Below are 142,218 nucleotides of genomic sequence, written 5' to 3'. Positions count from 1 at the left end.
CTCTTCTTCAAGCCACCAGATTACTCAAGACTGAAAGTATTTGGCTGTCGATGTTTCCCGTGGCTCAAACCTTATACTCATTCCAAGTTAGAAGCAAAAAGCAAAAGCTGTGTTTTTCTGGGGTACAGTTTACAGCACAAGGGTTATCGATGCCTTGATCCAGTCACTAATCGTCTCTACATTTCCAGACATGTGCAGTTTGATGAAGCAACATATCCTTTTCAGTCTTCTCCTACCATTCCTGTTATGTCTTCAGTCTCTGTCTCCGCCCCCATGGATCTACAGTTCTCGGTTCCTCAACGTCCTGGTGCCTCTCTTGGATCTTTGGTTCCAGAATTGCACTCTACCTCTGAGTGTTTTCCTTCAAGTCCGCACAATGTCAATCCTCAAGAGTCCATTCCTCCTACTGCTGCTCCAAGTACAGATTCTCTGTCTACTGCATCTGTCTCTTCCCCTGCACCAACTACATCACTGCCCCCTCCCAATACTCACCTTATGATCACTCGCTCCAAAGCTGGTATCTTCCAGCCCAAGGTATATGCAGCTACCAAACATCCTCTTCCATCTGATATTGACTATATTCTGACTACATATCTGCAAGCCTCTAAGCATGCTCATTGGAGATCTGCCATGCAAGATGAGTTTAATGCATTACAATCCACAGGCACCTGGACCCTTGTTCCTCCCTCATCCTCCTACAATGTTGTTGGCTGCAAGTGGGTGTTAAGAATCAAGAAGCATCCTGATGGTACTGTTGAGCGTTTTAAAGCTCGTTTGGTTGCAAAAGGGTATCATCAGCAGGAAGGTATCGATTTTCAAGAGACCTTCAGTCCTGTGGCTAAACCAGTCACGATTAGAATCATTTTGTCCCTTGCTGTGCAGTTCAATTGGTTTTTAAATCAGTTAGACATCAGTAATGCCTTTCTTCATGGAGATTTGAAAGAAGATGTGTACATGCAGCAGCCTCCGGGTTTCTCTGATCCCAATCTGCCACATCATGTCTGCAAATTAAGGAAATCTCTTTATGGTCTTAAGCAAGCCCCTCGGGCTTGGTTTGACAAACTGTTTCAAGCTCTTCTTCGACTTGGTTTTCAGCAATCTTCTTCTGATGCTTCCTTATTTGTTCTCCCTAGTCCTACTCCTGTCATAGTGCTTGTGTATGTAGATGATATATTAGTCACTGGACCTGACTCTTCCATATGCAATCTGTTCATTCAAAACCTCAGTGCTATCTTTCCAGTCAAGGATTTGGGTCCACTGCACTACTTCCTGGGTTTAGAGATTCAACGATCTTCCACAGGTCTCTTCCTCCATCAAACAAAGTATTTACTGGATCTTCTTGGGAAAACTAATATGGCTGGTGCAAAGCCTTGCTGCACTCCCCTTGGCTCTAACAAATTGGATCACAGTGGTCCTTTTTTATCCAATCCCACTGAGTATCGATCCATTGTTGGTGGTTTACAGTATTTGACATGGACACGTCCAGATATTTCATTTGTTGTGAATCAAATCTGTCAGTTCATGCATGCTCCTCGAGACCAACATATGCAAGCTGCCAAACGCATTCTTCGTTATCTCAAGGGTACAATCTCTGAAGGTCTATGGTTCAGAAAGGATGCACCTAATCTCACAGCCTTCTCCGATGCGGACTGGGCTGGCTGTCTCTTTGATCGCCGTTCTACTAGTGGTTATAATATCTTTCTGGGATCCAATCTTATCAGTTGGAGTGCCAAGAAACAAGCTACTGTGGCACGGTCATCCATAGAAGCCGAATACAGATCTCTAGCACACACTGCAGCTGAACTGACTTGGATTTGTAAAATTTTTCGTGACCTTGGTTTTCCTCTTTCTCAGACTCCCACTCTCTGGTGTGATAACATTTCCGCCATCTCTCTTGCTTCTAATCCGGTCTTTCATGCCCGCACCAAACATGTGGAGATTGACTATCATTATATTCGTGAGTTGGTCTTAGCTAATCTCATCAAGGTTCACTTTGTTTGTAGTCAGGATCAGCTTGCTGACATCCACACCAAGTCTCTATCCAAGAGTCGATTTACTGCTCTCAAATCCAAGCTTCCTCTTGGTTCTTCAACTGCTCCCAAGCTCAGCTTGAGGGGGTGTATTGAGAGAACTAAACCAGTCACAAGTTAGTTACAACAGTAAATAGTTAGTTGTGGTATTTATGTAATTAGTTGTAGAAGATAAGGTCACTTGTGTAAGAGTCTTTGTGACTATATATATCCCTGTGTACTGACAATTCAGAGTACAATGAAAATATCTTCGTCAATACTTTCTACATAGAGCACTTCAATTGTGCAAAGATGAGTGAATGAGAAGAAGAAGAAAGAAAAGAGAAATATATCTAATAGCCATAATATACATTACTTCCTCTGCAACAGCTTGTGTCGGTATATTACTCTGCAACTGCTTCGTTCCTTCACCGAGTAAAGATTATCTCTCTATAAATTTTGCCTATTTATAACAATTCCACAATTTCCATCCGAGCCTTTTCTTTTCTTTCCTGCTATATAAAATGAAATGATACGGTTGATACCATCCAACCACCGTTTGAATCTAAGAAATATTTAAGGTCAAAACTAATTAATGAACTTGACTTAGTAGCCGTAAATCATAGTTAACTACATCCTATGACTTTTGAACCGAGTTGAGATTTCCATAACCATAGGCATTTTAGACTGGCTGTTGCCTACTGTTGGTCAAATAATAAAGGTAGTTATAATGCTACTTGCAATTGGTGCCTTTCTTGCCATAAGAAAAGGGTACTAACTTCACAGTCTGCCGGAACCATATTTAATAGTTATAAGGTTGGTCCTGTGTCAAGTGTAGCACCATGGATGTTCACAGTTGTAGCTATTACCACAGATCGTCGGATTATTGACAGCACTATTCTTGCAAACGGAAAGAAACTAGTCGTATGTCTCATCCACTTCCTTTTTCAACAAAATAAAAACATTTTATGAATATTTGTATATACTGTGGCTCGGATTGTTTTCATTTCAATACTTTTTAATGTTCTTATCACAAACAGGGGCACTCTACGAACACGTTCACATTAAATGGAACAAATTTTCCTCTTATATATGGAAAAGATGCTTCAAGAACAAATTGCTCTCAAATGCTAGCTAGGTAATTCTTGTCCCCGTTTCACTTTTACTGCATGCAATATAAGAGAATAAAAATGAAACTATGGTACTGACTTCTTGTTGCATTTAAGTATATGTTGGGAAGGTTGCCTGGACCCTGATTTAGTTAAGGGAAAGATAGTTGTATGTGAGAAGACCACTGGAATTCCTAGGGCTTACAGATCTGGGGCAGTTGGGATAATTTTTGTCAATTTTATGAACGAAACTTTTTCTCAAGTTCTCCCATTTCCTGAGGTGAATTTAATCACAGAAGAGCTAAATGTGGTCAAGTCGTACATGAACTCCACCAGGTATAGATTCATTTCAATACTGTTAAGGTTGGCAATTTTCGATCACGTTGGTTTTTAACTTCTTGAAAGCCTCTCTTATTTTACAAGGTCCCTCAAGCGACGATATTACAAAGTGAAGTCATAAAAGATGTTGCTACGCCTCTTGTTTCTATCACGTCTGCAACTTGACCGAATTTAGTTGACTATGTTCTGAATTTGATGATTCTTCATCTCCTAGACTGTTGTAATCATTTGACTATGTAGGTCCTGGGCGAGCAAATGAGGGCCTAGGGCGAGGAGATGAGGACCTATACCGGGACGGTGAGAAACCTTGTACGAGCCATGTCTAGCCTCCAAATCTCGCTACCAGCACTTAATCTTGCTCCACCTTCGACCTTAGAGCCACTCGCCGTGCCGATACCCAGTAGCTTGATGTATCAAACCTAGAAGACTACTTGTAGTTTTTTCTTTTTTATTCGAACATCTTGTATGTACATTTTCATATATTTTATAATTAAATACTTTTCCTTGGTTAATTCATTATTGTTTAGAATTTAATTACAATATTTATTAAAAATTAAAAAAAAAATTTAACCGAAACAAAAAAAAGGGGTTTGCGCGACGCATACCTACGTCTTGCAAAGCCACCTATGCCACTTTGCGCCATGAAGTAGTACGTTGCGCAAAGACACTTTGCGCGACGCACGTCCTACGTCGCGCAAAGTGGCTTTGTGCGACACATGCCCCGCGTCGTGCAAAGTGGCTTTGCACGACGTAGGACGTGCGTCGTGCAAAGTGGCTTTGCGCGAAGCATGTTACTTCTTCGTCGCGCAAACCCTACTGTCACTGCCTTGGCGCGACGGTTAGTGCGCGACGAAGGTTGCGTTGCGCAAACCCTTAGGCAACGATTTTTGGCCTTGCGCGACAAAGTTACCTACGTCGCGCAAAGTGTTTTTTCTACTAGTGTGATATACTCTTAACCAAATAGTGTGATAAAATGTATGACTTATCATAAAGGTTATACCTTCTATAAATGATGTGTCTTATCATGAAACGATAAGATCATTCAGAGAAGTCTCACAACTCTCTGAAAATGGTATAATGAAGTCTATAAAAAGAGGATTTATTCCTCCAGACAAATCATTCAATGGGAAATATATTCTTTTCTTTCCTTTGGTGTTTTATTTCTCTCTTGTCACTACCTCATAGTAATCAATAGTCTAATGACATTAGAGATTGATCCTGTAAAATTGTAGGCGTTGGATAAGTAAACATGGACATGATTAGAAATCAGTAATTGTTGGCCCAGTTAATTTGTTTAATGGAACGAAGCTGGGAACCTTTTAGCTTAGCCCAACATTGCGCCATACACTCGGCCCCAAAAGCTCAAACCATATACAGTTCCGCATATACAAGATGGGTTCCGCTCATAAATTTCCGAAAATTCAGAATCGATTCCACTTGTAGGTTCCGATACTAAAGAAGAAAAAAAACGCTTACAGTTCCGAAACCAAAGAAAAGCCCCGGGACAGGTTCGACATATAATTCCGATGATGATGAGAGGCTCGATTGGAATAAACAATGCAGAATGATGGCTGCAAATCCCCTAATCCCGTTGGATAGTTCCTTAACGAAGCAATCATAACGCTGCTTCAATTAGTGCAGTGCGATTGTTACTCTTTCATTCCATGAGAACACTTCACTCATTGAAGTAGAACATCTATGTTAATCACTTTTGGAACCCCTTGGCTTAATATTATTCAGTTGTTTCTAGGTTAGTTAAATCTTCAGTTTATTACTGTTTTTACAGCTTTTTTTGGTTTAATTAATTAATTACTTCATTGACTGGAAAAGTAAGAACAATGCTAGGTAGGGACCAATATTATACCAAGAATTATTAGGAGACAAAGTGATACCACAAGTGATTAAGTCCCCGTTAAGAATTTAGCCATATATATGTATTTCATTGGTCGATCGATCGGGAATTAATTTATAATATTTAAATTAAAAGCTCATTTATTTGCAGGCAAGAGGTTGGTGGGTTTTGAATCTTTGATATTGGTAGATATAGGGAATATTGGAGGGTTTTGCTTTCACTTTGCAGAGGCAAGATATATGTGTGATTTCTGCTTCTACAGGAAACAAAAAAAAAAGCGAAAAAGGTGAAATATGATTGTGCAAATAATGCATGGGATGGTGATGGTGAAGGAATCGTAATCTAGCTAAAATTCCCCAACATGCCAGCTTAAAAGCGAGTTCATGATCTCCGTGTAAAAACATGTACAATATATCGAAATCTGTGCGTGGTTCCGCAAGCATGCATGCATATCACGAAAATTTAATTAAGATCATGCAACTCTAGCTTTCCATACATCTTAATGTTTACTTAATTATCTTTATATGAAAAAGATATTCATCAGACAAATGTTAACAATACATTAAAGTGGTCGACAAGATATAAAAAATATAACAATATAAGTGTGGATGCAAATTTCTTCCTCCTCGATCTTGGACGATTTTGCACCTACAAAACAATTAACACCTTAGGTTAAGGCCAAGAGCCTCACGCGCCCACGATGAATGGGGGGGCTTTGGCCGAAGAACCTCCGATGCCAAAGTTAGAATTTAGAGAGAAAGAGTGTTTAGAGAATTTTGGGATTTTTGCCAAAGTGTTGGAATTGATTCTTTGATGAGAATAGGTGCCTATTTATAGAGTTAGGAGGTGGCTAGGGTTTTTAGGTTTAATTTAGGTTTAATTAGCCAATTTATTTGGCTATTTAAACATAAAATGAATGTTTTGGTGGTTTTTGGAATTAATTGGCTAGTTAATTAGGGTAATTAAAAAGGGAAAATGGTGGAAAAGGTAGAGAATATGATAGGCTCTTTTTGGATGGGAATGGCCGGACCTTGGTGTGATTTTGGGGTGATTTGGTGATATAAATAGCCTTTAATATATTGATTATATTAATTGGTTGAGGATGTTATGGAATGTTTGAAATAAATGGCTAATTGAATAAGGAAAAAATGAGGTAAAAACATATATGAAATAGGTTTTGAATTGTTACCCATTTTGGGTACTCCTGACTTGGTTGATGGATGATTCTCCACTGCTCGCGTGTAAGAGACCCGATATGCCTCGAGGGTATTTTTGTCCTATTTTGTCCAAAAATCCACGTGTCGCCTAGTGAATATTTTTGGCTCCACAAATGCCTCCACACCTGTTGGGCTGCTCGTAGGAAAGGGCAGCAGGTGTAGAGATCTTCTTGCTTTAGGAAACGTAGGATTGCTTCTTATTTTGATATTGATTCTCTCTTTAATTGGAAATTAGGCCCTTCTAGGAAAGGGAAATAAACTTCACTCAAAGCCTATTTAAGTCCACCTTAAGTGGGTTACTAAATCAATTTTGGAGAGCAATTTATTCTACCCCACAAGAGAGAGAAAGTTAGAGGATATTTGTTCCCCCTCCTCTAGCAATCTTCTACATCTTGCCCGTGCAAAGGACCGTCTTTCGTTGATTTCTTCATCTTCTCCGTGCCGCACCGATGTAAGAAAAATTTAATTTTTCTTGCCTTCTTCTTGGATTAGTGCTATTGCGGGGCAGCCGTCGGGGTGGTGCAGTACGTCGGCTGGCAGGGGCCAGGAGTTGGCTCGGCATGGGCCGAGGAGATGTCATGGCAGGGACCACTGCTTGGGCAGGCTTAGCTTGGCTTGAGCCAAGGGCAGCTTGTGCGGCTGGGGTCGCGGATTGTGGCGCTGGGGCGCAGTGCTAGGCGAGCCGCATGGTTCATGTCCTTTGGGCTCTTGGACTTAACTCGGGCCAGGCTGGTGATTGAGAGAAATGAGGAGATTGTGGGCCTCATGGGTTGCTGGAATGTTGGGTATGCAGGCCTTCTGCCTGCTGGAATGCTAGTTGAGCTCCCCTGCTGAGTACCATAAATGTCGTTGGCTGCTTAGTCCTCTTCGCTGAGAGAAATGTGGGCTGCTCCCGAAAGAGGAGGTGAGTAGAATCAAGGCAGATGCATTGGCTCGTCCAATCACTGTTGTGGATCTTGCTACAAGTGAAGGTAGGAAAAGGGATCTTCCCTGCCTGCTCAAGAGATGCCGGCTGAGAAAAAACCAAAGGCTTCTTTCGCTCGCACGGGTTCGCCGACTGCCTTCAAGCTTGTGATTGACTTGACTTTTTCCAAGGGGACGAAAAATGAGGCTGATAGATCTGAGCATGTGGCGCCTTTGGAGAGGTTTGCTATTATAAAGAGCGATAAGGTTGACTCTGCTGCTAAAGTGGCGTCAAGGCCCATTCCTTATGTTGTTGAGACTAATTCGCCTGCTGGGAATGAGGAGACTGCTCACGTAGGCAGCTGTGAGAAATCCATTAAGCCTGCTTATAGGGAGGTCGCTGAGATCTATGTGCTTTTGAAACCAGATCTCTTGAAAACATAGATGCTTGTGCGAAGTTTGTTGATGGCGTTAGAAAGGTGTTTGCCCAAGCTCGTTTGCGAAGCATACGACCCAATTATAGAATGACTTCTCTACTTGCTATGATGCAGATATAGCAAGGCTACTAAGGAGACGGCAAATACTATGGCAAATTCTGAGCTCGTTGCTTTGAAGGGGTCTCATATGTCTGCCCCCACTCCTTTGCAGCTTGGGACCGTTCGCCAAAAGATCGTTGACTTGAAGACTAGGCTTGACGCGATCCAAGTTAAGCATGAAAGTGCATAGAAGGAGATTAGATGTTACATACCTCAGATTCAAGATCTTGAGTTTGCAGTTTCTGAGCTTCGTTTCGCTGCTTATGCTAAGAAGGTAGTGGATGAGCTGCAGCGCGTCCGTGTTAGTCTGCTTAAGAAGAATGAGCAACTGAAGGGTGAGAATAATGGGCTTGAGGTTTTAAGACCTTCTCTATTTCTCCGGAAGACTTGCTTGCTTTTACTTTTCAGGCTTCCATTGGTGAAGTAGTTGGAGAAGTTAGTGCCCAGGCTGGGCAGTCGGGGGTGAAGCACCAGATGATGCCACTGCTAAGAGCGTTACGGCTGCTGAAGGTGTAACGACCGAGTAGTCGTGGGATGTCCAAGCTGGTGTAGTGTAGTATTCTACGTAGCCTTTAGGATTTTCTTTGTTTTTCCTTGTAGCTCTTGTTTTTCTTGAACTCATTCGGCCTTTGCTAGTTGTTTATAAACATGTTTTCCTTCATCTTCGCTTATTTTGTTCACGCTTTAACCTTTAGACTTGATAGACCAGTGGCAGGCATGCTACTTTTTTATAAGCAGACAAGCTCGCGTAGCCTATGCAGCCGTAGTTGTTGGTGTAGAACTTTGCAAAGTTGTTAGCCATAGGGTTGGCAGCCGGATGCCTTACTTACAGAAGCAGACAAGTCCGCGTAACCACTAGGCTGTTAACCTTGACTTTCTTCAATTCCGTAGGTTGCGTAGCAAGTATCACAACACTTTAGGACTTGGTGTAGGTTGTTCCGCGCTTGGCAGAGGTGAAGCTTATCGACTACGTAGCATGTCGGCAGTGGATAAAACTTCGTATATGCACACTAGCTTGTTTAACCTTTCACAAGAATGTGCAGTTGTATAAGTCTAGCGCGGCTTTACTGCTCGAAGGGCAAGCCGTAGGCAGTCTTCCGGAATCCGTAGGCTACCTTAGTGCATTCGGTAGCAGCTTTAGGGTTCCAGGCCAGTCGTCTGTAGGGCGTACTGCATAATGTGCCCCCTCCGTCTCTAGGGCCCGGTTCCCTACGGATTAGGCCAAGAGGCCCAAAATCCTTCAGTTAGCTAAGCCTTGAAAAAGACCATTGTGGCTACTTCTAGGAATTCCGGCGCAAGCCATCGTGCATCTAGTTATACTAGGGCAGCCAAGCTCATCCACGTCTGGATATTCGGAGTGTAAAGTTTATCCTCCCGTCTTGGAGAGCTAACCCATATGGGTGTCGGGGAATTGGTTTACCCTCTCGCACTAGAGAGCATGGTTGGTCCCTCGGGGGGCCCAATTCCTGTGATGAGTCCCTAAGAAGGGCGCATTCTTCTTTTGAAGTGCAGGAATGATCAGTTGTTGTAAGCATGCAGCCGAGCCAAGTTGTGATTACTTCTGAATTTCTCATTGAAAAATGAGTGAAACGAACGAGAACTTAACTGTAAGGTAGGAACTGCATAACAACTAGATAGTCCTCAGTTTGTGAGGTGGTGCCCGTCGAGCTATTTGAGTCTTCAGGCTTTGATGTAGCAGGAGGTCACACATGGTACTTCCTCATATTGTAGGCGTTCCACTGCTTTTTGATCTTTTATCGTTTCATGGTGGCGAAGATGTAATTACTCTTGCCGCCTACTCTGCTGAGCTTGTATGGACCTTCCCAGATGAGATCCATATTTTTGGATGTTTCGGCCTGCCTATTGCCTTGAGGATATCTCGGCATGGACATATGCTGCTTGATGCCATATTTTTTGAAGAACTTCGCCAAATCTTTGCTCACGAATTGCAGGCCGTTGTTGGTGACGATGGATTAAGGGATGCCAAATCGGTAAATGATGTTCCTCCATATGAAGCGCTCTATGTCCGTCTGAATCGTGGTCGTCATAGGCTATGCTTCCACCTATTTGGTGAAGTAGTCGGTTGCCACGAACCACGGCTGCTCGCAAGCCTTTGTAGTTGGATGCGTCGTTGACATGCGAATGCATGAAATCTCCATTAAGGGAATATGTGCAGCTAAAGTGTGCTCGACTGCCTTCGGGGCATCGTTGGGCCGAGTTGTTGCGTTCGTCAGAAAACTTTGCATCTGTCAGGGTCTACGCCTTTATCGTCGCCGGTTTGGATTCGGCGGAATAGTGCGTCATGATGATGACTGCAGGTAATTGTAGAATACAGGTAGTCGGGCCCCCAGCTCTTCTCGCATGATGGTAGAGCTTATTGCTACTTTAGATACCGTCAAACATGCGAATAATTCCTCCGCTGCTTCTAGGGAGGTGATGTCGGGTACTTCTTCAAGTCCTTGAATGTGCATTGGCGAGCCTCATCCCAAAGTGCATGCTTCTCTGCTAAAGCAAAAGAGTCTGCCAGAGTTAGATCTTCTTTCATGATCAATTTTCCGAATAGCGGGTGGTCTGCTGGAAGTCCTTTTTGGAAGGCTGCTCTAGCTATCGAGTCGTTGCATCCGACTATTTTTGCCTTCTCTATTTTGAACCTCCTCACATAGTCGCGAATCGACTCCTTTGGGTTCTTCTTGACGTCGAACAAATGGTCAGACTTCTTTTTGATCGAGCGATAGGATGAATATTCTTTGGTGAAAACCAAAGAAAGTTCGTAGAAATTCCGGATGGATTGTGGCGGCAGGGTGTAGAACCAATCTTGCACCTCGCATTGTAGAGTGGTGGCGAATATCTTGCACATGAGATCATCGTTGTTTCGATAAAGGATCATTGCGCTTTGGTAACATTTTAAGTGTCTCTCCGGGTCTTCATCCCATTTGAAAGATGTGAAATGTGGCATGCTGAACTCGCGTGGAGGCTCTGCCTCCTCGATCTCCTCCGTGAAGGGTGACCTGCTTATGTTGATTATGTTCCGTCGTAGTGCCTCGTCGGTAACCTCGTTGCGTTGGAAATCATGCAATCGCTTGGTCAAGAGTCTCTCTACTTCTTCCTGAATTTGCCTTTGTTGAGGTAGCGGAGCTCTCGACTGCCCCCAGTCATGACTTGCTGGTCTAGGCTGCTCTTCCATGTGTTAGGCTCGTCTATGTCGCGGATGCCGTGCATGTGGTGCGTTCCTAGTAGGCGAGCGAGTTCTTCGCAGGCTGCTGGTTGAACTTGAGCTGGATTGAGTGACTGCTTCTCTCCGTCCGTCATGCTGCCTACTCTGATGTGAGGTGAAAGACGCTCCTTGTGGGCTTAGCTGCGAATAGACACTTTGCCCGGAAGGTTGCTCATGTTGACTATCGGAGTATGACCCCAACCGTGAATGTATGCTCATCCGTGGGCCTAGTCGAGAGTGCATGCTCCCTCGCGCTCTAAGACGGGAATGTACACTGCCCAAACATTCGGCTCGTGGCTGGTCGAGTGGCTGCTTACCGGGACGCTGCTGGAAATGTTCGTCTGCCCTTGTCCTACTTCGGGATACCTCGTCCGGGACACGTTCGATCCCGATACGTTGCAAAAGTTGATTCACCAAGGTTTTCTGTTATGCAAGGGCGATCGTCAACTCTATGACTTGTCGAGACAAGTGTTGTTCGCCATTTGGATTGGAAGAGCTTGGAAGGAATGCGCCTCCTTGGGCAGTGGAAAGGTGGTAGACTCCGGGCGCGAGATTTGAGTTGGGAAATGTCAAATCCGCGAAAAAATGTGGTGAGAATGCCCCCGGCTCGATGGTAGGTCCGGATGGTTGAGATAGTCTTGGGCCGACTTGGGCTGCTTGGAATGCCACGGGAGCAGGCTGGGCCGTGAGAGTGGGCTGCTCGAAAGAAGCAGGCTGGACCACGGGAGTGGGTTGCTTGTCGGGAGCAGGCTGGGTCATGAGCAGGCTGTTTGGCAGTAGCAGGCTGGGCCACGGGAGTGGGCTGCTTGGCAGGAGCAGGCTGGGCCACCAGAGTGAGCTGCTCGACGAAAGCAGGCTGGGCCACGGGAGTGGGTTGCTCGTCGGGAGCAGGCTGGGTCACGAGAGCAGGTTGCTTGGCAGGAGCAGGCTGGGCCACGGGAGTGGGCTGCTTGGCAGGAGCCGGCTGGGCCACCGGAGTGGGCTGCTCGACGAAAGCAGGCTGGGCCACGGGAGTGGGCTGCTCGTCGGGAGCAGGCTGGGTCACGAGAGCAGGCTGCTCGGCAGGAACAGGTTGGGCCGTGAGAGTGGGTTGCTTGACGGGAGCAGGCTGGATCACAGAAGCAGGCTGCTCAATGCGCGGTGCATGTGAATGCGAGGCTTGGGCTTGGGTCCACGTAAACTTGGATGGCACGGCTTGGATCGTGGTCTTGGTACCGTGAGCCTTGGATGGCACGGCTCGGGCCGTGGTGAAGGCTCCATGGACCTCGCCACGAGTGGCTACCGAAGTAGCCACCGCCGTGGTTCCCATGGTGGCCGTGGTGAAGGCACCATGGACCTCGCCGTGGGTGGCTACCGAGGTAGCCACCGCGGTGGTTCCCATGGTGGAAACTCGTAGTGGTGATGCCGCTCCCCTTATTGTTGCATTTTGCCTCACGGATCTCCGGGCCGTGGTGAAGGCTCCATGGACCTCGCCACGAGTGGCTACCGAAGTAGCCACCGCGGTGGTTCCCATGGTGGCCGTGGTGAAGGCACCATGGACCTCGCCGCGGGTGGCTACCGAGGTAGCCACCACGGTGGTTCCCATGATGGAAGCTCGTGATGATGATGCCGCTCCCCTTATTGTCGCATTTAGCCTCACGGATCTCCGCAATCCCATTTCTTGAACATTAGACTTTTCACTTGTGGAATTTTCTAAATTTCTAGCCATTATATTTTGCTTATACGTTTTATCAAAGAACCTTTGCAAGTAAAAAATTCTAATAATAAGAACGTATGAAAAATATTCAAATGGACTAGAAAATAAAGAAAAAACCTTTTTGTGCGAGAGTCTTCTACGAGTATGGATTTCAACTCTCAATGAAAGCACCAATTTGTGGATGCAAATTTCTTCCTCCTCGATCTTGGACGATTTTGCACCTACAAAACAATTAACACCTTAGGTTAAGGCCAAGAGCCTCACGCGCCCACGATGAATGGGGGGGGCTTTGGCCGAAGAACCTCCGATGCCAAAGTTAGAATTTAGAGAGAAAGAGTATTTAGAGAATTTTGGGATTTTTGCCAAAGTGTTGGAATTGATTCTTTGATGAGAATAGGTGCCTATTTATAGAGTTAGGAGGTGGCTAGGGTTTTTAGGTTTAATTTAGGTTTAATTAGCCAATTTATTTGGCTATTTAAACATAAAATGAATGTTTTGGTGGTTTTTGGAATTAATTGGCTAGTTAATTAGGGTAATTAAAAAGGGAAAATGGTGGAAAAGGTAGAGAATATGATAGGCTCTTTTTGGATGGGAATGGCCGGACCTTGGTGTGATTTTGGGGTGATTTGGTGATATAAATAGCCTTTAATATATTGATTATATTAATTGGTTGAGGATGTTATGGAATGTTTGAAATAAATGGTTAATTGAATAAGGAAAAAATGAGGTAAAAACATATATGAAATAGGTTTTGAATTGTTACCCATTTTGGGTACTCCTGACTTGGTTGATGGATGATTCTCCACTGCTCGGGTGTAAGAGACCCGGTATGCCTCGAGGGTATTTTTGTCCTATTTTGTCCAAAAATCCACGTGTCGCCTAGTAAATATTTTTTGCTCCACAATAAGTAATAATCTCAAAATAGCAAAATTAATGCCGAGCAAAAACCGCATAACTCAAACAACTTAGCTTGACTCAAAGTTAAGTCCATACAATTTAAAATGATCAAAACCCTAAATTATTAACCCATAATCCTATACTTCGGCTGCCGCCACAAGTAGAAATCCAACCCTAGATAAGTGATGTATGATTTTCAAAAGGTTGCAGAAATCATAAAGAACAATCATTGCTATGAATTAGTTAAGTAACCTAGCCATAAATATATGTATGAGAAATGCTATAAATATAATTGTTCTATAAATTCAGTTAAATTAAAACCAAATAAAATTTTGATAGCTAGGGTTTGGCCCTCCATAAAGGAAATCCACCATATGTATTTTGAAGATTTAACCCAAACTATGGATTGTAGCGCACACAAACCTTGTCATTTTCTATCCCTCATTGGTCTTAATTTATTTATATTATTGTACGAAGATCACAACAGAAGAAACACGAGATGGTGGAGAACTTTACAAGCTGATAACGACTATCACAGAATATAATGCATCAACTAGCTGTTAGCAGTGCAGTACTTTCATGAGAATGTTACGACCAAACTCCCATCAAACTGCGCAAGCTAGCTAGCTGTAGTACTTATATTTGGCTTGCAAACTTTCCAGATCAAGCTATAAATATTCATGTAATTATTGTTATGTAACGTTGTATGTTTGAATAATATCATTAGCAATGTATGAGTAAACTAGTAAGATAGACAAGTATTGGTAGTTTATCAGCTGCATAGTGCAATTAATGGTGAGGGGCATGATTGTTTTTGGTTGTCCAAAAAAAAAGAAAAATAATAAATTGCTGAATGCAAGGAACTGAAAAGGGAGAAATAATCATCGATCGTATCTGGCCGTAAAGCAAATTTATGTACAAGTACATTTGATTTGAAACTAGCTAGGGCCAGGGGAAGATCGGAGTATGAGTAGAGAGCATGTGCATGCTTCTGCAGACGAATGGTCATGTCACTCCCCCCCCCCCTAACATATAGCATATAACGCATTACCTATTTGGTGGTCCTTGCACTGGCAGAATTAGCAAGAAAATAAGAGAAATCACACGCACCATATACATTTTTCAAGTAAAAGTTGGCACTCCTCGTTTAAAGATGCACCCTTTGTGGATGGTGGGGCCTTTCCCTTCTTATCAATTCATACCAATTTTCATATCAAACTCTTTAAATATGAACAACTTTTTGTTTGTTTTCGTATTTGTCTCTACTTGACTAAAATGGGTTTCAAGTTCAAATTATTTCATTGCAAGGACAGTATATAGTTGGTTTTCGTATTTGTCTCTACTTGACTAAAATGGGTTTCAAGTTCAAAGTATTTCATTGCAAGGACAGTATATATTTGCGTTGAGTTCAATATTTGATTGAATTAGTCTCACTGTAGTAGTTTAATTTTGTTGTGACGTTGTGAGCTACGTAATGTTATCAATTCATAAATTACTAAGAATAACATGAGTAGATTGATAACATTATATCAGTGTGAATGTGAAATTCACAAAAACATTCGCCAACCATATTTTGGCCATGAATTTATTAAGATATTTTAAGTTGCATAAATACCACGTTCCACATTTTATTGTGGAATGAACTGAATCATCCTAATTGAAATCCAAAACATCTTTACAAAATTAAAACAGAATCATCCTAATTGAAATCCAAACATCTTTAATGACTCAATTAAAATGCCCTACTTTTGACTAAAGACACCTAAGTTTGACACTTCAATCTTTTTCATATAAGTTAAAGAATTTTTTAGTCAAAATGGTCTTTGAGATTGATATAACTTTGCACTTTGATCCATGAGATTTGAAATTGATAGAAGTGGTCTCTGAGTTTGTCCACCATCAATCATTTTGGTCATTCCGTGAGAAATCTCCATCAAATAAAGATATGACAAAATTACCCTCAATTTTTGTCAAATCATTTTGGCCTATTGTTTATTAAATTTAGAGTATTTTTGTCATTTTGGTCCTTATTTAACAAAAGTTTTCAAAGAATGACCAAAATGATTGATAGTGGACAAACTCAAGGATCACTTCTATCGATTTCAAATCAAAGAGATCAAGGAGTTAAGCCAATCTCAGAGATCATTTTGGCTAAAAAGCCTAAGTTAAAAATTAAAACTGCAAAACACAATTGCTTAAAGTATCCAAAAATGATTGTAAACACGAAATTTCCTACTACAAATAAAACAAGAACACGTGTATAGAACAAATTTTGTATTAAATAAATCTATAAGCAGAGTTGTTGATTCGAGGGTCGCAGTGACTTGTTCTCGAATCCATGAATGCCGCAAGGATTTGGCTTGAGGCAATAGAGGAACTGACACGTGTGGTGGTGCTTGATGGTTCTCCACAAGTGTGGTGAAGAATGCAGAGAACTTTCTGAGTCTTCTAAGTGCATGTAGAGTGCTCCGGAGTTTGAACGTTTGAGTGTGAGAATGTGTTTCTGAGGGAGGCCTTTCTTTGTTTTGGAGCCTCATATTTATAGGTGATGCAAGTCTTGATTAAGGCTTAAGTTGGTCTTGATTTTGGATTTGATTAATTGACGAAATAACCAACACTTGATTTGGACTTGGTTCGTTATTTGACTTCATAAAAAAATCCTTGATTTAATCACATAATCTTTTATTTAAATCAAACAAATAAATCACATTTCATCCTTAATTTGGCATGATTTAGCCAATCTCCTCCGATTCGGCATTTCATTTGTTTTAAATTTAAATCAACTAATTTGTTTGATTTAAATTAAAATTAATTAAAGAATTATTAAAGAAAATTTCTTAATTCATTTTCGTCAAATGTCTACGTGCGTCAGTCTTGATTACTTGTTTTGATGAGTCACTTGCTATTGTACGATTTGTAAGACACACAATGCGTGTCACGTAAACCCTAATATGTTGAAAATTAATGTGTTGGTGAGTATTTATTTCACCAAAGTTTACATATCTACAATGATATGAGATGATTAGCAAATTAAGGGGAAAAAGGGTAAGGCAACCCACGTGGCCAAAGCTTTAAAAGATGAACTGGTTACCACCCGTGCATCTCTATGTGAAGGATATCACACGTAGAATTGTAGATGCCCTTTTTTCTTTGGTAAAAAATTGTTGTGGATACGCACTAAAACTGGTGATACGTGAATTACACTGAATTGCCTAGTACTTATAGTAGTTACTGTTCTATCGGCTGGTCACTGTGTCTTTCCATCTTTCTCTCTCTCTGGAATCTTAGCCAAAATTTGTAGTAGTCAGTGGGAAGCAAGATTTTCTTTTACAGGAGGAGACGTGGGGTTGCTAAGGACTCAAGACTCAAGAAAAAGCTAAAGTAGGAGGAATTTAATTGAAGAAAATTAAAGAGGCCTCCCATTACCATTCATTTACGCACGTACGCAGTTTTCACCTTCTTTAGTCTACAATTACACACATATATATACACACACGCATATAGCTAGCTAGCAGGTTGACTCACAAAAACTAAAATATCGAACCAGATATATATTAGTGTCTCAGCTGTGTGTGATAGTGATTTTTCGTCATGGTGATGGCCAAAAACAAAAGATCATCAGTTGTGAAAGCAGGAAATGCACGGCCGAAGAAGAACTTGTGGAAGCCAGAGGAGGACTTGATTCTCAAACAATATGTGGAAACCCATGGTGAAGGCAACTGGGCAACTGTTTCCAAGCTTTCAGGTTCATTAGTTTATTACTTAGTTAATCATCAAACTAGCTCCCTATCTCTCTCTCTTTCTCAATCTCTCTCTCTCTCTCTCTCTCTCTCTCTCTCTCTCTCTCTCTCTCTCTCTCTCTCTCTCATAAACACAAGCATGTACACATGCATGCACGCAGGTCTGAAGAGGGGAGGAAAGAGCTGTAGGCTAAGATGGAAGAATTACCTGAGACCTAACATCAAACGCGGAGACATGTCCCAAGACGAGAAAGACCTCATCATCCGCATGCATAAGCTTCTTGGCAATCGGTATATAATTAATCGTCAACTAATCAGCATCATCACTTTAATTAATTCTTCACTTAACCTAAATTAATTACTTCAGTTGTTTTGCTATAAAATATATACGTACATAGATGGTCACTGATTGCTGGTCGGCTTCCTGGCCGAACGGATAATGAAGTGAAGAACTACTGGAATACCCATTTGAACAAGAACACCAGCTGCTGCCCAGCTGGAGGCAAAAGAAAAGGTCCCTCTATGACAGACTACTCAAACCATGACACCAATATCACCAAGAAGAAAAACAAAATCAATACGAGTAAGACTTCGAGCACTGCCACCGCTACTGCTGATAATCCGATGATCATCAGTAGTACTGTTCGAAGTCCAAAAGACACCAATTCTGATCATCATCATCAACATCACGAGGAGCCGAATGATGGACCCATATTTGCTACTACCAGTACTACAGAAGAGAGCTGCTTTTACTATGATGTGGACATAGAATCTCCAAGGGAGCTGCACTACTACATGCCTAGCTGCAGTTCAAACTTCAATCCGGCGTTTGTGTTTGATGATGAGCCTTTCATTGGCTACATGGACCCTTTTCTTTTATTTGATTAAAAAATCACTTGTGTACTTTAGGAAGTGTACGTAGCAGCTGTTATATAGGTACTTTAAACCTCATAATAATTCAGAGCTAGCTAGCCTGCTCTAGTATCTAGTGCTTGTTTTTCTCAGCAATTGAAAAACTAACAATAGTCACCGATATTAGTTGTGCAGAATTGAGATCATGGATAGGCTTTTTAGCCACCTTGTTCGTACAATTAATACCCGTGATTATTATCAGGTTTTCTTTTGCATGAGTTTTGATGAATCATTGCACTATGATTGATAATGTTACACATGTTGATGTGATCATCTCTCTTTCTCTCCCTCCTTTTTTTCGTAGACACAAGAAAGAACTTTTTGACGACAATCATGTCAATATGTCACTATCATAAAATTAATCACAAAATTAATCATGTATTGGCATGTGAGAAAATTAAATTGCATGACACTAATTAAATTACATGACACTCCCTAATCAATTAGAAACATCAGCATAATAGCATAATCTCATTGCATGTCAGTTTCTCTCACATTGAACACACGCATGATAACATGATTTAATTTCTTTTACACACGTTTATTAAGTTCACAGCTTTTTAGCCAAAATGATTCATGAGATTGGCATAACTCATCAATTTGGTCCTTAAGATTTGAAATGGATAGAATTGGTCCCTAAGTTTGTCTACAATTAATCATTTTGGTCATTCCGTGAAAAATCTCTATAAAATAAAAATAAAATGATAAAAATACCCTCAATTTTGATCAAATCATTTTGGCCTATTGTTTATTAAATTGAAGGTAATTTTGTCATTTTGGTCCTTACTTAACACAATTTTTCACCTAACGACTAAAACGACTAAAATGATTGATGATGGACAATCTCAGAGACCACTTCTATTGATTTCAAATCTTAGGGATCAAAGTGAAGAATTATGCAAATCTCAGAGACCATTTTGGCTAAAAAGCCTTAAGTTCACACCCATGTCTCAGCAGAGTCGGATTTGCCCACGTCGATGTAATTTCTCTTATAAATCGACTTTTCAACTCTAGCTCACCTATTAGCAAAAAAGAAGCCATGATCTTCTTTTGATTAGAGCAGTAAAGAGTCTAATATGGTACATACAGTTGAATATATAAAACTTTTGTTAAATAAAAAAAATACAGAATTGCTAAGAAGGTTGCTTGAACCGAAGGGGCTACATATTAATTAAGATTTTAAAGGATTTTAAAAGTGATAGATTTGATAGGATAAAAGATGATCAAAGACTCCTACAAAATTCATATGGATTTTTAAAGAATTTGAATGGCTTGTGGTGGAAGGATTTGAAATTCTAGGGGTGAGGTTGTATTCTTTTTAGTCTTGGTTATATATACTTTTGGCTCTCAAATCCCACAAAATCCGCAACTTATTGAAATCCTCGAAAACCTTAGAGCATGTTTAGTATTCTACTTGAATCCAACTTTTTAAACTCAAAAACAATTTTCAAGTTTTAGGCCTTAAAAACTTGTTTGGTAGGACTATTTTCAAAAACTAGACTCAAGACTCACTCAAAAATATAGTCTATTATCTAAAAACACAAAAAGTGAGTTTTTAGAATTTTTAAACTTAAACTCACTCCTTTCTTTTCTCTCCCTCCTCTCCTCTCACTCCAAATCTCTCTCTTTTCTTCTTTCTCTCTCCCCCTTCTCTTTTTTTTGTTTAACATTTTTTGTCTCTCCTCCAATCCGTTCTCTTCATTCTTTCGATTATTTCTCTCACTCCTCTTCCTCTCTATCTCCTCCGATCTTTTCACTTCTTTTTCTTTCCTCCAATCATCTCTTACTTTCCTTCCTCCTCTCTCCTCTTTCTCTCTCGACCCCCTTTTTATGGATCTTTTTGTCCAGTTTTAGTTGTAAGATTTTAAAATTTTAAATCACATACCAAACAAGTTTTTGAGTTTTCAAGAAAATTGTTTTCAAGAAAAATTCTTAAGAAATATTTTGAGAAATTATAAAAAAATTTAAATAGGATACCAAACAAGCCCTTAATTTTTTTAATACACTTAGATTTGGATGGATTTTAAAATCCTTTAAAATCTTTTAATTGACTACACAGATGTGAATGGATTCTAAAATCCTTTAAAATCTTTTAATTGACTACACTAGGATTTTAAAGTCTTTTAAAATCCTCCCAAATCCGAATTTAACTACACCCCCTAAGTCATTCTCGACTGAATAATAAGCATGCTATTTATAATAAACTAACTCTAACTTTAATACTAACAGGCTATGCTCAAATCCTAAACCTATAAGAAAACCAAAAAATAACCTAAATACTATTATTTTCCAAGACGTAACTCAAAACTGGTCACTACCAACCACAAGTTAATCAGGTATTAAATTAAAAATTAAAAATTAAAAATTAAAAGAAAAAAGTGGCAAAAGATGTATGTATCATAAAATTGACATGATACATCATAAAAGCCACGGTAGCCGGTAAACTGAGAAGCTAATTGTCTGCGAAAAGCAATTATTAGATTTCCAATATGTAGAAGTCTAAGGTCGATGAATCCTCCTTCGAATGGGAATTTACATTTACAATATGTCGTCTAGTTCTTGTTGAGGGTACAATAAAACATCATCAACGGGCAATGACGGTGGAGTTCCGGGCGGAATGGAAGCAGCACCATTCTCGCCGGCACATATGCACAGAGCCTCCGCGTCCCTGACCACTGCATCAAGATCTATATGACCGCTCAGTTCATTAATGAACTTCAGTAGAGTGTCGAAGTCCATTTGCTCCCCAATTATCTTACTACGGTGTCGCTTCAATATCGCCACACAGACATACAGGTGCAGATGCTCGGCCGGATAATGTGTCCATAATAACTCCCACAAGCGCATTGTTTTGTCGAATTCAAATTCCCTAGAAATAGATATGCGATGAAACTCTTATCAGGAAAAGTGGAGTGAAAGAAATTTACAGTAACACTGTAATAATCAACTATATAGTAACTCTCACAAACATACAACCACGCATACATAAATGAATCGATATTAAGAACGGAGTGTGGAACCTGACCTTTTAAATTGTATTAGAACCCAGCGGAAACAAAAAAAGTAATTCAAGCAGTCCTTCTGAGTAAAGTGATTGTGCAACGGAGCGTCTAACAGCTCCACCAACTACAACAACAATGATTTAGAATGAATTAAGAACACACAACTACTATTTCGTCCTGGCAAAGCAATGTAAAGGTAGATAAGGGAGAGACCTTCATTATTGCAAAAAGTTGAGAGTGCATGCCACTTTGGTCACGGTTGAAATTTGGCCCAAGGCGCTCCATCAGTGAAACAAAACACCAAAACGATTCAGACTCATCCTCCATTACATACAAAATTGGGGACAGGAGATCACTCATACCCTGTAGGACAAAAGAAAGATACATCATACAATGATGGTACACAGCTATCACAACTGAACTGGGGCTACGAAGTTACATATTGAGGCAACTTACATTCAGAATTGAGGTTATTATTTAAACATACTGTTCTCACTTTACAAACAAGACCACAACAGACAGGAAGAAAGCTATATCCCAAATGAATATCATAACTACATATATGACAAATGTGTATAAACCACAGAGCTAATATGGTTACATATCGTGAGATAATCCCAAACCAAACTTTTATGTTAGCATGGTAAAATTGTATTTTACTTGAGCTTTATGTGTTTTGCTTAAACGTAAAGTAAATTTATGCAGCCAACTACAGCAAGAATCTACTAAGCAGAAGAAGTAATCACCTGACAGTAACCAAGATCAAAGTTGTAAAATGAGTACGTTAAGAGTATATCGCGTAACAGATTCACATTTGGATTATCGTCCCCGTCATAGTAGGAGAGAGATCTGTCAGTCCTTACCTAAAGAAAATTACAACAGTTTCAGACTTAAAAACAGCAATAATTCATCACTGAAGTTGAAAGCTCAAAATAAATCCCGCAAGTTTCATGATACCACATCTTTCTCAATGAGGCCTTTTCTCTCCCTGAATTTTGTAAACCTTTTGGCCTGTTCCGGAGAGATACTCTGCAGAGGAAAATACAAATACATATCATAAGCCACCTAATCAAGCTCCTCAGGACAGTTGCATTTTTGTGCATGTTAGGGAGGGGGAGAGAGAGAGAGAGAGAGAGAGAGAGAGAGAGAGAATGTGTGTTTGTGTCTTAGACTCTTAGTGGAAATATACAATACTACTACTACCAACCTGCCATTGCTTCTTTACAGTTTCAAATTCTGACTTTTTAACGGCCCTAAGGTATTCCCTCTCAGCATCTGTTGAATCATATGCATGGTATCCTAACAAGAATGGCCAGACCTACAATCATAATTAAGAATACTGATGAGATAATGCATATTCAAACAAAGTACTTAGTCATAGTTTCCAACATACAACAGTATAGAAACCTCTTTCCGTAGTTTGTGCTCAACTCCCCCATAAAATATTCTCTTTCTGAAAGCTTCTGAGTTGACGATCCTTCCTTCAGAATCCATGAAGGTTTCCCACTGCAAAAAAAAATGGAACTTACACAAACCCATATGACAACAGCAACACATTTCTAGCAGCTCCAGCTCTACTCAAAATGTTCTTTTTTATAAAAGTGAAAAATCATCACCTCATCAGAGCCCAAAGGTGGCTGTCGTGGATTTCCCCATTCCATTGATACTTTATCAAACTGCCAATTTGAACAAATATTCATAATACAATGGACCCGATAATTCGAAGGAAATTGTATGTTTGACTAAGCTTAAATTACATCTTAAAACCTTTTATCCACGAATTCTATTGGCAATTTGGAACCAAGCCAGAAAACTTCCTTGAGTTCATTTATAAATTGACAGCATTGATGGAAACGGTTTTCCCAAAATGCATTAAGTAACTTGATAAAATGGAAGGTTTACCTCCAGGGAATCTGGGGGGACAGGACTTTTCCCAGGGACTCTATTTGAATGATGGGATGCCTTCTGAGGGTAATCAATGGGAGGCTGGTTATTACTTCTCCTTTCTATAGCACCATATCCGTTACTATGATTATCACGGAAAAGTTGAGAAGTTGTTTCTCGAGCAAATTTGGTCACGAGAGAGAACTTTTCCAACACTTGAATTGAGAGATCTCGTGCAGGATCATGAACCCCTTGCCTTTGCCTCTCACTGTATTGAGAAATGCTTATATGTCCTTCTTGATTGACATCCCCACTTGTTCTCTCCTGGTTTTGATCTGAAAAGGTCTCGCCAACTGAGACTGATGTAGATTGCCCACTTGCAACAGAAAGCACCCTAGGCAACTCCAAAGACGATAGAGTTCTCTGAAGAAACAAATAAGTCATGAAAAATATTGCAGTTTCCAGCTTGATAGTATCATCAAGAAAACCAAAGTTGACAAAACAAATAAAAAAAAGAGGAGGTTTCATTTCGGCTTTAGCTCAAATGATGCATACCTGGAGAGGATTTTGAAAATCATTCACCAGAAATACATTTGCATCTTCAGCTGACCTGAAAACATTCAACAGAATGAAAATTCTGGACCACCTACTTTTTAATTGGAAAATAAGGATTTAGAAGATGTAGCGAAAGGATTCTTTCATCTTTGGACCTTAAGTTTCGAAAGGTATTATAACATTAATTAACAATAATAACCAACCTCACAAGAAAAAAATGCTGCTTTATTGTAGCAAGGAACTCTTTGACTCCTCCATTATAGAAATACAGAGGAGGAAATGCAAGTCCTGCAAAAATTCACTTTCAAACCACATATACAAATACAAAAAAAGAAAAAAAACATTATACAAGAGTATACAGCTTTAGATGTAAGCCTAAGTAAATCAAGCAGCAAAACGAAGGTACCAAGCAGCAGAAACAGTAAACCCGATTCTATACTTACCACCATTTCTTTTCTTTTAACCTTTAGACAACTACAAGATTTTTTAGCATATCTAATTACTTTCTTGAATTGTATGTACAAATTGTTCTTACACGGTACAATATCTAGCATTTATTACTGTTTACTTGGACTACGAAAAAATTGTGAAATTACAGAATATATACTTAAAGTCTTGCACTTTAACCTGATTTTCTTTCTTCTACTACTAGATATAATTCCAAATTGGTTGTTCGGATTAGGATTGCACTACATTGGGATGACTAACAAAGCAACCCCCGAGGCTTGCCCTCTAAATAGTAAGTATTATCATGTACACAAGCTCCTAAGAGGAGTATTCGAATTACTTATTACACGACCAAATTGCAGACAACAATATTCTACTAAAGTTTCCGAACAAACTGTTACCAACACCACATATAATTACTAATTATGCCTTACAAATCATGATAAAGTTGTTTTACCTGTAGCCAAAACGATGATAATGTACTGCCATCCAAGCGCCGGAGTGTGGCGGCGAATCGACCGGACCTCCGTTAATGGCACTGGCCTTATGGTATAAAGATTCCTATCTACACCACCACAAAAAAAAATTAAATAAATAAATAAATTCAACAAATTTAACAACTAAAATTCAAGGTCTAAATCTACAAAACCTTTCTCAGACACCCTAGCGTTCGAGTTTTGCCCGTTGTACGGAATCCATGTCTACAAATTAAACCGTACCAAACACGTCAATAATTAACAGAAATATCAGTAATCAAGCGATAATCTTTAATTAATCAATCATTAATTAATGAATAATACCATGAATAAGGAAGAACCGTGCTTAATTAGCCTCAATCTTCCACTAATCCTCTCGGAGGCGAACTGAGTAGGGTGGATGGTGACATTGTCTTTTAAGAAAACCACCTCGGCGCCGTCGTGCTCGCTCGACGAGCTGTGCTTCCCGCTGTCGCTCCGCATCATGCTCGCCGAGCCCTGATCCAAATCAAACCGACCAAAATCCCCAAAATAATTAACCCTAAACACTCAGAAACGATGAATTAAAGTTGGCGTTGCCGGAGAAACGCTTACGTGTTGCAGCGACGCGGCGTAATCGGCGTCGTCGGAGAGATCGTGGAGCTCTGGTTCTTGCATCGCCGACGATTGCAGATAGAAAGAAAGCGGAGGAGAGAGAGAATTCTTAGTGGGCAAGGCAGTGGGGTCGCCGTGGAGAACTCTTATGGCGAGGGGCGTACACGTAAGCGGTATGGCGCGTAATGAGGGTCTTTCCTCGTGTTCAGATAGCTTGGGCTCTGATCAGGTGAATTTGTTGTAAGTATTGTTTTAGATCATATCCGTTGGTTAGTGGAGATCTATCCGACCGTTGGTTAGATCATATCGGTTGCGCTCTGACATTCTCTGCAAGCCAAGTTGACCCAGAAAGCCGAGCCGAGCCGAACCAGCAAGCCAAGCCGACTGTCAAGCCGAGCCGATAGAAAAATTGAGCCAAGCCGTAAGGCAAGTCGAGTAGACATGATAGGGAAGCGGATCCAGCAAGCCGAGTCGTGAGGCAAGTGGAATACTACTTAGTTAAGTAAAAGGGCCAACCTGCGAGACAAAAGCTGGGAACAAGCTTAAACTTATGATTTGAAAACCAAGTCAAAGATTGTTGAGCGTCTCGCAGAGCGACCCTCAAAGAGGACGTTGAGATTTTGAGAAAAGAAAGAAAAAGATTTAGCTTAATCCATGGACATGCAAGCCAAGCCGACAAGCAAACCAAGCCGACATGCAAGCCGACCCACCTGCAAGCCTAGCCGAGTTGGTTCAACATGCCTTTGAATTCATGGGTCAATAATTTTTCATTGTGCAGTTGTCGCTCTTTCTTCATACAATTTCCCGTCGGCAAATGTCATCACACTTGTCCAGGTACCACATGATCTGCTAATTTTTCATTCTTTTTTGCTTCTTTATTCAAATTCTGCAGCTCCAAATGCATGTTGTTAGAAATTTGAACTCTTTATCTTAAAGTGGTTTCTGAGTGTCTATTTTAAATGGTGTCGTCATGTGCTTTTCTGTATGCAATGGAATTCTAAAAGATGGTTTCTTTAACAACCAAACCACTGAGTGCTCCCAACAGTTCGGTAACCATTGTACCATTTAAGACGTTGGTTCACACTCTTCCTCTTGCAATATCCTATTTGCTTTACATGGTAGGTATATGACTAGCTTTTACAATGATTGTTGAGCATATTTTGACAGGGTAGAAACATTCATATCCTGTTGTGGGCAGAAACATTCATAACCTATTGTGTCATTGGTTTTATTGGAAGAAATAAAACGAAGGTTTGTTACCTAAAATTCAGTCATTCCCATGAGTGTAGTTTGTGATTAAGTCTTTATGTTGCTGACACTGTTCGTCTTGAGGAATATCCAGTGGGGACGTTTCCTGGCCAACGAGCACACAACTCCCCGAGAGGTTTGGTGCTGGTTGATATTGTCTGTCGGGCTTCTGCTTATTGGCGAGCTTGTCGAGCAAGGCTGATCGTCTTGCAACTTCCTCTCTTTGTGATTTACAAAGGGTTTGAGTGCTAGAATGAGAGATTGGAAGATGAGTTTACATGAGGGAATCGATACTACAGCAAGATTTAGACAGGGTAACGAAGCTTTTATAAAGGCTTTTTGGTGAAGGTTAATCCTGAAATGGATGAAGGCTTGGTGCTGACTACAGCTTCGTATGCAAATCTGGCTTAAGCAGAGTTTCTGTATTTGTTTGTTTGATTGAGTGTCATTGTCTCTGATTTTCCTTTCTCCTTTTGTAAACGATTTGGCTTGGCTGTCTGTAGCTTCAATCTTGCCCGGATGCCTCTGAAGGGTAATGACTCATTAGCTTTTTACTTGTCCTGCCATTATAAGGTACTTTTGGGCTGATTAGCTGGCTGGTGTACATCACTTGACCTTTAGGTAGGTGAGCAGGTGGCTTGAGTGATCTACGCTTAGTCAGGAAAAAATGCCTCTTCCGCCTTCTGGGCTTCGGCTGAGCCTTGGGCTTCTTGCTTTCCATTCTTTCGTCTGAGTTAACTTCCTTTTGAGCCCAAAGTTCAAGTTTTAACCCAAACAGTGCCCCCTTCAATTAATATTCAGGCTGGAATTCCAGGCACCAATATTAATTGAATATCCAAATGCTTGTATACCTGCTCTCGGAACTTGTGTTTTCTAGACAAGATGAATGCAATCTTGCGTCTCTTGCTCTTCTCACGACCTTTGAGCTATCCTCTGATGTTCCTATAAATTCCGGCTCAAATCTTCATTCTTGAACAAACGACTTAAGCCAAAACTTCTCATGCCCAGCCAACAGATCATTATCAGCCTCTCCCTTTATCACCCTCGGGCGTTTCTATCTAAGTTTTCTTCTAAAAACTAGGACAATGGGCTCCTCAGGATTCACGTGGTGTTTCCTAAAACTCCATTTCTGTGAGAAAAATGATTTTTCATCAAATAACTACCATTTATAACACCTTTGGTCAACACCCCGCTATCCCCAACACCTTTGGTCAAGCAGTTTCCTCATTATGAGCTTGTTTGGAACTTTCACAAGTTTGGTCGAGGGATCGCCATGGTAGTCGCTCTGATAAGTCGGACTTCACCATCATACCTGATGAGGGTTCGCATTAAAGGTCCTCTACCTGGCTCATCTTGGCCGCACAACCCGATCACCTGATCGGGTTTTGTCCATGAAGACACCTAAAAACTGGTCAAGATACCACTGCAACTAAAAGGAATCGAGCATAGCACGTTGGAGCTGAATCTGATGTAAATTTCACCAATTTGTCGAAATGAATAGAACACCATTTTAAGAACTTTTATCTTTCTGCTTTCTTGAATGGTTGATGAACAAATACTGTACTCCGGCACCCCAAAGCCTGCTTTATCTTACTCTTCATCAATATAACAATCCCTAACATCCCATAATGTAGGACAATACCTTTTTAAGAATTTGACATTGATGGGATGTTTCTGCCCATTTCCTTCGATGTCCGCCAAATAGTATCCTCTATTATCTAATACTTGACTAACAATGAAAGGACCTTCCCATGTCGGACTCCATTTCCCAAAACCCCTAAGCTGAGCTCCTAGAGGGAGGACTGTCTTCCATACTAAATCTCATTCTTTGAAAGATTTCAACTTTACCTTCTTGTTATAAGCTCGGGCAACAACTTTTTTTCCTTCCTGAATCTGGTTCAAGGCCTCAATTCGGGCTACATCTAAGTCTTCAATCCCTTGACATATGGCTTCTATATACTTTTCACTATGCAACCCAAATTGATTTTGAATTCTGATAGAACTTACATTGATTTCCATGGGAAAAACCGCATCCTGCCCGAAAGTCAAAGCATAAGGAGTTGTCCCCGTTCCTGCCATCTTGGAGGTTCGGTATGCCCACAAAGTATTCCCCAGCTTTTCATGCCACATTTCTGGACTATCTGTCACCATTCTTTTGATAATGTTTATCAAAATCTTGTTGCTGGCCTCTGCCTGGCCATTTGACTGAGGGTAGTAAGGACTGGATTGAATCATCTTTATTTTGTATTTTTTTTTTGCAAATTCTTCAACTTCTTTTGATATAAAAGATGGCCCACGATCCGTGACTATGGTTTCGGGCACCCCAAACCTATGCAAAATCTTGGTCTCAATAAATTTCTTAACTGCAGCTGAGGTTATGGTCTTTACGACCGGGGCTTCTACCCATTTGGTGAAGTAATCCGTCGCCACAATTATGAAAGTATGCCCCTTGCTAGAGAATGGATAAATCTGCCCGATAAAGTCCATTGCCCATCATCTGAAGGGCCAAGGTTTAACCACTGGATTTAAAGGTACTGAAGGCACATATTGGAGGGGTCCATGCCTTTGACATTCCTCACAACCTTGGGCATAAGACTTGCAATCTTTTTCTACGTTGGGCCAGAAATACCCATACCTCCTAATCAACCACCTCATCTTCGTTCCAGCTTGATATGTCCTACATATCCCTTCATGTACCTCGGCCATTACTCTCATAGATTCCTTTTGGCCTAGACATTTCAATAGTAACCATCCGGAGTTTTCCTTAGTAGGTTCTCCTCCCATAAGACATACTTAGTTGCGTGTTGTCTATTATTCCTGTTTGTGGGTGAAGAATGATCTTTCAAATGATGAATGATAGGCGATATCCAGTCTTCCGTCTTGGTTTCTAGAACCATTACATCTAGACCGAATCTCTTTTCTAGGATAGAATGAAGATTTCTTCTTTGAATTTCGACATCTACTCCATACCTCATTTCCTGGATTGGTATTCCCGGGGCTATTTGTGCCATCTCATTAGCTGCCAGATTAGATTCCCTGGGAACATGATTAACTGATACTTTAGAATCCTAATAGCTCAACAATTGCGTGGCCGCCAAGTAATACCCAGCCATGATGATATGTCTGCACTTGTATTCTCCATTTAGCTGGTTTATTACTAACTTTGAATCACCAAACACTTCTACCTCCGCTGCCCCCAGCTCTATCAAGATCTCCAAGCCAATTATTAAGGCTTTATATTCTGCCTAATTATTGGTATTCCCTTGGTAATATAGGAAGAATGAGTAATAGTGGTGAATCCCTTGGGGATTTATGATGACAATCCCTGCTCCAGAAGCCTTCTGAGTGTAAGAACCATCAAAATATAGCTTCCAATGAGTAATCCAAAGACCAGTTACCATTTTTATTTCTTGTTGGACCCACTATTCTTTGCCCGAGATGCCCTTGCCTAGTGGGATCCAAACACTAGCTACTTCTAGGATCCCCGATATATTGACAATCACATATTGAGACTCTTGGTGCTCTGCTAAGAAGTCAGCAATTGCTTGGCCCTTGACCGCCCTTTGGGGTACATACTGAAAGCTGAACTCTGATAATGCTAGAATCCATTTCCCAATCTTTTCTGTTAGCATTGGTTTTGACAACATATACTTTATCATATCTGTTTTAGCGATGATGTGCACGTGACAAGGTAACATGTAATGCCTCAACTTACTAGCAGTGAAATACATAGCTAGGTACAACTTTTCTATTGGGGAGTATCTTGTTTCTACCTCAGTTAGAATTCTACTGAGGTAGTATACTGCCTGCTCATTTCCACCTTCATTGTTTTGGGCTAGTAAACTTTCGATTGATTTCTCTGAAGCAGAGATATATAGCTTTAAGGGTTTTCCCCTTTGAGGTGGTACCAACACTGATGGAGAAATCAAATAGGCTTTGATGCTGTCAAAAGCCTTTTGGTGTGGTGGTCCCCATTTGAATTTTTCTTTATCTTTCAGTCTCGACAGAGGAGTCAACGGCTGAATCTTGCCCGTTAAATTGGTAATGAATCTTCTTAAGAAATTAATTTTGCCTAGCAGTCTCTGAAGTTGTACTTTATTTGTGGGCGGAGGCGATTCCATTATTGCCCGAGACTTGTTCTTGTCCACTTCTACACCTTTTTTATGAACCAGGAATCCCAAGAAGTTGCCCGCTCTTACTCCAAACGCGCATTTCTTTGGATTCATCTTTAGTTTATGGATCATCATCTTTGTCAAAGCTTATCTGAGGTCTGTCAGATGTTGCTCTTCTGTTTTGGATTTCACCACGATGTCATCGATGTATACCTCCATGTTATGGCCAATCAAATCATGAAAGATGACATTCATCGCCCTTTGGTAGGTTGCACCAACATTCTTGAGCCCGAACGACATGACTAGGTATTCATATGCCCCCACATGACCGGGACATCTAAAAGCTGTTTTGTGTGTATATCTTCTTAGGCCATCTTTATCTGATTATACCCAGCATTTCCATCCATAAAAGATAAGATTTTATGTTTTGCTAGTGCATCTATGGACAGATCAGCCATGGGCATGGGATATTCATCTTTTGGTGTAACGCCATTAATATTTCTGTAATCAACGCAACATCGTACTGCTTTTGTTATGACTTTTAAAACGGGTACAATGTTGGCCAACCACTCTACATATTTGGCAGGTCTAATAAATCCAGTTTTTACTAGTATTTCGATTTCTTCTTTGACCTTTTCTTCTATTTCTTTTGACATCCTTCGTGGTGCTTGCTTAACAGGTTTATATCCCTCTTTGATGGGCATTCTGTGTTCCACCAAGGTTGAATCTAAACCTGGCATCTCAGTATAATGCCAAGCAAAACAATCTTTAAATTCTTGCAGAAGACAGACAATCTTTGCCCGATCATTAGCCTCTAATAAGCCACTTATTTGTATAGATCTTGGATCTCCTTCTGTTCCCAGATCAATAACTTCCAAAGGATCTTGAACTTCTAGTGGTGGCTTGTCAGGTTCTGCACACAAAAATTCGACTAACTCCGGCCTTTCGGGCAAATCATCTGGCCCATCCAAGTCATATATGCACTCGACCATTCATATGGCCACCTCAAATTCTTCTCCACAAAGTTCTTCTCTGCTTTTATCCTGGCTGGTCGAAGTTCCTAGCTGCAATTCCTGCTCTTTTTCCCCAAAGAGCTCCATTTCTTGCTTTCTCTCTCTCCCATACACCAACAGTCTTTTGATCAGGGACATAACTGCCATTACCTGATCATTTCTCTTTTGTTTTGTCATTGATGGTATTGAGGTGTTAGGATAATACAAGGTATATCCCATTCTTCTTTAGTGATGAACATTCCTTATTCTAAGAGCTTCTGGGTCGTCGCCTTGGTAGGGCTGCCGTTCTTATCTGCTCTTGAACATTGCGAAATTCCTACATTGGGATCGTAGAAACTTGCCTCCGTTACATTGGCTGTAGGGAGAAATGGCCGTGATTCGGCCTCTACCATTTCCCAAAAGCCTGGTCCCCCTTCCCTGGCTCATGGTAAACAGCTACTTATTGATGTAAAGTGGAGGGTATGGCGAGACTTTGATGGATCCAGTCCTTTCCGAGTAATGCTTCATAGGTGGAAGTGCAATCCACTACAAAGAATGCCAGCATGATTTGTTTGGACCCCAAGTCCACTTCTAAGAACAATATCCCGTGAGTTTTGGTGATAACGCCCGAAAAGCTCGAAACCGTAAAATCCGTGGGAATGAGATCTTCTACATCTCTCCCCATCTTCTTCATTTGCTTGGCTGGTAGTACGTTAACAGCCGCTCCACCATCAATCAAAACTCTTTTGAAAGACACATCTCCAGATGAGCTGCAACATATATTGGCTAGCAACATGTTTGGGCAACTGAACACCATTTCATCGGTATAGATTCTTAATGGACCATCCTTGAATGTCTTGGATGATTCAGCTTTTCCCAACTCTTTTTCTCCGGCTACTTCAACGCTGACATGGGCCATCATTGGCTCTGCTGTCAAATAATCACCTTTTATAATGGCGGGCTGATTAGGCTCGGCACTAAACATGGCGGATAACACATACGTCATGTTGATATGAAAATTACTAATCTCTGGAAAGTCTTCTTTCTTACTCCCAATTTGGCCCATAAACTCATCTAACCAGGACATCGCATCTTCTGGAAGTAGTGGTTCTGGTGCCCCCTGCTGTTGATTTATGCCCGGATCTGGTATCTGCTTTGGAACTTCGCCAAAAGGATCCACCAATGATATGGAAGGGAGTCTTCTCTCAAGCGAAATAATTCCAAAACAAATAGGCTCTGTCCTCCATCCAGGAGTTGGCATCATTATCATATCTTCTTGAGCTCTCCTCAATATCCTGTGCTTCCTAGGGTGTAGGCTTTGTGGTACATGGTTTCCTTCTCCCTCTGTTTTGTTATTAGCCCTCTCCACCCCTTTTTTAGTCCTCCAGTTAAACTGACTACTTCCCCAGATGATGTTTTTTCACACTTCTGATTCTTGGAGGCTTCAGATGTCACGTGAGTCTTTAAAGAATTCATGTAGGCTTTGTGCTGCCTCTAGACCCTTTTGATCATAAAGACTCCCATTTGTTTGGTGGGTTGTCCATTTTTCCCGACCACGTACCATTTTCGCCCGAGACGGGCAGGGTTACCCTTTTTGACATGATTTGTTATCCTATCATTTCTTTTGACTTCTCTCTCTGCATGGCCATATTGAGGAAGCATTATCTCCCTCTCTTTTGGATTTTTGGCCTCCTTATCTTCCGCCTCCTCAGAAGCTTCGTGATTTCGAAACACTTCTGATAAAGCTCTAGGTTGGGAATCCCCTCCTAACCGCTGAAAAACACTTCAGGAAGTCTCTCTTCCTGCTGTCCGCCTAGCTTTTTCGCGGGCCTCTTTTCTTTCTTCTTCCTCTTTCCTCCTGATTAGCTCATGATCAATGAGGACTCCTGTTGGCGGTATTTCGAGTTCACACTCGCATTGGCATCTACTGCACAGAACCATCCATTTGATTATGGCTACTTTTGGATGTTCGGGCAATTTGATCACCCCTTTTGTGGATTTGTCAGCTGGCATTCCTTCTTCTGTCTCCTTTGCAACCTTTCTTTTTCCCTTCTCAGCCCATGCTAAATTAATCATATTAACTGGGGCCTCTGAAAAGGGATCTACATGCTTGTCTAGCATTGTTTCGACTTGCCCCTAATATGGGCTAGGTGGATTATTTGCCAAGGTCATCTCTTCATATGGCTGGCTAGCCTCCAATTTTTCTCTTTCTTCTTCCTCATTATCTTTCTCCCTGACTAGAGGTAAAGATATGGGAATAGTTGGTTCCATAACCAGGTCTGTTTTCCTTTTGAAGCATGCGGAGGCGTTTTCCAATCTTTGCAACATCTGCAACAAGGTAGTGTGCAAATCTTCAGGTAGCTTTGACATATTTCTTTGGAAATTAGGATTTGATCAAGGGGTCCCACCGAGCGTGCCAAAACTATGTTCGTCTTGAGGAATATCCAGTGGGGACGTTTCCTAGCTAACGAGCACACAACTCCCCGAGAGGTTTGGCGCCAGTTGATATTGTCTGTCAGGCTTCTGCTTATTGGCGGGCTTGTTGGGCAAGGCTGATCGTCTTGCAACTTCCTCTTTTTGTGATTTACAAAGGGTTTGAGTGCTAAAAGGGGAGATTGGAAGATGAGTTTACATGAGGGAATCGATACTACAGTAAGATTTAAACAGTGTAACAGAGCTTTTATAAAGGCTTTTTGGTGAAGGTTGATCTCGAAATGGATGAAGGCTTCGTGCTGACTACAGCTTCGTATGCAAATCTGGCTTAAGCAGAGTTTGTGTATTTGTTTGTTTGATTGAGTGTCCTTGTCTCTGATTTTCCTTTCTTCTTTTATAGAAGATTTGGCTTGGCTGTCTGTAGCTTCAATCTTGCCCGAATGCCTCTGAAGGGTAGTGACTCCTCATCAGCTTTTTACTTGTCCTGCTATTATAAAGTATTTTTGAGCTGATTAGCTGGCTGGTCTACATCACTTGACCTTTAGGTAGGTGAGCAGGTGGCTTGAGTAATCTGCACTTAGTCGGGAAAAGGGCCTCTTCCTCCTTCTGGGCTTCGGCTGAGCCTTGGGCTTCTTGCTTTCCATTCCTTCGTCTGGGCTAACTCCCTTTTGAGCCCAAAGTTCAAGTTTTAACCCAAACAGACACATTTCTTAATGGAATGCATACAAGGACTTCATCAGTGTGGGGATAATTATACTCGGTGCACTTGTTTGCTGGAGCTCGGGATTTGTCATTTGACACCTATAGCTATGGCGTTGTCTTTGTTGCAAACATCTGTACAGCAATATATCTTGCTTCTATAGCTCATGTTGGTAGTATCTTTGTCCTTTTGCTATCTTATGCCTCATTTATTTATGTGAGACTTGAGTACTAGGTATCGTTACTAATACGAAATACGCTTCAATTTTGCAGGTAAATCCAGTGGTCTTAGTACCTTCGGCCTAATGTGGTGTAATGGTTAGAAAAAGTCTTAAACGAAGTTTTATATGTTGACCTTCAGGTTCATTTTGCATGAAAATGTACTCTGGCTTAACTGATATTCTGCGGAAATCTGATTTCTGTATCATAGGAATAATATGTGGACCAATCTCGCTGTTTTGGGCATCAATCAGCGGTGGCCTAGGAGGGATGATAAGCTTCCCGCATCTATTCTCCCCTGGGTTTCAGGTGCTTCCCTTTCATGAGAAAAGTTGTCATTCTAATAGTAGCCAAGATTTTTGCATTTTTAACACTTCACCTACTCTCTCTCTCTCTCTCTCTCTCTCTCTCTCTCCCCTTCATGTTTCATAACTGGCTCGACTACATGTCTATGCCTTTGCCATCAAAGAATTTTTTTTGACATGTGTGAGTTGAACTGGCTTAATTCGAATACTTTGCAGGCTGTGATGCTTCTTTCCTGTGTAATGGCCTGTTCAATAAATTACTGCGTTTTTTTGGAATACCACACTGAATTCAGCTCTCACGCAGACAATTTGTGGTAATTTGAAGGTATGTAATAATCATTACGGACCTTGTGTTATGCTGACCATACAAACATTTCCGGTGCTGTTGATTTTAGACTGTCAAGCCAAGTGGCTTCCGTATGTGGTTGTCACTTTGTAAAAAATCCACTGCTCAAATCAGAGTTTTCTACTGATATGATTCTGTGGCATATTTCCTTCTTCGTTCTGACAAGTTGTTGAAGTTATACTTTTAGTTGCCAATTGCAATATAACTAGTCTAACTTGTTATTCCGCATCATATACGTGCAAGTAGGACTCCAATTGTACTTGATCTTGATTAGAAAAGACGCATTAGAGCCGATGACCCAAATGATACAGGCCGGTACAACAACACCCTGCATTGGTATTCTTTTCTGCATGCTGTTGTCTTCACCAGTCACAGCTGATCCCTGTCCGTGCTATTTTAGGATCTTTTTACTGTCGGACTTGGCTGGTTCCTCTTTGGTGGGCTTCCGTTTGACTTGGCAAGCATAAACTCCCATCTGCCTGTTATTCCAGCAATGCTCATTAATCATTAGACTCAGTACTGACGGTCAATATTTTTCATGTGAACTACCGCCCAACTTTACTTCAAGTTATACGTTGCCGGTCAATCTCTTGGTTTCTTGGGGTCCTGTTTGTATGCGTACTACTGCGAACTCCGAGGGAAATGAGAGGCAAGTGGCTGCATAAAGTCTTCCTTCATGGAGGAGGCGAAGTAGTGCTCCAAGACTGGGAATGGCTGCCTACATCTTGATGGGAAATAAATAATCTTTTTAGCTTAGTCTCAAAAGATTAAAGTTTAAACATGTAGCTCATGTTTGTACGTGTTCCGATTTCGCACAAGTGCCAAAGTTTAGTCTTAATTTTCATTTGGACAGAAGTAGGCCAATGCATTCGGTAACTAGTTAGCAAGTAGCAATTTGCTAATTTTAGTGATATATAATTTAAAGACAGAACTTTTGTTATTGCCTGGGAGAACTTTTAGTTTTTATTTTGAAACAGTGACAAAGCTCTTGTTCTTAAAGTTGCGAGGGGCTTCTGAATTTTTGCAGAGCCTACTACCCACGCTTTGAGAAAGATATTCGGTAGGTTGTCTGACTAGGACAACTTTTACACCTAATAATCAGTAGAGGGAGAGCAACTTATCCAAAATTTTAGATCCCATACTCTTATCCAAAATTTTCTATTGTGTGCTTGTGTCGAGGGAGAACAATTTATATGGAACAAATTTGCTTCCACGTAGCGTTTTGATCAATAATATAATGTCACAAGTGACGTGACATAATTCCATTGAAACGAAATATATCACGATAGTAGTGAACTAATTTCATACAAGTCGTGGAGAGAAGAAGTCTTGGTTGCACAAGGTGACAAGCGAGTTTGCCCTAAATGTCAAGCATGATTGAAACACACCACATGATCAATATCCCTCGTTTCATGCAAACTGGCCTATGACTATGAGACAGATCTTGCACCTTCTCCTCCCCAACTTCGGACCCGAGCTCTCCCTTCAAAACGCCACAGGTCTCAAAATCCATGTTGCTTATGTGGCGCGTCGATTGATCGACCATAAGGCAAACAACTGTTGTTGAAACAACTAGATTAAAGCAAAAGGAAAAGAAAGTTGTAGTGGCGTGTGGGAGGCAAGAAATTATAAAAATAAAAAAAAAAATTAAAAAAGAGAAGAAAAGTAGGTCCAAATATTCTGTGTTTGAAGGAAAAGAAAGAAGAAAAACCTACTGTTTGAAGAAAGTATGTTTGCTTTCGTGATGAATATAAAAAGGCCAACATGGTACCGGTCCCCTCTGCTTAGCCTGAAAGAAATCTCACTTATGAGTCGACCATGGGTGTCTCTTTGTCTACCTCTTTAATCAAAGACTCTCAACAACAAAGGGATCCATTTTTAGACCAGAAATATTCAGCTGACTTCTTGTACATTGTTCATTGTTCATTAATACTATTCAATTATGCATCACATGATCATACTAAAATTTCATAAGTACATACTCTGGATACAATTGAAACACGTACTCAATACAAATACTTAGAAATACCATCATCATGATGAGTTTTTTTTTTTTTTTTGTTAGACACCATGATGAGTTATTGAGTGACATATATTAATTAAAGAATTCTTAAGTGTGGACGACCAGACTACGTGACCTTCCAACCACACACAAAACATCCTACTTTGAGTACTGTCTTGTATTTGGTGACAACCCCTTGTGTTTGGCACCATTTCATGGATATCTTACACTATTTGAATGGTCTAATAGACTATCTCATGATCATCTCCAACTGTTCGTACTTAGTACGTGTTTATACCCAATTAATTAGCTAAGACTAGGAAAAGCCAAAGTGGAGACATAGCTGCAGGCGTAAAATCCCATTGCTTTTGACCTCCTCTCAGTCTTAGTCGTCTAACAAAGAGAAAGACCTAGGATCTGGTGTAAGTAGTGAGATGAGAAAGGGAAATTGAATGGTTTAAGGCGTGGGGGAAATCTGTTTGGGTAGTGGCACGCGAACTTATCGCCCCAAATAATGAGAGGTGTGAGAGAGAGAGAAAGACTTTCTAGTAAGAGAGTGGGGAGGGGAGGTCTTTTGCTCATCCCAAAAGCTTCAAAGAGAAGAAGAGGGAGGGGGAAGGCAGGTGGCCCTTAAAATAAAGGGAAATGTGGATGGTGAAGGGAAAAGGGAAGACAAAACCAAGGAAAGTGTCGGGCAGTGGAGGCCCAAGGCAGGGCTTCTTTAGCGCCGGTGTCCCCGCTCTGGGTTGCTGCCTATTCCTCCAATTTGCTGAATTAAATTCATCACTCATCACTTTGAGTGTGTGTAAGTGCATTGTTGCATTTGAATTTGCATGCTAATCAATTAATTAATTAAACAAATTTACTAAAACTGTGTGTCTGTCTTTGTTTTTGTGTACGTGAGTGTGTGTGTGAAAGATAGCAACTTTGTACGTACTACCCCTCCCTCCATTCCGAATTCTTTGTTCTTTTTAGACAAATCACTTCGCTGACATTCTGCACTTCTGTTCCCAAGATTCCCTCTCTCTCTCTCTCTCTCTCTCTCTCTCTCTCTCTCTCAAGAGTACTACTGCACACACAAGGCACTGAATGCATCTTCTCTTTTGACTCATCTTTTAATTTCTATATATACCTATGCATTCTTTATACTTATTTGGGCACTACCAAGTGCCACTTTGGTTTAACTTACAGTTTGCATAATAATAGGAGAGGGAGGTCTATAGTGCTAGCTTAGCTAGTGTTCTTCTAACCCACTTAAAAACCCTACCCAACATTTTGTTTCTACCCTACGAGAGCCATACTTTCATGGACAAGGATTGTCTGTCCTCCACTTCCGGTGCCCTCCCCGTGCCTTCTTGTTTGTATGGTCACGGTTAAGCCACGTCAACATTTTATATTACTATTCATTTTTGTCTTATTATATCTATAAAAAAACAATATAAAATGTTGACGTGGCTTAACCGTGACTACACAAAATAGGAGGGCACGGGAAGGGCACCAGAAATGGAGGGCAGACAATCCTTGTCCCTTGAATATATATCAACCACAAATTTTCTAATTATCATTCTTGGTTACACGCACCCGATCAAACAAAATTGGCATGCATTAAGGCCATAATTTTTTTAGGCAAGGGACTTTCAAAGTTTCAAAGAACTTTATTTAATTATTGAATTTGCACCACAAATGATAGTAATAATGAATTGCTTAAGTACTGCAAAGTTAATGTTCAAACAGTACTACAAATGTTACTATAAGTACACTAAGCAAAGGAATTCAAGACGTGTCATTCTATAGTTTTCATAAATGTATTGCATTTAGTTATTTTGGAACTACAAAATTTCTCGTCGAAACATGGTATAACATATAATTTGAAACTTTGCATGATATACAATTGGTATATCATCATCATATACTGACGCAGTGACAGAAAAGAGAGATGAAAGTAGGACAAGGATTTTCTGCCCTCCACTTCCGGTGTCATTCCTGTGCCCTCCTGTTTTGTGTGGTCATAGTTAAGCCACGTCAACATTTTATATTGTTTTTTTTATAGATATAATAAGACAAAAATGAATATTAATATAAAATGTTGACATGGCTTAACCATGACCACACAAATAGGAGGACACCGAAAGTGGAGGGCAGACAATCCTTGTCCAACCCATTTTGCAGTCGGTTTGTTTCGAAACTAAAGAAAAAAAAGGTTATACATATATATATATATATATATATGTATTATGTATGTGTATATATATATTACATATAAGCCAAGCATCTTATTCTTAGGTTAATTAATTAATCATCGAAGAAAAGCATGACATACTAATTAAATTGCAAAGGGTGGGGGTCTAGAATTTGGATAAAATATTGTAGAAAGAGAGGTACAATCAAAAGGAGCTGTTTGGGTTTTTTGGTAGGAGAATATTTCAGGTGCACGCGCAGGGGAAGTTGTTTGATTTTATTTGAGTACAAACTAAGCATGACAAACCCTAAAGTAAGCGTTGCTCCCCATTCACATCATTCCACTCACCTTCTTCTTCTTCTCCCCCTTCCCATCCTCTCATCCCGAGGTAAACCTACCAGTATACATTCTCATCCCTCTCCCATCCCTTCCCTCTCACCTCTCACCTCTGACCTCTGAGCTCTCTCTCTCTCTCTCTCTCTCTCTCTCTCACACACACACACACCCAGATAGCTGTTTCTTTTGTTACAGGTATGGCACACACATGTTAATCTCTTCGGTGAACTAGCTCAAAAACTCTGCATTTGGTTGTTTTGACGACTGTTTAACCTAAATCCATAACCCTATAGTGCGTGTATATATCCACATATACATATATAGCTAAGATATCATGCACGGCTCTTTCTAGAAGATATCCCATCTGTGCTATATAATTGTAATCTCATTTTTGTTCTCATGTATATGTTTCTTATTGCTGCATGTAATGTTTGTTTCATGCATATTTTAAAATCCCACTTCAATAATTATCGATTTTTTTATATATTCATTATTTCCTATAGTGGAGTATAAAATGTTATTGCCCTATGCATTTGTCTCGATGGTGCTAATTGGATGCAAGTTATTAATATTTTGAAATCCCACAAATCCACTTCCACAATTCTGGCCCCAATTCGACACCCTACAATCCACTATATACCTTGACCTTCCACCCCACCAAACGAGCAGCCACCTTAATTAGTTTAATTTTACTCCACAGGAAATAACCTAAAAAATATTCTCTAATCATTCTTCTTTAATTTGATTGTAAATCTTAGCGTAGTCAAGTTGGTTAGAATAAATGTGTGTTACCTCCTTCACATTTAAGATCAAATCTCTTTCTATAGTTTAGACTTTAGAGTGAATTAAAATATTGCTTTGTAAAACAAAAATGAATTTGGTTCGATGGATCCGACATGGGACCATATTTGGTATTCTTTATTCAAGTACTTTTGCCCCTTTTTTAGGTAAGTGGTAGCAGCTAGCCGGGCTAAAAAGGCAAAAAGACCGCTACAAACTCTTTAGTTTTGCCCACATTTTTTCAACATCTAGACGTGCTTTCGGGTTTCACGGTGAAAGAACATCTGCTTTTATGCTAGCTAGCTCTATCTTCTTTCTAATGGTATGGATATTAATTATATGCATGTTTGAGAAGTAGCAGAGAGCTAAGCGATGTTGGTGAGGTTCAATCCGAAGACAGATTTGCACATTCCCGCCCGCGTAAATTGATCTCAGATTGAGCCGCGCCAATATCACTTTCTTAATTATTTGTTGCTTATTCGTAACTGCTTTTCCTCTCTAAGCTCATCATGTTTTTATTAACTAATTTAGGGTTTTTGAGCTAGCTGCCTGGACTAATTTATGTGACTTGTTGCATGATATCGCATGGTTTACTGTTAATATCTACCGAATGTATACTTCTGTTAGTTAGTTTTGTCTTTCTTTATCAACAGAAGAAGAGTGGAAATTCAAACTTGGGATAAGCAGGAGAGCTAATCGACCGATGATCTCCTTCTCGATCTAGAGAGATCGGACACAGATATGCAATCTTCCTCCCTCTCTCTTGTGATTGTTGGTTTTTGGTTCGAATATCTGGTTTTACTTTTGATCGATCGACATAGTACTGTACTTTAAACGTCAACTGTAGTATTCCTTTTTCATGTATACTTAGTGACAGTTTATACTATCGTACTCCTTTCATGTACATGTTCGTAACTTGCATTCTTTGAACAAAAATTAACTAGTCATATATAGAATAGAAGTCAATTTTTTTAGAGTTCATCAAGTGTATACTGTTAAGAATGAATCTCACGTTTATGGGAGGAGGAGTCTTGCATGAGCTTATAAGTAAGTTGGGCTATTACCAATTGGTTTTATGGTTGAACCTCAACTTTCTTTATGGTATTAGAGCAAGTGGTCCCATGTGTGAAGCTCAACGATCATAGTGATACACGTCATCCCGCTTGTGTTGTCCATGTGTTAGGCTTGAAAATTCGCCACACGTAAGGGGCCGTGTTGAGAATGAATCACACATAGATGAGAGGGACATTGCATGGGCTTATAAGTAATTGGCTATTCCCCATATTTCTAATTGGTTTTACGGTGAAACCCCAACTTTCTTCGAAAACTTCCCATTGTAACTAATAATATCATATGTAGAACAATTCCTTTTTTTTAAGACACGGGAGAGCTATGGAGTCATCAAAATTAATTGTAAAAACAACATGAAGAACTTTTGTTTTTCATATCCTATATATATTTCTTGAGCATTGTAAGTCAATATAACCAATTTTCCTCCCAAACTAAGGCCAACATATCACGTGTTAAAATTTCTCTTTATTGACTTCTCCTTAAAAGCATAAAACACCGATTGACTAAAATCCTAATGTTAAAAATATTTTGTGACCTCAAACAAGTTACCCATTTTTATCCCTTCTTATGGCCACGTAAGGTCCGGATGAGATAAAGCAAATTAAGTCCTATATATAAGTAGAAACTTTGCCTTCAATGGAGAGATAATTAAGGAATGAGGCTAATTAATTTGTTTGTGGCAGCCATTCAAATTAAGAATGAAACGTACTTTTAGCATCTTTAAAAAAAAATAACGTGTAAAAGAAATGAAGAAACTGTTGATTTTTGATTTATTGAGTTGAGTTTTTCTTCTGTTTTTTGACGCTTCTGCTTATCTTTATACGCGTTGACATTAATCTAACAATTTTCTTTCTGTATTTTTGTTATTTGACCAACCATTTTAGTTAGAGCCACATTTGCAACCACCCCCACCCATATGTTTAGCTTTTAGAGTAAATTCTGACCATTAAACTAACCCTTTGTTTTCCTTTTTGCTGTTTTTGGTTTAGATTATTACTTATGGCCCAGAAATATAGCCGAGCATGTAGGGTTTAGAAATTGATGGATGTACCACCTATTAATTTGCGTACTTTATTCATGGTTATGAAATATTTAGGCACCTAAAATCTTGTGTTTCCAGTCAGAGCAGTTAATTTGACTCGTTGAAAACACTTTCGGTTTCTGATATATTTCTATTAGCTAACTCCATCAAACACTCCCAAAATCTCAGGGCCGGTTGTTGAGGCTGAGGAAATTTTAGTTTCTTGAGTTTGGTTTGTGTGCATGCGCATGAAAATGGACGTGGGTATTTGTGAACAAGAGTTGGCGACGAATGCCACCGCATGCAGCCTGTTTCCGGCATCACTATCTCCACGGAGACTTCTCAGCGGCAGCGGTCGGAAGAACAATGCTTACCGAAAGCTGCCCCAGGAGCCGCTTAAGCTTTTTGTCATCAAATTGGATGGCTCTAGCTTTGGTATGTAAATTTAATACATGTATCGCTGCTTCATGCTTTTTTTACGTACATACATATAATTAAATAAAAACTAATGAAAATAGTTTGAAAACTTTAAGTTTTAACAATAAGGCCAAAATAAAAGACAAAGTAAATAGTACCATGATTGACTTTTTAGTGTAAAAATATGATTTTTCGTTAAAGTGAATAGAACTGTGAGATTTTCATTAAAGTTACCTATTAATGAATTTTCTTCTTCTTAATGGAGGCAGAGATTCAAGTTTCGATGACAGCCACGGTGGCCGAACTGAAAGAGGCAGTGAAGGATGTTTTCAGTCAGTCGCCGATGCATGAAATGATTTCATGGTACGTATAAATACAAGCTTTGCATGGATTTGGTTTGTTTTGAAAGTAATTAGAAGGTATATATTTTGTACCATTTATTAAATATTTAGACCAGAAAAAATGTGATTCAAATAACTATTAAAATTTCTGAACAGGTCACATGTGTGGGGTAATTTTTGCTTATGCTATAAAGGTCAGAAGCTACTCGATTACAAAGCATTAATCCGACTTTTTGGAATCAAAGATGGCGATAAGGTTGCCTAGCTATATATTATTGATATGGATACCTTCAAACTTCTGCGCTGAATTTTGAGAAAGAAAAAATTAGTATCTCTAGTTATTAATGATCATTAATTAAAATCTTATTAGTTTTCAAATTTTGATTCAAATTCTTAGCATTAATGTAATAATGAATTTACATATTAGTTACATAATTTTTCAAAATAAAAATTAATAATTGATTTAGAATTTTAATAGGCACTTACACCTTTATTAAACTCCTAACTAACTTTCAATTCAAAACATTTCCAAAATAAATAAAAAATTTGAATAAGTTTGTACCCATTAGCTTTTTTAAAATATGTTTTCAATTTTTTAATCTCATATGTACCCATTCATGTAATTTTTTTCAAATTTTTTATCTTAAAATGTACTCATTCTTAAATATACCAATTTGTTATATGTAAAATGTATCATTTTTTTTATATAAAATCTATTCAATTTTTTTCTAATCCATTTTTAAACTTATATGGGTACATTCTTTTTTCTTTGATTTGAGAATGTATCCATGTCAAGTTTAATCGAAGAAATTTACTAATGTTATTAAGCCTAACATCAATTTTTTTTTTTTTGTGGTTTTGAAGAATGTACCCATGTTTTGGTACAATAATTTTTTGGTTAATTTTGATGAATATACCCATGTTTATATATACACACACACAATAGTATAATTTATATTCTAAATTTTTTAATCCCACAAATTATGGTTTTTATTTAAAATCTCATTAATATAAACAACTATAAATTTCAATTTTAATTTAAAAAACATAGTAACATACATAAAAATAAATTATCACATTAAACAAGAACTTCAATAAAAAATTAAAAAACCAACAAGGTTTCAGTCAAAGAATATTCACAACTATGGACCGCATCCAAAATCTCCCTTTGAGAAATTAGTCAAAATGATTAAATTTTCAAATCTTAATTGCCGAAGTGATCAATTTCGATTTATCATCACTATCCGATTGTTATGCCATCAATATTTGATTGTTGAGTCGTTGATATTTGATCGATATGTTTTCAGTATTTGATTTTGATCAATTCAACAACTGAGATTTGATTTTTGATTAATTTGACTGCCAAGATTTAAGTATATATTGTAATTTTACTGTAAAATGTGCAGATATTTTTTGTTCAACATGCTTCAATTAAGTATGAGCGGGAAAAGCGACGGATAGGGTTGTGGAGGAAAAGGATATGTGACATCCCTGCTTATGAACAGCTAGTGAAGTTGTGATGATGATGATTGATGAATGACAATTACACATGAATAATTTGCATGCATGCAATATTAGGGTTTGTGGATGAATTCTTCCACTTGAGAAATCTGATTCTTTCATGTGTTGATTAATTTGATTAGGCATATGTACGTTGTTTATAGTTGTAGCAAGAAACACACAGAATTTGTTCGTTAAAATCAGTGTACAATGCAATGAAACTAACACACAGCAGAAAATTGTAAAATTGTGAATATTTCATGGATTGATTACTTACGAAAACCGAAAACGAGGATAGTACGTAGATCTTCAGATGATCAGCTTCAATTTGGGATCCGATTCTGCGGAGAGCATATACACTTACAGGAAGGTGCAGCATGGTTAAGATTTAAGAGGATAGCAGGATGCATGAAGACCAGGTCTTGATGTATATAGAAAGGGTAGTAAATCAAGATCTTCAGGATTATATCTGTCTTGCTCTGTATGTTTACCGCAAGTTTCAATAAATTTTAATGAAAGAAAGAATAAAAAAGCTCAAATTTTCAAGAGTTTTTTTAGTGTTATTGTCATGCCATGTGGTATTATCAGTGTTTTAAAAACCGTGTCTTAAGATGTGTTTAGACAGTTTCAGAGGCGGGGCGATTATGAAAACACCTCTGTACAGTGAAAGTAGACTTAAATTTGACTAGATATGGTCAAGACATGCCTAGGCAATTGAGGCGTTCGATTGGGTATCTTTTTATTTAAAAATTGTCGAAATCTGAAGGAAAAAAAATAATGAAAATCTGAAAGTTTTTTAGTTGCTGAGCCGGCTGTCCTTCGAAAAAGATGAAGAAGATGGCTGTTTCGATTGGGTTTTTTTTTTTTATGATTTTTCGTTTTCTTTGTATTTTTTTTCTCCTTTTTAAACTGACCCACTTTTGCTGATGGTTATTACCTTAGCATATTCCCCCTGACATTAAACTTTTTAGTTTTAACTTTTAATATTATTTTATGTGTAATACTAGGGAGATTAAATTGCCAAATTAAATTTGCAAATTAAATGATGTCACCAATAAAAAATAAGCATGTTAATCAATACTTAATAATAATCAAATCATCAACAACCACATCACTTAAATTACAAAATTTAGTTTATAGATCTCAAAAAACTGAAAATAAGACATTTCAATAACAGTATCGTGTATCCTTATATTATTCTTTCCTTATATAAGGGTGATTGGCCAGCAAAAAAAAAGATAAACATCTTTTTGTTTTATTATTTCTTTTGTAACGTTATATATTTTTTTTCCTTGAAAAGCGTTTTATTATCATTGTTTTCTCTTTTAAGATTCTACGTATCCTACCAAAATTATATATAATATTTATGTATAAAAATTTAGGTCCCGTAAAGCTGTCTCATGCCTCAAGTTTTCGCTAAGCGGAACTATTCATGAAATGTCTCATCTACACCTTCGCTTTTTAAAACATTAAATATTACAAATTTATTCATATTATAATACACGAATCTACTTATACATGTACTAATAACATTGCGTGACAGTGACCACCCCAGTAAAAAAATTCTCCAAACTTTCGGTAATTGTTGACAAGCTATGAGTGTGGTCGTCATCTTTGTTCATTTCTGGTATTTGACTTAAAGAGAGAATTAAAGAACATATACCAGGTGAGATTTAAGAACCAGCCAACTTGCGAAATGCTTATGTCATAGAAAGTTATGCGCAGAATAAAGACATGCCGCTTTGCATCTTAATTTGTGGACTCATGGAAAGTATGTGATCAGGTGCTGAACTTTGCAGGAAACATGCTGATGCTGCTAGCTAGCTTGCTTATTCTTTAGGTAGGCATGACCTAAAATTTTAACTGATGATTTATTCGTTTTACACGAAAACTACGGGGACTAGAAGCGTGGTTTGGCCTGATATGCACAGGATAAACTCAACGGAGTTCCTAAATCGAACGAAGCTTTAAGCAACAGAATCTGCAGGACTGGAAAGAAAAACAGATGGAAACGAAAGTGCAGTTTTTTTTTTTTTTTTTTAACAAACATCTTATTTAGAGAGAGAGTGAGCTTAACCTCACAATAGACTAGCGATAATGTGGTTCAAATTTACCTTTGACAAGAACTAAATTTAAGACTTCTCACTTACAAAGTGATGAAGAATACCATTAGAACAAAAGTGCAGTTTTAGATAATAAAAATTTCATCGAAGTGACTGACATTAATTAGCTGCAAATAATAATCTCAGAAAGGAGAGGTTTATCTAATTACAAGATATATATAAATGTGTCTCAAATGAAACATAGGCGTGACGAACAATGATTCCAAAATATCAAATGTGCGCTCTCGAATGCAAGGGTACTTGAAAGAAAACGGATCTCATGCATCTTTCCTAGCCTCTTCCACTTCTTTGGCTCGAAGATTTCATACACAACCGTTTTAACAAAGGCGACCTTTGTTTCATTCAATTGTGTGTCGAGTCTGCAGTAGAGGAAAGGGGTTGACCGCGCGCAACAATCATCTGCGTTGCTGCTTGCCAGTATTTAACGGAGAATCTCTGACGCTCTTAGACTGGCTGTAGGTGAGCTGGTGAGTTCCGTCAGGTTTCTTCTTTCGCCTTCCTTGTTGAGATAAACGAGAATGATGAGATAAGATGGCGAGGTCATTGAGATCCTGCAACGGAATAAGAACCCTCACGACTTCATCCATTGTAGGGCGGGATTTTGGGTCCCTACTAAGGCAACTGTAAGCCAATTGTGAGACCTTCTGGACCCCTTTAATGGAGTAGTTCAATTCCAAGCGTGGATCCACTAGAAGGGAAAGCTTTCGCTTGTCAGCTAAATGTGGCCGAGCCCATGCCACAAGGTTTTGTTCTCCGCTAGGGCGTTTCTTATCCATGGATCTTCTTCCTGTTAAAATCTCAAGTAAAACTACACCAAAGCTGTACACATCACTTTTAGATGTCAAGTGTCCTGCGAAAACGAAGGGAACACAAATTGTACTAGTTAGACCTCCGATTTCTTATGAAACAAGAAACACAATACAGAGATTTGAGTTAATTATTTCTGGATCAATAGGATTGAATAAGAAAAGAAGTTCACATAGCTAAAGCTCATTTGGACATTCATAATTTTCTGAGTGCTCTGCTCTTAAGGTTCGACTCTCTTATCTTTGAATGTAAAACATATACAACATACATGATCTTCAGCTATCGGTCTTCTTGAACTTCTAATCATTACATAAGGATTGTACTGTATCTAAAATTCCAAATATCTCGAAAAAATTTGAACCATCTGTTATGACTTTCTTACCTGTCATCACATACTCTGGAGCAGCATAGCCATATGTTCCAACAACCCTAGTAGAAACATGTGTTTTGTCTCCCTGAGGCCCGGCTTTCGCCAAACCGAAATCTGAAAGCTTTGCATTGTATTCCTATAAAGAAAACCCAACTTGTTGAATCCCTTAAGCAAAAGAATCAGCATTTTTAACCAGCAAAATAAAAGGTACACAACATACTGAATCGAGCAAAATGTTTGATGTCTTAAAATCTCTATAAATGACAGGTTCTGGACCGTTGTGGAGAAATGCCAACCCTTTTGCTGCACCAAGTGCAATCTTAATCCTATTCGACCACGGTAGAGGTATAGTCCCTTCAAAAAAATTTGAACGATCAGCAACCATATCATACAATAGTATTTGCAGATCATTATGGAGAAAGGTCGGATTAAAGATATGAATTTAACCATCCAAAATGCATCCCATTTGAAGAGATTTAACAAAGATGACAAGGATGAACAGGCAACAAAACATTCACATTCACTCACTCCTGAAAAGATGATTTTCAAGACTCCCGCGGGTCATAAATTCGTAAACAAGTAACCTCTGATCATCTTCGATGCAGTATCCGATAAGCTTTACAAGATTAGAGTGGTGGAGCTGCCCGAGAAAGTCAACCTCAGCCTGCATCGAAAAAATAATTCACATGTCAATTTCCAACATTTAAGTGCTCCAAGAACAATCCTTTTTTATCAACAATAATTTACTAACCCAAGGCAGATATAGTTTTACTAACCACCCATTCTCTATGGCCTTGGAGACCATCTGGCTTTAAGCTTTTAACTGCCACTGTAATCCCTGACCCGGGTTTCGCTGGCCCTGTCCCATTTTCCTCTATCCACCCTTTGAACACGTATCCAAATCCGCCTTCCCCAAGAATGCTATCCGGCCTGAAGTTCCCCGTTGCTGATTTTAGCTCCTGAAAAGTGAACTGGAGCAACTGGCGAACCGGCTTCTCATCCGAAGGCGGTGGATTAGGAGCATCAGAGGATAGTTGGGCTTCATTTGGAGGCAAGAGGTCTCTATTGCTGGCATTAAGATATCTGGTCTCTGTAGCTGTAAGTTGTAGTGACAGAAGGACTATTAGCCACAGAATATGAACATACATTTTCTACAGAAACTAAAACGTTTGATTCATTCGTGCATGGAATGAAAATGGGAGTGTGAAAATCAATCCCGGGCAGAAAGCCCGAAAACTCAAATTTTGCGGATATTTGTGAAATTAATGAGACATCGAGCGACGGGAAAGATATTGACCAAAAAAAAAAGGTGACATGAAGGTCTTTGTCCACTTCACAAAGATCATCAACCAAGGAACATAATTAATGCACCAAGGCAACAAGTAGCGATTCATGAACTCGAGACCTCGGATGCAGGGATGATTTGCTTTTAACCAACTGAGCTACAAGCGACTTGCTCGTCAGATATTGAATTAGAGTGAAAGAAAAAGAAAAAGATTGCATTTTTGGTGGCTAGAGCTCAGGATAGTGATCTGGGAGAGAAATCAGCACAACCCAAGTTTGAGATCTGGACTACAAATCACATACACATCTTGATTTCTTTCATACAACAACAATAAAATTTAAATTTTTGTAAGAAAAAATGGGGTAACTTCATTAATCTTTTAAGATTCATAGATTTTAAGAAAAACCCATGTGGTAATTGAAATTTCAAAAGTAAAACATAAGCTGGATATCTTGTAAGAAGAAGATGTACAGATATACCTGCATCATAAACAAGACTAGTACGAGGGATAGTGTTGGCAGAGTCTTTGGAAGCAGAGGATTTGCAGGTACCGCTAACGCCGCGTTTAAGGACAGCCCAGCAACCGCACTGGTTGTCCATGGATGCTTAGAGGTGTTAGCTTTTATGGGTTGTCAGCATAATTGCATGGGATGTGAGGGAATAACAGAGAGAGATTTACCATGCTTTTATGCTTGAGTGTAAAAAACAGAGGAGAGAGAGAAAGAGAGGAGTGTGGAGAAGAAGAGAGGAGGAGAGAGAGGAATTTTGTGATGGAGGTGGTGGTGTTTCTGCTGCTGTTGGAGATTGCAGGCATCATCATCGCCATCATCGCAGTGTGTACAAAAAGAACTTTTTTGCCACCACCTTTTGTGTGGGGGATGGGTCCGATGCGAACGCCTCTCTCTCAACCTTTCTTTCTCACTATAGATAATTACCTAAAATTACCTAAATTTTTTAAATAAGAGTAAGAATTGCTTTAGCAGAAGCATATCAGTTAAGTCAGTTGATCAAGATAAGATACGTGCTTATTAAATTGAACTCAAGAATAAGTGTAGGCCAGCCCTAAATGCTATTAATGAACCATATGAAAGTTTAGAAACTTTTTTTAGGTTAATAAATAAGGCGTATGAAATTCAGATGCATCAGTCGTTAAAAGGTGTATGCATGAATAAAAAGAAATGTAATAGATGTGTCTTTTGAGAGATCAGCGCATTAGTAGTATCACATGATGACGTGAGAATCACACTAAAAATTTTCGATATTAAAGAAAACATTGTGTTTTTATGTAAGTAATATGCATTATAAGTTGTTTCTATTAATGTTAGAATGAATTCTTGCTAATTGTGATATTGTTGGGTCAAAGCTAATACGAAGGCAGTCAAGAGCATATTTGAGTGCAATCCCATCACACTCTCTCTCCCTCTCTCAAATGGCATTGTAAATATATTCCTATATGATTTTGGGTGGGAATTAGATGGCTTATCATAGGTTGGTTATTTATTATTTATTATTTTAATTTCTTGAGGGGCCCCTTCTAAAGGGGGGGGGAAAGAAAGAGTGCTTGGTGAGTGGTCATTTCATCAACCAACCATGAAACAAAATTGTATTCTATGATGCTTTCTGGGGTGAATAAAAGCAATTTTGAGATGAGATGATATTCTTTCTAGTGAGTAATGTTAGTAAGATAAAAAAACATTTAAACCGTTTTATATAAATTATATAATATGACGGTTGATGATTAGACATTATTTTTAAATTATTAATATTAAAAAATAAGTTCAACTATAAACCGTTATATCATATAATCTGCACACAGAAAATCTAAAAATTTAAATCTCTAACATTTTCCAATTTCTTTTTTTCTTCTACATACAACACTAGACACTGTGTTTTGCAACTTGACAAAAAGGCCTTGTTGGAAGGGAGTTTATGCCCATTGCTTGCCCCCACTAAGTATGTGGGGTCCCCCTAGTGTAGGACCCACCACACAAAGAGAGAGAAGTAACACTAACTGTGCTGACTAGTGTATCCCACTCAAGGTCATCATATCATATGGGCATACAAAGGGAAGATATCCTATTGCAGCAAGCATAAAGTTAGCAGGCCATGCATATGATATAATTGGTGTTGGTGAACTTGGTGCTGGACAATGGGAGGAGAAAGATGGAGGAGGTGTCTTGAATTAATTATGAAATCCAAATATGCCCTGCATTGCAAATACCAAAACCCTTTTCAAATTGGACTTACTTGGTAACTATGTAGCTATATATTGGCCAACATGTAGGACCCCAAATCAGATCATGCATATGATCAAGCCTAGTGTTAAGATCAATCGTGAAAGCGGTAGGTTGATTTTGGTTGTTTTTATTTTGTGAGTCTCGTAAACATGAATTATTAGGTTGAACAATACCCAACTTAGATTACGCATATGATCGAGCTCCATCAAATTTGATATGAGTAAAACTGTTAGAGAAGTACTAAAATCAGTCGTGCATACGTTTATATTAAATTATGACTGTTCATGTTTATAAGTTACACAAGCATGAACGATCACGACTAACAACATCGAACTTCAAGAATATCATGCACCAACATGGTATCATGCTAGGGTTTGAAGATAATAAATTAATAATCTTAAGAGTATGTGATTTGATGCTAGGGTTTATATGCTTGTTTAGTTGTTTTACTATTTTTCACTCCGAAAAGGAAAAGGAAAAAAAAAACAACTTGGCTGTGATTGCAGCGGAACACAAAAGCCCCATTCCATCATCACCAACAAAGTGGAGGTTGGTGGTTGGCATCTTTTGGGCCTCACTCTCCAGTCTATTAATTTACACCAATTTTTTAATTGTTGGAGCACTTTTTTAGTTCCAATGAAGCTAATCTTGCCTCCGGAACTCAGGGAAAAAACCATGGGATGGAAACCCTAGATCATTGAAGGATTCAAAACAAGTCGGATTGTGAAGGGGTGAGTCAATTAATAATCCACTCTCACCACAGAATCTAGCATTTCAAATCACAAATTCAAATTGTTGACTCAAAAAACTACCAAAACTTACATGGCACACTGTTCAAATAGTTAATGAGCTAACTACGTTATTCAGTTGAATGCGAGCATGCCAACTCAACGATCGAGTTTGGTCGATGAGTAAAATGGATGTGGTGGTGGTGGTGGTGGTGAATGCACCTACTGACTTTTGTATCTAGGCGAGCATGGCCGAGAAAGAAACTCGTCTCGACCTTTGGGTTTTAGAGCCTAAAGACAAGGCTGCTAGTCACTATGAAGTCCAAATAAAGTTCGACTTTCAATGTGCCGAACATTGTAACTGGGAACACTTTACTTCATCAAGAAGAATAATGAAATGACCTCCTTCGATAGGAAGACCGAAAACTCCTTATCAGGATAAACTTGGATAAATAGTCAACCATACTCGAAACAGTGTTATTAATCTAAACTGAAGGTGCTCCTCGATTGCCTAACTAAATGACCCCAATGTTATTTATCCAAACTGAAGATGTGTTTGACGAAGTTAGGAAGGTTAGCGTTTTTCTCAAAGATGAGAGAGTTTCGCATATATAGAGCAAGAAATTGTGCAAGGCAAATTTGTGGGTTGTGTTGAAGTTTCCTTGAATGTTGCAAAACCTTTTCTATTCGTAGGAGTGATTTTCATGTTGATCTCGTTATGCCGAAGTAGAGTCCTATTTGGATTATATTTCTTCGACATTCCCTGATCCAATCCTGATTTCTGCATATAGCTCGGCCACTCCTATCAAACTTAGGACTATGAACCCAATCCATTTTTCGTATTTAATTGACTTATAATCTTGTTTAGCCATGAACCTTGATTATTAGAATATTACGAATCTTATCAATGTTCATCTTAATTCTTAAACAATGTTACTCACATTAGGATTCAGCCAGATCTAAAACAACTCCCAAGGAGTCCTTCACCTATTAGGATTCAATCATCCTACCTTGGGCTAGACTTCGTCTTAGAAACATGACTTGAGTCGAAGATCTTTACTATGTGTCAAGCCCAATCTTTTGGGTTCAGACATAAATACAATTGCGCATAACGATAATTCAGATTGGTTGTCTGATAATATACCAATATCAGTAAAATAATGTGCGAGTGCTTGTTACCTTACGTGCAGTTTCAACCATATGGTCCACAAAAGCCAGGGCGGCGTCAGTTCCTTGGTGAAGAGATACTCTTCGGATCTCTCCCAACAAAGTTATCAAGTCCACTCATTTGGATTCTTAAATTTTGATCAAACAGTTACAAGCAGAAAGTCCCTTAAAAAGTTATAGGCCTCAATAATCCATGTGGTCATAAAGTATTCGGAATATAGCCCATGTGCTAAAAAAAACTCGGATTTAAATCCCTATGGTGTACTCATTAACAAATTTAGTCTAAAATTGATTTTTCTGTTAAATATTCATTAAATGCAAGGATAAAACTTTTCATTAAATGTAAGGATAAAAATGTACTTTATCCTTATCCTTGCATTTAAAGTACATTTTTATCCTTGCATTTAATGAATATTTAATAGAAAAATAAATTTTGAACTAAATTTCCTAACAGAGTACATCACATGGGTTTAAATCTGAGTTTTTTTAGCACATGTGCTATCTTTCGAATACCTTATGACCACATGATCATTTATCCAATTTGACCAAAGTTATAATATTTTTAGTCGTTAAATTAAATTTCAAGAACATGGATGAGTGGATTTGGTGACTTTGGTGGCAGATACCCCGAAAGAATCTCTTCCGAGTTCGTTGAACCAACTGACACAGCAACGTCAAACAAAGCAAGGATAACACGAAACCTTACCACATGATAACGTCACACACACAACCTCCTACTTCCCAAACACTCTCAAGAACCGCCCAATAGGATCCACCCACGTACCCAACCAACGAATTTAGCTTCCATCCTTCTCTTGCGTGGCGTCATCTAATTCGTCGTTCTCCGGAACCAATCTTCTGTAGGGTGGCCCGATCCAGAGGCAGACCCCCAAAGCCAAAAGCCAAAAGCACCATGGGAGAAAGCAAAGCAAAAGCACCAAAGATTCAATTTCCGATTAAATGTTTTCCCCAAATTCTATTTCTCTCCCCATAAAATCTAGAAATTGTAATTGTTGCCAAATCTGGGGAAATTAGGGGTTGCTATTGAAGGGGTTCCGTTCCAGATCGAAACGGTGCGCTGCATGAGAAGGAAGACGACAGTGGGGGAGAGGGCGGAGGAAGAAGAGAGAGTGTGAGAGAAGGCAAAACATGTCTGCCATCGTGTGCGGGAAGAGATCATCGATTTTCGGAGACAACTCGCTGCCGTCGACTTCCCCTCCCGTCTCCTCCGCTTCCAAGAGAATCCGCTGCTCCTCTTCTTCCTCCCCGGTTCGCTTCTCTCTTCCCTCCACGAGGTCGTTTTCTGCATCGCATTTGATCGAACACCTCAGGGCCGTTTTCCCAGGCATGGACAACCAGGTTCACATTTCATTGATTTCTTCTGATTTGTTTTCATTAATTAAATAATTTCCGTATGATTAAGTTGGAATTGTTGATTTTTATTGTTATATGCATAATTTGAAGACATAAATTCGATTGCTTGGGTTGGATTGGATTGCATTGGATTGGATATGACTGGATTGGGTTGGATTAGCGAATCTTATTTCGTGCCCAATACTAAAGGGAATGTCTTTCGGGTTGCCCTTGATTATCTCGAATTGCTTAGCTCAATATGTCAAATTACAAATGGAATCCCTGTTGGAATTTGGAATTTCGTGTTTTCGGGGTGTTTTTATGATAATTGGGGTTTGATTTTGTTGATCATTTCGTGGCATATCTGACCGTTTAATTAGCATGTATTACATGTTTCTTGGATCATTTTATTTATTTATTTTAAATGTTCCTTCTCTGGCATATTTGCTTTGTCGCATTCCTGATTTTCTGGCTGCCATCAAGTGTTTGTTTACATACGTATGTGTGCATGTGTGTGTGTATACACTGTACAGGTCCCTGTACGGCACGGATGCACGCTGCCCCTTCAATCTGGTTGGTTGCGTTGACTTCGTTGTGTAACGCAATCAACAACCCAATGCGATTCGTGACCTCCTGTATTTGAAAACCCGCATGATATATGTGCTATTTTTCCTTTTTTTTTTCCTTTTTTTTTTCTTGTCACAGGTTCTTAATATTCTTCAATTTTGGAAGATGTGCATCATATCTACTTAATTAAGATGACAAGTTACTAAGCATTCTGAAATTACTATCGTAGCTTCTAGAGAGAGCACTTGAAGAATGTCGTGATGATTTGGATTCGGCTATCAGAAGTTTGAATGAGCTACGTTTAGGTTCTGCTGCAGGACAATCTGACATAGCTTCAGAAGCAAATGTGCAACTCCAATCACAGGGTATGAGTAGATATTTTCTTGCCTTACCTAGAAAGTTATCGTTGTCTCACCTTGCACGGGAATACAAGTGTGACATTCTTTGAAGAAGTGAATCTATAAGTTTTTGCTAATCTTGCTACTAGTGTAGACATTAATGGGAGTGGATCAATATTTTGTTTCAGGTGCGGTATCAACAAATGGAGAGATTGCAATTACTGATGATCCATCAGTGCAAAATAACCTTCCCACGGATGGAGCAGAGTGGGTGGAGCTCGTTGTGAGAGAGATGATGAGTGCCTCTAACATGAATGATGCTAAAGCTCGTGCCTCAAGAGTGCTTGAGGCTTTGGAGAAGTCTATTAGTGAGCGTGCAACCGCAGAGGTAGCCCAAAGCTTTTGCCATGTATGACCTCTTAACTACGTATATTGCATGTCCAATATATGTTTCTCTTTGTCTAGTTACTTCTTGTTTTTTCTTCCCCTGGCAGTTAGTAGAGAACCGGGGAAATGTTTGAGAATGCAACATCTGTTAATTCCAGGTTTTTTTAATGGCTTAGCTGTACTTATGTTTTTCCTTGTTGTAGGAAAATATGATGCTGAAGGAACAATTGGAAGCTATTATTCAGGAAAATACAATTTTAAAGCGAGCTGTATCCACTCAGCATGAACAGCAGAAGGAGTTTGAAGATAGAGGCCAGGAATTGCAGCATCTGAAGCAACTGGTGGCCCAGTACCAGGAACAGTTGAGAACCCTCGAGGTTGAGCTCAGGAACCTAATAACTTTATACAACCTTATATTTGGAAGGAAGTTTGGGAGAGCATAGCGTTGTTTGCTTTATACAGCGCATTACATGATCTCCTTGCTAGTCTGTTACCGTTCCTTTTTAAGTTGGTTTTTTCTTCGTCGTGGTCTTTGCTTGCTTAAGTTTCCTAAAGTCTCAGTGTGCTGATTACTAGTGTTTGATTCTCTCTTTTATACCTTAGCAGGTGAACAACTATGCACTTACAATGCACCTAAAGCAGGCACAGCAAAGTAGCACCATTCCAGCTCGTTTTCATCCGGATGTTTTCTAAAGAATTTGTATGAGGATAAATGTTTCTTCGGCTTTGTGGATGGATCATGTGCTTTCTTGTGGTAGTTTTAATGACATGAAGGCACTTCAAGTGTATTATGCTGTGTTGATTGTGAAACGTCGACGATGCAGCGTCTTTCCTCTGTATGATGACGACAGAGTTTTGTTCAAACTCGGTCAGGGCGATATGTTCCGGTTGCCATTCGGCCCATGTCTTTAATTCGGAATTACGTTGATACGCATAATGTTATCTAGGTTTTATAGGACAGAAACATTTAGTGATTTAATTTTTTCTTTATACTTCAGTAAAAGATAATGTATGCTTTAAACCATGTCATTCAGTGGAATTTCCGATTTCTTGTAACATTCCATGCATCCTCTACAATTTCTTGTTCTCACCAACATGCAGATCCAAAATTTGATCTTCGTTATCATCTACGAATGGCATCTTTACCTCAAGTTTGCTTCTCTAAATTGCGACCCTACAAAGAGTGTTTATCACTACACTCGACTTGAGGCCTTGTGCTCAAAATTTCTTTACCCCCAATATCACTACGATACATGTATATGAAAGGGTGGGAATATGAATTTGCCATTTTGTGCATGCAAGGATCTTTGTCGCTTCATTGTTACCTATCATTTAATGCTATGAGTGTTTTAGCCATTGATTTTAATTATAGATTATTTTAGATCCTTTTATATTCCGTCTTGGTTATTATTTCTATCATTCCATGCTACGTAATATGAAAGAAAAATATCATACACACATATACTGATTTTTTAGCTTTTGCATTTTAGCTTTTCTTTTCTTCTTTTTATTTTCCTCTGCAAATGCCAACGAAGATGCTGAGCTTTATTTATTTATTTACAGTATGCTTTCAGCCAGCCATGAAATTTACAATTGGGCACATGTACATACATAGAAAACTACAAACATGGCCTATAGATGAGTTTTTGGAAACTTCGTAGGCTTTAAAAATAGTGACAACATTTGTTTTTCTTTTTGGCCTCAAACTGACAACAGTTGTGCGAAACTATTTACACAAACTAAAATGTCGTAAGCCTCTTTTAGCTCACTTGGTTAAGCCTTTTTTTAGCTCACTTGGTTAACATCATTCTTCTTTCGACTTGAGATCTCGAGTTCAATTTCATCCTCCCAGTATCACTTGTACAGAAAAGAATTACAAAACATCATTCGATTTAATCATACTGTTGAATTCATCAAGGTTGGAGAGAATTATTACAGATAATAATATCATACAGCAACAGGGGAAGAAAAAAGGTACATTTCTAATTAAATACCATAGTCTGTCCGCCATGAAAAGTGCAAAACAAACTACTTAAGAGAGAGAGAGAGAGAGAGAGTGGTTAGAGACGAATGGCATCCTATGCCATTACATACCTAATAATTTTTGCAGGTGGTTGTGAATTGAAGATGAAGGCTGGAAATTAATTAAATATGGTGTTTTTCTTGCTTCCTATACAACTAGGTGTATGCGTGTTTGGACAAGAAAGAAACCTACCTAACCTGACAAACAGTATCTCAAGCTAATCAGACGTTGTTATGTATACTATATTTAACATTCTTTTAATAATAAGTTGTTGTAGGGTGACAAAACTTACTAGATCTTTGGAAGTAATAGTGCCTAAGCTAATCAGACGTTGTCATGTATACTATATTTAACATTCTTTTAATAATAAGTTGTTGTAGGGTGACGAAACTTACTAGATCTTTGGAAGTAATAGTGCCTAAACGTGAGAAACGATATTTTAAGCCAATTATGTGTACCTAACGCGACAAGAAGTTGATGAAGGACATTAAAACTAACTAGATATTTGGAAGTAGGAGCTTAATTAGAGATCAATACCTAATTAATGGGCTAATAGAAGTCCTCCACCTTTCATCATCATCTTGAACTCATCAAAATTAACCATACCATCTCCATCCCTATCAACTTTCCTCACCATCTCCTTACAATCCTCCACCTTACTCCCTTCCCTCAATCCCAAAGAACACAACACCACTGCCAACTCCTCCACCGATATCAACCCATCTTTATCCTTATCAAACACACCAAAAGCCTCCTTCAACTCCTCCTCCTCCGCTCCCCCATCTTCCCGACGGCGCATGGACCCGCACAGCATGCAAAACTCATCAAAATCAATCAACCCATCTCCATTAGCATCCACCTTCTTCACCATTTCTTCCACCTCCGCATCACTCATAAAAATTCTTATGTTCTTCAGTGACTCCTTGAGCTCCTGCGTTGTGATGAACCCGTCACTGTTCTTGTCGAAGGTGGCAAACACTTGCTTCAGCTCCACCGCCCGATCTTCTACTTTTGGCTGCGGATTAATACTATTCATAACAAGATTATTTTTGTCCTTGTCCTTGCTTGGAGTGGTAGTAGGAGTGGAGTAGGGTATGGACAAAGATTGAAACCAAGCAAGGAGCTTGGGGGTGGGAAAAAGAAAGAAAATATTAACGAGGCCAGCAATGAATAAAACTGCTAGTAAAAGTACGGTGGTTAACACCATTTTTTCTGTTTTATTTTTCTTTTTCTGCAACTAAGAAGGAGAAGAAAAAGATTAGGAGGAGGAAGAAGAAGAAGAGGTGGCAAAGAGCAAGGAGAACAACTTACTTTGTCGTCTTATCAAAGTCTTTGGTGAATTCTTCCAAATTAAAGCTTTGGGCAATACGCGGTTTTTGGTGTGCTTTTCCATTCCATTGTCCCACAAACCGCGTGATCTCAACATAAACCAATGCAACACTTAAATACATTTGTTTTCTTATTAATGAGCTTGATGGAGATATTTTTTATTGTTCTTGAAATATGAAATATGGACGCTTACTTTATATGTCGTTATACAAATAAATAGACACATAAAAATAAAATTCTCTCAATTTATATAATAACATATGTTGTATCACATCATATTTTAGGCACATTTAAAAAAATCTCTTAGCTTCATGTGATTACTTATTAATTGTTTATATAGTTTACTTTTGCTAACAATACTTGCAAAGTTGACTTCCACATGTACTTGGGTAAGTGCCCTAATCTGGAGGGAGTTCTTTGTTCGACTATCTGCATACAACATCTGAGACAATGAGGTGATACCAATTTTGGACGCGTGAGACTAAATAATAAATATAGGACAACTCTATGTGTATGAGTATGGCCGCATGGCAACGTGGTCCGCCCAAGTATAAAAGAATTTGTGCCTAATTAGAGCTACTTAAACACAAGGTCGTATTTTGAGCGTAATTTGTAGGTAATGATAACATGTCAGATTAATAATAGTGTTAACCGCAAAAGTAATATTAAACGTATTTTCTGTCACATGGGTAATACTGATAAATAACCAATACACATAAATGGTTTAACCTAGCATTTGAATGAGTCTTATCTTTGTTTTGTTTGAGTTCCACGGTAGCCTTAGAATTTTGTTCCGTTTGCAGCCACTGAAAAAATCAGCAAACGGCATCGGTCACTATCATTGTCGTTGTACATGGGCAGACTTTGAAGGTAGTAGTACTATTTTTGGCTTTTGACATGTTGAACAATTAGTACCTCCGCCGGTCAATAGAAAAGGGTTTTTGATCTTGGCCTTGGTCTCTTGGGAAGTAGATCACATTTGAATGAATATACAACCTCTCAATTATAATTGTTAATTAAAACTAATTGCCAGCATTATTCCCTTAATTAATCAGCTGTTTGCTTAAACTGTAATTTGCAAACATAATTAGATAGATAAATGGCACTAGCTAGCTAGTTCGTCAGAATGGTACTTCAAATGTGTCCGTGTGGAAGGAGCAAAATGATCCAAGTCTTTTTATGTTGCACCACCAACTACCGCACCAACGTTGCCCCCACCTCCACGCCATCGCAAAACATCATTTGTGTTGTGTCGCAGGTACTTACAGGTGAATAAAAATTGAACCAGCTGAATCAATACCAATCATATCTTATATCTATGGAATGTAGAATTTTTTCTGTTTAGAAAGCACAAAGACCCTTGGCCTAAAGAAGTGGTGATTATTTAATTTTGTGGAACACGATATTTGGTCCCCAATCTTTTTTTTTTCTTTAACACATACGATAATAGAGAAAATGAGTTGAACTTAAAATTTCGGATGCAAAGATAAATACTATTAATTACTCTGTAAATTAGCTTATACCAATATATGTACTTAATAGAAAAGATGTTACACGCAACCAAGAAATATGCAATGCTCCTTACTAGGTTTTTGGGCGATTCTCTTCATTTTGGTCCTTTGGAATTGATTAACATGCATGTTCTACACACCGAAATGCCGTGAAAGATGTTGCAAACCCTTGCTTTAATTTGTTTACATATAGCATATATACCTTGCTTTGCTTGTGTGCACTGCACACCATTTTCCACGATCATATATGACTATTTCAAGGAAAGCATATCCACCAGAATCTGATTCTCACTGCATCAACTTCAAGATGAGTTTGGCAAAAAAAAAATCAATAGATTCTTTATTCGCACATGATCGGATGGTCTAGTGACAATTAATCTTTACTTAATTGTACGGTGATTTTTATGATATATATTTGCAATGTGTTCGATACTACTTATTGTGACTTATTGTGGATGGATTGACTTGTCGTAAAAATATATGGACACTTTATTCAGAAAGAGAACTGATAAACTCATGACTCCTGCAAAATATAGGTCTCCTTCCAAATTCCACTAGCTTTGGGCCTTCAGCATATCTTGTTAACTACAAGGGGGACGAAACCAATCGATACAAAATTAAACATCCGGAGTGGCCCGTATACGTTTGAAACTTTCAACGTTTCAAACTCTTGCGAAGAACCCTATTTAAAATGAAATTCAAGGACAAAATATTTGGTTGTTTATTTTTACCTTATACGTACAGTTTGGTTGGCTGAGACCAAAGAAAATAAATATAAGATGATTGATTGTTGTATAAAGTCCCAACAGCTGTCAGCAGGTGATCCATCCCAATTGCAGTTAGCCAATGAAAACCTAGCTAGATGGCACACATAATGCTCTAAGGAAGAGGACTAGACAAGTCGAGCAATTAGCAGGGCTACAGATGGGCCTGCAGATAAAGATTTTTTCCCTTATGAGCCCCATCTCTGCAAAATTCTTTTAAGCCTTGTCACACATATTGTGGATTTTTATGAAAATATGCACATGCTGTTGCTCTCAAACTTCACTGCATGACTCTTTCTTCTGCTATAACAAAACCATTATAAATGGTTTGTTTGTGATACCTTTTTCTTCTCTGTTCGCATTTATTTTGTATGGTTAATGTTGTATCAAGTTACTAATTATTTAACGTTTGAGCACTCATGCATAGTTTGGTGAGAGTAGTTTAGCAAATATTTCTTTAATATTGTAGATATTTCTTACCTGTTTTCCCTTTGGGTTATGATACTTTTCTTGGTTAATAAGTAGTTAGGAATATTATGAAAAATTTAGGATTTCCCGCAAATTAGGGTTTTATGTTTTCTGTTTAACCCAACTTATGGAGATATATTTTGCAATCTTTCTTAGTATTCAATCACTAAACTTCGAGGGTTTTTTTCAGTTCCTAATGAATTTCAAATTTCTATATTCTAACTTAGAATATTTTAATCGATTTCCATGTTATTATATCACATTGCGTCAATTTTACTGATAGTACACATTTTTATGTGCAGTGAAAAACAATGGAAAACAAATTTGTACACGAGTATGGGCAACATGAGCCACAGGCACAGCAACCTTGCTTGCTCTTTCCTACTCAGTGTCTCAGACTCCAATTGAAAAGCGTAGATTCGTATAGAGGTTGTTAGACGAAGTCAACATGCAGTTCCATCCACCGTGCTTTGAGAAGTCCACCTTGATTTGAGGAGTTCAGTTTAGTTTGAAAGTGCTATTTGATTAGGGTTCCTTGTTTGTAGGATATAATTTTCGAATATGTGTAAATTGTTGCTTTTCTGATTTGTATTATTTGAATTTCAAACTTCCTTGTAAATAGGGTTTTCAACTCTCTGATGTAATCGTGAAGCAATTATAAATACAAGCATCCCATGATGCGAAAATTAACTTAACACACAAATTAAACCCTCTTGTTGTCAAATTGTAGTATAAATGCAAGTAGGGATCGTTCTAAACCGGGGATTAGGAGGGCTTGCTAAAACCTCTAAACTGACTTAAAAACATATAAACAAAGTTAAAAACACTAAACTAGACTCAAAGAACTTAAAACAAACTCAAAGGACTCAAAACAAGCTAAAAACGCTCAAATCTGCCTAAAAACACAAACTAGGCAGATTTGGACTCTAACACACTTTTGGCACACCTAAAAACACAAATCAAAACAGATTTTAACTAATAAAACACTTTAAAGTAAAGGGGGTTTTGGTTTTGACAAATTTGAAAACAAAACAAGTAAATTAAAGAACTAATGAAATCTGCACGAATTTGAGTAAATTGAATGGATGGAAGGCTAGCTAGGAGGTTCTTCTCCACACATGACATACTTACACATAAACCAATTTTCAGTTGTTCTTTTGATCAATCATGAAACTCAACACGCCATGTTAATTAAGTCCGCTTAAATTAACTATCAAGTTCTCCTTAAGTTATTGAATTGGATGGGAAAACGCATACAACAATTCAAGCATTCTTCAAACGTTCTTTACGTGAACAACACAATAAAGATACAATCAAAGATCATTAAGCATTATGAAAACTATAAGTTTTGACGAGGCATTCGTTACTATGATAAGCATGAAACTCCTGCCAAGAATTTATTTAACGTGATCGTTTATAAGCGACCTCCACTACTTGTGAATATAAGTTTGTAACTATTAGGTGAAACTCCCTTATACTCTAACATCATATTCATGCATGCAAACTAAGTGTGCACTCTTAATAAACATACACGAATAAGTTATCAATCAAGCAGTTAAACAAATTGAATTCACAACTTATGAAATCACAACTGAAGGTAATCAAATCATATTGCAAGCATGAACATGGAATTCCCCCTAGCTAAGGGGGGTTTAGTTCCTCATACTCACAAAGCAAAGATAAACAAATTTAGACATTGAAAACAAAAGAATGAAAACACCTAAAAACGCTCCAACAATCCAACTTGAATGGCAAGCACGTCCAATGGTCTTCCTTCTTCTCTTTGTTGCGGCACAAGGTGTGGTTTGATGGATGGGTGGTAAATTATGGTGGTGGATGGATATAGGTGAGTTATGGTGAAGGGTGGATGGGTGGATTGTGTTCTCCCGGCCAAGGAATGAAAGTGTAAGTGTATGGAGTTGTGAGATGTGAATGTAGTGTCTTTTGATGGATCTTTTCTCTTCCCCTTGTTATGGTGAAGGGTGGATGTATTTATAGGCTAGGGAGAGGACTACCATCTAATTAAGGTGGTAGTGGTGTATGTTGTGGTAATGAGTGGATGTAATGGGTGTAGTGGTGAATGTTTGGTAATGAGTGGATGTAATGGGTGTAGTGGATGAATGTTTGGTAATGAGTGGATGTAATGGGTGTAGTGGATGGATGTTTGGTAATGAGTGGATGTAATGGGTGTAGTGGGTGAGTGTATGTAATGGGTGTAGTGGGTGAGTGTTTGGTAATGAGTGGATGTAATGGGTGTAGTGGGTGAGTGTTTGGTAATGAGTGGATGTAATGGGTGTAGTGGATGGATGTTTGGTAATTGTAGGTCAACACACTTGCACACAAACATGTTGATTTCTAGCCTTCAAATCTTCAAAAATGTCCATCCTCATGTCTCCAAGCTTGCACTATCCAATCTTGGCCCAAAAATGCTCCAAAATGCTCCAAATAGCACTTTGTTGCTAACTTTGTTATTTGAACCTACAAACACATGAAAATAGCTTAAAGTACTAAAATAACTAGAATTAAACTAAGTAAATGCCAAGAAACAAGCTAACTAAGTTGCATAAATATGCTCCTATCATCCCACAGTTGAATGGGTATGCAATCAAAGTGAAAAACTTGAGTCCTGTACGTTTTATATGGTTTTTAGAGCTTTTTTAGTCTAACGACAAAGATCCTAGTCTGTCATTCTTCCCATCCACGCTTCCATGGCTGAAAATAATGTTTCCACTGTTAACTCCTACCCTCAAAATACCACATTCCAGCCCATCTCCATTGTTGTGAACATCAAACTAGATAGAACCAACTACCTACTGTGGTTGGCTCAAATGTTTCCTATTCTGAAAAGTAGGGACTTGATGGGGTATGTCAATAACTGTAAGTTTTATATGGTTTCTAGAGCTTTTTTAGTCTAACGACAAAGATCCTAGTCTGTCATTCTTCCCATCCACGCTTCCATGGCTGAAAACAATGTTTCCACTGTTAACTCCTACCCTTAAAATACCACATTCCAGCCCATCTCCATTATCATGAACATCAAACTAGATAGAACCAACTACCTACTGTGGTTGGCTCAAATGTTTCCTATTCTGAAAAGTAGGGACTTGATGGGGTATGTCAATGACACGCTGTTGTGTTCCCCAAAACAGGTTGCTAAATCCACCACTGTGAACCCTGCGTACACAACTTGGGTTCAACAGAATCAAATGATCCTCAGCCAGATAAATAGATATCTGACTGCGTCTGTCTTGTCTGTGGTGGCAAGCAAATGAACTGCTCGAGCTACCTGAGAAGCTTTTGAGCAAAGGTATGCATTTACCTCCCAAAATCGAATTTTCTTTCTAAGAAATGAATTGTTGGAGACCAAAAAGGGTGATCTATCTGTGGCTTATTACCTGGATCGCATGAATGCGATAGCTAACAACCTTGCTCTTGCTGGGCAACTTGTGAGTGATGAAGAACTTGTTCATATTGTGTTGAACAATCTAGGACTAACGTTCGAGATGACTATGAGTGTTGTACAAGTTCGTGATACGCCTATCACGTATCCAACTCTTAAATCACTGCTACTGATTACAGAACGAAGTATGGCTGAACAAAATGTTCCTTTGGTGGAAGAAGCTAATGTTAATGCCTTTGTGGGTTCCAGAGGCCGTGGTGGTCATCCTCGTGATGGTGGGTGAGGCAACTCTTCCAATCGTGGAACACCTCAAAGAAGGTACAACCCTCGTAATAATAACAAAAATCACAACAACCAAGGTAATGGCGAAATGATGACTTACTGTGGTGATAAAATCGTTTGTCAAATTTGTGGCAAACCAGGTCATCCTGCACTTTACTGCTACCAGCGTATGAATACTGCCTTTGAAGGAAGGATTCCTGCCAAACGCTTCTCGGTGATGACCTCATCTTCCATCACCCTTAATAAGCAGCAGAATGGTTCTTGGCTCATCGACACAGGTGCCAACGCACACATCACTCCAGAAATTCATAATTTGGCCAATCCCAAGGAGTATACTGGTAATGATGGTGTAGGAGGTGTAGGTAATAATTCTGGTATCTCTATTGCACATTTTGGCTCAAATCAACTTGATACTAATGCTTGCATCTTGCTTTACGTGATATTCTTCATTGTCTTTTTGCATCAACCAATATCATATATGCTCATAGGTTTACCTTAGATAATGATTATTACTTACTAATATTTCAACATTTTTTCCTTGTTAAGGACCTCAAGACACGGAAGACGCTTTTCTGAGAGAGATGTGAGAATGGGTTGTACCCATTTCCAAATGGCAGTGGACATCTCAAGCATACTGTTTCTGCATATGTGGGAGTTAAGGTATCGGTTCAAAGGTGGCATGCTTGTCTTGGCCATCATGCAAAATAAATGGGTGTTTAAAATTAAACGACAAGCAGATGGCACTATTGAGCGTCATAAAGCTCGATTAGTGGTTAATGGATTTCACCATAAGGTTAGCGTGGATTACACAGAGACTTTCAGTCTCTTGGTTAAGCATAACACCATTCGACTTGTCTTAAGTCTTGTTGTGTTGAAGAAGTGGCATGTACGCCAACTTGATGTTCAGAATGCGTTTCTGCATGGCTACTCAAATGAACAGGTTCACATGTGACAACCATCGGGGTTCATTGACAAATAGTTTCCAAATCATTTCTGTAAGTTGCAACGTTCATTTACGGTCTCAAGCAAGCGCCTAGGGCTTGGTTCTAACGTTTCTCAAATTTCTTGCTTCAACTGGGATTCGAAGAGTTTACATATGATTACAGTTTGTTTGCATTTAATAAATAGGGTGTATATCTTATTCTATTAATCTATGTAGATGACATTCTAATCACAGGGAACAGTCATCGTCAGATGGCTCATTTGATTAAGAAACTTGGTAATTTGTTTTCAATGAAGGATTTTGGACCACTGAGTTATTTCCTGGGTATTGAAGTCAAGTATAATGGTGATTCCATGCATCTCTGTTAGTCTAAATATGCCCTGGACCTACTCACTCAAACTAAATTCACAGAAGCAAAGTCTGTTTCCACTCCGGTGTCGTCTGGTCAGAAGTTGAGATGTATCGTTGTGTTGTGGGAGAGCTACAGTACCTCATGATAACTTAGCCTAATTTATCATACATTGTGAATCAGGTGTGCCAGTTTATGTACTCTCCGAAGAACACGCACTGGATGGCAATCAAGAGAATCCTTCGGTACTTGAAGGTTACTTATAATCATGGATTACTATACAAACCAGGAACTGCTAAGTTGACAGCCTATTCAGATGTAGATTATGCTGGCAACTCAGATACTCGTCACTCCACATGTAGTTTCTGTGTTTATTTGGGTTCAAACCTTGTATCCTGGAGTTCAAAGAAGCAGAAGACGGTCTCCATATTGAGTGCAGAGGCGGAGTATAGGCAGTTAGCTTATACTGCAGCTGAGTTATCATGGTTAAGGTATCTTTATAAAGATCTCCATATGCATCTAGTTCAATCAACCATTTGGTGTGACAATATTTCTTTGATTGCCCTTGCGTCCAATCCGGTTTTTCACTTGCGAACCAAGGATTTGGAGGTCGACTACCATTATGTTTGTGAGAAGGTTGTTCGTGGATAACTGTTGGTAAATTATGTGTGTTTCCAGGACCAGCTTGCTGACATTTTCACTAAAGGACTGTCTTCGTCTAGATTTAAGTTACTTGTCCCCAAGCTTTCAGTTGTTCCACCACCTGTTAGCTTGCGGGGGGCTGTTAGACGAAGTCAACATGCAGTTCCATCCACCGTGCTTTGAGGAGTCCACTGTGATTTGAGGAGTTCAGTTTAGTTTGAAAGTGCTATATGATTAGGGTTCCTTGTTTGTAGGATATAATTTTTGAATATGTGTAAACTGTTGCTTTTCTGATTTGTATTATTTGAATTTCAAACTTCCTTGTAAATAGGGTTTTCAAACTCTAACGTAATCATGAAGCAATTATAAATACAAGCATCCCACAGCAGAATGGGTATGCAATCAAAGTGAAAAACATGAGTCCTTTAAGTTTTAGGTAAGCAGTAGTACTGCAGTAATACTATTACGATTTTCACCCAATCATTCAGGCCAACAAGAAAATCAATTATTTTACCCTATGTATGCATGCAGATCTATCTAATTTTCGATTTGGTGAGCAAATTAACAAATTAACAAATTAACGGGAGAAAACCCTACATGCATATATGTGATGGATCACATGTAATTGAGGACGTTTGGGTCCCATTTGTATATAAGACTGTTGTTGTAAGGTGGGTTCATCTCTCCTACAGGCTCACATACAATGATACAACAGAGCATCACAGATCCAACGGCCAACTAGTTGCCAAATGGGAAATGACAATTGGGCATTAGTTAATCATGTAAAGTTATGCAACTATTCTTTGTTGAAAATATCTGCACTTGCGAACAAAATATAAAGACATTTTGACAAGTGACAACCATATTAACTACATATTAACAACTTTAAGTTTCTTCGTGATGACTTAATTCTGGCGACTTTAAGGGGTATTCAAAATTCTTTGGAAAACGATTCCCTCCAAATTGTAATTGCTTTTTTGGACGGCTCTCTCAATACATCTTTGGTTAAACCTAATGTTGAAGATTCCAATTTCATGTTGTCCACAATCACTGATTCACTGGAGGTCACTCTACCCACATACGCCGACAAGCGAATGGTATCGCCCACCATCTAGCGCATTTTGCTTTTCACTGTGATAGCTCTTGTACATGGTTTGAGGATCCACCGGATCTCATTGCCGACCTCTTGCTAGAGGATTGTTTGGGCTAGTCCCTTTACTGGAAGTTTATTTGTACTGTTTCCCTTGATTTATAATGAAGCTATCGTCTCTTTCAACAAAAAAAAAGAAGTTTGCAATTTCAACGATATCAGCAATATCACTGCCATGTCCGCATTGGGAATTATGGTTAATATGATTAATAACAACGTATATAAACATTAAGGTTATATAATAATGTGAATTTGTAATGTTAAGGGAAGTGTAGGTGGTAGTGAACAGGCTGTTTAGTGACCCATACGACAGTGACGACAGAGTCCTATCCCAAGCAATGCATAGAGACAAGCATACCCCTCCTCCCTTCCTGCTGCAATCCCGTCCCGTTCCTACGTACACTTTGTTCCCTTCCAAGCCATAATCACATTCGCCTACTTACACGTCCAACTGTTATTGCGAGATACCCATTGATCCCAGCCCCCACCCACCCCCATCTAAAAACCGTACCCTTCATCCATTGGCTGATACCGTAATACCCTGCAGTAATCTACTTTTCTTTTAACTTAACCCCATCTCCTAATATTAATAATTGTACGTTTTCAACTACCACTTACTAGGCCCAGTCAGCACCCATACGATGACAAAACGAGAGTCGAACTTTTATAGTGTTTAGGTTTAAACATAATTACGAAAGTTAAGATTTTTCTTACGCTACAGGGAAATTTAAGCATCTTTGAGTGCAAGACAAGTTCACAAATAATCCATTCACTCTATTAGGAGTGTAAAATGCCAGTGTTATACAAGATTTAATTTCATAATATAGTTCATATATATATATAGTTGTACATAATAACGTCCTACTAGTTTGGTCTTGTTTATAAGTACGTTTTGAGTTCAACATAATTAGGATGAAGCTTCAGCATAATTAGCATGAAAGCCAAAGTCAAGTTTTGATTTTACGAAACAAAAGTAAGTGATCTTGCATTCATGCTACAAGAGACTCTAATGATGATTGGTAGGTTCTAGAATTTAACTAGTAACAAGAACAAAAAAAAAAAAAACGGTTTGAAGTGGGAGAAAATTAAAAGTAAACAAAGAAAGAAAAGAGGAGTAACAGACTGATACGGTTGAAAATTTGTAAATTGCATGTAAACTGCAAATTTGTAATGAATCAGATCGGGCTCTGGTGAGGGTGATGAGGAATGGATGCTCTCGGATACTCTCTCATGCACCCAACTTGCCATGCATCATATGACGGTATAAGTGACCTTGCAAATATTCATGATGATTTGGAGCCTAGTTCATGTAGGTCCCTTCAATTATCACAATCTTACAATGATAGCAGAACCATCTCATCATTCCCTCTGCCCTTTCTTGTCCTTTCACCTCCGTGCTGCACTCTGCACACACGCTTGGCTGGATGGATCGATCCCACTAACTCAGCTGCCTTGGCTACACTACAAAAAATATGGGCATTGTGCACAACAAATTATTTGTGCCCTTTGAGGCCAAAATGCACTAACATATGTGCCCATAGACCAATGGCAACAATCCAGCAATTATTATATTATGTGTGCCCTCTATGGGTGTTGCCTTTGACCATTGGGCACAATATGGTCCTTGCTACCCAAAAAGCTCAGCACAAATAAGGGTTTTTTGTGCCTCTTTTCTGACACCCATGTCAGACTTTTTCGTTAGCACAAGTTTGTTATTGTGCCCAATAGGATAAATATATATAAAAAATAAATTCAAATAGTAATACCATCAATAAGAAATTATTCATACAGATAATGAAAATAATTCCTAATACATTTTTTCTTCCATGAAAAACTCTTAACTAAATCTAAGAACCTAACAAATACCATTACTGTCGAGTTCCTCGCATGCCAAACAACCCTTAACCACCACAAACAACCTTTAACCCCTGCTCCAGCCTCTGAAAATGAACATGAGTAAGAAATCTATCGAGCAGTAAAAGCAGCGATGCTGATGCATTGCTACTTTCTTTTCAAAGACTATGCAGCAAAGTTTCGACAGAAACACCAACCAAAGTACATAAATATTTTCAATCATTGCCTAAATACACATACCATAAACTTTAACGATTTCTTATGTAAGAGAGTAGATAGCAAGTACTAGTCCTAATTATAATAGTAGAAAGATATACTTTTCGCAGCATAATGCAACAACCAACCAAATTGAGGAAAAGAGCAAAGAATAAGTCAAAAAACAAATAACCAGGCAAGCACTAGCTAATAAATAAGTTTTTTGAAATCTAACCTACTTATAATCAAGTAGTTTTTAGCTTTGATAATGTCTTTCGTGCTTCCACTCGGTAGGGAACTATACAACAATATGAAATATCATTATAATTTATCAATTTATTATAAGTCGGAAGAGAGGAAAGGTAACTTATCAATTCTAATACAAAAAAAAAAAAAAACATGTAGTTACTCTCCAATAATTTGAATAAATTCATAATATCACCTAAACAAAGGGAATCACCAACAGGAAATAATAATACACTTAGCGTAGCATATACAGAAAGAACAAACTTTTATAATCCAATACAACAGAGGAGAAAACATATGCCATTAAAAGAATAAAATTTACCGGAAGGCGAAAACCTAACCTGTTCTGGGATGGAATAATCTGAATCTCAGCGTAGTCCCAAGGTGCACTGGCATCAATTTCCCCTCCATGTTCAATGCGCTTAAAACTGAACCCAAGCAGAGCAACCTGTATGGGAGAAAAGGGAAACATACTTTAGGTATAAAACATTCAGCATTTGAAAATGTAGATTTACAAAAATTCAGCACTTAAATAAACTAAAAGCCTGCGAATTCAGTGTAGTAGATACACATACATACATATACATATAAATATAAATTCAAAGATAAAGAAAAACCAAACAATTTACAAGAGCAAAGAAAATGAAGGGATAAAGAATGAAAGACATACCTCTATCATCTGTGGGAGGACTCATATTTGCTTTATGGGCCTTTCCACCACCTGCTTAAAGATGATTCTTATATAACAACTCCTCCGTCCAAAACAACCAACAATGGAAGCAGAAGATTAATATGGGAAACTACAAGTACTCCTCATAAAAAATACATTTACAAGTGTTCAAGATAAAAAACAAACAAAATTTCTGAGATTTTCCATAAAGCAGTTCACACAACCAACAAGAGGGGAAACTACCACATATTTCCAGTGATGTTCAAGGACCAAAAAACTTTCAAACATTAAAAACTTAAAAATGCATTACTAGGTTGTTCAGTCCCATAATACTTTGCACAAGGTTACATAGCTAGTTGCTCAAGGTTCAAATTCGTTATAGATAAATATTATCATCTTCATTTTGATTCCAATATTCAAGCGCACAGACTAGAGAAGTTTTCTATCCTTTAAGGTTTTGTAACAGACCAAAGATTTTGACCAACTGGAATTACCGCTATTGACAGCGACCAAGGCAAAAACCTGTTGAAATCGGCTGACATAACCCTTAGCTTGATGTTAGTGAATAAAAGACCCACTCGGCTAACAGACTACAATATTCATTAGATACACATTCATTTTGTAGTCAAATAGATACACATTCATTATATAGTCATCAAAACAAATCTAGTTGAATTCAAAACCATTCCCACAATCAGTCGAAAATGACACAAAAAAACAGAGCTAATTAAAATCAATAACTAGAAGTTCCAGATCTGCCATGGAGTAAGGCTACCTCAGCATCTTTCAGAACCTGCAAATTCAAAATGTCTTAATCAAATATATAAAAAGCAAAATCAGGTAAGCAAATACAATAGCTCTGAAGGTTAATATCATAATCCCCTTTTTGTTGCAGAAGCCCTTTGCAAGGTTTGTGCTTTCTTGTGCTTCTTTGGATAAGGACGTAGAGAAGTTCTTGTAGGGGAAATTTTAGTTCGAAGCTAGTTGGAAATTAACAGCATCATATCAAGCAATTTGACGAGAGCATGCAAAAGCTAATTGGAAATAAAATTAACTATAAAGGAAAGATTAGGAGAAAATTTGGAAGAGACTTGAACAAATAAATCATTTCCCACTTTGAATACCAGAGCAATTTGACAACATATCAAAGTACTACCAGTGCTAGTTCATTTGCTTTCTAAGAAACCCCCTTCTCTTTCTAGATTGTAAGTTCATCAATACATTATACATACTACTACCAGTACCAATTCATGCTTTATTTCCTAAACTAAATTACTCTACCAGTCCAACTTTCTTAAAGAATCATTGCCTACTGTACAAATACGAAAAGCCACTCATTGTACAAACAACCTGAATTGTACAAATGCGTTCATAGTGACAAGTCACAAATATGAACAATCAACCTGAATTGTACAATCAACGAGAAATATGAACAAATTTGAGCAAAATGGAATAACAACCTTCCAATTAATTATTGTGCTATGAAAAAGCTGAATAACAGCTTTCCAAAGCCAAATCTACCCTTGGCTAATACATTAAGTAGTACATATTGTAGACATCGAAATTTCGGTAAATAAATGTTGACCGATAAATCAAAGTTTCAACGCTCATGTATTACATAAATTTTACACGTAGAGTGTGTCTAAACAAAAAATCAAAATAAGTTGGAAAAGTCATCAAACAGGACACGTGTCAACACCTGGCAGAAACGACTTATTTCATCTGGAATATTATATTCAAAATTAGGCCTTGGAAATTTCTATAAATAGAAGGGTAATTCATTCATTTAGAGGAATCAAAATCATTAGGCAAAATTCTTGAAGCTCTGAAGCTCTGAAACTCCAAAGCTCTCAAGCATCCAGGTTCCCGAAGAATCAAGAAAGCGTTCTTCGTTCTTCGTTCATCGTTCTTCCAAGATCAAGCCCCGACGGCCCTTGGATTAACAATCACCAATTCAAGATCAAGCCCCGACGACCCTTGAAGAAAGTGTTCTTTGTTCTTCGTTCATCGTTCTTCCAAGATCAAGCCCCGACGGCCCTTGGATTAACAATCACCAATTCAAGATCAAGCCCCGACGACCCTTGAAGAAAGCACCATCGTTCATCATCCGTTCATCCAAGATCAAGCCCCAACGGCCCTTTGGATCAACAACGTCGACAAATCCACACATCCAACCGTTCTTCAAGATTAAGCCCAAAAGCCCTTGAAGATCCTTTCATCACTGTTCTTCAAGATCAAGCCCAAAAGCCCTTGAAGATCCGTTCATCGCCGTTATTCAAGATCAAGCCTTAACGGCCCTTGAAGAAACACTCATCCTTAACATCAAGCCCCAACGGTTCCTTGAAGATCCGCTCAAATCCACCTTCAAAGATCAAGCTCGCGGCCCCTTGAAGAAACTTTCAACAGTTCATCCAAGATCAAGCCTCAACGACCCTTGGATCAACGAAACATCCACAAATCAACACCTTACGGAGATCGAATCAGAGGATCAAGTTATAGAGAGATTGTAACCCAAAATCATCAAATACAAATATTTGTTTTTGCACGTTGTTCTTGTCTCTTTCGTTTCAGGAATTTTCCGTGTTCACACATATACAACTCAATATTTGTTAATTCATAAAAATAGCCAATCACCTTCCAGTCTAAACCTATTCGAAGTTACAGCAGGTCACTTTCCATTCGAAGCAAAAATGGGTCTGTTTGAATCTGAACCAGATAAAATCCCCATTTGATTATAACCCAAAAGAGAAAAAAGCTCAGTTCCCTTGTGTTTCAAACGAACCCTAACCCTAAAATTAATCACAAAATATTAACTAAATTAACCAATACAAGTTCTAAATTGTTGCCATTTTACCTGGAACGAAGTGGAGAGGAAGGAATCGCATTATGCAAGCACTGAACTGAAAGGGAACTGGGGATGAGAAGAGAGTTGAGGCCGACTGATTTGCAGATTATGTGTGAATGAGAAGGATTTTTTTTGCAGATTCTGTGAGAATGTGTGAACTCAACTGAAGACTTGAGTTGAGACCCATCGATTCGCAGTGTGTGTGAAATTTGAAGGGGAAGGATTTGCAAATTATGTTTCTGCATGAGATGTGAACTCGACTTGAGAATTGAGATGAGAGGTGAAAGAGACAGAGAGAAGGAAATAGAAAAATTTGGGGAAAATATAAAGAGAGAGAGAGAGAGAGAGAGAGAGAGAGAAAGAGAGAGGCTAGGGTTGAAGAGAGGCTAGGTTCGATTGGGAAGGGGAAAGCCAAAGAGAGAAGAGAGGCAAAGGAATTGAGGAGAGGCTGAGTTTGAATGGGGAAACACAGAGAGGCGGAATGAAGGAAATGAGGAGAGAGTGAGGCGTGAAGTTTGAGGAAAATGTTTTCTTATTTTGTTTAAAACATTATTTTAAACAAAGGGCACAAAAAATATACTTTTACTTTAAATATATTAAATTACAAGACACAATAACATTTATGGTGTCATTGCAAATTAATAAAAAATTTCCATTGCTGACATTAAAGGCACAAAATTCATGGCCTTGTGCCCAATAATGAGTTTGCGTCCACTTTTCTTAACATTGCGCACAATTCATGGTGCCCATTACGAAATGAGCACTGTTCCACCTTATTGGTGTTTAAACAGACACAAACACCTCATTTGTGTCCCTAATTTTGTGCTCAAAGGCCATTTTTCTTGTAGTGCTACATGCTTGCTTTGTACTGGCCATTACTACAAGAATACCAAACTTACATAAGATCCCACAAGTATGGTATTTCAAGTTAATTGAAGTATTGTCATGTGAAGAAGGTAAAACACACACATGAACATGGCATGAGTCTCAGTTAAGATCTTAACAGGCATCTAGTAGGTCATGTTTGCGATAATTACACTGTCATAATTTAATTAATTATCGTGGCATTTGAAGTTTTGGTAGGTTATTTTTCTTATGGACATGCACAATTTGTTACAATTTTACATATCTTATACATGATTGAATGAAAAGGACAAAGAATCACAACCAGAAACTCAAATGATCTGGATTTGAATTTACACAGATGAGGAAGTGGGTCGTGAAAATTGTTCTCATTATATATGCTACGGTGGCACAGACGGAACCTGTAACTCAAAGTGGCACAGACACCAGCTTTTATGTGTTTATGTTTTGGCCCCATTGTGTACCAGAGAAACAGATAGATGACTGCCACAACCCAATGACCAAATGGCAGCGGTTAATAGTATATTAGAAAGAGACCTAAGCTCCACCTTCTACTGTTAATTTACCTAGTAATGCAAGCTGCAGAATCAAAATTTGAACATTTCAACTATATCATCATGTGTATATTTATATTTTTGCAACGCACATTGAACCATCCATATGTGGCTGAGATCGCTGGCAGCCCAGACACAACAACGCGTTAGAGGCTAGAGTCCCACCACCTTTCTGAGAATTGGCCTTATCACGAGCAGTGTCATAGTAGAGCTGCGTTTAAAGTTCCAATCGCGGTCACCATTTTACAGGCCATGCGCAAATGCAAATCATACATTCTGCCGAGAACTAACACTTCAAAATTTTCCATTTTCCATTTTCCATTTTCCTTTTGTCCAACACAAAACCAAACGTCTATATAGAACTTCTGACAGTAAGTTTGCATGGTAAACCAAGACTGGAATTTGAACTTAGGCCCAAGTAGTCGTGTGGGGTCATTCTTGTACTCCTTAGGGTGATAGCCTATGGACAGAGACTCGAATTCAAAGTCTCGAATTGAAGACTTTTCTTTAATTTCTGGCTAACGATATGTTGAGGACATTATAAATCTATGATGTGAAAGATGTGACTCCAAGAAGTTGCCAAGAAGCAGTTTGTCTTCTTCCATTAAATGTGAAATACGGCGTGTTCTAGAAATATTATTGTGTTGTAATAAAACATTGTCATGTGATGATCATATAATGTAATTCAATACGATATTAAATTATAAATGCTATTTGAATTTAAAATAAATATATAAAAAAATTTATGTTTTTTATTACCATCTCAATTATTATAAGATGATCATCTGTACTGTAATGTGATAGTATTTACATCGTTAATGTTAAGGTAAAAAGATGTGTTCTCTGTGTGCTTTTCTTCTTGTTCAAAATTACTATAAATTTCGAAGAAATCTACACCGTACGATGTTGTTAGATAACATGCCCACTGTCAAACCCTAGTTTTGAATTTGAGAAGATAAACCGAATCCCACTATCCGAGGGTAGGTATTGAGGAGATAAACCACCACTGGGAGTTGGGTGGAATCGTATACGAAAACCCCCACCCCCACCCCCACTTGCGCTGTACACCAACAAAAGAAAACAAACTGGAATATCAAACTGATGTAACGGTGGGTGAGGACTGGAGGGGTCTGATTATTTTGTAAATTAATAATAATAATTTAGGGTTCATGGGTCCATTTGGTGGAGAGCGGTGCGGTCCACAAGGCCACCACTAGCACCGCTGCCCCACCATCATTTTAACCGTTTTAACACCATTCCCGACTAACTGAGCAAGCATCTAGCTAACCGCAAGTATCATGTTAATTGTGATCATTTTCTAATATCCTCTACATTCATCGTATTGTGTGTTATGTTATGGTGCACCTTCTTTTTCTTCTTATCCCATCATCCATCGCCAACAAAACATCATTCAAAAATGAACGTTGAAGGGACTCTTTAACTTTATGATATTTGTAAAAAAAAAAAAAAAAAAAAAAACCTGTCCTCATTCTATTTATACTAGTATTAGTGAAGCAAGCCCAAATGAGATACATGTGTAGGAGGACAAAATAAGGATTAGGTTAGTTCATTTACGATTTACACTTTACATACATGATTGTATTTGAATGACATGTGTGATGCTCATGCTCAAGAATTCTGCTGCGAAATGGAGTAGTTTTAGGTTTTATTTACCATGTGATTTTATGTTTCCTAATGTTGTTAAAGGATATAGGAAAGTAATTTTTCCTTATTTTCGTTTCTCTCTCTGTTTTATTCAATGTGATGAAGAGGGCGATCTCAAGGCCCCTTGCAACAGTGGAAACAAAAGCTAATTATTTTTTATGAAGGGATACATATTCTTTTTTTTTGCGAACAACGTAATTAAACATTGTTAATGTAAGGTTCTTTTAGATCCTTAAAATAATATATAGTGTAATTTGGACCCATGAAGTTGGGCTAAGAGAATGCCTACAAGAGGAAAAGAAGACTAAAGTATTGGGCTTCTGAGCTAGCCCAATAAGAAGGAATCCCAACCGCTACAAACGACGCTCACCTCATCGGTCTGGGGTTGTTATCGACAAGAACGATAAGCACCGATTCAGAAAGTGCTTTCTGACTGCTCGATCCAAGTTGGCCTAGTTCCAATTTTATAGCACAAAGCCTTAGAGATAGGCTTACTTAGACATCAACTTTAGGCCACATATTGGTTAACAGCGATGGCAAGGGACATAAAGGTTGTGAGGCTAGGCGCTCGGGTCAGTGTTTCCTCAGCCCCTCAGCACCGAGCAAGGTGCTCGGTGTGCGTTGGCCCATAAAACTTTCTAGATGGCTTTGAGCAGAAATCACTTCGTTTCCACATGTCAACTGAGTAAGGTAGGAGTAGCCAACAAGGCAAGACTACGCATCTAGTTCATTTAATGCTAAAGCGGTGAAGTACTTGAGGGCCAAGAACTTTTGGGGCTCATAGAGCTCTATATAAGAGGGATGAATAACTCTTATAAGGGGTCGAACCAAGAGAAAACGATTACATCATTACCGAGCACTTTTTGTAATCCAAACCAAATATATATACAAAGCACTACATTGTATGTAGCCTAGTTTTGAGGGTGAACCATATAACCCTTGTTTTAATTACTTAAAAGTCTTTATCTCTAGTCCATCAAGGGTTGACCGTACTAGTCTTTGTTGTCCTCCCAATTTTGAGCATTAACAATCATATAACTCAACTATCAGAATCGTTCAATTCCTTAATCATCATTTGAAGATCACTCCTACGAAAAATCATTCGAATTAAAAATTGTTTAATCATCCAAACATATCAAATAAATGAACGTTTCATCATAAATTAATATAGTACTTGGTACCCACACCTTTGATTTGTTCTATACATTTGAATGACTAATTGATCTTTGATTCAAATGATTTTTTTGTAAGGCTACTCTTCAAGAAGATTAAGAAATTGAACGGTTCTAATTATAAAATTTGTATGGCAAATTATACATTATTTGCATGAGGGGAATGAGCTCATCCCTTCAAGGGAGAATGCAAGTATTATCCTTATGAATATATAATTCTTTTACTAATATGGATCACCATTTCTTTTGTATATCTTAGGCATGAATTGAATGGAAATAAACTAGCTAAGTTTTTGTGACTCAATTGGTTAACTTGAGTTTATCATGTTCTCTTAGTCCAAGTTATTTTTTACCAAATTCATGCCTCTTGTTGACGTCTCTTAATGGAGAAACGCTGCTGAGTATTCTATTGTAAGCTTCCTTTATTGGACATTTAAACCCCGTTGTCTACCAAATAAAAACACTGGTAAAAACTTCTAAGCCATAAGTAAAGCTAATAGAGTGCATGAAATTAAGTAATGCCATTCATCGACAAAAAAAAAGAAAAAAGTAATGCAATTCAAAATTTGACATAGTGCCGCTCAAATTTATTCTTTCTCAACTTTTTAAAGGAGGTTCTAAATTTAAATCTAATACATTTAGATATGAAAATAGAAGTCGATCGAGAACCATATAAATATTGTTACAATTATATATTAGCACGTCTACAATAACCTCATGAACAGTTCAATTACATATACTAAATAAAAAATATGGAAAATTACATTATCATGAGCGATGATTACATGTATTATTTACCTTTAATAATTTTTTTTTATCAAACGATAGATTTGTTAGATTAAAAAATCAATAAGATTTAAATTCACTTTGTTGTGTAAGGACAACACTCATTTTCACATAGAAAAGAAAACATAAGGATTGGCCGGGGGACCATAAACAACCCATACCTTTAAATCCCAATAAAATAAAAAGAGATCTTGGTCACATGGAGGCATGTGATGATGAGGATGGGAATGGTTTTGTAATATTCATTCTCTAGCACTTTCTTTTTCCATAACTATATATGCAAACATATATATTTAATTTCCAGTAATTGTTTCTTCATTTCTTTTATATATGTAAATAATTTTCATTTTTTGTTTTTTTTTAACCGTATTATATAGAAAATATTATTATAGTACCCCACAACGCACTCAGTAGGAAAGAAAGGCATTTTGTGGGTAAAATGTCTTATGACTAACCCTACTCAACCCACTCTTTTCCGGACTTGGATTGTCTGTCCTCCTATTTAGATGCCCTTTCCGTGCCTTCCTGTTTTGTGTGGTCACGGTTAAGTCACGTCAATATTTTATATTATTTTTTTATACAAATAATAAAACAAAAAGAAATAGTAATATAAAATGTTGACGTGGCTTAACCGTGACCACAAAAACAGGAGGGCACGAGAAAGGCACATAAATTGGAGGGCAGACAATCCAAGTCCCTCTTTTCCACCCTCTCTATAAAGCTGATAGACAGATTATTTGTTGTAGAGTGCCAGTGGTCCTTGAGAGACCTTTGTATGAAGGGGTATGGCCTTTTGTTTTCCAACCTCTCTCTCTCTCTCTCTCTCTCTCTCTCTCATATTACTATACACTGGCTAGCTGAAAACTACAAGGGCGCACAAGAAGGGATGTTCTAAGATCTAAAGAGACTGTAATTACAAGTCCTTGCCATGCTTTTCCACAGCTTTCTTGAACTTCAATTCTCTGCTGTCTAAATATCTTTCAGGACTAGCACCATGGAAGCTCAAGAAAGCTGTGGGAGACCATGGCAATTCTGGACTTAACCATTTCAATCTCCCTACAACGTTCGCTGCAGACAAAATGAAAAATGATTTCGTCCTTTTCACCATAGATCCTGGTAATTCTCTCACTTCTATTTCGTAATTCGAACCCATTTCGTCAAAATATTTTCTTTCAGAATTCTTTCATAATTATATGGGACCGTATTAGTTTCTTCTTATAATTTGAATGTATTTGTATCAAATGTTGTTCTTTAATATGCATATATACACATGGGACCCCTCTAATGGAACTGTCTTTGCATTTTGTCTGAAAAAAATTATCTAATAAATGAATTCTCTAATACTGCTGAGTTACAATGTGGGTTACATTTTACAAAAAAATTACAATGCACATGTGTATGAGATGTACCGGTATAGCAGATGACTAGATTTTGACATTTTCAATCTTACCGCTCAATCATCCGTGCATCTCATACACCGGTGTATTGTAGGAAAGCCCTATAATTTAAATTCCCTTCTCCTTAAGGTTTGAGTTAGAATTGTGTATTTGGTAAGAGGGTACTTGCTACCGCAGTAGACAAACCCCATAACGTATGCTGCTGTAGTAGTACGGATGAAATGATGAAGATGAAATTCAGTGATTTTTGTGCCAGTATTTTTTTTTAACCTAAAACTTTGTTATATCTACTAGCGCACGTTTGAGCCATGCAGAATGGTAATTTTAACATGTATCTTTTTCTTGTTGTGTTGTACATTTAGGTGAAATTTCAATTCAATTTAAAAAAATATTCCCCTGCTGATTCATTCAATCAATATGGTGAAAAAAATGAGTTTGTGCTTCAGAGAAGATTCCCATACCTTTTCCTTTTTATCAACAATGATGACAGTTCCCTCCCTTCCTGCAGTTAGCCTTTTGATTTTCCTTCCACATCTTCTCCTACATTTCTGTGAAAAGGGTTAACTTTGTCCCTGTCTGACATAGTTTTTTAACCACATCATCTCATTCTTACATCAGTAACCAGTTTTTTTTTTCTCTCTCTCTCTCTCTCTCTCTCTCTCTCTCTCTCTCCCCCCTATTTTCTCTGTCTCTCTCTCTGACTCTTTCTCACACTCACTTTTATGAATTTATGTTTGTACAGCAGAATAGGGTTGTCATTGGCATTACACCTACACAATTATGCTTCAAATTAAACCGTAAATAAAGTTTCGATGAAAAAACCAATTTGAAACTGTAATTTTTTCTCTTCATTGTAAGCAGATGCACTGCATGAAACTTTCGAAAATTTTACAAACGTTTCTGCAGTTATACATGAGCTTTTTCGGTCTCCAGTGATTATCCACGCTACGCTAGTAAGCTAGAAGAACCAAAACAAATTTGGTAGTCTTGAATCTAACAGTGATTGGAATGGCTGTTTAGGCCCTACTTTATATCTGTATATCATTTCAGTAAAGTACTCATATTTTTTTTTGTTGATGCACAAAATCGAAGGTCTTGGAACAACGTAAATCCGACCGTGAATCTGCAAGAAAGTAAATAACACAAGATGCATCGTGGTTCACCCTAATATTTGGGCTACGTCCACACTGATTATTGTATTTTTCTGAGATGTGAGGGGAGTGAGGGAGAGAGCTTCAGAGGGTGAGAGAACTCTTCCCATGGCCTAAGAAAATGGCCTCCTCCAATTGTGAGGGTGAGGAGTCCTTTTATAGAATAAGAGCTCCTCACTTATTACATATTTGCCCCTTCCTTTATTACATAATTACATTTAAGTCTTCCAAATATTTATGCGAGATCTAAATATGGAGGTCCTAAGTATGGTACAAATATTTTTCAATGAGTTTATTTTATCTACCTGGTAAATCATACATGAATAGGGGATTTTCTAGTATACACTAGTGCATAACATCCATCGATGCCCATGATTGTAGGATCCTTGGTTGCGCATCTAACGCCCTATTCAATTTTGTTTGCCAATTGTCATGCATACACCGAAGCATAGTAGAATTTTCATTTCAATAGTTCAAAATATTTTAGTAAGTACTAGTTAGCTGGCTTTAACTTTTGTCATCAACACATTACACTATATTTGGTAAAAACCCTTTGTTCCTTTTCTCTGTCACATTGCTTCATATGTACAGTTTCAGTAAAGTATATTTTCATTGGCTAAGCTTGGTTACATCTTCAATTATAAGTTGAATACGACCAATTCAGCAACTATATGATATTTGGCAAATTGAAATCGATGGTAATGATGGATGCAACATATACTAATAGCATATATTGAGCAATTTGTAACAGCAGAATGATGAATCGCAATAAAGTTTGCTGTCTGTGCAGTGTTGACGAGCACCATGCTTTAACTACTTCATTACAACTTCAAATATTGTTACTGTCACACATTTAATTTAGCATTGATAATCCTTGAAAGAGAATTTGAAAACCGAAGAATTCGGATCGATGGACTACAGACAGAAAATAAGATGTCCTTAAATTTCTAAAGTAAGAACACCATTATTAAATATCAACCAAAGTAGTGCAGAGAGTAAAATGGAAGTGTAACGAATATTGTTTAAAAAAAAGGAGGATTACTCTTTAGAGGAATTAAGCGACAGCTATAAGTAAACAAATATTTTCTTTAACAACCTCTTGCTAACTAGCTAGGGCCAGGTCCACGCAAATCCGTTCAGAATAGGCCAGAAAAATTAAGAGTGGATTGGCTATTCTGAATACAATTTAATTAACTAGGCCGCACTAATTTCTGTATCTAGTTATCAGGAACTGGGGCACCATAGAGACCATTTCTTCCATCAATAGGGTGGGAGGATTCGAACTTTATCGAAACCTCTTCCGACTTATGAAGAAACCTAACCCTAGACAAATAATTAGGGGGAATTCGAACATTGTTGGAAACGCTTCCAACGTAAAAAGAACTGTAACCCTAGACTAAGAACTAGTTGATCACCATATAGCTCGTTTATGAAAATAACCGAGTTGCTCAAAATACAAATTAAAACTTAAACTCGGAAGGAATTAAATTAGTAAATGCTTGGGAAAGTGACCCGGATGCACTTGACATAAAAGTCCAAATTTACTCAATCAACTTAGGATATAAAGCCAGTTATCACTTCTTTACTGGTCTTCTGACTTATCTTTCAAATTTTTTTGGACCAGATAAAGCACTGGAGTAAGTCATATACATTGAGAATAAAAAAAGTCCTATATCTTTACATTGAGTGAACGTGTAAGTTCTCTCACACAATAAAAAAAATACGTACATTTGCAGCCAGTTATCACAATAGATTAAGGATCATTGTAGATTAGCAAGTTTATACCCTATAATCCAAATTGCCACTAAGATGTACACATAAGGCATCTGCTAAAGCAAACACAAGACAAAATGTTAGAATCCAAAAGAAGAACATGGATTGACGTTTCTAAAAGTTGCACCAGTCATGACCTCCTCTCTTCGAGTGAAAGAAGACCATTATAGCCTCTCAAGACTGATATATATAGGGTTATATATACAGTGTATAGATAGTGAATATGTCGATCCACTAGCATTAACAAGCAATGGAAAAATATGTAGTGAAATGAAAATCTTGTGCAGAGCTGTTTCTACTTAGTGTTGAGTGCCAAAACAATCCAGATAAAAAATTGCAACGGCTAATGAATCTCTTAAGAACAAGTAATGAACGAAAAGCCTATGTGAAGAAACGATGATTGAAATGTATTTGGAACCATGACGACCAACGGAAAGAGATATGGCATAGAGAAGCAATACTTTTGCCACCATGTGTTGGGAGAAACATTGAAATAACTTTTTGATCGACCAATCAAGCGATATTATCAATTGAAAGTGATTAGCAACAGCGATAAATGGCAACTTTCTTGACCATTATAGGTACTACTTAAGGTAGATCGTACCTTCTCATGATGATCGATCTCATCATATATACTAGAGGTTCACCAACAACTATACCATGATGGCATCTAAAGTAGTATGGATATATAGACACTAAGATCATCTCCAACCCATGAAATAAAGCTTAAAATATAGGGAGTTTTAATGAAAATGGCTTTAGCCAACAAAAATTTAACCTAAAACCATCCTAAAATGTTATTTAACCAAAATGGCTCAAAGTTTAATAAAAAATCATCCAAAACTATTGTCCACGGGCCAATAAATATTCTATCGAGTCCATGCACCACCATAAGGACCAAAACTATTGGCAATATCTTGGGAATGTCTCCGCCTCCTCATCTTCTTTTTCCCTTCATCTTTCCTTGAGCCACTTTCCTCATGCCTGCTCTTCTCTCGCCTTGAGTCATTTTCTTCATATCTGATCTTCTTCCCCACCTCCCCATTTTCTTTTCCCTTCTTACTTGACTTCTCTTTAAATGAAGCTTTCTTCTTCTTTCCTGATGATTGCCCACTGTCACCTAAAACATAATCATGTCCCTGCGGCAGGGGATCATCTTCATCATCTAACTGCCAATTGCCCGGTAATTCCCCAATTTCAAAAACAATTCAAAGTTCAAATCAAAGTTGAAAAAGGAAGCATTCATCCGAACAAAGCCGCCGAACACAAGTTCAAAGAAGTTTAATGGCAGAAACTGGTGAAAAAGTGTCTGGAAAAAAAAAACCAAAACATAAAACTATTTCTGGAGAACCCAAAACATAACATTGTTTCTGGAAAAAAAAATCAGATACAGTGTTTGTTTTGTCTGGCACAAATAAACACTGTATGTGGAAAGAAAAGAACCAAAATCCAGAAAGAGTGACTTAAATTTCAGAAACAGTGACTTAGATTCTAGAAACAGTCTATGTTTGAACCTTTGACTGTTTCTTTTCTTTCATGCATTAGTTGATTATATTTAAGAAACAATGTGCTTAATTTGCTTTGAATTCAAATACAATGAATTTCACTATTTCTTTTCTAGCTTACATTTAAGAAACATTGTGTCTATTTCATTTGGATCCAGAAACAGTAACTTAGATTCAAAAAGTAAAGTAACTTAGGTTCCAAAAACAGTAACTTAGATTCCAGAAACAGTGTTACTTAAAATCTAGGGACAATTTATTTTTACAATCTAGAAACAGTGACCCGTCGTTATTATTGAATAGCATGCAGATCTCAAATTTATTTTCTGGAGAAACAAACGATGAAATCCACTGATGATGAAAAATTGTATCTCGAATACACTATGAATAATAACGACGATCACATTTCAACGAAATAATACAAAATATAGCATGAGGATCTATATTTTGTTTCAAAGAAAAAGAAGAAGGTCTGCAAAACAACAATGAACTCCATTAACAACGAAAATCTAGAACTCAACCTAAAAAAGTTAGGGGTAAAATTGACAAATCATAATTTGTTATAGTTGGGCCATTTTTAGTTGGATACTTTAATATGAGCCTTGTACTAATCATTAAACAAAACTTATAACATGGTTTTTGATTAAAACTAAAACTTTTCAAGCCATTTTCATTAGTTTTCCTTAAAATATAAGCTTTAAACCCCCCCCCCCAAAACATATCCAACCATTGGGCTAAAATAAGCTCTGGGGAGAAAATATACATCTGGGCTAGATTCCCTAGGATTAAAGCATAGCTTAAATTATTCTGGACTCACAAAACTGTCATATTTCAAACCTTATTTTGTTTTTTACTTATAATCTAACGGCTATGATCAAATGAGATCAAATCTATGGGTAAAAAAAAAGATTTAACAGTCCAAAATGAAATCTAACATCTAAAATAATTTTAAAAAATAATTTAAATTAAATTTAACTTAAAACTTTATAAATAACTATATATTTGTATGATTTTTAATTACTTATTGAAATTTAAATATTTTTAGGTTAAAATGTTCATAAAAATAAATTAGGATAATCTACATCAAGTTTATTTTCAAAAAAGTTACCGAAACAAAAAAATTAGGCAAAAAAACATTATTTAATAATCTTGGCAAAAATTTTAAGTCATACGGGTTGGAGGAGAAAATTTGTTTCGGGGTTATGGCTTAAATTTTTAAGCTTTATCTTAAGGGTTGGAGATGGTCTAAAGGTAATAATTCATAAACACACAAATATTTATATACTCTTTTTTATATAAGCATTATTCTATATTGACTTTTTCTAAACCATAGAAATTAAAGAAAAATCAAACTCGGACATAGAGGGTTAAACATTGTTCTAACAAACTTTACTAAATTTAGATTTGCAAACGCACGTATATAACTCACTGTAAAACCAAATGAAAAGGAAAACTCCACTCTAGAGTGGGCATAAAGTAATTACATATAAAAACGTTTTGCAGCAAATGAAAGGTGAGCAATTCTAATACATGTTAGAATAGTGGGCGACATTAAGACATGAAAAGTAGTTGAATCATATGACCTGTGCAACGCCTTTAGTCACTGTTTAAATTTATGGTGGCAGAAAGGTTGGTCTATAAATTGGATGTATCCAAATCCCCGTGGGAGCATCCATCTGTAAATCTAGCCAGTTCTTGCATAGATGACAGTTAAAAATATTCTTGGTGTGGTTCTTAGTAAGGACCATGCAAGATTGTTTGTACATAGAAAAAAAGCTTTAGTTGTCTCTAATATATAATAATCCAAGAGAAAAGACTAGAGAGCCTAATAAGACCAGCACACACTTGTCCATTGCCAGTGAAAAATATGGATGACCTTTTTTACACACTTCATTTACTTTACCATAGTTGGCAAAACATAACCCTAATTTTCTTAAGCAGGGTTTCGGTTTCATGGACTTTCACTAATTTCTCCTCCTAGCCATTAAACAATCAAATAAGGGAATGATTTCCACACATCTTTTTTCATTTTTCACGCAACTATTTAAATGTACAAAATGGGAAAATGGGTGACTCGGAATCTTTTCTACTCTAATTAATTGCTCCAAAGCTAGCTTGAATAAACAAGCTTGGCAGTAATCAAAAGAGCACGAGTTGAAAAGATGAAAAAGGCAATACAGACCTTTTGTGGTCCAGTGAACATTCAATATAAACCAACTGAAATTGTTGTCCTAGAACAAATTTGAGTAGTACTTAGTCCTTGGCGCATGATTTTTTACTAAGCCCTAAACTAAGTTATCTTTGCGATAAGCAAACCCATAAAAGAAAGACTTGCCAGCTATTTAGCAAATCATCAAGGTCCACGTACTTTAATTACACGAACAAATAATTGAAATAATTGCATGTAGCAAGGCCGGCAAGGCAGATGAGAAACCGATGCAAGGTAATGACGGAGCCGGAAAATGATTCACACTTCTATTTTTTCCTTGCCCTGCATACTAAGGACGTACAAAGTAAGCAAAGGAGTGCGCGAACATCATTTTTAAAGAATTAATCGTGGTCATGTATACGAATTCTGAGCATGAGCTAAGATAGATGTTGACCCCCATGACATCTGAGAATCTCATGTACATGTATGCATATAATATGGCTGCACTCTATCTGAACTCTCTCTGCAACTTTATCAACCGACAGTACGGTGTAGAGTTACATAGCCATAGGCATGGAGGATAATGTAGAATGTTAAATGTTTGAAATTATATCATCTTAATTAGCATTTTAGATCTTGTTTAGAAGTGCTCTTAAATAGCTAAACACGTTTTTGATGAAAATATTTTTAAAACAATTTCTTAGTAAAATGTAAGCGAATCCTAAAAAAGTACTTCAAGTGCCTTTAGAGTTTTTCAAATTCGTTTTCAATCATTTTAAAAACATTAACTGAGCACTTAATCGTTTTCAAAGGGGGTATACTGCCTGCAATACATGGAACCAAGACATGTGTAAACAATGTAAAGCATGATTAACTAAACAGTTAAATCAAGTCCACTGATAATTAAACAATATAATTAAAAGACAAGAATCAAATCTTTGCTTGCAGGAGTTAATATAAAATATATCAATCATTAAACAGTGTTCATTGAATGTTAAAGTACAAATGGATCAGAGATCGAACTACTTATCAAGAATGTTCTCTGAAGTCTCAATCCGAGAGAGAGAGGGAGTTTACAGAAGATTCCCCTTCAACAGAACTGCGTTGTAATTTGTCACCGCCGAAACAACTCACAGAGGAGATCAATCAATCACTGGGTAAGAACAATTTTGGAAATTTTTACAGGCAAACTTTGTGTTAGATTTAATTTATGAAAATATTTTTACATAGATCACATACAGATAAGGAGAGAAATATATCACATCCCCAGGTAATCAATCATACATGAAAAACTATAAAACCTCCAACGAAAATTAGGGTTGAAATCATTTTCCATTGTAGCATCGTTTACAAAACCACTACCTACCTCAAATCATCAAAGACTGGTTCTTTTATGGGAATCGAGCAATAAATCAACTTATAATCATGTCAAAACAATCAATCACTTATGCGTGGATGGCACAAAAATCATGTTGGAATAAAATTGTGAAAGACTAAATTTTGCAGGGATTTGAAAAATAAATTGACTTGAAATGGTGATGAAAAAATCACTCACTTATCAGTAAGTCAAACAATTGAGCAAAATTACACAAAATTTGTATAATTTAGAGTCCTTACATAAAATAATAAAATTAGGTATAGATGTTTAGGGTTCATATAATTTCTAAGAGAAGAGAGACGTACGATTAAGAAAATATACCAAGATATGAGGGACAATGGAGATCCGATATGTGAGTGAATTTATTGAGCCTATCTGTATCTTCCCACAGCTTTATTGAACCGCAAACCAAGTTAAGAGGAATAGAGAGACTGAGTCGACTCACTCCAAAGATCGGTCGATCTCGTCATACATGGATGCTGTTCAAGAAAGCTGTGGAAGAATACAAAGAGGATCATCATCTTCTATCTATTAGAGAGAAATAGAGAGCGCCAAGGCCATATATATCTAGAGTGAGAGAGAGAGAGAGAGAAAGATAAGATGGCTAAGAAGCTTTAGCCAATCAGAGAACGACAACAAGAGCAAACCCCAAAAGGGGAGATGCAGATGCAGCAGTTTATTAGGCAGAGGAGGAAGAAGAGGATGTGGTGGAGGTGTAGGTTTAGGAGAAGGATATGTTGGTATTTATAATAAAAACTTGAGGGTTTCTCCTTTTTTTTGTATTTATTTTTTTCCTTTTATTTTTATATTTTTTACCATCAATCCCGAGAAGAATATTGGGCCTGAGATTTTACAGTCACAGATTACACTGCTGGACCTCCACCTTTTTTTTTTTTCAAACCCTATTAAACGCTGACTACATTCCGATGCGCATTAATAGAGGCCCTAATGATAAAGAACGTAATTATTTAATAGCTAATTAAGTGAAAAACCGTTCTTAATAAATATAAGTGCGGCTAGGATGCAACTTGCCGGATCTGACGGTGGCTGGTTGCCCTAGTGGGGGCAGGCTATCGGGACCCCTTTCCAGATCTGTCTCTGTTATTTATCGGTCAAAAGGTTTTGTTTGCCTGACTAGCTGTAAAGCATGTGGGTTGCACTTAGCAAGTTTTCACCCTAAACCCTAATCAAAATAAACTCCCACGGTTTTTTTCATTCCTCCTTTTTGTTTTTTTTATTCCCTTATTTTCGCCCTTGTTTCGTTTGTGAAAAGGTATTGATGGGAAACTAACTGTTGAAATATTAGTATTTAGGTTTGTTTTAATATTTGAAAAAATAAAGTGGAAGATAGATTTCTCGTATTTAGATGTTAAGAAAGTAAGATGTAGATGGCGTTTTCTTTCTTTTTTCATATTTGATTTGTGTGTGGATTGGAAACAAATTTTGCTTAATTTTCTAATTATATCTTTCAAGATACGTAATCAAACCTTTTCTCAACATTGGAAATTACAAAGCGTAATTGTGTTTTCATGAAACAGGAAAATTAAAACCAAACTTGTCGGGAGTATCACTTTCTCTCTTAATTTTCCTAAGACCATCTCCAACCCTAGGCTAAAAGCCAAATTACCCCCCCCCAAACACTCTCCAACCCATGCTAAAATTTTAGGCTAAATGTCAAATGCTATTTCTGGGCCAAATACCCCCAGCTTTCCCCCCGGGCTAAATGCGAAATGTTTATCGGAATTTAAATTTTTTTAGATTAAAATGTTCATAAAATTAATTTACAATAATCTACATATTTATTTTTTTTTAAATTGATTTAAGAAAAAAATTTAGGCTAATTTCATTCTTTAATAATTCCGGGCTAAAATTTTAGGGTAGAAGGGTTGGAGCAGAAAAGATGTTTATGGGCTAAAGCTAAATTTTCCGGGCTAAAAAATTTAGCTTTTAGCCCAAGGGTTGGAGATGGTCTAACAGGTGAGAAAACTTTTCTCAAGATTAAATTTACTAAATAAGGGGTTTGTATCTCCGTTTGACTTTGGCTCATGAGGTGGCGGATTGTATGTAAAATAATTTACGAATCCTGGAATAACGGCTGACTCTAACCATGGACTTGAAGAGTGGAGAGCAACACAAAGTTAGTTAAAAACGTTTAACTTTTCAATCCAAAATGCCGAGTTCGGTTTGTTCCGCCGTTTTATCGTTTGTATAAGAAGATTTTCGCCCATAATATGTTTGTGAAAAGGTATTGATGAGAAACTAACCGTTGGAATATTAGTATCTAGGTTTATTTGAATATATATTTGGGAAAGGAAAGTGGAAGGTAGCTAGATTTCTTGTGTTTAGATAATGCTAGGCAAGTAAGCTGTAAATGACGTTTTATTTCCTTTTTCGTGTTTGATTTGTGTGCAAATTGGAAACAAATTCTGCTCAATTTTCTAATTATATCTTTCAAGATACGTAACCAAACCTTTTCCTAAAATTGGAAATTAGAAAGCGTATGAAACAGGAAAATCAAATCCAAACTTGTCTGAGAGTATCACTTTCTTACATATTTTCCTAACAAGTGAGAAACCTTTTCTCAAGATTAAATTTACTAAATAAGGGGTTTGTATCTCCATTTGATTTTGGCTCATGAGGTGGCTGATTCAAGTATATATGTAACATAATGAAAATGAATCGGATCGCGTATCCTGAAATGACGGCTTGACTCTATCCATGGTCTCGAAGAGTGGAGAGCAACACAAAGTTAGTTAAAAAAAAAAAACTTTTCAGTCCGAAATGCCGAGTTCGGTTCGTTCCACCGTTAATATCGCTTGTATAAAACGGAAACGTGAACCCCTGTGGTAATTCTTAAAGAGAGCTGCTAGACCCACCCCGTTGTCTTATTTTCCCACCCACGTTATATTTACACCCACTATAAAAAGTTAAAAAATTAAAATGTTATTTCCCCACCACTATTATTACTAAAATAACCCTTAATATATATATATATAATTATATAATTATAAACTCGTCTCTTAAAAAAAATATAAACAAATAATATTATTCTCTTCTAAAAGCCACCAAAAAAAAAAAAACCGGAGTCTTCCAATATTTAGCCTAATGTACATGTTTGGTCGTGTTTGAAAATGGAGGAGTTTACTCAAGTAAACCATTTCTCAACCTATAACCCCTGGGGTTATGCTAGGTGATTGATGGAAACAGCTTCAAATGGGAAAAAGTTTTATATCATATAATAATTTTTTCCAAATACCTGATACAAATTAAAGAAAACATCTTGAAGCTTAATAGTTTCGGGAGATTGTGAAGGAATCTCCATAGGTCCCATGAACACGCTGATGGCATAGGATAGGAGCGTTATGACTCAGATCAGTGTCTAAATAATAAGGATTAAATAGAATGATGAGTTAGGGTTTAAGAAAGACAAATAGTCTAAAGAAAAACAGTAATGCAAAAGAGGGTAACTAAAGTCCTTATTAGTCATTTTACAAATGGACAAATTTGTAATTAAAAAAGTCATTAAAAAGTGGGTGGGAAGATAAGACATTGGGGTGGGAATAACAGCTCTCTTCTTAAAAACAAAACTAACTAAAAAAAACAAAACAATAACAATAATTCTCAAATTCTCAAACTATTGGGGAGCCTCATGATCTAATTTGAATATTTAAACAACTGACACCTACATCACAGTACAACTGTTCCAATGTGGCTGTGGTCCAACATGTATACCTTCTTTTGCTTAAGCAGTCTAAATTATGCACACAAGTAAACCATCAAGTGATATTCTGTTAAAATTTCAAATCAACAGAACAAAATAAATATCTAAATTATAGTGGAAATGAAATTACAGTCGAATTTAAACTTAAAAGAAGTGTGAAGAAATAAAAATTGGGAGCAGTCACATGGCGGCATGTGGGGGCGACCCCACCCGTGGGAGGGTGTGTGAGGGAGAGGGTATGTGACAGTAGTACACTCCCGAATTTCCCGGAACGGAGGTCGCTTTGTCGGGTTGTATTGGCGGAACACGATGCGTCGATCCCAAACTCCACTCTGGGGAAGCTCCTAAACCTTAACAATGGTTGGTGTGCATATTAAGGCACTATGCACCAACCCCTCGTTATCAGAATTTTTTATATGACACAGATACACTATTAGCATCTTAATCGTTATAAAAATATAAATTTACTAATGTCGTTGTATCGTAAAAATCTTTCTCCTTTTCCTCTTTTATATTGGATTTGTGATGTGTAATTAGTGATCCATGGATGCTATGTTATGTGATTATGCTAGTGGGTCCTCCAACGTGCATGTTTAAGTATTTTAAACAGTTTTTAGAGTTAAAAACGCAAATACTAATTAAGCAAGAGAAATTTTATTTAAACTCATTTAACCTCTCTTTACACCTAACTTAAATTTTAAAGGTTAATTGTCTATTTTACCTTATTGCATAATTACTATTAAGTACAAAATGAAATTAATAATAAAACTCAAATTTATGAATAAACCCAAAGACTATAATTAAACCCTACGATCACTTTTGTTTATCCTACGTTCATTCTGGCTAAAACCCTAATAGCTCTAATAGAGAAAAATAAGTTTTTTTTATTGATGGATGGTGATTTTGAATTTTTAAATCCTCCAACCAAGGTATGACTCAATTTATGAATTTTTTGTTCATTTGATTTCAATTTTTTTAGAGTGGAGAGGAGGAGAACATTGCCGGCCAGCTATCTCTAATCTCTATTCATGTGGAATATGATGGTGACGAGGAGGAGGAGAACATGACGTTGGAATTGAAACAGAGAATAGCCAAGGAGGAGGAGAACATGAGGTTGGAATTGAAACAGAGAATAGCCATCAAGCTTAAAGGATCGATATCTGCAGCACATAAAGAAGACAAATATTTTCTACTAATCCTGGATGATGTTCCTTACGAGCAGTCTGTGAAAGACATTATCTCAGAACTGAAGACGCTGCCGGGTTTGAATGATATGAGTTCTTTTAAGGTTTTAATAACTAGAGATGATGGTGGCAAAAAGCGCACCGCAAAGGAGGAGCACGGAGAAATTCAGACCCTCCACTCATGGCTGCATAGCATAAATCGATGGAATCTTGTTGTGGATTTAGAACCCAAAATATTTCTAGATCACTTCCTTGCCATGGAACAAATTACAGGAGGAGCTTCCACCCATCAAATTTAGCTTCTAAAAATCAAATGGGTGTAAAAATAAATCCACGTATTGAATTGGGTTTATGGGGGTATATTAGGTATTAAATTTGAGTTTAAAGAGATATTAATAGTTTAGTTAAAAATCAAATGGGTGCAAAGAGTAAGTTGGGTGTAGAAATAGGTTAGATGAGTTTAAATAAAATTTCTCATTAAGCAATTGATAAAGAAAAAGAAAGCGTTTAAAGTTATAAGCAGCTGGCACTCACTGATTAATCCCTTCTTAATCATCTTTTCACCGAAATTAATCTATGCTTTATCATCAATATTCATCACTTGTCATTTCTTTTGATTTGAGACTCATCAACCACCTCTCCCTTCTCCGCAATTTGATCCACTTTTGCTGCATCATTCACCACTCTGCGGAGTTTTCGAGCAATTGGGGATTGGGATTGATTAAGATCAGTAAAAATTAATTTTTATTTCTTTTGTCCAACCATTTTATTGTTTTTATTTTTTTGTTTAATACGATATCGTTTACGAATATGTATCATGTTGTGTATAGTTGACAAGGGATATATAGCATAGTGTTGTGGAGTAACATTATCTTACCAGAGGAAATCTGACGATTGTCAACATAAACAATAAATTTGAACCAAAATCCATAATTTATCAATTAGGCTTATCATAAGGGGAAAATCTTTGCTTTTTAGTATCTGTAGGGAAAAATATTTGCTTTTTATTAGGCTTTTCATTGCCCGCAACCCCAAGGGATTGTCTAGTGAAAAGTGCAAAAGTTCGGAACTCTCATTTCGATTTTGAACTTGCATGGGTATGTTTCTTAGGGCCATCGTTTATGCTTTGACGTATAATTTGACCTAGGGGCTAAGAGTACATTGTCGTCTCATATGGTATCGGGGTTGCATGAGAAGGGGGAGTAGTTTGTTACTAATATATGGTGAGAAACCTCATGTATTCAAATAAATAAGTAAATAAAACCTCACTATGCGTATGATTGTAACAAGTAGTGTCACTCCTCCTATTACTAATTCGTTTTATCATGAAAATTCATTTACAATATCAAAGCATACCGACTTGAAAACCCGATGACCATATATATATGTATATGTTTCACGTCATCGTCCACATTACTTAATATGTGTTTATGTTGCCTACATGTGAGGAGGTGTGTGAGGTTGTAGGGTGTTGTTCCACATGCATCATAAAGTTATGAAACCTTGTAAAGTTTTACAGGAAGTTATGCTACTCTATTATTGTCAATTAGCTATAGAATGAAACCTCAACTTCTTTCATTAACATTAGTTTACTAATATTTCCTGCATTCTTTTATTTTTAACCTGAAACCATTGGCTAAAAGACGTTGACGAGTTATGCATGGTTGGCCTTTGTTTTTGCACATATGTTGGGAATAATGCATAATATTTGGTAAAGTTATAAACCTGAATTTTTAGAACACAGGGAAACTAGGTGTTTCACCCTAGCTAGTACGTTGAGCAGAAAATGAAAAATGGTGATGGTGTTAAGGAACCAGATTAAAAGGCAGTCAGGTTTTGTGTTGTGCACGTGTAGAAGGCCGACGACAATTGCATGGAAATACATGCGTTCATTTGTCAGTATATCACTGACACCATCTACCAAACACACATGCCCAACACGATTGAAGGGGTTTGTCGAGTTGATTTAACCCACGACTTTGTCTTTTCTCTTCCCAATTAACACTTAGGCAGCCACCTCCACCATCTCTTTGGCTCTTTCCTTATGTTTTTTTCCTTTCTTTTTTCAATTTGTTATGAATATATATATATATATATATATATATAATATATGCCTTTTTCTGTCAAACTTTTAATTAAAATTTGATCAATTTGATTCTTATTTATCAAATAAAATATTCATTTTGTTATGGTTGTAATTAGTATAAAAGTATAAAAGTATAAAAGTATATGTCGTCAGGGACAGAGAAGTGGACTTAGGTACCGTTTGGTACGTGGGACGGGACGGGACGAGTCGTTCCGTCCCACGTTTGGTGCGCCTAAAAACTGTGGAACGGGTTGTCCCATGGGACGAAATTTGGCTGATTTTTTGTTCCACCTCTTCCTCCTGGAACGACTCGTTCCACATCCGTGGAACACAAATTTATAACATTTTATGACAAAATTTCTCCTTATCTTTTTCAATATTTACGTCATTTGTTCCGTCCTGTTCCGTCCCGTCCCGTTCCATCCCGTCTGCGTACCAAACGGTACCTTAGTGTACATGTGTTTGAAATTTTAATTAGGTGTAGCACCAACCAATACATACACTACATATAAGCTTAGTTACATTTTTTTTCAACATTTTGATATGTTACGCTCAATAAAAAGAATAAAAAGTTGAGCGTGGTCCCCCCATATCCCATCATTCTACCATTTCATTTCAGTAGTCTCGTATGATTTCATGTTAGTTTTATTTGATGTGAGAGATGTTCTATACAAATAATTTCATTAAATATCTTCTTTAGTCAAAATCAATTTATGTACATATAAGCGTTTTTAATTATTCTAAGAACATCTTTGTGTGATTTTAAAGATCTTTAAATTTTACAACGGTAGTGAATATGGGAAGGATGCGATCGTGCATCTTAATTATTTGTTGAAAAGACACATTCACCATGAATTCAAAAATTTCAAACACTTTCAAGTTCCAACACAAAAGCAAAATAAAGATCAAAACAGAAGTACTTACGACGTACCATAATTCAACATATGTTATCTGACAGTCCTTTATTAATTAGGTACGTAGCTAGGTTAAATTATACTATATAACCGAGAAAATTAAGTAATGGAGATGAGGATTTCATTCGATTGTGTTCTATAATTTTAACTCGGAAAAAAAAAAAACCAAGAAAATGTAGTGTGGATTGAACCAGAGGAAAAAGACGAAATCTAAAGTTAAGTTAAGAAAGTTAAGTTATGAAAACGGAGAAAGTCAAGTGGCCAAATAGGGATCGTATCATTAATAGTGTTGTTGCTGTTAGACATGACGGTCACGATCTTCATCTGGTTTAAAAAGTATGCTTCCTTCTACTTTTCAGCAAACAAAAGGGAGCACATCTAGTTATAAATTTTTACGGTGATACTAGTAACTTGAATCATATTTTGTAAATTACATGATGTGATGTTTAATGATTTAGACTCATTTTTATAATCACTGAAGAAATAATTTAATCATCAACCGTCACATTATACGATGTACAAAATATAGCCTAAACACATTATCTCCCTAACATTTTCTAAATTGTGAAGTATTAGAGCTTTTAACTAATTAGTTTAACCCTAACAATTACGATCCTAAGTCCTAACTTTGATTATTAAAATAAGTCTTCCATTGACTTCTCATACTAGCCAAAGCCTAATTAGGTCAATTAAGGATCAGCCCTACGCCCAACCCTAGCTAGATGCCTCAAAGGCTAAACACCTAACACACCACCATTTGATCACTTCTAAAGACTTTTGAATCCTAGGATCTGCACTAGGGGGGCTGTCATTGGGCTACAGACCAGGCGTTGCCAATGTCTATCTAATTTTCACATATGTTTATTAAACTTCATCTTTACTTTGGTTTTTTTGGCTACATTACAGAGTTTCTAATGAATGAATCCTACATTGATATGACAAGGGATCGTGTATGAACTTATAAGTAAGTTGAACTACTCTCTATATCCCCAATTAGTTTTATTGTGGAACCTCAACCTGCTTCATTGTATTAAAGCAGGTTGTCTCGTGTGTGAAATCCAATGGTCACATGTGCTCTACATCACCATGTTTGTGTTGTTAAATTCGTTACAGGTGAGATGGTATGTTGAGAATGAATCTCACATTAATGGAGGAGGGACTTTGCATGAGCTTATAAGTAAGCTGGACTATTCCCTATATTTTGCCAATTGGTTTTATGGACTGAAACCTTAACTTGCTTCAATTCAAACCCTGAACCCAAGCAACTCCGCCTTTTCTTTTCTTCCTCCAAGTTAACATCTCCATCTAAATGTACAATTGGTTTTATGTGCTTGTTGCATGAAGATTTCAAGTACTTTTCTAGGATTCACTTTCATTTTTACTAAGAATTGATTCCAAAAACATTTTCACCAAAAGCGCTTTCAGCCATTTTAAAAGTAATTTCAAACGAGTTCTAGTTTAGAAAAAAGAGGAACCAAAACGTTGAAGGAATCTTAGGATTGTAAATTATTATTTTATGTTTTTTGTAAAGAGCCTAGGGTTGTCATCTAAGGGTAACTGCAACTTCTATAGCCGGTGAATTCGTTGAAGGAACTGGCAATCGCAAGGTATACAAATGAGACCTATGTCCGGCCGGTTGAATGGCTGGGGTTGGCTGACCCCCGAAGTCTTATCCCCACGAGTCCCAGTCCATTAGGATTCATTAGTTATTCACAACCAAGCCCAGTCCATTATATTCAGTCACATTCAAGATACATTTAATGTTGTTTCAGTTCATTTACTTGCTTTTGGTTCCGAAGAGGATTCCTTCTTAATCTCTTTTTCTTTCCCCCATCTCTTATTGGAACGGTTACAATTAAGTAAGGGTGACATCTTAGATTGATTTTTTTAAAGGCAATGAGACAAAAAATAAAGTGTGAGAGGAGGAGAGGAGGAGAGGAGGAGAGAAGGAAAGGAGATAAAAATAAGAGGGGAGAACATCCTACTCCTTTTGGTTCATCCTCACATTTTCTCCGCCCAAAGTTTGTTTTCTCAAAAGTTGTTCTTGTTTGATGGCAGCCCTAACCCTAACCCTAACCCAACATGAAGACAAGACTCCAACTCCCTACGATCGAAAACAATGAACCGTAATGGTGTTTTTGGGTTTTAGCAGCTCTAGGGTTTGAAGTACTCCATTTTATACATTCAACATTGAGAATCCAAACTTATTTATTTATTTTCCTGCAATAAGTTCTTCTATCCTATTTTCTCTTTAATTTGTATACAAATGTCAAGTATTCTGGGGAAACTTTGAGCCATAATTTTCTTTTAGCAATATTGTTCATTCGTACAAGTTCTTTGTTCTCTGTATATGTAACGCAATCGAAAGTTGACAACTCTTGTTCCTATATACAGATGTGACTTTCAATTGACATATCTCTACCACATATAGTATTTCGTATTGTTGTGAAATCTACCCAAGAGTGTCATTTCAACTTGGAATCCGAATTCGGTCTCCCACTTTCAACTAACGTCCAAACTAACATGGTGGGATGATATCCTTGATTCTCCTTTATTGTATATATTCGATTTAAAGGTTAGAAAAAGTGGCGGATGAAATGCATAAGAGAAAATATGAGTTTGAAAGTTACCATTCTTATTTATCCTCCTAAGAAATCTACACAATTATTTGGTGATGTTCATGTTCATGTTCATTCCTGACACACCTCGACCGAAATCGAAGCATGTTGGCCGTTACGTGAGGGTGACGTAGTCATGTGCACAGTATGGAAGCAATAAAGATAAGAAATATACGAATACATAAAAACCGAAAGCTTCTAATGTGCACTAATAAACAAGAAGTGCTAGGAGTGAGATACAAGTGTAAATACTCCTAATCAGAGCATAGAAAGTCTAGGTGTAGTCCAGTAGGACAAGTACTAGTTATACAGTACCGAAAAATATCCTACAAATATTATATTCTGTCAGAACCGCCGAGATCCTCGTACGCCACCAACATCAAGACTACCTAAAACCTGGAGGGACGCAAAACAGAAAATGTGAGTGGGCAAAAACAAAGCTTTTCAAAATCATTTCATTTATCAAATGCTCTAACCCTCGCCGTAAAATATGTATAATTTTTCCCAGAAATAGAATATAAACATATGCATAAATATGTATATGTATATATCAATTCAAATCATGATTCACATATTCATAATCATAAGTATGTCATGCCAAAATATAAGCAGGATAAGTAACTCAGGTGAAAATAAATTCATGGAAAATAACACATTAGTCGGAACCCTTGTAGAAGTATGTACAGCTGAATTCATAGCTCATTAGTCAATCTAGCCAGAGTCACTGCAAATGATCCATATGGCACTACATTGCACACGAGTCGGAACCACTGTAAAGGTTTGTATGACAGGACTGGGTGTAATATAGTTATGCTCAGTGCTACTCTCTCATGATAGCTGTGTGATTGATCATTAGTCACCTACGAGTCGGAACCAACTATTATGGTCTGTACGACAAGACTGTGAACCTAAATTGAATCCAATGTGAGCATATGGTGCGGGATGTGACATTATATTCAGGCCTGTGCCATATCTCTAACTAATCACTAACACCGGGGTGCAGGTTTATGAGCTTAATATTTCTCAATTAATCACAACCATTCAATACACATTTACAATTCATAAACTCACATGGAACTTACCTGAGCGCCCACAACACCAAATCACATTTATGCATACAATTCTAACTCATGGTTTAAGCATAAATCAATAGGCATGACATTTTCAAAGCATAACTCATTTAAATGCATTTTCTGGGAAAAATATCAAGCATATACGTATATACTTAAAACCAAAAGCCCACTCACTGGTATGTCGAAGGGTCGTAGCCCCCTAGTCGCCCTTGACTGTGCTCGTCCTCGGGATAAGTCTCCCTTATATGCGAAACAACTATAAAAACGTTAAATTAAAGCACATAAACAATACTAGCTAATAACTTCTCATACATTGCTCAAATGAGGTATATGATGACCTACATAACTCCACGAACATCCCCAAATTTTAAAAATAATTTTTGGAGCCTTCACGCGCAGGCAAAGGCATGGCCCTACGCGCGGCCACGCGCATGGACCTTAACGGAATTCCCTAACCCCGTTAGGAATATTCCGTTAAAAAGTAACGGAACCGTTAAAACTAACCAACGCCGTTAGAAATATTCTGTCATCCCCTACCTTCGAACTCTGGCTACCGTCGCCGTCGCCGGAAAATTGGGAAATTTTCAAACCTTCATTTCTCGTCTGTTTCTCAACCAAATTTCATGAAACTTAAACCAATTTGAAGCTTAACACAGATAGAACACAATCATAACTTTCAAAAGCCCTAAAATCCACGAAACTCGCCGAAAATCCCTCGATAATCTGACTAAACCTGTAACTCGTTGAAACTCAACTTTCTGACGTCCAAATCACTTCACTTTTCTTCTCCGAGCTTCATGAGGATGATTCAAAGCTTCCTATGGCCTAAAAAACTCCTAAAAACCTCACAATAATTAGTGCATGAACAATACCTAAATCGGAGTTCGTGAGAAACTAGGGTTTTCGAAGGTTTTAAGTCCAAATAAAGGTATAAATCAACTCCTAGGCATGCAAAGAGTTTGAATGTTACCTTTAAAACCTTGATCCGTGCTTGAAAGGGAAGGTGTGGAGTTCGTCCGTACAAAGTTGATGGAAACAGAAGAAAATTGAGAGGGAGTGTACACGAGAATGAGAGAGAGAGAGAGAGAGAGAGAGAGAGAGAGAGAGAGAGAGAGAGAGAGAGAGAGAGAGAGAGGGAGAGAGTTGGAGTGTGTGTGTGGTCCAAAATTGTTTGACTTCCAACCAACCACAAAACTATAACAACTTTAAGTCCTAACTGGTTCCAAAATATTAGGGATTTAATGTATTAGTTCACTTCTAAACTTAAACCACATAACCACACAAAACGTCCAACGACAATTTCATCTTTTCACACCATCGGTAACAATAATTCGGGACGGGCTATGACAATTCTACTATCAGAAAAATCGATATACATAAGTTAATGGTGCAAAATAAAGTAGCGAAAACAAAAGACATGTATAGTTCTAGTTCTAGTTCTTCATTTTTCTAGCAGTGTGCCCATGAACCCTCTAACAAAAACCATGGATTGTAACATGGTCACCCAAATTGCATGCCCAAATGCCCATCCAAAAGGCCATGAGAGATTAAGAGAAATAAACCCTTCCCCACAAACCCTAACCCAAAGGTTGGCTCAAAGACTCAGTCCTATCACACTCCACTGTTCAAAACAAAGCATCCCCCAAAATTGGCAATGGAGTCATGGACACATCATTGGGCTAAAGCATTTCACTCTCTGACCAAAAGAAGAAAAAACTGAAAAAAAAAAATCCACGTGTGGGCCCCCACCCAGGATAAATAGTCCACTATATTCTGTGGGCTGGCTGGCTGGCTGTACAGTTATATTTTTGAAATACAAAGCAAAGGAGATGGAAGAAAATAAAAAAATAAAAAAATAAAAAAATTATTGGACCATCTGAAAGTCCAAGTGCCCAAAAAAAAATTATACCCAAAAATAATTGCCCTATTTTTTCAATCTGACCCCCCAAACCAAAAATATCTTATCCCCTTAACCCTTAACGAGTCCCAAAGTCCTCTTTTAGGTCCAGTTAGCTTCTCGGGTTCCAAAAGCCCAATCTGGGTTTCCCTCTCTCTCTGTGGAAAAACCTAGATCTCGCCACTGCCGGAGAGTCGAAGCTCGGCCCGTCGAGCTTCAATCCGCCTTGTCGATCGCCTCCTCTCGGCGCCTCCACCTAAACCCCTCTGGTAGATTTCCCAACTTTTCCCCCAATTCTTTTTCCTCTCTTGCTGCGCTTTCGAAAGGTTTCAGATTTTCGCCTTCTTAAGCTTATGTTTCTGAAGAGACCTTGATTTTGTGTTTAATTCGGGTTGTTGCGTCGTGAATTCTGATTTTTATGTTTAATTTGTGTTTTTACGTTGTGAATTTGAATCTGTAGCCTGATTATGCTGTAGTTAATTTTTGTGAATTTTGTGGGTTTGAGTAAATTCCACACCTTTTCTTTTCGTTCTTTAATTTTTGAGTTCGATCTGTTAAATATGTTGGATTACTGGGGTTTTCCGACCTGGGCTGCTGTTTCTAAAAACGTAAAGTCTAAAACTCGATCAGACGACGGAATATTGTAGATATCTGGGTTTGTTTTTGAAATTTTAGTGCTGGTTTTAAATTTTAGCCCGTTTCTGGGTTTATTTTTATTCTCCAAGTTTAAAATCCGGTGGACTTTAATAATTCCTCACCCATCTGGGATCCATTGTAGGTGAGAGCTCATCTTCTTGTTGGAAGATGAAAGATGGATATTTAATCCGATGGACTTTAATCCGAGGGACTGTATTAGAGCTGGGCAGGTCAATCTGTTTGGGTTGACTTAAGTTCATGTTTTTGTATCGGCCCATGGTTGGGCCCAGTTTTGTAGGAATATTAAGATGTTAGGATATATTTATTTAAAATGTTTGATGCGATTCCCACAAGAAATAAAAATAGAAAAAAGTAAAAAAAATCCCAACAAACAGTTGTGATTGAATAAGCTTGGCCTTGCGAGATGGGGTGCTTTATGTAGATATTAAATCTACATAACATGCATGCTTAGATATTAAATCTTGGATTATTGCTCATTATTTTTTTGCTTTTCGTGTTTTTGGTATTACAAGCTTTCGTATTTTAGTTTCTTAGTTTAGTTTTGCCTAATGAGAATCGAATTTCTCCTTCCGGTCCAAAAATAAATTTATAATTGGTGCATTTAGCTAGTTTGTGTTTTTCTTTGTTGGGATAGTAGGGTGTTTGGACCATGAAATTGGTTCCTGCCATGCACAAAACGTAGAAACTTCTTGACTTAATCTTTAGCTGGTTCTGTTTGATGGGATGCGTATGATATTATGACAGATTGTGGTCGTTACCATTACAATGGTGAAGGGATGCATCAACGACATAATTAGACCGCTCTGTAACTAAATACAATTGAAAGAATGGGATCCTTTTTTTTCTCTCTTTCGTGGTACTTGACAGTTTGCTATATTGTATGTTTACTGTTCTGAAGTAGTCTCATAACATTGAAATACGGGTTTGTTCCTTCGTTTATTCATTCCATGTTTCTCTGAATGCAAGAAGCTGTTGTTATGTTGCTTCTGTTTATTTATATGATTTTTGGTTCATGCTCAGATTCTGTGGCGAAGTCTTTAACGATGTGTTCCATTATCACTCTGCTCTTAGTTTCAGCATTTACTTTCCGTTTTCTTAAAGGTGGTGGCTGTTTGCTGAATGCAGGATTTTACTTCCCAAAGACAACATGGCAACCCCTACTGAAGAGACAATTGCCACTCCTATTCAAGACAAAATGGCCTCCCCCATTGAAGAGCTGATGGGCGCCCGTGTTGAAAAGCCGTGGTCCGCCCCTGTTGAAGAGCCGAAATCCGTCCCAGCTGAAGAGCCGAAATCCGTCCCAGCCGAAGAGCCGATATCCGCCCCAGCCGAAGAGTCGATATCCGTGCCCGTTGAAGAGCCGATATCTGCGCCCCCTGAAGAGGTGATGGCCGCCCCCGCTGAAGAGGCGATGGCTGTGCACGCTGAAGAGGCGAGGGCCGCCCCCATTGAAGAGGCGATGGCCGCCCCCATTGAAGAGGCGATGGCTGCCCCCGTTGAAGAGGCGATGGCCTCCCCTGTTGAAGAGCCCATGTCTACCCATTATGAAGAGGCGATGGCTGCCCAATTTGAAGATCCGATGACTGCCCACTTTGAAGAGCCATTGACCACTCCTATTAATCACAAGAGGGCCGCCCCTGATGAAGACATGATGGAAACACCTGATGAAGAAAAGATGCTAATGCTGACCCCATTTGAAGATAAGACTGCAACTCCCTATGAAAACAATGAGGTGGAAAATACAGAAACACAGCCTAACAAGCGCAGGAAAAAGAAGTCAATTGTCTGGGAGCATTTCACCATAGAAAACGTGGGTCCTGGATGTAGGAGGGCGTGCTGCAAGCAGTGTAAGCAAAGTTTTGCTTACAGTACGGGTTCAAAAGTAGCAGGTACCAGCCACCTCAAACGCCACATCGCGAAGGGGACCTGCCCAGCACTTCTTCGTAACCAGAACAACAATCAGTCTTCCCCATATACCCCAGCTTCAAGGGGTGGCAGCTCTTCCAATCCACCAAAAAGGCGTTACCGGACTGCTAACACACCCCAAATTATATTTGATCCAGACCGTTGTCGCCATGAGATTGTAAGGATGATCATCATGCATGACTACCCCCTGCATATGGTTGAGCATCCTGGGTTTGTAGCTTTTGCACGGAATCTTAACCCACAGTTCAACATGGTGAGCTTCAATACCGTCCAAGGAGATTGTGTTGCAACTTACCTAACGGAAAAGCAAAGTGTCACCAAGTTTATTGAGGGCATACCTGGACGTGTCTGCCTTACTTTGGACGTGTGGAGTTCCTCTCAAACCGTGGGTTATGTGTTTATTACTGGGCACTTCATTGATGCTGACTGGAAGTTGCACAGGCGGCTGCTCAATGTAGTCATGGAACCATATCCGGACTCTGATTCTGCGCTTAGTCATGCTGTTGCTGTTTGCCTTCATGATTGGAGTATGGAAAACAAGTTATTTTCAGTCACTTATGATCAGCCACTGAGTGAGACTGCTCTTGAAAATTTAAGGCCTCTTCTTTCAAACAAGAACCCACTTATCCTCAATGGTCAACTATTGGTTGGGCATTGCATGGCCCGTACTTTGAACAGCATTGCAAAAGAAGTGTTAGCAGCAGGAAGCGATGTAGTAAAAAAAGTCCGGGATAGTGTAAAGTATGTGAAGACATCAGAGTCCCATGAAGAAAAGTTTCTGGAGCTTAAGAGTCAGCTCCAAGTCCCAAGTGAAAGGAGCCTATCAATTGACGACCAAACTAAATGGAACACAACATATCAAATGCTGGTGGCCTGTTCTGAGTTAAAGGAAGTTTTTACTTGCTTGGATACATCTGATCCGGATTACAAACAAACCCCGTCAATGGAAGACTGGAAGCAAGTTGAGACTATCTGCACATATTTGAAACTTATCTTCGATGCGGCCAATATCCTTACCACTACGACTAACCCAACTGCAGTTACTTTCTTCCATGAAGTGTGGAGGATTCAGACTGATCTGACTAAGACGGTCGCAAGTGAGGATCCCTTCACTAGCAGCCTAACTAAGACAATGCAAGAAAGAATTGAAAAATACTGGAAGAATTGTAGCCTGGCTTTGGCAACAGCGGTAGTTATGGATCCCAGGTTCAAGATGAAGCTTGTTGAGTTCAGTTTCAACAAAATTTATGGCGAAGAAGCTCCAATGCATATCAAGGTTGTTGATGACGGAATTCATGAGCTCTTTCATGAATATTTGACACTGCCTTTGCCTCTCACACCAACTTATGCAGACGAAGGGAATAACAACATTAAGATAGAGGACTCCCAAGGTGGAGCTATCCTAACAGACAACGGACTCACAGACTTTGACATGTACATCATGGAGACTACCAGCCAACAGATGAAGTCGGAGCTGGATCAGTATTTGGATGAGTCTCTGCTGCCCCGAGTTAATGATTTTGATGTGTTAGGCTGGTGGAAACTGAACAAGATGAAGTACCCGACGCTCTCAAAGATGGCTCGAGACATTTTGTCAATTCCGGTATCTACAGTTCCTTCTGACTCTGTCTTTGATACCACGGTCAAGGAGATGGATCAGTACAGGAGTTCCCTACGACCAGAGACGGTTGAAGCCCTCATATGTGCCAAGGACTGGATGCAGTATGGATCAGCAGACGCGTCCACGGCACTTGTCAGAATGGAATATTAGATGGTAGGTCTCTTCCACCGACACACGGATGGATGGGAAGTTGGCCGCCGGGAAGATGTATGATGGTAGGTGTTTGTATCATTTAACCTAGTTTATTTCAACCAGTAGGAGTTTATCTTTTGTACTATTTTTAAGAGGTTGAGTGCTTGGACGTGAATATTTAGCCTTAATTTATGGTGGTCTTAAAATTTATGATGATTTAAATGAAGTTTGGGATATGGATGGGCATTATATATGCTTTGTTTTACAGTAGACTAGCCTCTTCCAGTTTCGATTGCATTGAGTTCAATTTAGCTCGGAAAATACTTGGTTCCTTACATGTAAGGCTGTTCTTCCTCGCACACAAATTGGATTTTGACGCGTGTGCAAAAACTTTTTAATTTATAGATTTAATTGGATTTTGATACGCCTCTCTTAGTCATTGGAAATTAAGGAAAAAGGACCCTTACATGTAAGAAAAACTAAGCTGTGTATTTTTCGCTCATCGCCAAATTGTGGTTGTCAGCGTCACCACTTGATTATTTGTCGTCGTCGAGCATGTTTGATATAGGGAAATGATTTATGAACTCTATTTAATACTCTCTTTCCTTTTTTCCTTTTAGACTTTTAATTGAACAAATTAAATGAAAATTGAGACACTGACACGAAGAGTGCAAACCAGGAATATATACAAATTAAGGGCATCTTCACGACTCATCACTGGATGGATTCCAAGATGGGGATGTGAGGTTGGATCTCCGGCCCACCAAACTCTGCGTGGAGGCCCGAGTTCCCCCTGGACCTAAGGCTTGAAGCCAAAGGGTTTGGGCCTTGCTATCATGGCCCTAAGGCCTTTTGGGTCTTAAGGATTAAACCTAAAAATAAAAAGGGAATGGTTGAGGGTACTGGGCTGGGCTGGCTAAAATAGGCCTAGAGCCCGTGGGTTTTGAGAAACGACCTAAAAGGCCTGGTGTTGACGGGAAATAATGAAGAAGAACGCCGGAGCCTTCCCAGCTTCGGCCGACTGCAAACCACGACCCTAGACTCCGTTCTAGGTATTAAAATGAAGTACAAGAGAAGAGGAGTGTGTTTATACCTTCCTTTTCGCCGTAGAACAGCCAGAGATGATCGGAAATCCCCTCGACAGCCACGGGCTCGTCGGAGATGGGTTTGGCACACCCGAGCCGATTTCCTTCAAAAACCTAACCGGAAAAATCAAAGGAACTCGTCGAAGAGTTCCTGGGTTCCACAGTCCCAGCTGCGCCGAGAGAGAAAGGAAGAGGAAGACGAGGTTGATGGTGATGATGCCTTCCTCGCAGGTGATGCAGCTGTGAGTGTGTGTGTTCACGGGAAAGAGAAGGAGAGAGACGAGAGGGTTTCGAGAGAGAGAGAGAGATAAAAGTGCAGAGAAAGAGAGAGAGAGAAGGAAAAAGGGGTCACAGGGTGAGGGACCGAAAGAGAGAAAAGGGAGGTGAGGTAGGATGCTGCCACGTGGCAGTTTGGGGGGTAAAACAACATATAATACAAATAATTGGGGGGTGGTTGTAACAATTTACCCCCTTAAAAGAATTTCGTCCTCGAAATTTAAAATCACTTACTAAACTGAATTACTCAAAAATAGGAAAAAGAATATATGTATAAAGGGAAATCAAGTCAGAGTGGGTGCATCAAAGAGAATATGCCACACCGTCGCGAGCGGGTTGCAAAATCCTCTATCATGCCTCCAAGCTCTTACTTTCTTCTCCATCAGTGTAAAAGTAGAAACATACTTTATAAGGATATAAGGTCAAAAACATAAAATAGCTTAAGGCCAAAAGTAAGAACGTAAAATAAGATAAATAGATAAGTACTAACATATAGATCGAAAACTCGTGATGAGCTTAAAACTAAAAACGGAAATACTTTCCCAAAACATTTGTAACTTCGAAAATACAAATATATATATAACTATAAAAAGGTAAGTTAAAATATTTGTACTGAAAACCAAAATCAAGAATGAAAGTGACCCATTTTGGGTCAAAAATGGTGGTTCGCGGGTAAAAAATGACCCATTTCGGGTTTCTCATTTCCCATCCCTTCTCCCCCCTCTCATTGGTCACTCCTCCCCTCCTTTTCTCTCCCTCAACCTCATCTTCTTCTCTCTCCACCTGGGAGCATCTAGTCCTTTTTTTTCTTCTTTTAAATACCAAAACGTCTCTAATTTCTTCATTATAGCTCCGTTTCACGAATGGTTTGCATCTGCGCGTTCGTGAGATCGAGCTCTATCCAAAGATGTAAATTGTGACCTAGAAATGCCTATGAGTTTTAAATAAATAATTTCTAAAATTCTCTTTTCATAACTAGTTTAATAAAAAATCTAAATTCAAACAAATTAAAATAAATTCTCGAAAAATAATATAAAATCTCAATAATACAAATACATAGATTATAAAAGTGAAATCCAGAAACGGGATTTCATAAACGATTAGCAGCATCTAGTACATGATCACTAGGAATGCATGTTGTTTCTTCTCCATTTGGATTGGAATTATGAATAAATTCAGCAAATGCTCCCCCTATCTAAAGTAATCCAAAGGTTGTAAGAAGTAAGGAACATGTTCGTCAAATTTAACATCACTTGAAACAACCATTTTTCTGGTTGTTGAATTGTAACACTTGTAACCTTTTTGGGTGGATGAGTAACCTAGAAAGATACATTTGGCAGCCCGTGGGTCTAGCTTGTCACGATTTTGTGCTTGAATGTGAACAAAGCATGTACACCCAAAGACTTTCAAATGAGATAACCTGATCTTTTTATCTTTCAAGACCTCAAAAGGTGATTTAAAATTGGGTAAATCTCAGTTTACTACCCTCAAGTTTCGTGGTTTTCAACATTTAGTACATGAAGTTTTTTTCGTCTCAGAGTCATACCTAAAGTGTTAATTTTGGGACAGTTTCATACATTCGTTAGTCTGGCTGTTAAGTCTCTCCTTAACTGATGACGTGGCGCCCATGTGGACAATTATTGGGCACCACGTGTCATTAAAAAAATATAAAATATTAAAATATTAAAATAATTAATTAAATTAAAAAAAAAAAAAAAACTAGAATACCTTCGCCTTCCCCACCCGACACCTTTCCACCCTCTCAATGGCTCCACCCTCCATCCCATCCACCCCTCCACTCCTCACCCACCGACACCCTTCCTCTTCTCCTTACTCAAAAACCCATCCCCTTCCTTTATCCCAAAAACCCGGGTGCCGCGATGAGGTTTGACAACGATCAAGATTGGTACAACGGTTGAGGAATGGAGTGAAGGTTGTCCCTACCACTGACATCGGAGACTGTGGAGGTTCCTACTTGGGATCTTCCCCAATTCCTCGATCTTGGAGCTCCGAGTTTGCCTCGTACTCATTTGCCGTGCCAAATTTTCCTCCACAGGTTTCTCCTCCGCGGCTTCAGTCTTCAAAACCCTAGCTCTGGGCGGTTGGTCCTTCCTTGTTTCCCTGCGACCTTAAATTTTTCTATTTGTTTTGTGTAAGTAACCGAAACCCCTATCTCTCTAGAAAATGAGAGATGTCTCTCATTTCTCACTCTTTTTTCAAACCTTCACAGACAAATGAGATATGGCTCTCAGTGCTCGAATTTCTCTCAGCCTCTAGAAAATTAGAAAGGATTATCATTTCTCCAATCTTAAGCCCAGTGCCCAGCATTGCAAACCTTCCATCTCACAACAACTTTGTCTTCCTTTCTAAACGTTGCATCCATTCGCAACCAAAACCACACAACATACACATCCCCGTGTCTCTCTAACCCATCACGGATTCGAGCTCAGACCGTCATCACCGTCATTCCCTGAGCAAAGATATGCTCAAATATTGGAGTTCCATTCATGCAGATCAATACCATTTCGCACATGCAACGGTAATCATTTCCCACTCTGTGCAATATACATGTTTCTTAGCTTGAGAAAAATCCCTGAAAGCTAATTTTTTTTCCTATGATTCGCCCTTGTAGAAGCTCACACTGATGTTCTTATGTGTTAGGTACTTGAAATCCGCAAAGAGACTGACGATACATACTCGGATAGTCCCCAAACTCACAGATCTGCAAATTAAAAGGTATAAACCGCAGCTCTGTTGATTGATTGAACTGTGATCTGCAAATTAAAAGCTCACACTGAAGGCTCCATTTTTGGTAGAGAAGAAAGGAGGGAAAAAGTTTTTGAGTTTTGAAATGCTTTTTAGAGTGAAGGAGGAGATCGCGAGCTCGAGGTCCCAGCCATGGGCGTTGAGGATCTCCACGCATAAATTGGAGTCTTCGAGGCCTGTGATCGCTTGGAAATACCCTAACTTGTTCACATTGACCATCTCTACACGCAGATTAGGGCTTTCCCTGGGAGCCGTGCAGGGGGTGGAGGGAAATGGAGGGGTGTCAGGTGTGGAAGACGAAGGTGTTCTGGGTTTTTTTATTTTTTTATTTTTAAATTAAATTAAATTAATTGTTTTAATTTTTATAATTTTTTTAATGACACATGGCGCCCAATCATTGTTCACATAGGAGTCACATCATTAGTTAACGGAAGACTTAAAAGCCAAACTAACGGATGTATGAGACTGTCCCAAAATTAACACTTTAAGGGATGGTTTGATATTGCTGTGCTTTGAAAAAAAACTGCTTCTGCTATGCTGTGAGAATAAGCGGCTATGAAATAAAGCAGCAGAGTGTTTGATAAGTTTTTTGTAAAAGTGCTTTTGAAAAAAAAAGCAGTATGATAGTGTTTAGTAAACTTTTATGTAAAACAGCTGTGACCTACCTCTTGAAAATAAAAGCTGGTTTTGAGAAGCTGCATTTTGCTGCTTTGGCTTTTTGCCACTTTTCAGCTTAAAATGACAGTGACTTTGAAAATAAGTTGAGTTACCAAACACAAATTTTACTCTAGTTTTTTTTCATCCCAGCTTTTTTTAAAATCACCTCAACCCCAAACTGGGGCTAAGTATGACTCTGGGATGAAAAAAACTTCATGTACTAAATGTTGAAAACCATGAAACTTGAGGGTAGTAAACTGCTATTTACCCTTTAAAATTCAACACTATATTAGGCAATCTATTGATGAGATATGCCGCAATGAGGACTGCTTGGGACCAAAATTTCTTTGGCACATTCATGTGAAACATAAGAGCTCTAGTTTTCTCAAGTAGATCTCTATTCTTCCTCTCGGCTACCCCATTTTGTTGGGGTATTCCAACACAACTTGTTTGGTGTAATATACCATGCATGCTTAGATATTGTGACATGTTATGGGACATATATTTAGTGCCATTATTTGATTGTAAAACATGAATGTTTGAAGCAAATTGTGTGGTTACAAGTATATGAAAATCTTGAAAAACATTCATCACTTCACTTTTAAATTTCAAAAGGTACGACCAAGTGATCATTGTGAAATCATCCACAAAAGTTACAAAATATTTGTATCCATCAAAAGACTCTAGAATTGGTCCCCAAACATCAGAATGCACGATTTCAAAAGGATTACTAGCCCTAGACAAAGAGGAAGTAAATGGTCCCTAGACAAAGAGGAAGTAAATGGTAATCTAGTAAACTTAGAGAAGTGACAGACGTCACAAGGACTTGTAATTTTGCATAGGTTTGGGAACAAGGTGGATAAGACTTTTTCAGAAGGATATGTTAGTCGTTAGTGCCAAAGTTGTTGTTGTTGTTGTTGAGCTAAGCTTAAAGTGACTTGAAAAACCTTGGGAACTTGAATATGCTTGGAAATGTAGTAGAGACCACTTAAGAAAAATCCTTCAACAATCGTTTGATTGGTGACTAGATCCTGAAAAATAACATTTTTTGGAGAGAAAATAGCAAGACAATTTAATAAGTTTGTGATCTTGCCAACAAATAAAAGTTGACAAGGGAATGATGGAACATAAAGAGCCTTAGACTCGACATCACTTGAGATAAAATGTGTTTTCCCTTTTCCTACAACCATAGCACCTTTGCCATTGGCAACTGACACTTGAGATGGAGTTGGAAATTTTCAAAATTATGCAAGTTTATAGACTTGTTAGTCATATGATCAGTGGCTACGTAATCTATAATCCAATAATCATGCACATTACCAACTTTGAAAGCAGTTAAGAATGAGTATAAGATACTTGGGATGTCTCGTTGTACCACACCTTCATTTTCATCCACGAAGCCATCAAACTGTCCTAATAGGGTAGTTTGCTTATTGTCACATTGATTTGTTGGTCCTTCACTATCTCCATGACCCTGTTTCTTGTGAAGGAACACAACAAATTCGTTGATCAGTGTAGCCATATTAGTGGTGAACTTCAGTGTTCCATCGGAAGAAGTTATGGCAACATGATTTACCTTGTAAGAAGGGTTGTGTGAGCCCTTAGAGAATCCCTTGTTGTCCCTAGGAAACTTTGGCTTTAGCTCTGGATAAAAAATCCAGCATTGGTCTTTTGAATGCCCACCAGCTTCACAATGGCTACATTTTAAGCTAGATTTCCTTCTTTTGTAGCCTCTTTGCTCACCAAGTTTGTGGTTAGAAAAATAAGCCCTAACTTCTGGTATATTTGCCTTTACTTCCAAGGTCATGACCTTCCTGCGAACTTCTTCTCTTTGAATCATGGCACCCAAACTTGAGAAAGAAGGCAGGTCGGGATTCATGAGAATATGGCTTCGAAGATCTTCAAATTTAGGACTCAGGCTTGCTAGAAGTTGGAATATTTTGTCTTCTTCAACTCTCTTAGTTAACACAGCAGCGTCGATGGTGTGTGGCCGATACACATTCAACTCGTTCCACATGGTGATCAACTTTCCAAGGTGTTCTTGTTGCAAGTCAACAATATCATTCTTCAACTGAAATACATGAGCCGCATTATTTTGATTTCCATACATTTATTTGAGATTTTTCCAAAGAGTCATGGAGGACTCAACATAGTTGAAAATTTCTGCAATCTTACGATCCATGGAGTTGAGTAACCATGACATGACTAACTAGTCTTTGCATAGCTAAGCATCATAATTTGGTGAGGTAATCTCGGGCATTGGGATAACACTATTGACATAACCAAGCTTTGATCGTCCTCCCAAAACAAGAGTAACTGCTCTCTCTCAAGGAAGGTAGTTATACTCATTTAGTAAGATAGAACTAAGACATTGATTTGGGTTGATATCAACATCTGAACGAGGTGATGATGGAGCAGCATGGGAGCTATCTCCTTCTAAATTCACTGAGCTCTCTTCAGCCATGTTTGAGGAACAAGAAAAAGCTCACAAAACTCTGAAGAAAATATACAGAGACATGCTGGTTAGGATCATTGCTCTGATACCATATTGTATTTTGTAAGTTGTATATTCATCATAAAGAGAAGTACAAGAGACCTAACCAATATATATGTGTGAAGAGTAGGAACAAGACCTCATATCCCTCCTTAATTTACGCCTAAAGCTAACAAACAAAGTAAAAATCAACAAGATACACATCCCTTGAATTAAAGGGAATGACAACAAGAGACTAAGTATTGGTGATACCAATGCAGAAGATGGCAGAAAACTGCCACTCCACATGGTACATCAAAACATCACCCTAAGACTAGGTTAACAACTTGTACAATGGATATACAACTAACCCTAGTTGACATACTTCTTCCAATAATGTGTATAATGCTAGCAGAAAAAATGGCAGTGGAGGTTGTCCAGAGAAATATATTGGTGCTTATACTGGATGATATTCATGTGGAGGTTGAGATAGGAGGACCTCAATTTTGGTAGATTTTAGATGCTATTATCTTGTAAAATGTTAGACAACTTCATTCGCTTAATATTACCTAGTTAAACTCATTCTATTTTCTCTTTAGATATTGTTTCTAATCTTTATACCTCACCCAATTCGTGAATTTGAGTTTAAGGTTTTTTTTCTTTGTTTTCTTTCAATTTTCTTCTCAACTGATGCAGTTTAAGGTTTTTTTTTTAATTATAGATCGATATAATTAGTATGTGAGTGGGCAGGAACCCGGATGTAATTTATGTGAAAAAAAAAATTCAATTCTTTTTAAATAAATTTGGTATAGGGCACGATTACACAGAAGTGCCCAATCAGTTGAGAAGGGCAGTCAAACCTGTCAGAATGAAGGCACTAATAAGGCTCTATTGTGCTTTGCCTTAATAACACAAACAACTATATTGTGCCCTTCGACCAAAGGACACACTCACAAAGGGCACGCATAGAATTATTGTCACTGCAATTGTTGCTGCACTGTTGCTGTTTTTCTATGAGCACATATGTAGGTGCTCCTTGGCCTTAAAGGGCACAAATAATTTAGTGCGTAGTGCCCATATTTTTTGTAGTGCCAAGTGCTAATGTGCTATGCATATATATGCAACCGGAGAGCTTGTCTAATGACTGATTTCAGCAATCTTGGTCCAAGATTTCAGAGATCTGTCATCGTTGTCAATTTCATACAATGCAAAGTGAGTTATGGGGAATGTCAAGCTAGTAATGCTCTCATCGAGAATATTAACAATTTCTCCAGCTTTTTTCCTTTCTCCTTCCGTCAACTTCCCGTAGAGGAGACTCAAATATGGCATAGAACCTGCATCAAATATTGCAGGCACGCAGATTACATATGTACATTCCCGTCAACACTTTAAGAAATTAAGTTACTGTGAAAAACAACTTACTGTTGTAGAAACCGAAATGGTAGCTCCAACGTTGGGCATTTTCAAATAACTAAGAAAAGAAGGTGTAATGATAAGTGAGTCTATTCAAGCTCAAACCAAAAAGAGAGAGATGAAAAGGAAACAAAACATAACAAAACAAAACACCAAGAAAATGAATATGTATTAACTAGGGATCGAGAAAATATATACCTTTCGATCCATCAATAGTGAAACACATTGGTGATAGTAATTCTTAGTAACCATCCGATCAACTTTAGCAACGATGTCATCCATAGGAGCAAATCTAAACTTGTTAAGGGCATCCTCACGACTCATCATCTGGATGGATCCCAAGATGGGGATGTGAGGTTCGATCTCTGGCCCACCAAACTCTGCCTGGAGGCCCCCTATCAGCTTCTTGATTCTATGGGAAACATCAGCCTGTGGAATGGCCCAAACCGAATATGAGTACAACCTCCGGCAGCTTTCCCTCTTCCCGTCTACCACCACCATCGCATCTTCATCTTTATCTGAGCAAGTATTCTCTATCCTCCTAAGCCTGTGGCTGCGTCCCATGACCGAAACTATGCGATTCACATAAACAACAAAATTATCTTTATCTTCTGGTTCAATGGGAATATGCTTAAGCTTTTTGGTGCAAAGATTAAAGAAAACCACGTGCCCATCACTGTCAACCATAAGACACTCATCGCCCCACAACGCCACAAGTCCAGACCTGCGTATCTGATCATCTGTGCCCTCAATAGTAAAGTGTTTTGTCCAAGCACCCTTAAAGTCATCATCCATCACCCACATTTCATAAGGTTCAGGATATCGACGATCGTCCACACCAAGGGCAAAAAAGCAACTGATTCATTCCAAACAGTAAGCTTCAAATAAAGGTGATTCGACCGGTTTAACGGTTGGAGCTCAGATGGTAAGGGTATATAGTGAAATACCTCACGACTTGTATCAAAGGAAATGATCAATTTCCCATTCGCACGGAATCGATACCCAACTACGTCAAATGGAAATAATTCCTTATCTTGCTCATATCCCAGCCAATAACACATTCCCTTGAAGGACATCTGGAAATACTCAGGCCAAAACAAAGTAGTTTCGGTTTCTAAAGAATCTATGTTGATCTCTTCCCAAAAATCACAACCCATGGTGTATACTACTGCTTTGTGCCGACTAAGAAATCTCCAGCAGTGTTCATCTACCTCTTGAAAATAAGTAGTAAAGGTCACAACTTTGTACTCATTAGACACGGGATCATAGCCAAATCCAGTATGAAAACCAGTTTCCATATGTTCTTGCCCATCGTGATCATCCGGCTGGTCCAAGGGCCATATTGGAAGGCATGGCTCATTGGGAATACAATTGAATTCCCCAATTCCGGGATTGCATAAAACTAGGCTACTCTCACTAGATAGTAAAACGATGCCATTGCAGTGGCCTTGGATACTAAATCGTTGTTTCGGGACTCCGATCTTTTGAATCAAAGATTGAGGAATAATAATGTCCTGGACACCAACAAGAGAGCAGCTATTGCTATGCTTGTCATCAGTATTATCATCGTCTTTGCAAAACTCAAGTAATGATAATACTTCTTCAGTCTCCTCCTTAGTGGTGCTGTTACACTCGGGGTTCTCCTCCTCCTCCTCCTCCTCATGCTGCCGCTGCACTACTAATCGCGCCAAAAAGACGTGGAGAGTGGTGAGGTTGTTGTTTGCCGAGTTGGAGAGGTGCTTTGACCCGAAACCCGGATTGTTGATGAGAGAAAACCACTATTTAGAGACACATTTGAATCGCATTAGAGTTTTGGGAGGCAGAGTTAGTAGGATTTTCACCAACATATCTTGTCCCATTTTCATTTTGCTGCTGCAACACTACTCGCGCTCTCTCTTAAACGACAAATTATAAAACTTTTTAATTAAGATTTCTAAGAAGAAAAAAATCATATACAGGAAACCGATTAAGATTTAAGATCAAAACTTTGATTAATTTTTGGGAGCAAGGTTCAATTATACATAGGGTTGTGCGTGTGTGTGTGTATATATATATATATATATATATAATCATCATAGAAGTTGATTTAGATTAGTAATTAAAGATTTAATTAATTGTTGCAGAAATTACCAGAGATGAAAGCAACACCCGCAGGAGAAGGATTCGATCAAAGCCGTGCCGGCCGGCGTTATGACTGAATGGTGCAATGCAACCGGGAGGGATTTGTTTCAAGTTCAACTTCAATTTTATAGGCGTTTCTAATGAAAGGTCGCACCGTGATGAAACATCGTGATGAAATGGTGCAATACAACCTCCAACCGTGATGAAACATCGTCTTAGGTTGGATGGATATGACCAAGTGTGAAGCTTGTGTTATTCGACCCCACAACCTTACAGTTGGGTTGGCTCAATATCATTCATTATTTGTTTATGGGAGTCATATTATTTGATTTTAGCCCATGTTCATTTTATTTTGTCACGTCATGTTCACATGGCGAATGTGAATTAGACAAGACTTCATTTTAGCCCGAGTCATATTGTGAATATACGTTATTCGAAAAATGTGGAATATTTGTATTCTTTATAGAATAGATATGAATAATGTCCATTTTAGTGTATTGAGATATGAATACATTGTATCTCTATTTCTTTTTTTGCATTTGGTGGAAGGTATATATGCATCTTATCTGTCAGCTATGCTTTCTATTAAGAATTTAAGATTGTCTTATTACACGATTACACTCATACTATACTAGCATTATTAACGATATTATTTAAAGTATACTATGGTAAGACTAGCCTAGTCCCTAAGATATAAATCATTAAATCACTTGCTTTAATCACAAATGTTGTTTCCCTCGATAGAAAGTTAGAAAAAAGACCCAAAACCATTGACTAACATTTGTTTTATTCACATGTGTTGTTTCCCCTTAATAGAAAGTTAGATTAAAAGATCCAAAACCATAAGCATGTGTTTAATATTTTTTTTCTTCAATTTTAAATGAGTACATTGCTACTCCCAATTTACTTTCCATATTAGATTGATGAGTAAGCTAACTTTTAGGTTAGAGTAATTTTTTTTTATTACATCTTTTTTTCCCATTTGTGAGGAACGCATTGAAACCATGCAATATTAATACCATTTTTTTCTTCATATTAGTTGCAATCCTATCAGATTAGTAATGTAATTATGTAAATCCTAGTATATATAGGAGTTTCTTGTAGTTACTGTGAACACGAAATTTTCCTGAAAGGAAAGAGACAAGAACAACGTGCACAAAATAATATTTGTATTTGATGGTTTTGGGTTACAATCTCTCTTAAATTTGATCCTCTGATTCGATTTCCGTAAGGTGTTGATTTGTGGATGTTTCGTTGATCCAAGGACCGTCGATGCTTGATTTTGGATGAACTGTTGGAAGTTTCTTCAAGGGCCGTGGGCTTGATCTTTGAAGGTGGATTTGAGCGAATCTTCACGGAGCCGTTGGGGCTTGATCTTGAGGATGAGTGTTTCTTCAAGGGCCGTTGAGGCTTGATATTGAATAACGGTGATGAACGGATCTTCAAAGGCTTTTGGGCTTGATCTTGAAGAACAGTGATGAACGGATCTTCAAGGGCTTTTGGGCTTGATCTTGAAGAACGGTTGGATGTGTGGATTTGTCGACGTTGTTGATCCAAAGGGCCGTTGGGGCTTGATCTTAAGATGAACGGATGATGAACGATGGTGCTTTCTTCAAGGGCCGTCGGGGCTTGATCTTGAATTGGTGGATTGTTGATCCAAGGGCCGTCGGGGCTTGATCTTGGAAGAACGATGAATGAAGAACGAAGAACACTTTCTTCAAGGACCGTTGGGGTTTGATCTTGAATTGGTGGATGATTGTTGATCCAAAGGGTCGTTAGGGCTTGATCTTGGAAGAACGATGAACGAAGAACGAAGAACACTTTCTTCAAGGGCCGTCGGGGCTTGATCTTGAATTGGTGGATGATTGTTGATCTAAAGGGCCGTTGGGGCTTGATCTTAGGATGAACGATGAACGAAGAACAAAGAATGAAGAGAGCTTTCTTGATTCTTCGGGAACCTGGATGCTTGAAAGCTTCGGAGTTTCAGAGCTTCACAGCTTCAAAAATTTTGCCTAATGATTTTGGTTCTCCCCAAATGAATGAAATTGGCTTCTATTTATAGAATTTTCCAAGGCCTAATTTTGAATATAATATTCCAGATGAAATAAGTCGTTTCTGCCAGGTGTTGACACGTGTCCTGTTTGATGACTTTTCCGACTCATTTCAATTTTTCATCGAGTCACACGCTACGTGTAAAATTTATGTAATATATGAGCGTTGAAACTTTGATTTATCGGTCAACATTTATTTACCAAAATTTTGATGTCTACAAATGCCTCCACTTCAAGGCGCGTCGTATACATGTGCTTGTCGCGTGTAGGAGATGTGTTTTAAAGTCCCTTAATGTAGATGTCGATCCAAGGGCTGTCGATGCTTGATCTTGAATCGAGCTAGAGATTTCTTCAAGGGCCGTTGAGGCTTTATCTTGAATTGGGCTTGAGATTTCTTTAAGGGCCGTTGAGGCTTGATCTTGAATTGGGCTGGAGATTTCTTCAAGGGCCGTTGAGGCTTGATCTTGAAGGTTGAAATTGGACCACAAGGAGCTTCATGTGGTAGATGATCTTTGGCTTTGGTAGTGGATGAATTAGCACGTATTTGTTTTTTACGCTTGTTGACTTTCCACAGCTTCGATCTTGAACTGGGTTGGAGGATTTTCTGGATTCCTCCAATTGTTGACTTTCCTCAGCTTATTCTTGAACTGGATTTGATTCAAGGGTGGTGGACGCTTGATCTTGAATCAGACTTGTGATTTCCTCAAGGGCTGTCGAGGCTTGATCTTGAATTTGGCTGGAGGCTTTCTTCCAGGGCCGTTTGAGGCTTGATTCTTGAAGGTTGACTCGAACACATGGCAAGCAGGTACGAGGTGAAGGTGACGACTTGTTGCTTTGTTCAATCTTTCTAATTCACAACTGAGCAGTTTGGTCAACGGTATGATATTCAAGATTGATGGGCTCTTCTTCCAGTCGGTGACTTGATCTTTAAGGATTTTATTCAAGGGTGGTGAATTGGCACGTGTAGCCCACAACGCCTAGTGAGTCGACCCAAGAATTTGAGGGTCAAAACGAGTCCTCCACCCAGAGTGATTGCAACCCTGATGATATGAGATACTTTTGATTTTGAAGAAGTAGTAGATGAATCGGCACGTGCTTTGTTGTGCTTGTCTCCACATGCTTCAATGTATCATTTTCCCTTGCCTTATCTGTTCTTCGAGCAAATGTGGTATCTTCTCTGGAAGCATAAGATGTTGAGATAATGGGTACTTCGAGAGTAGTGATAGGTAAGCAATCAGGGAAGGGTTCCAAGCAGTCGGTTCCTGACTGGGAGTTTGACACCAAGTGCTGGCTGATTGCTTTTTTCCTCCTTGTCCCGCAGGTAAGAACAAGGACAAAGAAAAGGACAGGGAGAAAGCATGATATGAAATACTCTTGCTTTCAAAGAAGTGGTGGCGATTTGACAGTGTTGCATATCGAGGCTTTGCTTTTTGGTGATGGTGCCGTCAATATGTTGTTGAAGCTTCTCGAGCTCTTGGATTCAACTCAGACTCCTTCTGCTGGGTTGGTCGATTGTGCGGGGAAGGGGAGACTTGATTTTGAAGGAAATCAGCACGTTGTCTCCACATGCTTCAAGGTATCATTTTCACTTGCCTTATCTGTTCTCTAGGCAAATGTGGCATCTCCTCGAGTTCCTCAACTCATACTCCTTCTGCTGAGTTGACTGTGCAGGCTGCATTCTTCTCTGCTTGTTTCTTCTGCACGTTGTCTCCACATGCTGCAAGGTATCATTTTCACTTGCCTTATCTGTTCTTCAGGCAGATGTGGCAGCTTCTTTGGAAGTACAGTAGCAGTGGAAGACGAGTACTCGAGAGCAATGCCAGGTAAGCAACCAGGCAAAGGTTCCAGGTAGTCGATTCCTTACCCGAGTTTGAGTGGAGGTTCCGACATATTGTTTTCTTTATCCTTGTCTTTGTAGGTAAGAACAAGGACAAAGGAAATGACAAGGAGAAAGCATGATATGAGATACTCTTGCTTTCTACCTTGGTGATATGAGATACTTTTGCTTTGGTGTTATTTGCTTGCAGAGGTACCCCAAGGAATAAGGAACACTGAGTGACTCGAGAGGCTTCGTTGGGAAAGCATTCTCGGAGATAAAGAAATGTTCTGTATGTCTGCCTTGCTATGGAGGGTGAAGGTGGACAGTTATAGGAAGTTCTTTAATACCTGTAGAGGTACTATTCTTTCACTCGTGTGGCAACCATTTGAGTGATTGTTCAGTATGGCTTCACGTGTTTTCTTTTTCATCAGAATTCTTCGACAAATTGTCCGTAATTTCCGCCAAGCTGAGTGTGCATGTGACAGGTGTTGACGAGGCTGAAAAAGATTGGCGCCTCTTCGATATCTGGGATCGGCACTTCGACAAATTGCCCGTGATTTCCGGAAAGTTGAGTTTGCGCGTGACAGATGCTGACACGTCTGAAAAAGCAAGATGCCTCTCCGATTTCTAGGCTTGCCTATTCGATTTTTGAATTGGCCTCTTCGAATTCTGAGCTCACCTCTTCGATCTCTGAAATCCCGTCGAGTGCTGATTTTTTATAGAGGCATGCAGTTCGTTTCAAAGCACACTTGAATTTTCGCTTGTAGAAACTCCCTTCTTGCACTTCTAAGATCTTGATTCGTCCAACCTCCTTTTTTTTAACACCTTTGAAAATGTCTGGACCCTCCGACCGTCGCTTTGATTTGAACCTTGGTGAAGAGGCAGTCCCGCCTTCTCCAGACAACATATGGCGCCCATCCTTCATATCCCCTACTGGTCATCTTACCGTTAGGGATTCGGTGATGAAGAATGATATGACCGCTGCAGTGGTGGCCAGGAACCTTGTCACTCCCAAAGATAACATACTGCTTTCCAAACGGTCTAATGAGTTGGCTGTTAAGGATTCTCTGGCTCTCAGTGTGCAGTGTGCAGTGTGCAGGTTATTTGTCTAATATGACCCAACGCCTATTTGCTCGAACCCGTCAAGTTGAATCATTGGCGGCTGAAGTGATGAGTCTCAAACAGGAGATTAGAGGGCTCAAGCATGAGAATAAACAGTTGCACAGGCTCGCACATAACTATGCTACAAACATGAAGAGGAAGATTGACCAGATGCAGGAATCTGATGGCCAGATTTTTCTTGGTCATCAGAGGTTTGTGGGTTTGTTCCAACAGCATTTGCCTTCGTCTTCTGGGGTTGTACCGCGTAATGAAGCTCCACATGATCAACCTCCGGCTCCTCTTCTTCCTGGAGTTCCGCCGAGTGGTGTGGCTTCAAACAGTCAACCTCTGGCGCCTCTTCTTCTTGGAGCTCTGCCGAGTGGTGATGCGCCACTTGATCGTCCTTGAAGATCCCCTCTTGTAAATTTGATTTGATTTTTTTATTTTTTTAGGTATGTATAATGCAAATTTATGTAAAATTTCCAGAAAAATAAATAAAATGGACTTTATTTCTCTCAATGCATTTGTGTTTTTTTTTGCTATATACATACATACATACATACATATATATATATATATATTTTTTTTTTTTTTTATATCGTCGGACGATACCTGATGCACCATCCCTCCCTCTTATATATATATATATTAATTCTTATGGTGCGTGGAGCACCTAAAAAAAACTTTTATTATTTATTATTATTTTTTAAGATGGTGCCTGATGCACCATTCCAATTGGCCTTATATATATATATATATGGTGCCTGATGCACCATTCTAATTGCTCTTATATATTTTTTTATTATTTTTTTTATCCTTATGGTGCGTGAAGCACCAAAAGACCTTTCACTTTTTTTTTTATTATTATTTTTTTAATATGGTGCTATGCACCAAAGACCTCATACATATTTTTTTTTCTATGGTGCCGTGCACCATTATACTTTTATAATTTTTTATAATTATTTTTTTATTCTTTTTTTTTATTCTTGCGAACTCAGGAGCATGAATGCTTGCCTTTTGTGGCTTTATAAAAGGATTACTGCCTTCTCCTATTTCATCGCATTGCAGCGGAGCCATAACTTTCAACCAGACCGACAGTAGAGAGGAAGAAGAAGGTGCATCGAACCAGGTTGCTCAGGTTTTGCTGTCCTTGCTGCATTGCAGTCGCTGCACTGTCTGCTACCGCTCGAAGCTTGTTACAGTGTGTCACTTTTACCTTGTGGGGTTGTGCAAAAGACTGCAGCGAGTTTATGTTGTGTAGTGCCATTTGGTCATAACTTTCCTTGGTGGTGACGTTGCCGTGAGTCTTGGTGCTTGGAGTTCGTCATAGTGCGTCACTTTTACCGTATGGGGTTGTGCAAAAGACTGCAACAATGCTGTGTAGTGCCTTTGATCACAGTTTTCTCTCGGTGGTGCCTTTGCCGTGCACATTGACCTTGTCGCTTGTCGTTGCTGCTTGGAGTTGATGGGCAGAAGGGGAGAGCTGTAGAGATGGCGGAGTTGCTAGAGCTTGAGGCAGAATGTAAGGCGTCGAGCTCATGACCGGCTAGTCGTTTGACGGCGGTTATTTGAAGTTCTTCGTCGATTTTGATCATGGTGGCCAGAATGCATTGTCGTTGCTGCTTGCCACTGCATTTTTTTTGTTGCCTTGCACCACCGCCATTACACAGCCACTGCATTTTTTTGCTGCCTTGCACCGTCACTGTACAACCATTGCACTGCCACTGCATTCTTGTTGCCTTGCACCGCTGCCATTGCACAACCACTGCATTTTTTGCTGCCTTGCAGAGGAAAAAACGGACGAGATCGTGATGTGCCATGCAGATGAGCTTGGAGTCGAGGAGTTGCAGCAGAAGACGAGGAGCAACGTTGGGCGAGGAGGGGAGCTTTAGGCAGTATCCAACTCCCAAAGTCGCATCTTCTTCATCATCAAGTGAAGTTGCAGCTGCAGTGAAAGAGACAGAGCCTTTGGTGGCCCCATCACCGTCGGAATCTTCAGAAGTGATGGCAATGACGGGGACGAGGTTTTGAAACCGAAAGAACTCACGGCGAAGAGCGAGGCTCAAGGCTGGCGTCGAGATTATGCTTCCTCGTGCGGATGATGCTGATGAACCGGACCTTGTGGCGCAGCTCTTCATTGGTGAGAACTCACCGAGAAGGTGGTATCTGATGAGCTCGAGCGTCGAGACCTGATCAATCATGGTATTCCTCTCGAGCTGGAGATCAGAGCCGATGTCTCCGCGGTACCTTCCAGTGAGGTCAACGTTGGGCTCGTCACAAATGACCTCTCAGAACTTGGAGCTAATCTGATTGCCGCATTAGTCTTCCTGGATGTGAAGGATCTTTCTTATTGACGTGACGGAGGTGCAGAAAATGAAACGAGATATGCTGCTGCACTTACAAGGATTTTGGGAGGAACATCGAGAGGGCAAACAAGGGCCTCTTTCTCTTATTGCTCCACACCCTTGGATTCTGGAGGATTTAAGATGCCCACCTCACTCTGACCTTTGATTGGGCCAAAACTAGTGTGGGCTGTGTCCTGAACCTTGGAGAAGTAGTTTTCGACTTGCAGACAGATTGGGCTCTGGGAGCCGCTTGTAGAATTTTGGCTAAATGGGTTGCTTCTTGTGGCCACTTATATAAATATATATATATATATATATATTTTTTTTTTAATACATAAAACATATGTATTTTTTTTTTTTGTAAATACATAAAACATATATCTCTTTTTTTTGTACAAAGAAATTGTAATAGCATCAAACTTTTAATAAAATCTTTATTCCTTATTTTGGTTTGACTGAACTCAAATTTTGAATATTCGAGCTGCCTACGTACCCCTCCAAAGAAGAGATCAAGTCGTAACGTAGTTCAAATACATACATATATATATATATATTTTTTTTTTTTGGTATTTTCTTTTGGTTCCGTTTTGCAGTTTCAACTCGTGCAAGCAATGAGCAATTGGTGTCGCCTTTTATGCTCGTGCAGACCATGAGCATTGATGTTGCCTTTTATGCTCGTGCAGACCAAGAGCGTTGGTGTCGCCTTTTATGCTCGTGCAGACCAGAAGCGTTGGTGTTGCCTTTTATGCTCGTGCAGACCAGGAGCGTTGTGCCATGCAATTTAGGCTCGTGCAAGCAAGGAGCATTTGTTATGTCGCCTTTTAGGCTCGTGCGGACTAGGAGCGTTGGTGTTGCCTTTTATACTCGTGCAGACCAGGAGCGTTGATGTTGCCTTTTATGCTCGTGCAGACCAGGAGCTTTGGTGTCCTGCAGTTTAGGCTCTTGCGGACAAGGAGCATTGGTGTTGCCTTTTATGCTCGTGCAGACCAGGAGCTTTGTGCCATGCAGTTTAGACTCATGCGAGCGAGGAGAATTGGTGAATTTGTCAAGTAATTTTGGAGAGGCGTTCCTCACAATCTTCATAGTAAGGAGTCTTGACCGCGTGATTGAAGAAGTTTTTGGGTAAGAAGTCGCGCATCATGATGGCAACGGACGATCTTTGTGTCGCAATTTCGTCATTTTCAACATGTTCACGTTGCTTTGAAGGTTGACAAGAGCTGCTTTGCCCCTTTTTTGATTGGCGGACTTGTGGAGGAGACGTATGCTTCTTGTGCAATTTCTTAGGAGTGACTTGAGTCAATCCTTCAACTTTGCTTGTCTTGGAGGATGCCCCCAATGGTTAAGTTGAAAACTTTGAGTCGGAAGAGCCAGAAGTGATGGTGTTATAGTTTGACTTCACCACATCGTCAAGATCTAGCTCGATGATTCCTTTTTGAGCCAGCTTCATGATGAGATCTTTCAGCACGAAGCATTTTTCTGTCGGATGACTGATGAAGCGGTGGAATTTACAGTACCTTGGACTGTCGGTGCGATTCATCTCTTCTGGCTGTCTGCACTCAGGCAAACCAATCACCTTCTTTTCCAGCAAGTCTTCTAACATGGCCACCACATCAGAGTCAGGGAATGGATAAGTCCTCTCCTCAAGCTCCTTCAAAGTGCGTCTACGCATCTCTTGATCACGAAAAGCTTCGGCTTGAATCGCCTTGCCTCGTGTAGAGATTTTGATGGGAGCTGTGTTGACCGTCATTGCTTCCTTGGTGGATTTCCACGCAGCCTTCTCTACCTTTGTCTTAAGAACTTTGTCGTTCTTGTAGTCGGTGATCGGTTCCTTCTTCCCATGATGGGCGATGCTTAACTCCATGTCATGGGCGCGGGTGGCTAGCTCTTCAAAGGTCCATGGTTTGATGCCTTGAAGGATGTATTGCAAACCCCATTGCATGCATTGGATGCACATCTCGATTGAAGAGGTTTCCGAGAGCCTGTCTTTACAGTCGAGGCTTAGAGTGCGCCATCTATTGATGTAGTCAATGACTGGCTCGTCCTTCCACTGCTTTGTGCTCGTTAGCTCTAGCATGCTTACAGTGCGGCGGGTGCTGTAGAAGTGGTTGAGGAATTCCCGCTCCAATTGCTCCCAGCTGTTAATGGACTCAGGCTCTAGTCCGTGTACCACTCAAAGGCGTTTCCTTTCAGCGAGCGCACAAACTGCTTGGCGAGGTAGTCCTCTTCGGTCCCAGCGTTGTTGGAAGTTTCAACAAAATGGGCAACGTGCTGTTTCGGGTTTCCCTTTCCATCAAATTACATGAACTGTGGTGGTTGATAACCCCTTGGCATCTTCAGGGCATCAATCTTCTTGGAGTAGGGCTTCGAGTAGAACAAGGAGGTATGTGAGCTCCCTTCGTACTATGCCTTGATGGTGCTGGTGATCATCTCCTGCAGCTGCTGGATGGAGAGAGATCCCATGAACGCCGCTGCTTGGTCTGGCTCCGGCTTCACATCAATTTTCTCCACCGGAGGCTCATTTTCTTCGCTAGCTCATCCCTTTAATGGATCATCCTCTGGGTCAGGTTTCTCGCCGTCCTGCGCCTCTAGTCGGTTGACTAGTGCTGCAATTTGCAAGTCTTTTTCTTCCACAATCTGTGTTAGCCTTGCAATCGCTTCATTCATTTGAGCCAGTTGTTCTTCGATGGAGGTAACGCCGATGGTCATGACTTGTGCAACCAATAGACGTGACTTTCCTTTAGACATCCAGGATGCTGACGAAGAACGTCGTTGGCTGCTTTGGGATGTCATCTGATGTGCCTCAACGACATGCTTCGATACCCCCAGCAAAGTTAGGTTGATGACGGGCTTGCGTCTGTGATGCTCCACTTGCTCCCTCAACAGCACCGACTTTGAAGTGGTTTGTTGAAGAGTAGTTGTGGCACAATGGATGCTCCGTTCATGGCGGAAGTGCTTAGGCTTTTTCCCTTTGTGAGAACGGCTTGTCCTTGGCTTGATGCCATTGATTTTGGAAGTGTGCTTGAATTTCTTGAATGGAGAAAGAGATGAGAGGTAGAGATAGTCCCACTGGGCGTGCCAAATTTGTGAACGTGAAATTTTCCTGAAAGGAAAGAGACAAGAACAACGTGCACAAAATAATATTTGTATTTCATGGTTTTGGGTTACAATCTCTCTTAAATTTGATCATCTGATTCGATCTCCGTAAGGTGTTGATTTGTGGATGTTTCGTTGATCCAAGGGCCGTCGATGCTTGATTTTGGATGAACTGTTGGAAGTTTCTTCAAGGGCCGTGGGCTTGATCTTTGAAGGTGGATTTGAGCGAATCTTCAAGGAGCCGTTGGGGCTTGATCTTGAGGATGAGTGTTTCTTCAAGGGCCGTTGAGGCTTGATATTGAATAACGGTGATGAACAGATCTTCAAGGGCTTTTGGGCTTGATCTTGAAGAACAGTGATGAACGGATCTTCAAGGGCTTTTGGGCTTGATCTTGAAGAACGGTTGGATGTGTGGATTTGTCGACGTTGTTGAACCAAAGGGCCGTTGGGGCTTGATCTTAAGATGAACGGATGATGAACGATGGTGTTTTCTTCAAGGGCCGTCGGGGCTTGATCTTGAATTGGTGGATTGTTGATCCAAGGGCCGTCGGGGCTTGATCTTGAAAGAACGATGAACGAAGAATGAATAACACTTTCTTCAAGGGTCGTCGGGGCTTGATCTTGAATTGGTGGATGATTGTTGATCCAAAGGGTCGTTGGGGCTTGATCTTGGAAGAACGATGAACGAAGAACGAAGAACACTTTCTTTAAGGGCCGTCGGGGCTTGATCTTGAATTGGTGGATGATTGTTGATCCAAAGGGCCGTTGGGGCTTGATCTTAGGATGAATGATGAACGAAGAACGAAGAACGAAGAACGAAGAACGAAGAGAGTTTTCTTGATTCTTCGGGAACCTGGATGCTTGAGAGCTTCGGAGTTTCAGAGCTTCAAGAATTTTGCCTAATGATTTTGGTTCTCCCCAAATGAATGAAATTGGCTTCTATTTATATAATTTTCCAAGGCCTAATTTTGAATATAATATTCCAGATGAAATAAGTCGTTTCTGCCAGGTGTTGACACATGTCCTGTTTGATGACTTTTATGACTCATTTCAATTTTTCGTCGAGTCACACGCTACGTGTAAAATTTATGTAATACATGAGCGTTGAAACTTTGATTTATCGGTCAACATTTATTTACCAAAATTTCGATGTCTACAGTTACCATTAGGAGTTGATCACCTATTAAGAGATGTAATACTAAAAAGGTAAGGATTCTACTCATCCTACCACTATAAATAAAGGCATAAGGGGCTGATACAACACATATCTCATAATTAAATCTCTCTCTTTCTCTCTTGTTGCCACCGGCCCCCTCTCTCTATTCCTTAGATAGCTCAGTTAAATAGGCCTACAACACGTTATCAGCACGCTCTTGCCATAAGCTAAGGGACTGAAGGATCGTAGAAGGAGGCTATCTTCTACAAATTCAAAGGCTTTCAATCGTTGTCTTCCAATCAAGTTCTTCTAAAATAAATTAAGATATATGAAAAAAACCTTGATGCATGAACCCCTTATATTTATATTTTCCTTCCAATTATATATATCGTATATATGTTCATATATTTTGTCAATATATATAATTATTCATGCATTTCCTGTATCACCCACCCCCATTTATAAAGATATATGTATGTAATTACCCCTAAATGTTTTAAATCTTTCAATTTGGTCCTTTTTGACTACCAATCAGAATCTGAAAACATTGGATTATTTCTTTCTCAAGCTGCCACGTGGCAGCACCCCCTTTACTCCCCTCACTTCTCTCTCTGTCCCCCTCGTGAACCCCTTCCTTCTTCTTCTTCTTTTATGTCTGTCTCGTCTCTCTCCCTCTTGGATCTCTCTTATTTCTCTCCCTCTCTTCAGATAAATCACGCACGCAGAGACACGCGCGTACGCGAGGAAGAACCATCACTATCATCAATATCGTCCTGCTCTCTCTCTCCCTCTCGTGTCTGCGAACCCAGAAAATCGGAAAGGAACTTCGGCGAGATTTTGGTATTTTTCGGTTAGGTAAACCTTAAATCCCTCTATTTCGTTCTTGAATCTGGTGAGATTGGGTTTTAATTAGTTGTATCTCGTGTTTTTCCAAGGTTTTTTTGGATGAAATCGAACTCTGGTGTAGACACACCCATCTCCGGCGACCTCGAGAGTGTCGAGGGACTTTCCGGCCATCTCCGGCCGTTCCAAGGTGAAAGGAAGGTATAGAAATACTCATCTCGTCTTGCTTTTTGTTTTGGTACCTAGATCGGGTCTAAAATCCCTGTTTGCAGTCGGTCGGAGCTGTGGAAGCTTCGGTGTTCGTTCCCGGCGAGACTCGGCCCTTCAGGCCGTTTCTAGTGAAGGGAAATAATGAGATTTATGTGGGATTTCTAGTGACTAGCATGCATATACAATTCAAAATTCATATACATACGCAACGGAAGCATGTTATCACAAAATATCAAAGCTATAGTCTTGCAAATCCCCTTCAAGAAGTATAGGTCCATATTTGATGCATCTAAGAAATTATTGAAGAACAAAGTGAAGGTATAGTTTTATACCTCTTGATCTAGACTTGAGACCAAGGATGGACCACCTCCAAGTTCTTTGCTCTTGGAACTCCTTGAGCCTAGCCTCCCTCCTTACCTCATCCACTTTGCTAGAATGAGTGCTCCTTGGTTCTCCTTTAGTCTCCAAGGTAGAAGACCTCTAAAGATCCACACCCACAAGTGTAGTGAGATGGATGGAGGAATGACCAAAAGGAGAAAAGATGATTAGCTAGAACTCCTCTTGGTGGCCGGCCTTGTGAGTAGAGAGAGAGATTGTGTTTTCTCAATTTTGGTGAAAGTTAACTAACAAAAACCCTAATCAAACTTTTCACTATAAAGTTCCTTTTATAACACAAAGAAACAAGTCAACAACTTGACTTTTTCTCTCTCTCTCTCTCTCTCTCTCTCTTTCCCTTTATTTGGCCGGCCCCTTTAGTGTTGTTTGGGCTTTGGGCTTTTATCATTTCAAGTCATCCTATGCTTAAATAAAAGCCTAATGGGTTTGGGCTTAATGGGCCCATATTAACCCGAACTTTTCTTTAAGTCCAAAACGATCTTTTATCGCTTTTATGATTTCTTTAGACTTTCTAATCAATCACAACACTTAATTAATCCAATTAATTATTTCCATCATCCAATAGTTGTCTCGCTACAAGAGTGTATCGGTGTACAATCATTTTAGGTTCTAATTAGCAAGGCAGTGAGATGATTGGCACCAATCCAATTGATTATGTTTAATCCAATCACGTAGTGAATTAAAACTTACTTTTAATTCTCCTTCTTCTTTGACGACTACTTATTTTAATCATCTGGAAGAACTCACAAGCCATGAGTGACATCTAACCATATATCATGGCTACCCAAGCTAATGTAGAATTTGTTCGGAGAACCTATTCAGTTGGAATTACAATGTAATTCGATCATTCTCTAATACAATACTCTCAATCACATTATTAGGGTATGGATATATTATGTCAAACCCTTAATGTGATTATTCCATGTTATATGATTCAATTGAGTCGTATAGGAACGCTTTCCTTTATTACGCTCGACACTTCGGCCGAAGATTCCCGAATCATATCTTAGAGTATTCATCCTCTCATAACGAGGATTAGAGATCCCTTGTTGCGCATTTACTCGCCTCCATGGCTAAGTAGCTTAACCCCAACTATGCCGTGGACACCCGCGGATGGAGTGACTTTGACATAATCAAAGATCAAAGACCTAACCAAAAGACAACTATGATGCCTCAGGTCAAAGGACTACTTACATTATTCCAACCATTAGAGTTACTTGCTTGATATGTGAGTAGACCTCCATGCAAGTACTCTCGTTTGATTGTGTTCAGTGAACTTATTCCCTTAATGAGCACCTACATACCTGTCTTAGTGTCATTACACGAATGGGATGAGACTTCCCATCCTTCCAATTGAAGGGGACATAGTATGTACTGGTATTTGCATTGTCAATATCCCTCTAACAATCATATGAACAGGAACCTTTTTGGACATGATGGTTATGTGAAGAAGGTCTCTGTAGTCTAACATCATTAGATTACTTCTTACATCGATCCATTGTCCATGGATTCACTATTTAGGACATATATAATTTACTGAGATAGTCCTAATTAGTATCTTTGCCTTTTGATGTATAAGAGTCATCTATACACTCATTCATTGTCCTGAAAGGTTTCTTCCAAAGATTGACTTTCAGGACATATCTCCAACATCTAGGACTAGCGGGCCTTAGGCCCGTGGGGAGTCAAGCCCAAAACCCTAGCCCAGTTTGTTTTAAGTTTGTTTTAATTGTTTTAAATTAAATTGTTTAAAACCAAAAAGGCCTTCGGGCCATTAGGTTTAGGGCCCGTAGCCCATTAGTCAAACCCAAAACCTTTTAAGGTTTTATCTAATTTTTGTTTTAGGAATAAAGGCCTTGGGCCATTTAGAAAGTGGGCTTTCAGCCCTTTCCTAAACCCTAGGCCTGATCCAACCCAAAACCCTAAGCCAAGTCTGACTTTGACCTTTGACCAGTTAACTTTGACTGTTGACTCGGTCAACGGTCAGCGTTGACTTTGACCAGTCAACGGTCAACATTGACTTTTTGAGTTGACTTTTTGGGGTTTCGTTCAGGACCTTTCCTAGGCCAATTTCGACATCCTGGACCCATTTTTGAAGTCTGTTTTCCCAAATTCAATCGTTTGAATAGAGTTTGACTAAATGTACTCCTTTATGTGAATATGTGCAATTATTAACGATGATTCTGTTATACATTTTTGGTACAGCCTTGCACCATTGGTGTACGGTGAGTGGACCCCTTCAAAAACATGTTTTAATAATAGAAATGCATACATGAAAAGAATGATTTAATACTTATGTTTTATGAAGTACTTTATGAGATAATATGCTTACTGAGGCTAGATTGAATTATTACTATTTTTCCTATAACCCATGTTTTTAATATCTGATGGATGACGATATGATATTTAGAACATGTTTAGAACACCTCTTTATAATATAGATGATAGATGACTTTATACTATGAATTTGTTTTTCAATATAGATATGTTCAATGGTTTTGTACTTACATAGTGGTCCTTTCCACTACGGGACCTAGGGATAGATTCCAGTTCGTCCCGGGCGATGGTTTGGTGTTGGCATAGGGCCTGGAGGGTGTTTCCTCTGGCATTTAAGACCAGGGACGGGGAGCCGGCAAGGGGTCTGTAGTGTATTTTCCTCTGACTGTCTGCTCAGAGACGGGGAGCCGGCATGGGGCCTGGGGGTTATTGGACAAATCACTAGTGTTTATTACTTATACAAGTTATGAATTTGAGATACTGCACATCATGCTAGGTTTCGGAAAACCTATGTTTTTCATTATATATGTGTTTTCATAAATTTGGGGGTTAGTATGTTGATAACTGTTTTATTATATTTATATCAAATTGGTCCACTCATGTTTGTTTTGCGCTCCCTTTAGGACCTACGAACGTGGATTACGATTTAAGCTACAAGGCATTTCCCTACCAGTGATCCAGTGTTATATTTCCTCTGCTTCGACATCTATTGTAATATAGCACATCTCTATCTTGAATTCTGTTTGTACTCTGTAATAGATGTATGCTATGAACTGATGTTATGATCCTAATTTTATTAATTAACAATTGAACTTTAGTATTGTGTTACTAGTTCCTTCTGCCTGTTTTAGCTTATTTCTGAGCTTTTACTTAAATTAAATGGCTTTCGTCACCCTTCGGGTGTCGGCCAGCACGTGACCATCCCGATGTCCCGAGGACATCGGGATCGGGGCGTGTCATTTCCCATATATGCTATGTGGAATTGTGAGTCAAAGAATCAAAATTAATTTAGAAGTAATTAGGGTTTTAACCCTAGATATTCGAAGAAAAAAAAAGAAGAAAAAGGGAAAATTGCGGCATCACCGTGGCACCACCACAGCACGATCGTGTTGGCCTGAAGCCCAGCCGTGTGGTAACAAATCATGGAACAACACCATTTTGGTGTCATTGGACCTTATACGTAGCTCTCTAGGCTTGCTGTTGATGTTTTTTGAAGAGGGTTTTATTAATTCGAGTTTGTTCTATTCTAGGCTACGCGCCTATTAATTACAACCCTTCATTTGGAAAGGAATACCCTTTGATTATAATATGAATAAATCATAACTTGGGGATTTAGGTGTTTATTTGATTTTGTGACTTCGTCTAGGTAGAGCCCTAGATTGCCTACGTACCCTCGTTGATGGATCAAGTCACTCGTAGTTCCTTGTGTGTTTTGTTGGAGTTTGATGCCTTGTGCAGTTTTAGCTCGTGTAGGCAAGGAGCAACTGATGCCTTATGCAGTTTTAGCTCATGCGGGCGAGGACTTTAAACCATTGGAGCTTTTGATGCCTTGTGCAGTTTTAGCTCATGCGGGCGAGGACTTTAAACCATTGGAGCTTTTGATGCCTTGTGTAGTCTTAGCTCGTGCGGGCGAGGACTTTAAGCCATTGGAGCGTTTAATGCCTTATGCAGTTTTACTTCATGCGGGCAAGGACTTTAAGCCATTGGAGCTTTTGATGCCTTGTGCAGTTTTAGCTCGTGCATGCGAGGACTTTAAGCCATTGGAGCATTTGATACTGCTTCATGTCTTTTGGATTTGATGCGGCTTCATGCCATTTGAAATTTGATGTGGCTTCGTGCCATTTGTAATTTGAAGCGGCCTTATGCCATTTGAAGCGGCTTTGTGCCATTTAGTTTTTGACATGGCTTCATGCCATTTAAGACTTTTCTTCGGCTTCGTTGCATGAGCAGCATACATTAATTGGAAATCTAGGAACTGTGCTTTCCAGACTTATCTTTTACTCTTCGTAGAATTTGTAATTACTTGGTCAAAGCAGCAGAAGTGAATTTAGTTTATATAAACCAGGGATTCGTCTTGATTTCATGGTTGCGTCTAAAATTGATATCAGACTGCCTACATATCCTTAACGGAATCAAACCAGCGTAATTCGTAAAGTCCATGTGATTAACACGTCAAGTTTGTTTTCTTCTTTTGCTGTACCTTTTTCCTTTCTCCATTTCTTTGTTTGAGATCCAACAAACTTTTAAGAAATAAATAAACACAACCACTTGTTTTTTTTTTTTTTTTGCTTGAAGCAAAGTCTTTGAAATAACTTATTTTCTTCCTTTTGGTTTCCATGTAAGCATCAATTCCCAATTAATTTAGGAATATTGCAGGCTTCCCGTTTCTTCTCCTTGTAGACTAGGATTTCCAAGTCCAAGTAGGGCTTCATGTGGCGTTAGGAAAAGCAAGCCACATTTAGCTTTATAAAAGCATCTGGAGCACTTTTCTTCCTTTAGAGTTTTCAAACTCATTGTATATATTTTTCCTTCTTTGTGTAGAGAAACACATTTGAAGTTGTAATAAAGGCAACATTTTCTCTAGGTCATTCACACAACATTTTCTCTGGGTCATTCACAGGATTTACCTCACACAGGTTCTGTCAAAGCAGCCCATTTTTACATATTCCTCTTTGAACTTTCAACCCTCTAAAATATGGGAACTTGAACCCATTTGACCCAAGTTTTCTGACAATATACTTAACTTTCTTTTCCTTGTTTTTGTATTATTTGATTTTAAAGATTCCCAGTTCCAATGGGACCTCTAATTTCAACAACCTCACTTTTTCTTCTTGTGAGTAGACTCCCACGTGAGGGGTAAAGTTTATTCAACCCCCCTTGCGAGATGGCTTCAAAGGAATCCTCTTTTTCCTTGGCTCTAACACATGGTGTTCTTCCACCAGGAGCAAAAAGCAGTTCTACAATACTTAGGCTCGCGTTGACTTCGTAGCGTTTTTTTTTTGAAATTCCCGTTTGGGTTTTTTTAACCATTGAATTCCAAATGAAGATGGGTAAGATTAATGGAGTTCAAACTCTTTTGAATCGCTCCAATTTATCCTCTTTTCCTTCTAAATCGTAAAGGTTTCTTTCTTGTGCAGGTCATAATCTCCTTCATTTATCTGCTGCATTGTTCTCTTGCTCTTACTACCTGGCTTGTGATTCTTTTGTGGAGCAAAAATTCACAGCAAAAAGGAGTTTCTGGCAACAATATCTCTTCGATTAGTTGTTCGACAAACTATTTTGCAGTACTTTGAAAACAAGTGTTGATTCATGGCTCCAAAGGTGAGAATTGCCCCCTTGAAATTTGTAGTAACGTACTTTTCATGTCTACCATACTTGATTGGGTTTTTGGTGCGTTAATGTGTAATTATCACCTTTCGGCATCTCTGTTTCCATATAGAGATTTATTTGACTGGCCTTGACCAAGTCTTTAGGTGTTTAATGTAAAGGTTGCCATGTGAGTGAATTTCTCAATTGATTTGGAAATTTTGACAGTGAGTTTTTCCTCCTCTATAAATTTGGGACGGCAAGTGTTTTTTGAATCTTCACGAGGCAGATTTGAAGATTGAAGATTGGGAAAATTTCCTTTCTTTCCTTGTCTTGTAGCATGTTTTGAATGCTTTTTGGTCAAAACTTTGACACAATATTTTGATCAAAATGATAGCCACATGAAAGACGTCTCCTTCCTTCTTTGTTTTTATCAAACTGTATTGAGGAATCAAAATTTTTGGCTTCTTTTCCTTTGTTCATTTGTCAACATATGCAATTTTCCTTTGTCCCTGTGTCTGCTTTCTTATTATTTTTTTGACTGATGACCACGTGAATGGCTTCTTAACATATGCACTTTTCCCTTGATCCTTTGTCTCTTTTATCCAACATGATGGCCATGTGAATGGCTTTTATGCTATCTGAAAAACTTTTCTTCTTCATCCTTTTCTTGCGTGACCTTTCAAGTATAGAACACCAGCAACATGCCATCCTCTTGGATCATGTTGTTCTATTTTTGCCAACAAGCTTCTGCACCGTTGGTGAAGAATAGGTTACTGTCAATATTTGGGGTTGAAAAAACTTGCTATTTCTTTATTGAATCCATTGCTTGCCGTGACATTGATGACTCCCTTCTTTCTTGGCATGGACGGCGAATACGGATCTCTTAAATTTGATTGGAACTTCACAAGGTGGTTTAGACCACCCTGAAGAAATTCATGGGATTTTGAAGATTATTTCTGCTGCTATTAGTGGGGACTCCAGGTCCTCTTCTTCATTTCTCTTTTAAGCGTTGTGATTTTCTTGTATTAAACTGAAGGTTACAGACTCTAGATAATTGATTACGCCTTTTTTTCTTTATTTTTGTTTGCAACACAACATCAAACAAAAGAAATAAAGAAATTAACAAAACTTGTTTCATACCTGGTGATGAATGTTTTTCTTTTGGATCTTGACTCGAAAGCATAAATGATTGAACTGCTTGCTCTATTTTCTGATCGCACCTTGTTGCTTTTGGTATTTTCTCTCATTGTTTCTCTTATTCTTTTGCAGAGTATCCCCTCTCTTTTCTGTGTCTTCCTCGCCTTGTTGCAACTGATGCCTATTCATAGGCATCTTAGGAAGGCTCTAGAATTTGTTACGTGGGGGAGATGGAGGCCATGACCTCCTGCCACTTTCTCTTAACCTCCTCCACCAACTGTGCAGTTTTTCCATGCCTTGCAGAAAAATAAGAGACCTTAGTGCATGTTAGTTCCCCTTTTTGTAGGAAGAAATACATATTTTCTTTTCTTTTTCTTTTTATTTTATTTATGGATGTTGATATGTATGTAAAGCCCATCCTCATATTTTTTGGGCTGGATTACATCTTTTATTTTGTCTTGTAGTTTGACCCAATTTGTATGAACTTTATGTTTTTTATATGTTATATATTTTTGTTGTTCAACACTTGCTGCATCGCTCGGACTTAACCAAGCTTCGGCTTGGGTTGTATGATACATGGTCCTGAAGCCCCGAACTAATCCAGCCTAAAACCATACGCTAGAAGCATGCTGGGCTTGTCCCCTGACAGGGCCTGAAGCCCTGGCCCACTTAAGCCTATTTTAGCATAGCCTGCAGCTTGTTGGGCTTTGATCTTGCCTGACTCGCAACCAAACAGCCAGCCCAAATGGCTGGGCTTCTTCCTTCGGCCCAAAGACTAGGCTTCAGCTTCGGTTTGGCCTTCCATGTGATAACCCATAAGCTAGCTTTGGCTGGGCTTGTCCCCGCGCACCCCGTTGGCCCAATGCCAGCAGCCTTGGCTGCTCGGCTTACCTAGTTCTCTTGGCCCCTGGCCTGCAGCCACCAGTGGGTTGCCTATTTGCAACCGAACCCAAGCCCAAATATTTTTGGGCTATCCTTTTTCGATCCAATGCTAATTTTTGGCATCTTAAATAATCCCAATCTATTTAATTAATTAAAGTGACCAGCAGTCTACTTATCTGACAATTAATGTAAAATTATTGGCATGAAGCTCACTTTTTGGCATTAACGACTCAAGAAGTTATTTAGTTTCTTTGAATCGTTGACTATCTTTCGTAGTCTTGAAGCACTAACACTAGGGTTCCTGAAACAATCCATAAATCCACTACACTTTATTGTATATTGTATTTTATGTTCTTGCAGGTACCCCTATATGAACTAAACGTTCATAACTAAATCAAACATGTAGTTTCGAATTTAGTGCCTTTGAAACCCGAAGTTTTCATTCAAAACTTATCACATGAAACCTATAGCTTTCATGCATAAATTAAACCAATACATGTCTATAGAACCCGAATGTTCTACGATATATGTCTATATGACTAACCACGTTTTGGTGTACCCTCTGTTTAGGGACATGTCGAACTTGAACAAGCTTGATTTCATCGTTCTAGAAGTCTCCGGAAGAAACTACCTGAAGTGGGTTCAAGATGTGAAGCTTATTGCAAAGAGTTTTAGAGCTACCATCGAGGAACCAACTGATGTGAAAAATAAGTTAACACACAAAATTAAACCCTCTTTTTATCAATTGTAGCAAAGTATGTAAGTAGGGATCGTTCTAAACTGGGGATTATGAGGGATTGCTAAACACTTGAAAACTGACTTAGAAATGTAAAAACAAAGTTTAAAACACTAGATTAGACTCAAAGAATGCAAAACTCACGTTTAAAATACTAAAATAAACCAATAACTCAAAACAGCAACTAAAAGACTCAAAACTGCCTTAAAAACACTTTCTGGGCAGTTTTGAACACAAAGCACCAATTTGGACGAATTTGGGTTTTAACTTGTAACAAAACACTTAAAAACATAAACCAACACACTTTCTAACTAATCTAGGACTTCAAAATAAATGGGGAATTGATTTGGACGAAAATGAACTAAATGGACAGATTGCAAGGAAAACAGATTGTAATAGAAACAGATTGTAACACAAAGTTATGAATAATCAATGGATGATGGAATGGCTAAGGGGTTCTTCTCCACACATGAAATATATGCAACCTAAATCAATTTTCAGTTATCAATTTAATAAGTTATGAATCTTGACACTCCAAGTTAATTAGGTCCGCTTAAATTAACCTTCCGATTTCCCTAGAATCATTGAATTGGATGAATATGCATCGCAAACAAATTATTCCCAACAAGTTCTTTATATGAACAGCGTGATAAAGACACAAGTTAGAATCATTACGTTCTTTGGAAATCATAAGCATCGACAAGGCATTCGTAACTATGAAAAGCATGATACTCTTGCCAGGAATCTACTTAACACGATCGTGACTAGCGACCTTCACTACGTACGAATATAAATTCATAACGATTAGGTGAAACAAACTTATATCCTAGCATCAAATTCAAGCATGCAAATTAAGCGTGCACTCTCAACCAACATACAAGAATAGGTTCTAAATCGAACGGTTAAGCAAATTATATTCACGACTTATACAACGATAACTGAAAGTAATCAACTTATTTCACATATATAATCATGGTGGTGGAGAACTTCGGCAAAGAGGGTGGAAGAAGGTGGAGTGGCTGTGATATTTTTTGGGCACTAGAATGGTGTTTTTGGGGTGTTTTGTTGCCTAGGGTGAGTATGGACGAATTTCTGTGATGAATGGTGAATATGAGAGTGTGAACCCTTTGCCAAGGGGTGTAAACATGTATATATAGGCCCCAAAAACCCTAGAGAATCAGATTGGGCAGTGGGGAAAATGCACAGCAAGGAGGGTGAATTTGTGGTGTCCAATGGTCCAAGGATGAAAATGGAGCAATGATGCAAAGTATGGAGGGTAAAATGGAGTGGTATTTCAGCTAGGGAGCATGAATGATTGTGTTCATTGCATGGAAATGAAAAGGGGAGGTGAAATGTTTCAGAAATTAGTCAAAGGTGCAGCAACATGTGTTGCACACAGCATTGGATCCCAAATGTGGATGATGGAGCATCAATTGGTGCATGGAATGGTTGTGAAAGTTGTGTGAAATCTGATGGGTGAAGGGAACAAGAGGTATGCAGCAATTAAGTGTGATAATTGAGTGAATTGAGGCATGAAATCAAAAATATTTTAGGGGACAAGGATGATTAAGCATGCATGGGAATCCAAAGGGAATGCTATGTGGTTACACGGCAAGGAGTGGGTGTTCTTTTGTGGCTGAATTCTTGATCCTTTGTACATTAATTCTTCACATTCTTAGCCTCTTTAATTCTTCAATTTCGTCCAAACCTTGGTTCCAAATATGTGACATGCATTCCAAGCTCCATTTTGCTCCAAAATGCATCTTCTTGCCTACTTTGTCCTTAAAATCTGAAAACACACGAAAATGACTTTAAACACTAAAATAACTAAAGAGACACGACATAAATGCACACGAACAAGCCAACTAAGTCGCATAAATATGCTCCTATCAAATTCCCCCACACTTAGCTTTTGCTAGTCCTCGAGCAAAACAAAATAACTAAACAAAACCAAACCAACAAAATGAACAAAATCCAACCTAAGCCTTCCAACGTTTGCCTCAGGGATTTCCAATGCACATGTCATGTTAAAAATTGTCATCCCCACAGATTTTAGTTGTCTTCACACTTAAGCACATACTTAATCATAGTCACCACTTACTTGTTCTCAATTAATCGATTAAAACAATGTTTTTGATGTAGTAACATGCCTTAGAGAATTTACTCAAGTCCTTACAAAGTATGCACTCAATTTTCACTCAGATTTTCTAACTACACACACTATACTAGTCATATGTGAGAAGATTGATGTAAACATGAAAACGAACGCTCACATATATGTATTACAAAGAAAGCGATTTCTGGAGCATGTTTATATATGATCTCATGAATGGAATGCTACTACTTAGATGCGAGAACCAGTGACACCATATGCTCATATCAATTTTAAACTCCACATATTGAACCGCATGACACTTAAGATGAAGTTAAGGGTTG

At 38.6% G+C, this 142,218-nt stretch overlaps 9 protein-coding genes, 6 long non-coding RNA genes, 1 other non-coding gene and 1 pseudogene across 25 annotated transcripts; 9 read left to right on the top strand and 8 right to left on the bottom strand.

Moving 5' to 3' along the window:
- The first annotated feature begins 2,488 nt into the window (after positions 1-2,488).
- LOC139192344 (uncharacterized) lies at positions 2,489-3,969 on the top strand. The gene is made up of 2 exons (XR_011576451.1): positions 2,489-2,933; positions 3,050-3,969. It is a non-coding gene; the product is annotated as an uncharacterized lncRNA (long non-coding RNA).
- Positions 3,970-17,283: 13,314 nt separating this feature from the next.
- On the top strand, positions 17,284-18,697 carry LOC103440404 (transcription factor MYB82). Its single transcript, XM_008379080.4, has 3 exons — positions 17,284-17,517; positions 17,674-17,803; positions 17,911-18,697. The coding sequence occupies exons 1-3, from the start codon at positions 17,364-17,366 to the stop codon at positions 18,398-18,400; spliced, it is 774 nt and encodes a 257-aa protein (XP_008377302.3). The 5' UTR covers positions 17,284-17,363; the 3' UTR covers positions 18,401-18,697.
- Positions 18,698-20,880: 2,183 nt separating this feature from the next.
- LOC103440405 (uncharacterized) lies at positions 20,881-25,575 on the bottom strand. Its single transcript, XM_008379081.4, has 15 exons — positions 25,383-25,575; positions 25,113-25,286; positions 24,962-25,013; positions 24,770-24,877; positions 24,069-24,153; positions 23,866-23,920; positions 23,329-23,733; positions 23,043-23,102; positions 22,834-22,932; positions 22,634-22,744; positions 22,384-22,455; positions 22,173-22,289; positions 21,640-21,789; positions 21,450-21,550; positions 20,881-21,293 (listed from the first exon to the last, which is right to left on the bottom strand). The coding sequence occupies exons 1-15, from the start codon at positions 25,443-25,445 to the stop codon at positions 20,963-20,965; spliced, it is 1,983 nt and encodes a 660-aa protein (XP_008377303.3). The 5' UTR covers positions 25,446-25,575; the 3' UTR covers positions 20,881-20,962.
- Positions 25,576-33,985: 8,410 nt separating this feature from the next.
- LOC103431456 (UDP-N-acetylglucosamine transporter UGNT1-like) lies at positions 33,986-35,935 on the top strand (annotated as a pseudogene).
- A 4,319-nt stretch (positions 35,936-40,254) lies between these two features.
- LOC103431457 (U11/U12 small nuclear ribonucleoprotein 25 kDa protein-like) lies at positions 40,255-45,931 on the top strand. 4 transcript variants are annotated; one of them, XM_070813153.1, is made up of 6 exons: positions 40,303-40,448; positions 41,201-41,355; positions 41,687-43,560; positions 43,812-43,905; positions 44,040-44,077; positions 45,290-45,931. In XM_070813153.1, the coding sequence occupies exons 3-6, from the start codon at positions 43,368-43,370 to the stop codon at positions 45,316-45,318; spliced, it is 354 nt and encodes a 117-aa protein (XP_070669254.1). In that variant the 5' UTR covers positions 40,303-40,448; positions 41,201-41,355; positions 41,687-43,367; the 3' UTR covers positions 45,319-45,931. The 4 variants fall into 4 exon arrangements, with proteins under 4 accessions (XP_070669255.1, XP_070669254.1, XP_070669253.1 ...); XM_070813154.1 differs by lacking the exon at positions 41,201-41,355 and having other exon boundaries at positions 40,255-40,448; XM_070813152.1 differs by lacking the exons at positions 40,303-40,448; positions 41,201-41,355 and having other exon boundaries at positions 42,281-43,560; positions 44,040-44,139.
- Positions 45,932-47,585: 1,654 nt separating this feature from the next.
- On the bottom strand, positions 47,586-51,255 carry LOC103431458 (serine/threonine-protein kinase PBL34-like). The gene is made up of 6 exons (XM_008369615.4): positions 50,448-51,255; positions 49,460-49,779; positions 49,212-49,347; positions 48,904-49,037; positions 48,696-48,819; positions 47,586-48,356 (listed from the first exon to the last, which is right to left on the bottom strand). Exons 1-6 carry the CDS (start codon positions 50,566-50,568, stop codon positions 47,902-47,904), a joined length of 1,290 nt encoding a protein of 429 aa, XP_008367837.1. The 5' UTR covers positions 50,569-51,255; the 3' UTR covers positions 47,586-47,901.
- Positions 51,256-54,939: 3,684 nt separating this feature from the next.
- On the top strand, positions 54,940-57,803 carry LOC103415723 (uncharacterized). 4 transcript variants are annotated; one of them, XM_070813149.1, is made up of 5 exons: positions 54,940-55,459; positions 56,250-56,385; positions 56,547-56,767; positions 56,949-57,122; positions 57,352-57,803. In XM_070813149.1, the coding sequence occupies exons 1-5, from the start codon at positions 55,250-55,252 to the stop codon at positions 57,436-57,438; spliced, it is 828 nt and encodes a 275-aa protein (XP_070669250.1). In that variant the 5' UTR covers positions 54,940-55,249; the 3' UTR covers positions 57,439-57,803. The 4 variants fall into 4 exon arrangements, with proteins under 4 accessions (XP_070669250.1, XP_070669249.1, XP_070669252.1 ...); XM_070813148.1 differs by having other exon boundaries at positions 54,963-55,459; positions 57,349-57,803; XM_070813151.1 differs by having other exon boundaries at positions 55,001-55,459; positions 56,547-56,746.
- A 466-nt stretch (positions 57,804-58,269) lies between these two features.
- Positions 58,270-60,204, bottom strand: LOC103415722 (calmodulin-like protein 7). 2 transcript variants are annotated; one of them, XM_008354017.4, is made up of 2 exons: positions 59,306-60,204; positions 58,270-58,602 (listed from the first exon to the last, which is right to left on the bottom strand). In XM_008354017.4, the coding sequence occupies exon 1, from the start codon at positions 59,973-59,975 to the stop codon at positions 59,310-59,312; it is 666 nt and encodes a 221-aa protein (XP_008352239.3). In that variant the 5' UTR covers positions 59,976-60,204; the 3' UTR covers positions 58,270-58,602; positions 59,306-59,309. The 2 variants fall into 2 exon arrangements, with proteins under 2 accessions (XP_008352239.3, XP_028949537.2); XM_029093704.2 differs by having other exon boundaries at positions 58,270-58,646; positions 59,306-60,183.
- Positions 60,205-71,346: 11,142 nt separating this feature from the next.
- On the bottom strand, positions 71,347-75,923 carry LOC114821324 (uncharacterized). Of its 2 annotated transcripts, XR_003768740.2 has the most exons (5): positions 75,426-75,923; positions 72,572-73,364; positions 72,243-72,349; positions 71,891-71,953; positions 71,347-71,546 (listed from the first exon to the last, which is right to left on the bottom strand). It is a non-coding gene; the product is annotated as an uncharacterized lncRNA (long non-coding RNA). The 2 variants fall into 2 exon arrangements; XR_003768741.2 differs by lacking the exon at positions 71,891-71,953.
- A 5,482-nt stretch (positions 75,924-81,405) lies between these two features.
- Positions 81,406-83,193, top strand: LOC139192037 (uncharacterized). The gene is made up of 2 exons (XR_011575815.1): positions 81,406-81,573; positions 82,947-83,193. It is a non-coding gene; the product is annotated as an uncharacterized lncRNA (long non-coding RNA).
- Positions 83,194-89,366: 6,173 nt separating this feature from the next.
- Positions 89,367-90,512, bottom strand: LOC139192346 (uncharacterized). Its single transcript, XR_011576452.1, has 2 exons — positions 90,129-90,512; positions 89,367-89,582 (listed from the first exon to the last, which is right to left on the bottom strand). It is a non-coding gene; the product is annotated as an uncharacterized lncRNA (long non-coding RNA).
- On the bottom strand, positions 90,175-90,323 carry MIR396A (microRNA MIR396a). Its single transcript, NR_120945.1, has one exon. It is a non-coding gene; the product is annotated as a microRNA MIR396a (primary transcript).
- A 12,795-nt stretch (positions 90,513-103,307) lies between the features above and the next one.
- LOC108169622 (zinc finger BED domain-containing protein DAYSLEEPER-like) lies at positions 103,308-107,872 on the top strand. 2 transcript variants are annotated; one of them, XM_017323217.3, is made up of 2 exons: positions 103,308-103,569; positions 105,083-107,872. In XM_017323217.3, exon 2 carries the CDS (start codon positions 105,105-105,107, stop codon positions 107,652-107,654), a length of 2,550 nt encoding a protein of 849 aa, XP_017178706.3. In that variant the 5' UTR covers positions 103,308-103,569; positions 105,083-105,104; the 3' UTR covers positions 107,655-107,872. The 2 variants fall into 2 exon arrangements, with proteins under 2 accessions (XP_017178706.3, XP_070669675.1); XM_070813574.1 differs by having other exon boundaries at positions 103,405-103,569; positions 105,059-107,872.
- A 2,883-nt stretch (positions 107,873-110,755) lies between these two features.
- On the top strand, positions 110,756-112,309 carry LOC139192279 (uncharacterized). Its single transcript, XR_011576327.1, has 2 exons — positions 110,756-111,536; positions 111,659-112,309. It is a non-coding gene; the product is annotated as an uncharacterized lncRNA (long non-coding RNA).
- Positions 112,310-115,654: 3,345 nt separating this feature from the next.
- Positions 115,655-118,574, bottom strand: LOC103400382 (cyclic phosphodiesterase-like). Its single transcript, XM_029095305.2, has 4 exons — positions 118,437-118,574; positions 116,505-118,201; positions 116,316-116,364; positions 115,655-116,227 (listed from the first exon to the last, which is right to left on the bottom strand). Exons 2-4 carry the CDS (start codon positions 117,108-117,110, stop codon positions 116,031-116,033), a joined length of 852 nt encoding a protein of 283 aa, XP_028951138.2. The 5' UTR covers positions 117,111-118,201; positions 118,437-118,574; the 3' UTR covers positions 115,655-116,030.
- LOC139191691 (uncharacterized) lies at positions 117,121-118,165 on the bottom strand. Its single transcript, XM_070812686.1, has 3 exons — positions 118,148-118,165; positions 117,254-118,084; positions 117,121-117,162 (listed from the first exon to the last, which is right to left on the bottom strand). Exons 1-3 carry the CDS (start codon positions 118,163-118,165, stop codon positions 117,121-117,123), a joined length of 891 nt encoding a protein of 296 aa, XP_070668787.1.
- An 18,485-nt stretch (positions 118,575-137,059) lies between the features above and the next one.
- Positions 137,060-138,662, top strand: LOC139192461 (uncharacterized). Its single transcript, XR_011576632.1, has 2 exons — positions 137,060-138,008; positions 138,297-138,662. It is a non-coding gene; the product is annotated as an uncharacterized lncRNA (long non-coding RNA).
- Positions 138,663-142,218: the final 3,556 nt, after the last annotated feature.

Source organism: Malus domestica, chromosome 15, assembly GCF_042453785.1.
Source record: "Malus domestica chromosome 15, GDT2T_hap1".
Taxonomy (NCBI): Eukaryota; Viridiplantae; Streptophyta; class Magnoliopsida; order Rosales; family Rosaceae; genus Malus; species Malus domestica.
Note: the sequence above shows the minus strand (reverse complement) of the source record. Positions and strands in the feature narration are given on the sequence as shown.

What these genes read in the sequence shown, in the direction of transcription:
- LOC108169622 (XM_017323217.3), top strand. Translation starts at nt 105,105, where the DNA reads ATGGCAACCCCTACTGAAGAGACAATTGCCACTCCTATTCAAGACAAA.
- LOC139191691 (XM_070812686.1), bottom strand. An exon ending in CCTTTGATACAAGTCGTGAG is followed by an intron (nt 117,163 to 117,253) that starts GTATTTCACTAT and finishes GGAATGAATCAG; the next exon opens with TTGCTTTTTTGCCCTTGGTG.
- LOC103415722 (XM_008354017.4), bottom strand. Translation starts at nt 59,975, where the DNA reads ATGGTGTTAACCACCGTACTTTTACTAGCAGTTTTATTCATTGCTGGC.
- LOC103415723 (XM_070813148.1), top strand. Translation starts at nt 55,250, where the DNA reads ATGTCTGCCATCGTGTGCGGGAAGAGATCATCGATTTTCGGAGACAAC. An exon ending in TGTGCAACTCCAATCACAGG is followed by an intron (nt 56,386 to 56,546) that starts GTATGAGTAGAT and finishes ATTTTGTTTCAG; the next exon opens with GTGCGGTATCAACAAATGGA. An exon ending in AACAGTTGAGAACCCTCGAG is followed by an intron (nt 57,123 to 57,348) that starts GTTGAGCTCAGG and finishes TTTATACCTTAG; the next exon opens with CAGGTGAACAACTATGCACT.
- LOC103431457 (XM_070813152.1), top strand. Translation starts at nt 43,368, where the DNA reads ATGCGCATGAAAATGGACGTGGGTATTTGTGAACAAGAGTTGGCGACG. An exon ending in ATTGGATGGCTCTAGCTTTG is followed by an intron (nt 43,561 to 43,811) that starts GTATGTAAATTT and finishes TAATGGAGGCAG; the next exon opens with AGATTCAAGTTTCGATGACA. An exon ending in GAATCAAAGATGGCGATAAG is followed by an intron (nt 44,140 to 45,289) that starts GTTGCCTAGCTA and finishes TAAAATGTGCAG; the next exon opens with ATATTTTTTGTTCAACATGC.
- LOC103431458 (XM_008369615.4), bottom strand. Translation starts at nt 50,568, where the DNA reads ATGGACAACCAGTGCGGTTGCTGGGCTGTCCTTAAACGCGGCGTTAGC. An exon ending in TAGTCTTGTTTATGATGCAG is followed by an intron (nt 49,780 to 50,447) that starts GTATATCTGTAC and finishes TACAACTTACAG; the next exon opens with CTACAGAGACCAGATATCTT. An exon ending in CAAACATTTTGCTCGATTCA is followed by an intron (nt 48,820 to 48,903) that starts GTATGTTGTGTA and finishes TTTTCTTTATAG; the next exon opens with GAATACAATGCAAAGCTTTC.
- LOC103400382 (XM_029095305.2), bottom strand. Translation starts at nt 117,110, where the DNA reads ATGTGGGTGATGGATGATGACTTTAAGGGTGCTTGGACAAAACACTTT. An exon ending in CACTATTGATGGATCGAAAG is followed by an intron (nt 116,365 to 116,504) that starts GTATATATTTTC and finishes TTCTTTTCTTAG; the next exon opens with TTATTTGAAAATGCCCAACG. An exon ending in CCATTTCGGTTTCTACAACA is followed by an intron (nt 116,228 to 116,315) that starts GTAAGTTGTTTT and finishes TATTTGATGCAG; the next exon opens with GTTCTATGCCATATTTGAGT.
- LOC103440404 (XM_008379080.4), top strand. Translation starts at nt 17,364, where the DNA reads ATGGTGATGGCCAAAAACAAAAGATCATCAGTTGTGAAAGCAGGAAAT. An exon ending in AACTGTTTCCAAGCTTTCAG is followed by an intron (nt 17,518 to 17,673) that starts GTTCATTAGTTT and finishes GCATGCACGCAG; the next exon opens with GTCTGAAGAGGGGAGGAAAG. An exon ending in CATAAGCTTCTTGGCAATCG is followed by an intron (nt 17,804 to 17,910) that starts GTATATAATTAA and finishes ATACGTACATAG; the next exon opens with ATGGTCACTGATTGCTGGTC.
- LOC103440405 (XM_008379081.4), bottom strand. Translation starts at nt 25,445, where the DNA reads ATGCAAGAACCAGAGCTCCACGATCTCTCCGACGACGCCGATTACGCC. An exon ending in CTGTAAAGAAGCAATGGCAG is followed by an intron (nt 22,456 to 22,633) that starts GTTGGTAGTAGT and finishes TTTCCTCTGCAG; the next exon opens with AGTATCTCTCCGGAACAGGC. An exon ending in AACTTTTTGCAATAATGAAG is followed by an intron (nt 21,551 to 21,639) that starts GTCTCTCCCTTA and finishes TTGTTGTTGTAG; the next exon opens with TTGGTGGAGCTGTTAGACGC.